Source organism: Anser cygnoides, chromosome 6, assembly GCF_040182565.1.
Source record: "Anser cygnoides isolate HZ-2024a breed goose chromosome 6, Taihu_goose_T2T_genome, whole genome shotgun sequence".
Classification (NCBI taxonomy): Eukaryota; Metazoa; Chordata; class Aves; order Anseriformes; family Anatidae; genus Anser; species Anser cygnoides.
Genome location: NC_089878.1, coordinates 5,824,032 through 5,966,409, shown reverse-complemented (window position 1 = coordinate 5,966,409; position 142,378 = coordinate 5,824,032). Strand labels below are relative to the sequence as shown.

The window sequence follows — 142,378 nt, the reverse complement described above, 5'->3', positions numbered from 1 at the left end:
TCGATAATCCCCCCCCCCCTCAGTTCAGTCATTGAACCAGTATCTAGTTTTATTGCCTAGCTGTAAACCTTGCTTTAGTTCTTGATCACTGACTGAATTTGCAAAGACATTGTGAATTCTCACCAAATTCCACTGAGAACGGTGCTGATTACTCTGTTCTCTCAGCAGGCACCGCTCTCAGGTCAGATTCCTTCCACCTCTCATTCCCTGCCCCTCCCTGCAAAGGAAATGCCATGAGCTTTTTTTTTCTCCAGAGGAGCAAGTTTGGCCACAGGGATGCTAGAAGTTTCTCCCTGCTTTCCCAGTAACTTTCCTGCCCCACAGATCTGCTGAGCAGTCCCTGTCGGGGCTGCTCCTGCAGGGAGCTGCATGGCCTCTTGTTGGGCCCGAGGCCACCTCGCAGCTCTGTAGGCCATAGGAGCTTGCAGAGGCAGCATCTCACACAGGCTTTTTGGCTTTTTCTCTTCTCTGTGCGAGCAAGAAGGTAGACATGGGGCATCAGATGTGCTGCATCCTATTTTCTAACTGCAATTTGAGGGGGGGACAATGAAACCTAAGCTTAAGGGCCAGGTGGGTACTGGAGCAGGGAGGCCAAAACGCGTCCCGCAGTGAGGCACCGCACCAAGGCTCCTCTGTGGGAGGCCGATGGCAGTGCTGCCCCTGCATGTAAGGTAACCAGATGCCTGGCGAGATGGGGAGAGGGCACAGTGCAAGGCCTCCCTGCGGGGATAAGGAAAGGGGATTTACAAACCGCCAAAGTGCCCATCATCACATGAGCTTTGTTTCCTTTTTAGTTCTACTCATGATTTTATGGCAACGACAGGAAGAACACTGCTTACTGCTCGCGATGCTGGATTTCTGCTACACAGAATGAACCCTCGACACCTACCTACAATGACGGAGTAGCACACACCTGGCTGCAGGTTAAACAACACGAGCATTTCTCACACACATCCCATATTTTAAGATAAAAAGGTAGGATTCAGCTATGCTTATGTTCATTCTTACTCTGTCGTTTCAATTTGCTAGCCTTACTGCTGACCTCTAATCATTGTATTTTTTGATTTTCAAGAAAGATACAAATGAGTAATTGCAAATCAAACCCCAGTCCAGGAGACACATACAAGTTGCTTCTTCTGTGTTAGCAGCCTTGAGAAGGTTGCTAACCCTCCTGCCTGCACACAGTGACATAAAGCTGTACTGTGTAATACAAATGAGTTCACCCTGTCACGGTTATATTTCCGTGGGTTTTGGGTCTCTTTGGTTGAAACAGTTTTCTCACAAGAACTAAAGTACCACAGAGAGTGCCAAAGATAATTACGTTCAGTGGGAGTATTTTTAGTGAAAACTGTATTCATTCAGCTGAGCCCTCTCCTTATGTTGTATAACTTCGTGTGCTCTCATACTTCTAATGAGTGATACATTAATAGATTTACCATATAATCACAGATAAAGTAAAAACGGAAAACTATAACTAAGGAACACGTGATAGCAAGCCTTAAAATACTCTGGGATAGGTTTGAACGACTTGCTGGCTAGGAAACTGCTGAATCATTCCCTCATGGTCATACTGAAAATAGCATTTAATTTGGCAAAGCACATACAAGCTACTCATGTTCCCTATTGTTTAATGTCTGCTGAATAGCTGCTGATCAGTAAAGGTGAAGAAGCACTCTCCTAACTTTGCTGCCTCCTTGGGAGGAAAAGAATAGCGATTATATTTTTTCCTACATTAATTCTCCCTTTCATAACATTAGTTTTTAAATAGGAATAAATAAAAAAATAAATAAACAAATAAATAAATAAAGCCCCCAAAACAGTTTCAAACCATCCTGTGAGTTTTCTGAGCTTGAGGCACCTTAGAATCGAATGCATTTGCCTTTTCACACACAGAGCACTGAAGGGTAGCAGCTATCACTCATCTCTGTTACAGTCAGTCCTCTGGGGAGGTTGATGTTTTCGGTACAGGGCCTGTAAGTTATTTCTTAGATCGAAGTGAAAAAAAGAGCCTATCTATGTCAATTAAACATTGAATCAATATGAAGGAAGCGGTGCTCTTTGAGGCCTTAGAAAAAGTGATTGCTTAATACTCTTAACAAGAGGTGAGAGGTTTTTAAAAGTTGAGTTCAAAAGTTCCAGCTGGAGTTAATTATGTTCTCTAATAGGCTTTGTAATGACTGCATTTCCCTGCCCCTGGCGTCCCAGTGGTGGAAGGAGAGACAAGAGCTGCCCTCTGAGTTTCTCTCAGAGCCTAGCGATCTCCTCCCTTACTCCTGCTGCCCTGGTATGACGGAGCCCTGGGCTGAAGTCCCAGGTTTATCAGCAGAAAGGGCACAGCGCAGGCTGCTGGCATGACCTTCGCAAAGTCTGTCTAAGGCAGATCAATGCCCCACTTCCAGCAGCACAAGCTTCATCCTCTCTCCATCCCCTGGTCCCCATGGTGCCTGATGCCAGCACGGATGCTGTTGGCCTTACCCTAGGTGCCTTAGCCCTGCTAGAGGGATAGGCTGTGCAGAGTAGTGCTTTCATCAGAGCTGCCAGGGGACAGGCACCAAGAAAGTGTAGGGAGAAACTTAAGAGGGGAAGGAAAATGACTGCAGTTTTCTCTGCTCAGTCTGGGAGCATCACTTCCCATATCTCTCCCGACTTGACCTCTCTGCAGTGGCTGACCAGCACTGAACTCGCCAACTGTGCTCCCACTGGGGCATTGCCTGCTACTGCTGAGCCCCTGCTGGTGTTGGGCGGTGCAAGGTCTGATAACGAGACAAGGATCTAACACTAACAAGTCCTCCACTAAACCATATCACTAAGGGCTACATCTAAACGTCTCTTAAAGACCTCCAGGGATGGCGACTCAACCACCTCCCTGGGCAGCCCATTCCAATGCCTAACAACCCTTTCAGTAAAGAAGTTCTTCCTAACATCCAACCTAAACCTCCCCTGGCGCAACCTTAGCCCATTCCCCCTCATCCTGTCACCAGGCACGTGGGAGAATAGACCAACCCCCACCTCGCTACAGCCTCCTTTAAGGTACCTGTAGGGTGCGATAAGGTCGCCCCTGAGCCTCCTCTTCTCCAGGCTGAACAAGCCCAGCTCCCTCAGCCGCTCCTCGTAAGCCTTGTTCTCCAGACCCCTCACCAGCTTCGTTGCCCTTCTCTGGACTCGCTCGAGCACCTCCATGTCCTTCTTGTAGCGAGGGGCCCAAAACTGAACACAGTACTAGAGGTGCGGCCTCACCAGAGCCGAGTACAGGGGGATAATCATCTCCTTAGGTAACTGTCCAGTTAAAATCTGACCATTTAAAACATGATGGTGTTTTTTAAAAGAATAAAAGATATACTACCCATTAAACATTTGCCTTGTAAACTTTATTCAGGAGCCTGTATATCACTTAATGAAACATTCTCATCCACTTTGTATTAGTACAGTGGAAAATAAAATGTCTGCGGTAATCCAGCTGTGTGAAGTTGCAGCTCTTGCATTTTTGTCCATGACTTAAATACAATCATGTAATTTTTCTTGCAAATAAAATCCACCTTTGAAAAGAGAATGCTCTCCAGGCAGGAAGCGTGGGCAGCCCAGCCCTCCAGTCTCCATGGAGGGCAGCTTGCTCTGAAAGCAGAGGGTGGTGTTTCGGGTGTTTCCTTTACAAGACTCCAAATTGCGGTAGGTTGGACACACGGGGGCTGCTGAAGAGATGTGCTGAGTCAGTTTGCTGTTTTAGCAGCGCTGCCTGATACAGCTCATCTGCAGTTTCCACACCGCACAGGAGGTTGTAGGTACTTCACTTCCCTAATTACCTTTTCCACTTATGCTACCTGTTTCTCACAACTTTGTGAGAATTGACTAAACTCTTTGGCACAGCTGTAATCAGCTAATTCCCCTTGGTCTCTCTGCCTGATAGGTTAAACTTTTTTTCCAGAAATTCACAAACATGTTTTGCTTCTTGGTCCTACTTTTTTAGATTTCAACAGTAAATGACTGAGCCTACCCAAGCCCAGAAATTGTGGTCCCCCACACTCACAAAGCCCAAGACACAAACAAGCTGTATTAATTAACCTTCAGCCAGCACCATTAGGGTGGTGCAGAGCCACCTCAATCCAGGTGACTTCAGAAGCAGGAGGAAAGTCTAGAGGCAGTTTGCTAGAGTGACAAGCAATGGTTTAGGGTGAGGGAGCAGGGAAGGATGGGAGCTGCCACACAGTAAGATAAAGATCTGAAGGGTGCAGGGATTTCAATAATGCCTAGAAGAGAGGTGATAACGTGAAACCAAAAAAACCTCATCCTTCGATATTTATTTGCCTGTGCTCCGTCATGTGTTCCTGGTGAGCTGCTACACTTCTTTCTTAATATTTTATATCCCTTTAGCTTTCCAGCTGAGCTCTCCAGTGTGCTCTTCTACAGGCATTGGACTTCTGATATATTTTACCAAGCATGACATAAGGCAAGAACTGCTGACTCATCCCCGAGTTCATCCAATAATGCCTTGTATCACTTCCTCTGGGTGGTCTTGCGAAATTGTTCCGGCCTTTTTTTTTCTTCTTTTTTCTTTTTTTCCAAACAGTGCTATTCATAGATGCAAAGTTAGCTGAATAAAAACACATTGTAAGAACTGCAGTCAATACTACTGAAGTGAGCTTCTTGTATTTATTTCATTCCTTCAAACTTTACTCAGTAACAATTTGTGTAAGCATCAATATATAATGACTAAATTGTTCATTATTTGTCTAATAAGAAGCAGGATAACATACTGATATCCTTTTATTTTTAAGTGTTAAGGAGGATTAGAATTGCAAACTTTTGTTAACAGTTCTGCCTCTTAAGGAAGAGAATTAGAAGATCAAAATGGTCACCAAGAAATCATTCTCTGAATATGTCTGTATTAATTCAGTATAACATTTGCTTGTTGATGTAATTTGTAGTAGCACTGCATGCAGCTCTCTGCAGCATGACCTCAAGTAGTGGGGCACACGTTCAGTAAACTACAAAAATTGAAAGTTGCAGCTGCCTTGGTTGTCTTCTTTGGCACTAGGCAGCAAGTCAAGTCTGCATCCTGAAGCTCAGTATGTGAAAGCCACCAATAATGATGAAGTGCCACCAATAATATAGCTCCTCCAGATCCTTTTTTTCCAATGTCAAATTTGTCCATGAATACAAAATTGTCCTCAGCAAATAGCTGATGCATTGGAAATATACAGACCTCAAAATCAGCACCTGTCCTGAAGACACAGGTGCAGCTTCCATGGTTTGGGGCTCTGTGAATGTGGAGGTGCCTGGCTAGGGTGGAGGAGAATGTGGATCTGTAACTCAAATTCTTTATCACATTTAAGAGTACTTACACTTTCTAGAAAGTGCAGTGGCTATTCATACGATCTTCTAGTGCTTCTGCTTCCATGCTCTAATACTTATCTAACCTATGTCCTCAGCATCTGAATGAGGAATGCCAACTAGGCAGCAGATGGAACATCAGAAAGAAATACAAAATCAGTCTGAAGTCACAGCTTTCTGCCAAACATCCAAATATTGGCCTTTGTCTCTTCTGTTTGCTCTGTTCCATTTAGATAAGACAAACATTTAGATTTTACCTCAGCTAAACAGATAAAATGAAACCTAACTTCCTTTGTAGCCTTGAACTTGAACTTAACTGGTACCCTAAGTTAACATCCAAGCAAGTTAAGCCAAGTTACCATTTCATTACTGAAAACCTAGTCTCAGTTAGCAAAGCAAAACCGGTTAAGAACTCATTATCTGTAGAGGGGGAACAAACCTATGCGTTCACCTTCAGGAAAAAAAATAATAATAATCTAATTCTTATTGTCTAATCAGGCTGTGTTTGCTTTGAATCCAAAGATTGGACATCCTCAGCTCTGGTTCCTCTATTCACTGAATTCCTCTATTCAGAAAATCTATTCCTCTGGGTGTCCACCTGGTCCCACAAAATTAAAGATACAGAAAAGAAGCAGTGGGAGCACAGTTTCCTTCCTTCCCTATTTTGGCCAAATGAGGCCAAATGACACAGTCAGGGGAAAGATTTAAAGGTGATGAGACATATTGCATTCTTTTGTAGATACGGTGGTTTCAGCACTGAGGCTGGTGGTATCTGCCAAGTTTGGGCACTATTTAAAGCACACAAGAGAGCAGAAAATAGAGCCAAAGCATGACTCTACTTCTCAGGCAACTGCAAATCTCTAGAAAGGCTATCTTGGCAAGTACAGGCAGTAAAAGGGCAGTAAAGTTAAAGGCCCTTGAAACGTGCATGAAAAAAACAGATCTTTTTTTTATCATAAGACAACTTCTAGGATTGCTATCCTGCACAAAAGGAAGAGAAACGTTATATCTTGAAAATAAATGAGCACAAGCTTCCTGACCTATATAAACTTTCTACGTATTTCAGATGGAGAAGAAACTTTTCAGAAGACATTTAGGAGACTTTCTTCTATAAAACTTTTCTCCTGGTCGAAGTATTTAATATTGTTGTTTTTACATTCCTTCCATGGGCATATAGTACTGTAGTGCTATGTTGTGTGTCTCTCTCCAAACTGGTTGTGTTCCAACAGCCTCGCAGTGTGCTGGGGTTGCAGGGCAATTTGTTCCTGATGCTGTCCCCTCGGTCCACTAAGATCCTGAGTTTACGCTACCGAAATTTGCAGTGGGCCTCTGCAGAGCAGCTCTGGCTGCTTGTTCACAACCTCTTGAAAGAAAACATCATGTGGGTGAAGTCTGCTGTGCTCAGACCTCCACTGAGGAAGCCTGGCAGCTCAGAGGGGCTGTTTAGTGTTTCTTTGGTCCCTGGCTGTGACACAGTTTGCTCCTTTTGGGCATGACTGAACAATGCCAAGTCACTACACGCTGACCCGGAGTAAGTATTTTGCAGCCAAGCAAATAAAAATATCAGTGCTCATAAAGTTTCAATTAACTTATTTTTATTCCTCTGAAACTTTTGTCAAAGCTGTCCCAAAGAATGGGTTCTTTATCTTGTTTTGTTATCTGTAGGAGATAAATGGACTGCAGCACACTTCATACTGTAAACAGTGACTTTGACTGGCCTTACTCCATGAGCAGCTGAACAAATATTTCTAACGTGGACAACTCCTCCTCCCTCTTTCTCAGCTGGACAGACAACATATTTTTGTAACTCCCTGTTAGTTCTTGTGTCTAATGTGGTCAGCCTGCAGAGGGAAGCCCCCCAAAATGAAGATATTCAAACACCGCAAGTACCTTCTCGGTAGTCTTAAAATCAAAATGTGCCTTTCTAGGAGCAGTCCCACAAAACACACAGTCCAAATTCTCCAAGCTAAGGTCTGCAGCTCTTACTTAAATCAGCAGGCTACAGACAGCTGAAAGAGCTTAAAGAAGCAGACTGCATAGGAGATGTACACATATCATGTAGGCAGGCTCTGCACAGGAATATTGTAGCATGTGAGCATTTTGAACAACTGTTTTTGCAAGTCTGCTTAATGATAACAGGATTGTTTGCACTGTTCTACCAAAATAATTTGAGGGGAAATCTAATATTCCCAACTGTCATGCTAAATAATAGTGTAAGATATTCTCTGCTGAAGTAAAAAGGACATGAATCAAGAGGCATTGTTTTGAGTCCTTTAGTTCAAGATAAAACACCTGAAATGGTCTGAACCGTATTGTAAGTGCTAATGTAAGGAATATATGTTTTCTTCACTTTAGGTGTCCCGCTTTAAAAGGATCCTTCAGTGAAAAGGTGCTGAAGCCGTGTTACTTGTACTTTCTCAGTATAAAGAGGATTTTCACGCTTGTAATAGTGAATTCAGAGTTTGCTTATAAACTGAAAGCAAATATTAAGTCCTTAAATGAAAAGATACATTTCATAGAATCATAGAATCACAGAATGGATTGGGTTGGAAGGGACCTTAAAGACCATCCAGTTCCAGCCCCCTGCCATGGGCAGGGACACCTCCCACCAGCCCAGGCTGCCCAAAGCCCCATCCTGCCTGGCCTTGGGCACTGCCAGGGATGGGGCAGCCACAGCTTCTCTGGGCATTCATTGATGTAGAGCTAGCCATTGGACAGATCTTGGGAGGGCAATTAACTAGGGAGAAAAGTCACTGTGAACTTGTCTGCTATCTCAGTAGTGGCTCTAGGGGAAATATGGAACTGAACCAAATGTGGAAAAATATTACGTGCAACTGAAGGAAAGTGGAGCTGGAAAAATAGCACCTCCTCCTTAAAGATAAGTAGTATTAGAAACTCCACAACTTCCAGGATTGCAAGCATACTGTAAGCTGCCTTTGTTCTCAAGCAAGATGACACAGTATTCTCATCCCCTCTTATATACACAAGTATGGTTAGCATCACCTTTCAGTCTTTGTATGACCCCAATTCTTTCACTCCTCTGGTTTCTCTCCAGTTAGCACTGCTGCTCAAGAAAAAATGGGATGCAGTACTCCAGTCTTCCCAGTTCCAAAGAACAGCCTGTATGGTTCACTTCATGAATCACGCACTACATTACCTGTTCCCATTTCTCTTTTCATGTTATGGTGTTGACTTATGTTTGGCCTTGATGCTGTAACACTGCAATTCTTTTCTACAAAAACAGATAGGTGTTCCCTAGCCAATATGCGAGCAGTCAGTTGTTCCAGCTTAAACATAGAGCCTTGCGCTTGGCTACACATGGTTTCGACTTATTTTTCTTCCAGACCATTTAATCAATTGGTTAGGATGCGCTGTTCGCAATCAACTAATTACAGCTGTATCACACAGCACGTTACAGGCATATTGCTTTTTTACCCGTTTTCTATGGAGAGGGGACTTACACAGTCACTCTGCTTTCTGTAACACACTCATCCGTCACTTCACGGCAAATAGGTCCTGAACCACGTGGTTAATTCCAGCTACATGGGATGAAAGAGAAAGGTCTCCAGGACTGATTTTAATCGTAGAATCCATTTTAATGGGTTTATGAGAATCAGCACCTGGCTGGAGGCAAGCCTGGCACTACTTCCCCTCCTCTGTGCTGTTTGTGCTGTCGGCTGGCTAATCAGCCCCCAAGCACCCGCGGGCCGTTGCAGACACAGCACTCCTGAGGGTCAGGCAGAGCATGTGCCCTGCTTTGCCCTGCCGATAACAGCAGGCAGCACTGCGAGGAGATCTGGTGGAAGAGCCAGGAGCATACAAGGCAGAGCTAGGAGATACGGTTATTGCAGTTGTGGGGGTACAGTGACCTAGGACACACACAGACACAGAAAGTCACACTTTGTTAGTTTTGCTGCTCAAGGAAGAACGTATTTTCAGATTTGGGTATGGTGTCACCAGGATGCAGATATGCTAAACGTTGTACCACGAACAAACGGTTGGCTGTGTTTTCTGAGCTGATACTACCATTTTAACAAGCGCTTGTTCTGCTGTTTTTTGGGGGCTTTGTTTGTTTCATTTAAAGGAGTGGTGCAGTTATCTACTGAAGCCCTAACAGCACATGCTGCTCTGCATTTTCATTCCCTTATCTGCCTAAGGAGTAGAATGAGATTTTCTAAATGTAAGTCAAGTAACTTCCTGCACACTTACAACGGAGTAACACCTCTAAGTCTGCGTGTGCGAACAGATTGCTCCATCACTCTCTACCTGGAATACGAGCGGAAAGCACATGGTTGCAAGCTTGTGACCAAATGCAATAAAAGTTTAACTAGAAAGTAATATTGACCTGCACAAGGACAAGCTGAAGTATTTGAAAAAGCATTACTGAACAGTTCGCACTTTGTCCATGCACTTTGCAAGTCTTTAAGCAAACATCCTCGTCCAGCTTTTTCTGGCCATCAAAGTTGCAAAACACAGTCTGTCTTATTTAAAGCACAAGCTGGAGGCACAGTCTTACTACAGGAGCAAAATACCTTCTTTTAATCCCACCGTGGTTATTACACCACGCAGTTAACAGCAGCCAGAAAAAAGAACATGAGTACAGAGGGCAAGAGAGTAGTGAGTACAAGCACTGGACCTACTACCAGCCTCTCTGCTACTAAGAGAAAAATCTGAATGCTGAGTGCAGCAATTAACTCCTGGAGGACCTAAAAACTGGTCAGCTTCAAAGCAGATTCATCTCCACAGAGAAAAGTCACATGTTAGCTGCACTGCTCTTCAGCAGAAACAATCGTCTTTACTCTGAATTATTTATTTTTTTTTGGTATCATTTTGGACTTGCAAAGAGCTTATGACTTCACACTGACTTAGTAACATCTGTTATTTTTTAATACTAAACAGCAGAAGTTATTTGAAATGAAATACAAGAATGGGCTGTTCATTTGTTACAGAATGCTTTTTTTTTTTTTAGGAATTTTCATGTGCAAATTGTGATCCTTTGTACATTAACAGTTTAAAGACTGTGCTTTGCAACACTAGTGAAGCAGGCTCTGAAAGAAGAGGGAAAAGAGTGGGGAAAATAAAACCCCACAGGAAAAGGTGTGGGCTTTGAGACTGATAGGAAACAAACACTCAACCAATTTATTAAGCAAATGAGTTAGCTCAGCTAACCTGGGACATACTTGATCCCAATACTTTGTGGAAGTAAAGACAGCCACAACTGTAGTATTTTTAAAAATATTAAGTATGAACCTGGCCTACTTGCTTTGAACTTCTAAGGGATAAAGCTTTCTGAGGCAAGAAATAGGAAACAGTCTAATCCATAGGGGTTGAGTTTATTCCATCCTTTTCCTTGTATCAAGATATGATTTGGGGGTTGAAAATTGGAAGTGCTAGCTCTAAGAAAACGATTTTGAAAATAAAACCAAGAAGAATCTCATCGGGGAAATCCTACTGAGTAAGTACAGCATCCTTCCAAAGACTTAGTAATCACACAAACATACACACCATCTATAACAAGCAGCAGTCCCATACAAAATACTCACCTGAAGTCTTTTCAAGATACAAACCACAGTATGAGAAATACCACGTTTATTTGCAACCACTATTATGCCTAGCTGTTGTATAGCGTTCTCACCTACACATTGCTGCTACAAAAGGCCATCATCTCAAATTCAGTATGGTAGGAAGATGACTGGGAAGATAAAATCATTTGCTTCCTGCTGCCCAGAAAGTCAAGAGACAAAACTGCTGTATCACAATGCTGGTCCTGTGCTGAGGTTGTAAGATTCTGTGGAATGGTAACTAAAAAACAGTTTACTGAAGACAGACTTAGTGTCATGGAAAGGTTTTTACTCCATTTACTATTTCCTTTCTCCTCAATGCTATTTGTTAGTGCTTCCTGGCTGTTCCCATCCCACCACAACAGAAAAACCAGCTATGGGATCAGTACAAGACGCACACAAACTGAATAACAAGCAACAACATTTTTTGTGCAAATTTATTCGTTAGCTTTAACAAGATTAATACATAAATCAATACTATGTCCAGCATAAGGTTGTATAACAAAATAGGCTATTTCAGAAAGATTAATTTTTAGTGCGTACATTTTAAGGGCAGTTCTCATCCAAATTGGACACATTTAAAAAAATAAATAAATACAAGGCCAAAAATGCTGACTTAATGGAAGTCCTGCTAACTAAGACTTCAGGCTCCACATTGCTTCCAAGCACTAATCAGTACAGGTGTCTGTGTACATTTTAAAGACATACACGCGGGTTGTGCTCAAGCAGCGTACATTTTTTGACATCTGACTCACTCTAAAGCATACTATACTAGATTTCCAATTTAGACCTCCTTATTCCTCTTAAAGCTAGTATCTATCTTGCTTTTCTGCCTTTTAGGATTGTCTTGCCATCCAGTTGCATATCTGCACATACAAATCCCAGGAACAGTATGCATACAAAACGCGAAGGACCAGCCCCCTCCCAATACCACTTTTTTGGCTTGAGATCCAGACTGCAATATCTAGTGGGCCTCTTTGTGAAACAAACTGCTACTCTACTGAATTAGGACTACAATGATCTTAAAAATAAGAATGCTTTGGGAACAGATGGGAACATGGTAAGCTCCCATCTTTACTTGCTGTATGTTCTTGGAGCTCTCCAGACTGCAGGAACAGATCCTCTTTGGGATGCCTGCTGCTTAGGGCTGTAGCATTAAGCTTTAGGCACACACGATTCTGGGGGCTATAGAAAGCCCACAGGAAACTGCATTTTCAGCTTGGCTTCCCTGACGGACAGTGTCCAATACATAAGTTGCTATTTAGATGTTCCTCAAAGTGCAGTACAGAGGCATTCACTGTTATTTGGGCTACCTTTGTTTATATTCAGCAATACTGAAATCTGGTCCCAATACACCAGACAACATATTTGGCAAAGCAGACATTTTATTTACTACTTTTAAATTCCTTACTGGTTCAACCCTATTCCCTATCATATGCTGTAAAGGCAATTATTTGGGCATCTTTATTCTACAAATCTAGATTAAGCTTGATTTATTTCTCTTTGATTTAAGTTCTACTGAGGGCAAAATTCCCTTTTCCTCAAGAATTTACACTCAGGATTGAGTCACAAAATTTAAAGCTCTTCTAATTTACATATTACATAAAAGAAAACCCCAAAGCTTGGACAAAAAACACAAACATAGTGAAAACATCCCTGAGAACCCTTCAGTAACATATTAATAATGATTAGTTTTGGTCCATTAGAGGCAAAAAATTATTACATCCAGTTATTGAATCCTGAGGGCTACAAATGGATTGTACATTGGATTCCCATTCATTCACTTTCACTCTTCTTACAAAATACTGAGAGACAAAAGCCACTAGAAGTGGTTTACATTCTATTTAGATAATCACCACAAATTTTAAGACAGATGGCCTAGATTCAGCCCTGGTGTAACACCTTTAATGTCAACGGAGTTTACACACTTACATTCCAGGGTCGAAGTTTAGCAACATAGAAGACTGTGTGAAGGACAGTACCTAAAATAAAAACCTTAAAAGTTATGTCAGCAACTTGTGAAAATTATCCTTCATGTTTCTGCATACTTCTTATAATTTGGCAAACAAACATTTCACAAAGATTTAGGTTGAAAGATCATACTGTCATACCATAGGAAAACCTGGAACTCTACAGATTTCAACTCTACAGAAAAGCAAAGTGCTTGGAATAGTTTCCACAAAAGTGCATAAATGGCTAAAGACTACAGAAGCACTGTGTTAGTACACGTGCAGGGTCAACTAACACAAGAACTTCTTGAAAATCAGAGGGATATATCATTCTCCATTTCTCTGAAGTTGCTTTAGAGGGCCACACAATCTAACATCTCATTGTTCTACCAGTATTTTAGAACAAACTAAGTCAAAATCCACATAACTGTAAAACAGATAAAAGCAAGTCATCCACTTCGTTTCTTCTGCCTGGAATACTAACCATTTTCCAATACATCAGACTTCAAGAGGGTTTCTGAAAACAGTAGCATTTGAAAATAAACTGAAGCTGCTTGTAGTCAAAAGCAAAGGCTAAGTTAGCCCAGACTTTAAGTTTTCTGTACCAGTACTCCTGACCTTAGTACTCTCTGCTACATCAAACCTGAGCAGACCTGTCATTTGCAATTAAAAAAGCCATGCTTTATAATGTTACATTATATTAATAGCTTCTGCTAAAATGAGGTTATGTTCTAGTTTATGAAGTGCAACAGTGTAATACAATATCTTGTACCTATGGCTAATATAAATTGTAAGAAAACATGCAAAAAAACCTACACAGGTGTTTCTATAAAGTTAAACCAGAACAGATATAATACTAAAAAGCTCTTTGGGGAAAGCATCAGAACTTCGGAGTTCCCTTTAGGAACAGGACATTTTAACCCTTTTGAAAAGTTAAGGGAGAAATATGTGGAACAGAATGTTTACGGTTAGGGGAAAAATAGAAAAAACAAATATGGTATATGAAGCAACTAATTAAAAACCTTGTTTTGCTCAACGTGCAAAAGAATTGTTCAGAATTCACAAGGTGACTACATTTAACTGCAAAACAGTATCACTGTAGGGGTCTTGGGGACAAATTCAACGTTATTTTGTGATCAAATACTAGATGTATTATTTCTGAGGTTCCCTTGAAACACTAGTCATGAAGATCCAGCTAGGTTGTCCTAGCCAAACATGAAACATTTGTGCAGGCTCACTGTAAGATAGATTTTGGTTCTCTTGGGAAGGCTTCCTTACATGTTTAAGTTATGCATTCAACTCTAGAGAAACACCTTAGACATGGTAACAAAAGGCCATAAATGTTTTTAACCATGATATTTGTATAGCAAGTTAGTAAGAAGTGGATCCTTTCAGACAGTGGACGTATTACCAGGCAGTGAACTATCAGAGACTGCTTTGGGATCAGGAGTGCAACAAGCAAAAAGTTGTTTTCCCAAGCTTTTCTGAGCAAATCTGAAGTACATTATGTGGCCCATTGCAACAAAAGACACAGAAATAAGCACCAATAAGCCAAAAGCTTCAGGATTAGGGGCCAAGATGACCATGATGAAGTGCAGCAGATCAAGAAGGTAATTCATGGAGTTTTGGACACCGTTTATGATGCCTCTTTCAGATTCTACCACGTTTTCTTGGAGTAACTGTGTGACAGTCAAATCAAAGGACCAAAGGCCTAAGGAGAGAAAAAACGTTATCCATATAACTGGGCTTCTCAAGATAAGCTTTCATTACTGACACAATCTAATTCATGTTTGTGAACACTTATTTCTGCCTAAAATATGCAGGTCAAACTAACCTCCTGTCAGAATACTATGCATTTCACACCGGCACAGCGAAGAGACACTTATTTCCCCATTACTCACATTTCCTGAACTAATACAAACAGCTTGCCCATTAACTTGCCCATTACATTTTGCTTCAACACATCTATTAAGCTAACAATGTTTTGCTCACCTGTTCCTTATTTAAATAGCTGTTTTACAGCAACTTTATATTGCTAAAAGCTTCCTACATGTGAATCAAGTATTTTCTTCCTCCAAAATTCAGCAAAAGCTGCAGAAATTCTTAAGAGTACAAAAGCTCTACAGATGAAATTTACTACATGCACATATTTAACTTTTTTTTTTTTTTACTGTTGACGAATACTAGACTATCTGGCGAATCCTCAAAAAATTAAGCTGTCATTCAAATCAAAGTTTCCTGTTCTAAACTCCTTTGCTGGTCACAAGTTTAAAGAAAAGTTTAAAGAACAGATAATTTATTTCATGAATGAACTAACTTAGTATACTGCAAAATATGAAGGTTTTTGTAGCAGAAGTGTTTAGATCTGTTTCGTATTAACACGTTTTTAAGGAAGAAAGGAAGATTATTTAGAGATTTTAGAGATGATCATTCCAAAAAACAAGCTAAGCTAATAAGAACAAGCTAATCCAAGAATGGCAACTTCTCATGTTGGTGCAGAATGATATACAAGAAGTTAGAAGTGCAGTCCCTGCACTGGTAATACTACGGTAAGAACATTTCATTTGCCTGTTAAGTGTAACGAATTAGACTTAAAAATGTGATGCAATACCAACTATAGCCTACAATTCTCAATTCAAGTTTGTATTTAGTTGACAAGTAGCATAGGTTCTAGAATTAAAAGCAATCAATAGATCAGATTTTAATAGCAATGTGATACTCACCAACTCTAGCAGCAATGACCCCTGCAAACAGGAGACTAACAGAGATTAAAGGCACGGGCTCAGGACTCATCTCTGGGCCACTGTTAGCAGGAGTAGTAGACCCGTTTAACAAGTTGGGCATTCCAGTTGCCAAAGCCATTTCAGGCTCACCTCCTGGAGATGCAATAGTAGGTAATGGCTCACTTTTAAACAGCCGGGCACTGATGTCAGCAAATGGGGAAACCGTCAAATCCATAGGACTTCCAGGCATGAACACAGAGATGGCACATAAGATCAGACAAGCAAACTGGGCGACTCCAGAAATAAGGCCCGTGCGAATCAGGCCACATTTGCGACGAAGCCAGGTGAAGGCCACTGTTCCCATGATGCCAGTGACTGCCGAGGCACCCATCAGGAGGCTTAGCACAGAACCACTCAGACCTTGAGTGTATGCATAGCCTGTAGTAATGCAGTCAAAGCCCAGAACAGTCATATACAGAAATGCAAGCCCCATGCCTGCAAGAAACACGGGCTGGTTGTAGTACGCAACCCATCCATCACGAAATGTGATGAAAGGCTCGGCAACCCGCGCAGCACAGCCGACTTCCTTCTCCTGTTGGGGCTCAAAGCCACTTACATCTTTCTCAACAATTAATTGCACTCCTTCAGCGGGTTTCATGTCATTGTCTGTAAACAGAAACATAACTGTTAGATACACTCCTGCCAGGAAACTGCAGAGTGGGAACTGCAAGACAATTGGTTGCAGTAAGCTCACTGCTCCAGAAGTGCCTCAGTTAAATTTGCTCATCAACTTTCCTCTGCTTAGTTAACTGTCTTAAATCTCACCTGCATGGTAAGATGAAGTAAAGTTTCTGTATCATTTTAAACTTCTGCTTTTTCAGTTAAACTCTGGTAAGAATGAAGCAGGCTATGCTTTCTTCATACTTGACTGAATGATTCATTTCCATAAGGAAATTATTTCCTTAATGAGTATTAGCTTGCATTAGTTGGTATTTTAATACAGCTTTTTTTGTTTAAATGAACTAACCAGAGAAAGTAGGGAACTTTTAAATATATGTCAATATGTTATGGTAGAAAAGCCAAGACAGAAGTTTGCTGAAGCCTACCAAAGGCAAAAGGCTTCAAAACCTTAGATCATGCTTTCCTACAATTCCATGCTTACTCCTTTAGTATAAGAAAAAGGCACCATGCTTCCACTGGTCACAAGCAAATTGAAAATAAAAGTCACAGCAGTGTTTATATTTGCCTAAACTCCCCATATTGCAATGGAGACACTTTAAGTATTTTGGCAAATTTTCAAAAACTGCAAGTCCTCTACTGAATCAAAATACTGCAACGATTAAGAGTTCATGTTTGCTAAATGCTTCATTCACCAGGAGCAGAGAACTGGTTTCAGAGATCGAGAGCCTTCTGCCCTCTTTATCATGCTCCTCTATCCTAGGCTGCCATCAGCCTACTGGACCACAATGCATCTGTGCCTGGGAAGAAAAGTCTCTTCAGCTTTTAATAGCAGCCTCCTAACTCACTATATATTGAGCAAAGAACAGATTTGCCAGTTCACTTTTGAAGAGAAAACTAGAGTTCTTTACAAACACTTTTAGCTTTAAAAAAAATAGATGTAGTTGGGAGTACCATGCATAGCATGGGCTTTCAGTGGTATTTACATACTGGTATCTCCACTATGGGGGAAAGGCTCAAGTCTTGCACTCTAGTATCTGACACATTTCAAGTGCTTCATAACAAAAAGACTTCTTTGAAAGAATTTTGTGCTACTAGAGAGAATCAAAATTAACATTGATATTAGTTTTACAGTTGCCTTAAAGATCAGCATTCCAGCTATCTATACTGCAAATCCTAGTTGTTCAGCATGGCCAAGGAAGTTGAGTAGATGGCCAAACCAGACTTTCCTCCACCATTTCCTGCAGCACGTAGAACCGAAAACATGCTAGATCAGCAGTATTACCGCCTATTCTATATCTTCCTGAAAGCCGTTAGTACTGTGCATAAGTAGAGATAAGCTAGCAGGAAGAGACCTACACAAGCTGTTTTACTCATAAAGTTTTACTCTAGAGCAAAGGGCTTTGTCAGTCCTTTAGATGTGATACAGATGGAGGGGTGCATTCAACAAGATCAGCCCTGAATAACAGGGTAGACTGCAGGATTTAGAGGGAAGAATTCATGTTGGGGCTACATTTTATGGGATTTGTAAAATAGCTGCATGAATGAAGAAGTATCACTACTTAGGAGTCTCTGTATCTCTACCCAAAAACTGGGAGCTTCAAGCTAGGAGCAAGAAGCTTGAGCTTCAAAGCAGTGTCCATAGAAGACCGAAGTCAACAATTTCATTTTACTTTGACTGATAAAGTGAGGATACCATGGACTCCAACAGTTATGTTTGTGTTCCCAATACCTTTTTTTGCATTCAGCTGTTTCAGTTCTGATTCTTCAACTTTTGAACACTTGAGAGCCAGAGTAGGGGTCTTCTGATAAACCTTCCAGAGCAGCAGGTATTCCACACACATTGACATCAGGTTCCAACCAGAAATGAATCCACAGCCAATCGTCGGAGAGCCAAATGTCATTATCTGACCTACTGCCATTGGGGCCAAGATATTGGTCAACTGATCGATTCTTCGTATTGTGGCATTCATATCTGTCAGAATAATTTGAGGATATGAATTGCTGAATACTTACAGTGGAACATTCACTAATGTAATTGACAGTTGCACATAAGCACACACATCAATAAGCGTTGACTCAACTTGAAGTGATTTCAGTAGGAACAGGAATTTGCTAGACACCCCTTTAAAGTGCTCCAATGTCAGAATTTACTGAGACCAATCCAAGAGTTCATAAGCCAAACCCTTCCTCTGTCAGTTTTGCCTGCAGATGGTCTTCCAGGTTTAGGATCCTGCATTTACAGTGGAAGCTTATTCCTGCAGGTAAAATGCTTTCTCACTAGATCACAGACTGCCCTTACGTTCAGGTGACACTATGGACTCACTAACATTCCAACACAGCATGCGCAACTCTGGACATTAACAGAAACCTGACATGGTAGAATTCATTCCTGAAAAGATAATTTTAGCAGCTACAACCTCCCTCCATTCACTTCTAATATGTGGTGACCACAGTACCCACCATGATAGCAGCAGACCTTTGAAATGGCTTTCAATTTCCTTATCGAGTCACATTGATTGATGCTAGCCATAGGCATTCTAAGAACTTACTGAGCGAAGTCCTCCCTCCCTTCTGCTCCACACTTGGATGTTTACAGGCAAAACAAGAAGCCCACAATACATCTTCCATTTGCTGGTAGATGTCTCACCCTCCCCAGTCGAATCAGCTTCAGTCATCACACCCTCTAGGTTGCTGGGGGTTTCAATTAATAGTGCCATTGTTCTGCCCCTAAAAGCTCCTGGATGCTCCATGATTTTGCACACTAAGGCTTCGGGCTGCTTAGCAAAACATCTCAAAATGATTTTAGATTCCTATTAAGAAAATAAAGCTTTTCAAGGCAAAATGAAACTAGTGCAATATAAAGCTGGCTTACTGAATCTATACAGAATCGTTCCTTTGCATTCAGAGACTGCTTTACGTTACTCAATTTAGAATTCATAGAATTCAAAGTCAATTCAGTATTAAGTACTTCACTGATATTTAACTAAGATGAGTAAGTCAGACTTGCCTAATACTTGGCTTTAGAAGCTCCAAGAACTAAGCTTTGTTTTATCTGGGTAAGGATAGTATTTTCAAACTCCGGAGAGCTACAAAGTAATCAGAGTGAACAGAAAGATTAATTATGGACAAGAAAGAAGGAGAAGCCAAGGCAATTATTATTTGCCTGTTCCACCAATTTATTTAACTAAGGCTATTCTTTCAAGAAATCTAACAGTGCTGAGATAGACGACAATATTTGCTGCAAAGTCAATGCTGGCATTTAATTTTTTAAGTGAAGGAACCTCAGTCTCCAAGTTACATTATGACTCAGTACAAAACCACCTTATCCAGCCTGAGAGAGATTTGCTTTTACATAGATCTGATGAACCAAGGTGCTTAGTTTGGGCTTTTTGTTGGTTTTAAAATTGAGCTGCATCAGAACTTATAGTAACCTCTTGCCTGAATTTTCAGTACAGAATGTAAGTGGTGATGTAACTGTCCGAACCCATGAAGCTGTACAGAGGCACAACTGCCTCCCTTGCAACAGTCCTCTGCAGGTGTGGTCTGTACCTTATCTCGTGAAGGCACACAGGGATTGGGGAGCATGATTTGCTGAATAAGAACTAACATAAGAAGAAAGGTTAATGAGAACCATTAGAACTTCAAAGCTACTGTGCACAGATCACATTTTTCCTACGTGCATAAAGAAAGTTAACTAGTACTGCTGCTCTACAAAAGGCATGACCTAGAAAAGCACTGCAAGGTCAAAACAGAAGACTGTAATGGAGAACTTGTATACTTGGAAATGAAAGCGAGACACTTCAGGCATCTAATTAACAGCAAACCTCTCCTGGATGAGATGGGGAAGTAAAATTCCTTCACGGGAGATCCACTGCAGATTTATTCCTTGCAGTTATGATTCAAATCATTAAAATGATTCAGGCATGTGAACTTTATGGATAATTTAGGCAGCTTCCTACAAAATTAGAGACCAGAAGCTGAAATGCTGTCTAAGCCTCAAGGTATCTAAACTCCAGAAGTGTCTCAGACTTGGAACTTTCAGTCCCAGAGTTACTTCAATGAGCTATAAATGTCTTAGCAATGTCAAGCTGCTCTGTGCCTTGTTTGCACTTCAGTATCAGTTCCTCTGTCTGGGAAAGCTTAAATCTCCTCACAGGGTTGATCAGAGTCCCTACAGCATGCCCAAGTTCATTGCAAAAGAAGGCAGTTCCCAGTCTTGTTATATCAGAGCAGCAGCATAGCACAAGATCGATCACATATCCCTTAGTGTGAACTGCCTTGCTGCTAGGAGTACTCCCCAGCAAAGGGCAGTCAGATTCAATGTCTCCTTGGTGCAGAAGATCCCCAAATCTCTCATATCCAAGGAGTGTCATGGCCACCAAGCTGCAGCAGAATCTGAATGGGAACTCTTTCTCCTAATAATGCCATGCCACTGCACAAGAAAGGGGAAAAAGGAGGAAAAATATTTACTAGGCCAAAAAGGAGATTAAGTCCAGACTCTAACACCAAATGTTATCAGTTGTCAAAGGAATACTGAGTATTCAGTTCCAACTGAAAAAGCATCCACAGCTTTGAGTTAGACACTAATGCTAGAGAACTGAGAGACTTCAAATACATCCGCATGCACAGCATTTCCTATTGGCAGCTTCCCGATCCATATACTTTATTGTTCTGGACTTCATTCTTATGTATCTCTTTGATCCCTAGGTAAGGAGCCCAATTACGCAACAGTTTTCTGTTTCATTCCAGGGACCTAAAAATAAAGTATTGCAACACTTGGCTTTCAGTGCCTTAAAGTTAAATAGCTTTTCTATTAAACACTCACTATTTGATTTAGGAGTTGGTGCATGTTTATTTGGTTGACAAGAATAAAGATTTCCTCTGACAAAGCTGCAGTAGGACTGAACAAGGACAAAAGTAGTTTAGGGCTACCTGAGCTGTTGTAAGCACAACAGTAACTTCTAATCTAAGTCTGGTACAGAGCAGGAAAGGGGGAAATAAAGGCTGCCCTTTTTACCTGCTGTTTCTCACAGTAACTGGAACTCAAAGGTATGCTGATCTCTGTGAAATTCTAGCCTGAAGTCAAACTCGGAAAGTAAGACATTTAAAGTATTAAAAAGGCAATGTATTTCACCTGCCAGTTTGCTTCTGTCTTCCCCTGCAACCACAACAATCCAGTCCCTCTGAATTGTGATCGCTGTGGCAGTGCTGGCCAAATTGGCAATATTTGCTATCGTGATAACCAGGATATAGCACATCGTCTAGAGAAATGGGGGGAAAAGTTACATGGTGAGAAAAGTGATGAAGGGAGATCTTCACTCCTACCTTGTACAAGGAGAAAAAGACACTTTCACATTTGAATCATGCATCCTACTGTTATTCTTCAGACAAGACCAAGTCTACTTTATAATTCCTAAAAGAAAACAATCACTTGTTTCCCCAGCTAGCTTCAGTTTTACTTGCCAGTTTTAGCTCACAGCAGTGTCTAAACAGAAAGAGCAAAATAAAAGTTCATCTGCCTCCCGTACTCCCAGAAGTTTCTTCATAAAAGAATTCCTTATTAAGAAATTTGAGCACTCACAAGAAGCCATCCATGGTATAAGGTCAAAAGCTGTGTCTTAAACCAGAAGACAATCATCAGGATAATACCACACAGGATGACAGATGCATTCTGTACAACCAAGGATGTCTGGGCCACTGTTTTAAATCAAAAGAGAATAACCATGAACATGAGTAATCTATAAGCTTACAGAGGTTATAATTTAGGAACATGTACGGATTCTTTAAGTGTTTTTTAGCTTCCTATTCTCCCAACTCAAATATAAAACAAAAAGTATATATCACTTTTGATTTTGAATATTCCATTGTCTTAGAAATTGGAACTTACTGTCTGATGCAACTTTAGAGCTAGAAGTAGTGCCTAAATAGTCCTTCTCAGTCAAAAAAATTGCATGCTGACACCATTTTTAACAGGTTAAGATATTTGGCTTAAGCCTCTAAAATTCATCTTCAGTGTAGCATGCAAGTGATGCTACTGCGTAAACTCTTGAAAAGCAAGCGTGTATATGAAGAACTTGATGCCACGTTACTTTTAAAACAGACTAGAGCAGACAAATTTCAAACAAGTGTAACACAAATGCAATGTTATCACTTATGCAGATGTTTATATCCAGACAAAAGACAACAAATAATGCATGATGTGTTCGTATTAGAAGGTAAAGAACTTGCCTGTAGCTTTTACCTTAACCCATGTTTTTTATATTTTGAATTTCTGTGCATCTCCATGTATTGTATAGGTTTAGCCTGAGTAGTTAATGTATCATGATATAAAACTGTTTACCTCCTGTCTTTGACATTCTGTAGAGTTATGACCACTCTGAAAGACTATCCTTAATAAAATGAGCAAGCCCAGTTCTCATGTTTGACTTCAGGAGTTAAGTAACAGCTTTGTCATTAATTTAATCTGTCCTTGAGTAAATAACCTGCTCTGGACATCTAACCTTTGAGCCTGGAGTTCTTGTCCACCCAGTCTCCAATAATGGCTCCCAGGAGAAGAACTGATCCCGCCACAACCAGTCCATAGACTGCAGTCAGGAGTAAGCTGTTTCCATAAAGTTCAACCAGGAATACAGACACAGCAAAATGCCACATACGATCTCCCTTTAAGAGTAACAGAAAGTTTACACACAGCATTATTATTTGCACTTTTCAAGCACGCTAGTTGACTATTTTACTAATGCCCTGAAAATATCTGTATTAGAAGTATCAGATATGTTACACATACAGAGGTGGGGGTTTTGATTTTGGGGTGTCTGTTTGTTTGTTTTTTAATCAATGCACCCTGTCATCATTGATTATCCCAGCATCACTGAAATCATCTGTACTAATCAAATGTAGCATACATTTTTAAGCTCACACCAAAAATCCTCGTTTTTTTTGTAATACAGAACAATGTTTGTTACCAGCCACATCCACCAGGGCTCAGAAAGCTTACATGGATTCTCCAGAGATTATCTATTAACAACAGATTTAGTGATTATCAATGCTATTTAAATAATTTATCAAGACAGCAGTTTGCTCTTGAAAATGCTCATTAGATGCCATTTTAAAATAGAAAAGCAAGTCTAGTCAAAGCAAGCCATAATATAGTCCATAGAGATGGGCAAATCAAGAACAGTGGTGTCCTACACATTCCTGAATGCTAACTGAAGTTTCTGAAGTCAAGGGACATCTTTACCATCTTTAACAACGGTAAACCTGGGCATATTGCTAAGAGATGGGATAGCAGAGCTCGTTTAGCCCATTTCAGTACTGGTGTTTAGAACACAGAATTTCAATGTTTCGATACCAGTAACAGCAGGCAAAAAATAAGCCCAAAATACTAAACACGTCCAAGTGATGTAATTTTCCTACTATTCAAAACATCTTTAGGTCTGCTGCCAAAGAGACCTGTGGCTTGCTAATGAATACACATCAAGGTTTTAACAGTGTCACATGATGGAAGTCGGCATCTCACTATTTTTAGACATGCTGCCAGAAGTACACTACAGAAAATGTTTTATTTAATCAAAAGGCAGATAAATACAATCATTCATACTATTCTTGGATGGTTTGTTTTGCAAGGGTTCCTAATGTTAGTCTGTCATAAATGAAAGATGAAACTGTTTTCTTCTGCTGCATTATCTAAAATAAGCAATTGCTATGTGAAACAGCAAATAGTACAAATTTCTAAGAACCTCAAGTACTCTAAAGGGCTGGGGAGAAGATGCAACATAGAAGCACTTACAAAGCAAAGTCTGCAAAATCTGTCAAGCAGCACAGCGATAGAGAGAGATATAAAATGCATGCTATTTGTAGGGGCAACATAATTGCAAAGTTTGATGCAAGTCTTCAGTGTAGCATAGACACACAAAGAACTTAAAGTTAATGGAGTTCTCCAAAAGAGGTTTCTTCAGAGCATAAACACTTGTTTCCTTAACTGTGAGCAGAAAAAGAATTACATGCCAATTATGTGGGAACAAAATTTCACCTACTCAAGGAAAAAATCTGGGCATTCAGTATGTTTTCTAAATAACAAATAAAAGAACGTGTATCCAGGCACAACTGGCTTAGATTTGCCTTCTCATACATGAGAGAATTTTCATTCTCTAAAGACCCCTAATGTGTTCTCTAAGATATGTTCCACTTTTACTCCATGTTTAGTAGAAGCACATAGAAAGTATTCCAGCCATGAGAGAACAGGGATGTCATTTCCCAAGTTCAGCATCCACTTAAGCCTAGTATGACCTGAGGCATCTCCTTACCAAATTTCACTTACAATCTATGCAGGTGGATTAACTACATTTTGATTAGCCTGGATAACTGCTTAAGGTGGAAGAATAAGTCAAAAGAATACTATTACATCAAAATTTGATCATAGAAGTTATTGGCTTTTCTTTATGCAGAGGTGTTTTAGTTGTGATAAGAGCTCAATGATTGTGAAAGTAATTTTAAAAGCACCTGTGTGTGTGAAAGTCAGTGACAATCTCTAACAGGTCTGCTGTCGGAGTGAGAAACCCAATCTCACCTGCTATTCACAGGAAGCCTCCTCTGGTTCCAGTGAGATCATGATTTTGCTACAGTTTGCTTAAGGAGCCTATGAACTCTGTTCAACCTCATCCAACATTTATGCAGAGTAATTTGACCAGGCCAATACACACTGCTAACTTCTCGGGTAACTAAAGATGTTCTTATCAGGAAAGATGGGTTTCTTTCAGGAATTAAAAGCCATAAAGAGCAAGTAAAGATAAGTTAGTGTCACAGAAGAACAGCATTAGTGAATTACAGAGGTTTGAAGCTGGTGTGTAAGAATTACTGAAATTTCAACAGTATATATTACCTTCAAAAATGAGCAAAACCTTAATTACATAACTTAATCCCACTTTAAAAGAGTCTCAAAATATGGGTATCTCAACTCTAATAACCATAGCTGTTTAGCTTCACCAAACTTTTAAAGATGGTTCTTAGCTCTTCTGTTGTAATAATTACCCTTATAAACCATCTCAGAGTGCATGTACACAACCCCACCCCAGCACTGAAGCCAGCAGGAGCCTGGCTGCTGCCAGGCCTCCCGAGCTCTGCAGTGCCACAGACAAAGCTGGGAAGTTGCTGCTGACCTCTTGAGGAGTACTCAGCCTCACAGCACCTAGATGAACTTAGTTTCATTCTGTTCCTTCTCTGGTGCTGAGCGATAGACAGGAATGACTTACATACATAATGACAACAGCATGCGGTCTGAGACTCCAGGAGAGCAACGCACTGAAGCCAAGCCCAGATTCAAATGCTTTACTTAACGAGAGCCAGAAAGGTATGCTAGGCTTTGTTTGGATCTGAAGACGTTGTATTTAATCATTTACAGCTTCTCTCTGTATTTGGGCACGTCTTAGCAACGTGGAAAGCAAATTAAGTTCTCTCAACCACAGCAAACCCCCATTTCTCCTAGGCTTTGTCTTGTGGACATAGACGGCTTACAACAAAGATGCTATAGTCATTTGAGTTCTGAAGATAAAGGTGCCTTGTTGCTGTTTCTGTTAAAAAATGTTCAGACCAGAAGAACACTAAAGCTTAGGAGATAGAGAAGGTGCAGTCCTGCACCAGTTCTGCCAAAATAAGCTGCATTTCTGTTGTTTCAGCAGGTTTGGAGGTGGGTTTTTTTTTTTTGGCGGTGTTTGTTTTGAGTCAAGGTTTTCAGCACAAAAGAAAACACGCTGGAACGAGGAGTATACTATTAACGCTGCTAACCAGCTGAACAGACATTCTGCAACCTGTTTGTCATAGTGTGCACCAGGGTTTTCAAACCCTGCTTTGTCACCCTCCTCGCTACGAGCAGCCCCACCGCCAGCCTTGCCAGGGGCAAGCAGGGCTGGCCGCACTGCCAGGTAAGCCCTTTGTTGGCACTGCTGATGAAAACTCCTGCAGGTAACAAGCCTGGCCTCTAAAGAATGGTGAGCCAAACAGGTACATCACCGCACAGCTCTTTCAATAATATTAATAATTGCTAAAACATTGCTCTTGTTTAAACAAGTGTTTGATGCCACTCTGAGCCTCCTTCCATTAACAGGACACCAACACGACCTTCTGCGGTGGTGGAAGCGAGGCACTGCTGGAGCTGGGCACGCAGTGCTGTAACCGTATAGCAGCAGCCTGTCCAGTGCTATACAAAGCCCGTGCTAATCCAGCCCAAATCCAGCATGGGAGACAGCAGGGAAAACTGGCGGGGAAATTCTCCATTTCTTCTTGATTCAAGTCATTTGAAGGAGACTTAGGGTTACAGTACAAGGTTCTATTCTTCATTTCCCTATACAAAAGATGACCAGAGCCTCTATTTTCTTGTTTATATCTTAAGGTTATTGAACCACATCTCAAGTTAACAAGAAATGTCAGAGTAAGTAATTTAGTCCAGAAGGAAAGCATTTCAGAAGCTAAGCATTTTGACAGGGAAAGGACCAGCCCCCTGACACTCTCAACAGGTTAGCTAGGAAGCAGTAAGAGGTCTATTGCAAACACAGAGTATCTCCTATTAGTAAGAGCATTAAGTAGTTAAGCCTTCCATTTACAAGTTGCAATGACCTGCCTTTCACGTTCTACTCTGGACCATGCTTCGTGTCTTTCACTGACAGCTCACTCCACGGGGAATCTCACTGGCTCTGTAGTCACTTAAAGCACAAAAGGTGCAGAATCAGGCCCTGCGAGTAGTCCTACGTGCTACTGGAAACTGAACACACTGCGGCACAGCACGTGGAGGTTGTGAATGAAGGCTTCTGATGGCAAGGTGCAGCAGCGAGAGCCCCATCCTTGTGGCATGCTGCCCTGGGGGGCCCTTCAGCTGGATGCTAACGCCAGGTATGGCAGAGCCACTTTTACCCCGTGCTGCCGTTTTACTTACCCAGGTGGACAGCGCGTGCCCCAGGTAGAGGAGGAACTTTGCAGAGGTGAAGTAGCCGAGCACGGAGCCTGGAGGGGAACAAGAACTGAGCGCTGGGGGCTGGCAGCGGCCGTGCCCTCGCCCCCCGGCCGTCCCAATCCCCGTACCCATGCCCGCCGCCCCTCGCCCCCCGGCCGCGCACTGACCGCAGCGCCGCCGCCGCTCGCCCGCGGGCTCAGCTCCCCGCGCCATGCCGCGGGACGGGGACAGGGACCGGGGCTGGGACGCGCCGCTTCGCTCCGTGGTGCCTTCCCCGACTTAGCTAGCACTGTAGCTGAAGTCGGAAAGCGCTGGCCTTATGCGCCGCGCCGGGCGGGCAGGCTGCCTGTGCCGCGGGGCAGCCGAGCGCCGGCTCGGCTCCGCTCGGCTCCGCTCGGCTCGGCGGGGCCGGAAGCGCGGGGGCTGCGCGCCGCGCTTTGTAGCGGCGGGGTACGCCCACAGACACGCCCGTCAGCCGCACGCCCCGCCCCTTGCCGCGAGCCCCGCCCCCCGCGTGGGGCGCTGAGGTAGAGCCGCCAGCCCGCTGGGGGGGGGGGGGGGGGGCGCCGTCCGTGTGGTAACTGGGAGTTGCCAAGGCTGAAGTCTTTATTTTATTCCCTAACACCGTAAAGTTCCTCCCTATCTGCATGAAATCTCTCTTTATCCACCCCCCTCCCCAAAGTATATAGGCCATCCCTGCAGCAGGTGTGTGACATAATAGACCACTAATCTGTTTTGGCTTTGCCGCTCCTGTGATCCTGTTCAAAGTATTCCTTGTATTAATTAGATGGCTTTCTGCGTGTGAATCACGCTTTATCCTTTGCATAAAGGGAACTCTACCTTTGGAAAAAAAATAACACGGGAATAAAAATCCATATAAACATAGGAAGCCTGAAATTACTGCTTTAATGGGGTTGGCTCTCCTGGGTGAGCTCAGTGCTGCTTCTTATGGTGCGTTCCTCAGAAAATGCACAAAAGCTTTCCTCAGATTGGCATTGAAAATTAAAGAAATTTTCTTGATTGTCTTCTAAAGCCTTACTGCTTAAACTGCATTCTTCTTTACTAACAGATGAAAGATAATTAATTTTCCTAAAACTACATTTTCCATAGGGGCCAACACGCCTGACTGGCACCTTTTCAGCCCCGTCACTGGTGGCGTTTCTGGCCACTGTTACATGCTGGTCACCGCGCCTGGTGGATCTGGGACCTGACCTGGCCTGTCAGGTACCTTACCTAACACAGCAGCAGCAGAGCTGGGTCCTGAAGAGATTTATTACCCTCCGTACAGTACCGCTAGGAACACAGATCAGAGAAGCACTGCTGGTTAGCCCCTTTTTGGCTACTAGACAACGATTTGGATGGATTAAAGTTCAAATAACCATTTCTGACTGAACACTCGCTGTAATTTATCCATGTGCCTTGGGTTCTATAGCTGAAGTCATTATCCTCATTATTTTTCCTACTGGCTAATGACCCACTTCTGTGATATTTAGGGCATGAGAAAAGGGCAAGAAAACATACTTTCCCATCCTTTCACATTTAAAAAGCAATGGTTCCTGTATGCCTGTGGGATTTCTCAGACAGAAGGATATATGTTCTGTCCAGTGCGTACACAGTGTGTCCAACATGTCTGTGAATACTGAATTTATTGGATGTCAGGGAAAGACTGTACCATGTGCAGCATAGAGTGATCTGCGCACAATAACGCCGGCCTGTCCAGAGGGCACGAGGCATGATGCATACGCTTTGCATAGTGCAAACAAACCGTGCAGTTCCTACACCGTAGGTCATGTATGTCCTGGACATAGCACTCACAATACATCATATACAGTCAGCCTGCACCAGTTGGTACAGTTGGTACCATCCAGAATTGTTTATATCTGAAGCCAGTAACAGCACCTTTTCCAGTATTTTGTCTGCCGAATGTCCAGCTAGGCATACAGCTAAAAGGTCATAGCCATAGCTGATTTATGAAGCTTTTGTCTGCTTCCAAAGGCAGTGTTGTTGGCAGGTAAAGGAAATCCACAGTTTTTTCTGAATTTGCCACCATTTTGCTGCGTGATCTTTCACCAGATGCTTATTAAAATAAGTCTGTGCCCACATTTCTTTCCCTGTCAAGCAGGGAATCACGTAACATTTCTTACAAGGATGAGGTTAAACCTAATAAATTATCTGGAGTACTTTGATTTTACATCTAAGAAGTCACTAAAAAATTCCCTAATATTCTTATATTTGGACTTACACCTCCAATAACTCAAATTTTTATTAGATTTCTTTGTGAAGCCCGTGTGAATATTTTTAAAGAGACAGCTCTTGTTTCTGGGTGACTGGCTCACTGGAGTCTTTTCACCACAATATTTACAGATTTCAGATGCATTTAGGGAGGTGTTTAATAGCTGGAAGCCGTACGAGAGGAGTTACCTGTTTTACTTGGTATAGACCAGACTCAGCAGTCTTACAGCAATAATTTACATAATGGGACAGCATACCAACAGTGGATTTGAGCCCAGGCCTGACTAATTGTCATTGGCAGAGTGGAACTGGAGACAAAAAAGTGGGATTTTGGAGATGCAAGATCTTTTTTTTTTTTTTTTCGAAACACAGGTGCTGAAAGACATCTGTAAGTTCAGAAAGTCTGCTTTCATATCTATGTTTCAGTTTGCAAATAATAGCTTCTGAGTTTTCAGAGTTTGTAAACAGCAGGATTCCCATCTTCCTTTACAACAAGGGCAACCAGCATGTGCAGAAGCCCTAGATTGTGTTTGCAAGCGTTGACCAAAACAGCAAGACAACCTGGCTATGCAGATAACACTGGCTTTCCACCGTTCACTAGAATATACGTTTGTGGACAGCCCAATAGCCTCTTCTTTTGCAATGCCAGCCATAGCTCCCTACTTAATAACTTGATGTTTCTTGTTCTTACCTACATCTCTGCCTTTCCTAGGGGAAGACTTAATCATTTCTTTCATTGCTGCCTTTTCCAGATTATTAGATAGCACTACTTATCTTTGTTTTATTTCTTTTTTTCATGTGAGGAAAACCCTTTCAGAATTTAACTGCTGTTGTAGCTGTCACAAAGGCATTTTATTCTTAACGGAAATTTCTTAATTCTTTACTGTCTATCTCTGAAGATGCACAGGAATTAACAAGCCCTGTATTTATGTTATAGTCTTCCTATGCAAAACTTTTTGGTCGATAAAAAACCTTTAATTCCTTATGCTTTATTTAAAATATATGATTAACATTGTCTCTCCGGTTATTACCTGAGTAAAGAAATGTGACTACTGGAATAGTTTAGAATTTTTAAGCTTCAGATTAAGATCTACAAAGACCTCAATTCAAAAGACAGAAATATTCTTCAAAATGTTTCTAACGAAACATCTGTCAGTAACTAAGAAAGTCATGGTAGATTTAACCTGCCTGGCAACAAGGACAACAGCTCAACTACAAGACGAGGAACAACAGAAAACATTTTAGTGATTGGTAAGCACATAACTATGATGCAAAGAATATTCAAAGATACGCTTCCAGGAAAGACATGTCTTGAAGAATAAGAGAGGGCATGTTTGGCTTTTAACCACTGCCCACATCACTGACAGTTTTTATAAGTGTTGTGCTTGTAATAGAGCTTCTGAATCTAGAGCAGCAGCAATTTCACAAAATAATTTCTACAAATGTCATCACGGATTCAACCAAAGAGGCATGAATAATGGTGAGAGACCTCATGTAAGCTCAGATCTTACACTCAGCAGAGAGGTTTCATGAAGCTTAATTATCAGGATGTTGCCATTCTTCATTACAGCTCCCCTCTTGGTGTGCAAAGTGGCTTTTTACTCATTAGCTTACACAAGGCCTGGCAAAGCTGGGAAGAATGTGCATGATCTGCGGCCTTTTGAAGGGCAAAGCGGGGAACCGCTCGCTGAGCCAGGCCCTGCTGGGACTCTGTGCGCAGCGCTGGGGCTCTCCTGCTCACAGCCCCCTGCCCGAGCTGTTGGGCCCCCTGCCTCTGTGTCAGTGGGCACACCGAGCCTGAAGTTGGCAATGCGTTGGCACGAGGAAACAGGCAGAGACAGCGTGGAGAGAGCCTTCCTGGTTTCTTAGGCTGCCTGCTCCATGCAGAGAGAGATGCTTTTTCCTCCAAAACCATTCATTTCACTTGCATCTAAGTAACCTGGATATCTGTACGTACTAACCCGCATTAAGGAAATGTCCAGTCCCTCCCACCTTTCTCGAAGACCCGCGGTGTTATGCTCCTTTTGGATTTGTCTCATTTCAAAGTGACAGCTCTGTCTCTCGGGGCCAGATGACAGGCTGCAGTCACTGTCACCTGAAGCGATCATCCTTTTCATTACCAGTGACAAACCCTTGCAGGGGATCCATTCAGAGGGGCTAGCAAACTCAGAATTCAGGGGTTGATTCAGATAGGACCTGATCCTCAGCTTATACAAAACTCCAGCTCAGGAGGCTGGACCAGCCCTCTGCTCACATGCCTGATCCAAGGCTTTTGTAAACGAAGCAGTGGTGGCCTGGCTGGTGAGCAAACCATCATGCCTAAAATCCTAGGTTATCTTGTTTCAGTAGGACTCCTTTTGTGAGATCATTCTCAGCCATAAGAAAACACTGTACCCAAAACACAAATAATGAAAGCATCTTGTACCAAATGAGAAAAAAAAAAGTAATTAAAAGGAAGGAAAGCACTCCATCTGCTAATAACAAGTGGATGTTTCACACTCGAATGACAGCAGAAACATTTCTGCAAACTCCCTCTATCTTACTGAACATTCATCCTCAAGAGCGTGGAATTACTGACTTGAGTTCGAACACTGTGTCGAGGAAGGGCCTGACATGAGTCCTGAGGGTGAGATAAAAGCCTATCTGCAAGCTAAGCTCATTTTGTTTAGCTTTCCTCATTAGAACTTCAGCCGTTTGTCACCTCCGGGGTGTCATTGTTCTCTTACTAAACAATCCGATAACGTTTACTAAATAGTATTTTGTTTCTCGTCCATATTTCAGTAGGCAATATGAAAACATTGGGATCTGTTATTTTCCCTGCAGCCTTCTAACACCTATGAATTTTGGCTTTACGTTTCCGTTCAGTGTTCGGGAATTTTGACACATGCAATAAAATCAAATATGAGAGCAAGTCAGGAAGTATTTGTATCTCTTAACAAGAATATCCTATTGTCAGTAGAAGGCATTGTCCTCTTGAACAACTCCCACTGAAGATTATGCTTAATGTCTTTAAGACAGTCAGATTTTGACATCCCTGTTCACCTCTTTTGACATCCCTGTTCACCTCTCTGCAATATTTTGTTCTGATTCTGTGCCAAGAAAAAAAGCACATTTTAAAGTTTAGGCACACATTTAATTTTCACTGGTTTCAATGAAATAAAAAAAATAGATTTAAGATAATGTTGAAAGGTTTTCAGACTAGAAGTGAACTGGGGAATAAAAGCTTCTTTTGACTTGCATGAGTTTGAACAGAACTGTCTGTAATATGAGTGATTTTTTTTCCTGCTGTACCTCTGCAGCAGGAAAAGGGAAATCCCTCCGAAGAGCTTCTTAATGTGATGTACATGTGTTTTTTGCACTATCTGTTGCGCTATCAATTTCTGCTTTTGGGTGTGTCGCCCAGAACCATCTTTATAAAAATATATCTTTTGTCTTTGGAGCCAATATTAACTCCCATTCAAATTAGCCACAATTTTAAAGTAATTTTTTGGAAGGCAAAGCAAAAAGTGCAGGAAGTACTTAAAATTACATAAATAAAATTATGGCAGTGAATAAAATCATTAGTATAAGCAGTTCTACAATGACAAACATAACATCAACCTCACCAGCCATCAGCTTTGTTGGCATCTATTTTGTAGGCAAACGAGGAAGAGTGGGGACCTCTGCTCACAGACAGCACCCGATGTGAACAGGACTCTGCAACAGGGCACGGGACTCAGCCAAATAAACCTTCAGCAAAGCCTGCAGCAATGACTCTGGCATTTCTAGGTACAAGAAAAATGTACGACCTTCTAGGCGTACTTGATGTTAGGCAGTGATTAACTAAGCTGCTGTATCTTATTAGGAATTAATAAACCAGTCTTCTGATTTTGCAATATCATTAATATAATCCTTTGGAGCAAGTGCTCTATTGATTATTCATAATAACCCATCTAGTAATTAGTTATCATTCTATAATTACTTAGCTCTTGATTCTAATAAATTCTAGCTGTAGCTTTCAAAAGAGTCATTTTCCTCATCAGACTCGACCTAATACCTGCTTGCCATATGGCAGATGACTTCACTAACACTAGTAAAGATCAGCTGTCATTTCAGTCAAGTAAAGCTGGTCCCACAGAAAGCATTGGCCATCTTCAGGCTTTCTTCTTACAACGTGTTTATCATTAATAAATATTTGAAAAAAAAAGAAAAAGAAAAAGAAAACCTTAAAATGTAAGTTCATTCTGTAATTTCTTTTACAGAAAGAACAACAATACACATGTTAATAGTTATGTTACTGTTCTCATTTACCTGAGATGAAAGTTAAAGCAATTAAGCACCAAGGAAAGCACTCCCTCTCTGTTCCATTAATGACGCCCATGGTCTCAACCATATTACAAAGATACTGCCTGGGAGATCCCCCCAGTAACCAAAATGGTCTGCAGAGGCTGTTGGTACCAGAGGCTTTATGCAACTGTGTTCAGTGACAAGATACAACCCTCACTGCCCCAGGGTGTTCTTCAAGGAGGTGGTCTTAGCCCTCACTTTCTGCTTTGTGTAGGCACTGCTCTATCAGAGCTGAAAATGTGGCTTAAGGTATTTGCAGGGTGTTTTTTTTTTGATATCTTAAGCACAAATCTACTCATTAGCTGAAATCAAGCTAACAAGAAAACACAAATATGGGTGATAGCTTGTTTTTATCTTGCTATAATACTTCTCCACCCTATTATTATGGCTAGCACTCCCAAATGGATGGCATGACCTGTTATCCTAACCCATATATATGACTGAAGTACAATTTTTCATGGAACAATTATGCTTAATGGCACAAACTGCGATACATTTAAATAATTAGTTATGGAAATCAAGTCTCCATATATGTGCCCACTGAAAATTTGAAAAACAAGTGTGGTCAACATTTCAAAAAACAATCAGCAGAAGCAAACGCAAAGTCTTACATTTGGGAGGAATAACTCCACACAATAGTACAGGCTGGCGGACACCTGTCTGGGATGCAGCTTTGAAGAAATGGATCGGAGGGACACGGTGGACAGCAAGTTGAATGTGAGGCAGGTGAACATGAAGCAGCAAAGAAGGCCATCTCCACTCTGGGTTGTGTAAATAGGAGGGTAGCCAGCAGGCTCAGAGAATTGATCCTTTCCCCCGTTTGGCACTTGCAAGACAGCACCTGGAGTATTGTGACCAGTTTTTGTCTCCTCCAGAGAAGAAAGACATGAAGATACTGGGGCAAGATCAGCACAAGGTTAGCAAGATGGTCAGGGCGCTGCAGCACACAGCCTAAGAGAAGCAGAGAGGCTGAGAGAGCAGGGCCTGTTCAGCCTGGAGAAGAGAAGGCTCAGGGGAGACCTTAACGCTGTCAGAGGTTACACTAAAGACAGAGCTAGACTCTTCTCAGAGGTGCACAGCAATGGGATGAGAGGCAACAGACACAAACTGGAACAGGAAAAATTGTAATAGCTACAGTATTTTTTTTTTAATCACAAAGGTGGGCAAATACTGGAATAGGTTACCCAGAGAGCCTGGGGAATTCCCACCACGGTGGTGTTCATTGTGCAGATGGACAAGTCCTTGAGTAACCTGCTCTGGGACTTTATTCAAACAGGGTGCATGACCTCCAAAGGTTCTTTCCAACAATTGTGGAATTGTATAACCTCCAACACTCAATATCTCAAACTGCAGGCTGGGAACCTCTCTTTTGGGGGCAGTGTAAATAAATCCCATTACAGATCCACCAGGTAGAGTCAGTGTGTGTGAAGAAAAAATGGTCAAAAACTGATCCTGTTTGTTTGAAGAGGCAATGTGAATTTGAATTTGGGGGAAGAGTTGTAAATAACCAGGTATTACAGAAGAACTGCTCATAAAAATAAATCTGTATTCAGTGCTCATGAGTCAATCCATTTAAATCAAGGTAAAGGTATTAGAATAATACACACAAGCAGATCTTTGATAATTTGCACATCAGAAGATCAAACAATAAACTAAGGGAACAGATTTGGAAAGCTGGTGACATCGTGGGGATGTTGGTCTAAAATATATACGAAGCCTGGCATGCGAGTCAAGTGTGGATTAGCAAGACTCCTTTCCTAACACATCTGTGTCAAGAAAAAGAGCAAATATTTTCAGACAACTATGAGAAGAAAACAATCTAATGAAGTCTGCATATTACTGATATAGAACAGGTATATATTAGCTATATTCTTAAACTACATTGCATGTGTTTGCATATGGAAAAAGTAACAGCAAGATCAACAGATTTAAAATCGTCTCATAAAAAACAACATATCGTTTTTTTGCAACTTCAGTTGGGGCTGAGGCAGGACTCTTGCTTAACTGACTTAAGTTGCCTCTCAAGGTAATTTTCAAGTAAGTAGTCTTTTAAATCTATGGGCTGCTCACTAATTATGTCTTCTGTTCTATAAAAACATATAATTGTCCATTACTGTATTCAGTAGAAATAGTCAAGTATTTATTATGCACGTGCTTCCAAGTGTTTTTAGGGTGAGAGCCTGTGCCAAAGGCAATTAAATATAGGGCTCCTAAGTGGTTGGGAAATTACATAGGATAAACAGGCAGAGGATGTTTCTTAAGTGAAGATGCAACTCTGGATGTCGGACACGGTCAGAAGCATTGTTGTGATGTAGTTAACCTTGCGAACAAACAGAAGAGTTGCTGTAACGTATAATTATTAAAGAAAACATTGACACAATTAAACCTCCAACTTTAATGTCTATTTACACAATATTCACATCCATCCTGAGGAACAGAGGTTTTTTATTTGTGAATTCCTTTCTTCTGTAGTCTTTCTGTTTTGACCACATTCTTATTGCCAGCAATCAATTTCATACCTCCCGTTGCAAAACAAGTGCTTTGTTTATGCTGTTGTGCATTACAAGTTTCAAAATGGCGATTAATTTAGCTGAAAAATCACACCATGACTTCATGCTACACAGAGCCAAATTAAGCTGCCTAAACAAAGCATCTAGTTTGAGACAACCCTGTGTATTTGAAACACCTGAATGGCAAATAAAAAACAGGTCCCATAAGAGACCTGTGCTCTTCTGGAGTATCAGCTTCCTGGCAGATAGGATACCCTGTGTCGTCTCAGATGATATTAGATGTCTAAATTTAGAAAAAAAGATAAAATCCTGACACTCTACAAACCTTACTGAGGCTAGTGGAGATACGCTAAACTTTTAGGACAGTATATGTTTATTATTATTATGGTAATTATTTTTTTGTATGTTATCCAAGTGCCAATGCTTCTCTGCTTAGACTCGGCAGTGCTTCTGCACTAGGTATTACAGACACATTGTGGAAGAACTGAGATTCAAGAGGATTGAGAGTGTCTTGAGATTGAGATTAACCCTTCCCAAATTCTAGTCTTTTCTGACCAGCATTTTCCACAGGAAGGGCATAGAGCTAACCAAGCAAAACCCTATCTCGTAGCTGCAATTCAGATGGCATGTGCTTGGAGCTACGTAACTTCCTCCAGGATGACCACTTGGAGCCACCAGAACCCTTAGATGGAGTCTTAAGGGGGAACTTATCCTGGTTGATTTTTAGAGGGAAAACTGAAGAGAGAAAATGATGGCTCTCCAACACACGATCTTGTGCTGTTACAGTGATTAGCAGGTTGTAGTAATAACTGAGGGAGCTACTCACCACGAAGGAGAGAACCATTCCAAAGTGGCCAGAGGAACATGTCTGTCTTCACAATTACTGTTCCCTAGATAATTAAATGCATGGAGATGGGCTGTGGGAAACACTGTTTGGAGTAATATGCTTAAGTTCCTCAAGATTTTGTGTAGAAGCCTAGATTTGGAGGTTTAAAGGAAGCCATCAAATGAAGTGTTTCATTAACTGATTCACGAAGATGAATTAGATGTGTTCTTGTGATTCAGCTTTGTTATATACTGGAATTTAATTAGTAAAATTATATAATTATGCTCTATCAAATTAACAAATACAAGATACATTCAATGAGGTTTACTACTTTCTCTAAAATGCAGAAACCAAAGACAGCACCTAAGGGAAGAAGAAAACTGGGCATTTACTTAACTACAACAGGAGGGGGGAAAACCAGAAAATTCGAGACTGTACCTGTCAATGTGGACATGATCTAATCTCCAGTGGGGCCTGGGGGAAGTAAAAGACAAATGGGAAGAAAGCAAGGAAAAAAATGAGGCTTTGGCACACAGGAAGACAGGACCAGGAAAGAGGTGGATCCAGTGACTGACCAACAGGCTGGGTGCCAGGCACTTCTGGATTCTGATCTTAAATTCATCACTGACTCACCATGTGGCCATGAACAAATGACTCCACCTTTATGTCTCAGTTTCTCATAAGCAGGGTGATATTTATCTACCAGTCTTGTGGAATGTTGTAAAGATTAATTAATAAATGTTTGGAAAGCACTTTGAAGATGAAAGGCTGAATTCACAGTAATGGCTAGGAGGCAGTGAATTGGCTTATTATTCCTTTTCTGCAAACACAGCCTATACATAGAGAAAACATTCAAAAAATATGCCAAGATACATTTCTATTATTGCAGTCTACTCTCTCCCCTACCTTTTTTCTCCTATGATTACGCTCAGTATTTAGTTGATGTTTGATTCAGGCAAATCATACTTGTACAACTATTTATCAGCTAAAGTTAATCACGTGCCCAAGCGATTGTCAGATTAGATTCCAAGACTGTAAGTGGTGTGTAAAGTGACTATCTTTTATCGTATAGCTACATATATCAGGAAAATCTGGTAAATGCTTTTTCAGATACAAATAATAATAGCTGGTTAAGTTTTTAAAAAGTGACAAATACATTTAGCGTTGGTCATCAGCTCTATGAGGCTGGAACCGTTCTTAAGGTCTGTATTTCTTGATGTCATAGCATTGAAATACACTGCTGATGGCTGGCGTTCGTTAGAGTTTTATATTATTAAAATACCAAAAAAAAATCACAACAAACTATAGGATATATTTATTATTTCACCTAATATCAAAAGCCTAATACATCTTAGACACCTTTGTGTTTGTTTGGTCACAATCAAACCAGAAACAGATTGCTGTTTTCTGGGCTGGTAAAATTCTGGTTGCTTACTTTCCCTGATGATTCCTGTATTCAAAGCTGAGGTTTTTCAGGAAAGCAAAACGGTGTCAGCTAGGCCTTTCGTGTCTCATGAGTGCCATCAGTCAACCATAATTTCTCTCCAACTTAATAAGCCTGTCTTTATTATGAGTTTATTTGAAGTTATGTGTTTCAGGCTTTACATATGCAACTGTAAATGAAGTCACAACTTGTCCCAATTTGGTAATGCTGAATAACCGAAACATTTTTGGTTTGGGGCAATCCAATGAAAAATAACTTACAATTTCTGCAAGGTAGGAAGCATAGGGGTGTACATTATTATGTACATTATCATTAAGAATGTTAATTTTTTTTCAGACCATTTTAAAACTTAGATGAACACAATCAAGCATACTCACAGGTTTTGCAAAAAACTCTGCAAGATGCAGTTGTTTAGCAGAACAAAATAACTGCTAGTTTAAAAAGAATACACACTGTATCTCTGAACATGACAGAACACAGTCACTAGTTTTCAAGAAACATAAATCACATATAAATAACATCACTCAAGAAGTTACAAAATGTTAAAATTTGCAGATGAATATTGTCCTGCACAGTAAATTCGGACAGCTGTCATGTACAGTCACGTCTAGTTTTATATCCTCCAATTTCCTCATCTATAAAATGACAATTATTATCTTTGTTATAATTAATGGGTCACTAAGAGGTTAAATTTATGAATGTCAGTCAAGTATTCTGAAAACATGAAAAGGGAGGCAGCATTCAAAGAATATTATTATTAGTTTCATCACATGCAAATTGCATAAAGCACAACTCTACGGAGAGGCCAGGGAGCAGGAGACAGAGAACAGTAATGTTATTGTGACCGGACTGCTGTTAGAACAATGGCCATTATAACCCGATGATACTCAATTAACTGAGTGGAACAACGGCTGAGGCTTAGCACCCAGTTCTCTATTAGTTGTGACATTATAAATCAGAGAGTTCCTAAAAAGGAGGTCAATTCTCAGGGTTAACTGTGTTTGGCTATTTGTTGAGAATTGTTTATGTAGGAAAATGTGTAGCTCGGTTTACAGATCTACTGTGCTAAAAGTGAGAAATTCAAAAGGACTAAAACTCAGCTGGGCTCCTTCCCCAGTGATACCAATCACATTTCTGTAGCAGGGTCCTGCAGCATGGTGCTGAGCACTTCTAAAATCCCAGTGGAAAGTGCGCTGTTAGCAGGATTCACAAGTGAGTTAGTTCTTTGGGAGGAAAAGTCACAGTGTTCATACCTAAAACACATGTGCACATTGTCCACTGTACTGGGCTCTCCTTGGGGCACCTTCCTTGAAGGTCTTCAGAGTCATCTGTCCACTGCATGTCTTGCCATTACATTTGCCATCTGCTTTCTGGTCTGAGACAGTTTTCTGGTGACCAACCTGCATTAGAACTGTGGGATCACACAGAGTCACTTGAGGAGTGACTGTGCAGCAGTACAGGGAAGAGTGCAGTTGCAGAAGCAAACAGTGCATATCTATTGAATAGAGGGGACAGGAGGGAAAGTGGAATTAACTTAATTAAAGTCTGAAATACAAGATGTGATTAATTTATTGCAGGTGTTGGGGAAAACGTGAGGATTAAAGAATGGCTGGAGTAAGAGGATGAAAGTGGCTTGGCTGGACAGGTCAAAAATGCTATTGTATCTGAAACAGCGTGGCACTGATCACATACAGTACTATTATCAGCATGAAAGAGGCAAGGAAATTAACTTCAGTAATTGAGCACATGAAAGGAAACAACAAAACTTCCTGAAATTATAATATGGTACACACTGTCCTTGTCCACTCCTCTCTCCAGGATAACTTCATGAAAGTCAAACAGCCTTGGAGAGAACTGATCAGCACAATCTTTATACTGGAGTCTGGGGCAGATCAGTGGGTGTGGGAAACGGGTTTTGAGAAATGGCTGACAGGAACCTCCTTTGAGAAATGGGCTGAGAGGGTTTTGAGAAATGGGCTGGCAGGAACTTACGAAGTTTGACGAGAATTGCAAAGACCTGCACTTGGGGAGGAACAACCCTATGCACAAATATATGCCTGTGGCCACCAAGCTGGAAAGCAGCCTGGCAGAAAAAGACCTGGAGATGCTGGTGGACACCAAGCTGCACATGAGCCAGCAATGCCGATGGCGTCTTGGGCTGCAGTAGGTAAAGTACTGCTAGCAGGTCGAGGGAGGTGATCCCCTCAGCACTGGTGGGGCCACACCTGGAGTGCAGTGTCCATTTCTGGGCTCATTAGAACAAGAGAGACATGGACGTACTAGAGAAAGTCTAACAGAGCGACATGAAGATTATTAAGGGACTGGAGCTCCTCTCCTGTGAGGACAGGCTGAGAAAGTTGGGACTGTTCAGCCTGGAGAAGACGAGGCTCAGAGAGAATCTTATCAATCTTTATAAATACCTGAAGGGAGGGTACAAAGAGGATGGAGCCAGGCTTGGCTGAGTGGTGCCCAGTGCCAGGACAAGAGACAATGGGCACAAACTGGAAAACAGGAAGAGGTCCCTTCCAACTTCAATCATGCTGTTTTAGGTAGCACTCCACACAAAAACTAACAGAAACAGGAGATGGAAACAGCCTGACTGGAAAGAAGGGCAATCAAAGAAAGGAGGATGTTGCAAGCAAATATCAGGTCAGATTGTGGGAGGTTTTATCAACCTTATAGACGCTAGACACCTTCAAGCTTTTCTAGAAATCACAGATCTGAATAACAGGATAATTCAGGTTGAAGGGGACCTTACAAGGTCTCTTGTTTAACCTCCTGCTCCAAGCAAGGTCAGCTACGAGATCAGGTTACTCAGAACTTTATCCAGTCTGGTCTTAAAAACCTCCAAGGTTCGAGACTACAAAACCTCCCTGGAGAACCTGTTCCACTGCCTGACTGTCCTCATCTGCGTCTTGTTTTATCTCATCTGAGAAATGGATTAATGCTTCCAGCTGCCAGGTATTTCCTGCATCTGTTCCTGCTTCATTTTCGTTCATGTTGACAGCCTGGAATAGATTTTATTTTGCTAATGTGGCAGGTGAAATTATTTTTTTCAGAGTTCGTATATTATGAGCTGGGGCAATGTATAAGCATAATAAAATAGAGGAGAGATGATGTTACATTATAAACTTCAGAAAGCCCACCTTTGTTCAGGAGATTGTAGGGCATTAGGAGGTGGCAATGCCTTTCACAGTTGGCTTATCTAAATTCTGTAGGCTATGAGGCATTAGCCTCATGGGCTAGGATTTTAGGAGTTTTTACCTGACTCCTGTACAAGCTGAAATATTCGCACTGTCATCAGAACAAGGACTTCAGTCCCCAGGGATATTTAATGAAAAAAAAAAAAAAAAAAAAAAAACATAAGCAGCTGTGCAAGCATTCCTGCCAAAATAATCAAGAAAACAGTAACTAACAGCAACTGGAGCGAGCGACTGTTTAGCTTGCACTCTTAGTACCACAGGGAGTCAAAGGGAGACCAGCAGCTGTGGAAGAAGTAGTTACAGAAATAGAAAAGGACAGCCAGCAAGATACTCCACGATACAGATTTGTATTCGTTCTGAGGTATGCGCCTTCTGAGACAGGGGCCAGAGTGCTCGTCACCTCAGAGAATTAAAACTCAACAACATCATTTGTGTCCCAGACAGAGCACTGATAAATGTTCTTCCCACACGTGTGTGGGGAGGTGTGGCGCTCTGGTCTTTCATCAAATCTCTGTTTGCAGGAAAACTGGTATCTGTCAAAAGCTTGACAGATACAGCTTCTTCCTAGCAAGAGCCTTTCACAATGCACACTCTGAACTTGGCTGGGTAATGCAGAGAATTTCCTCAAATTAATAACCCTTCCTGTTTAAAGATAGCTTTTTTTTTTTTTGGATAAATTGGCAGAGCCTGCAGGGAGCTCAAGGACTAATTACTCCATTTTCCCTCCTCAGACAAATTTTCAGTCCGGATGTTGCAGCTGTTCCACTGTGCACAGCAGTCCTCTGCAATAATTTAGGCCAGGAAACGGGGATTACTTCATAGTAATGCAGGGCTGGTTGATGATTTTTAAAAATTCTCAGAGGTGAAGTTTTATTTCACAACAAACCAGTAAGCAAATAAACACATGAAGTGATGGCACCAAAGTCAGGCAGGAAGCCTGCTTAACAATTTTAAAGTATGAAGGTCTAAAAGTACAGGCTAACATAAAATGACAGTAAAACACAGAACAAAAATATCCTCAGCCTATTCACCTTAACTGCTGCATTTAACAAAAATGGTTAGCCCACTACTGAATTAGATACAGGCTGTTCCATAAGCAGTAAGAACTACTCGATTCAAGCCCCAAACTATATTCAGTTTGATGAGAAAAAAGCTATTAAGAATTAAATAATGAAATCTTGCTGAATCCTTTTTCTGTGCATGAGGTAAGATGATTTCAAAACAACTGCCACCTATTCTGCTCATCAGAAATTCAGACATAATAAACACATGCAAGAAGACCTATTTACTGCCTACAGCTATATGATAAAGTCTTTTAAAGATGAACTAGTTAGAAATTCATTTAAATGGATTACATTAATGCCTAAGCTGAATTCCCTTTTGTCATGTCTCTTAGTAAAAACTAGAGTTAATGCTTCAGGAAAAAGAAAAAAAAAAAGAAAAAAAAAAAAGCACTCACATTAAAACACAAATGCAAAGAACTTAAGTTGGATCCAGTTATTTTTAATTCATCACTCTAAATAGCATAGAGAAAAATCAGAACTGACGCTGATAACCGAAAGTTAGCATTGCCAGCTACCTGTCCTCCCATGCAAGAAGACAAGTCAGACTACACTGGCATTTGTGAAATTGTTCTACTTCTGTTACTTAACAGCTACCAGCAGTAAGGTGTAGCCAAGACTGTGACGCTTTGTTGTTGTTGTTGACTTCTTAAACGGAAAATTTGATACTGGAGCATCAGATCTATCCCATTCAATCTCAGTGTCTGGCATTCTGGCTTTTGCTCAGACCAACAGCCAATACTATAAAAGCAGATTTCAGTAGAGCTAGACGTGCAAGGCACTGCTGCATTTGCACACACCACTGCAGAAGGAGACTTGAGGGCTTAAAACAATTCCATTCTGACACCTGCTTATGCCCTGAAGCATGAGATGTGGTTCTACTTATTCTACTGTACACTGCAACAAAAAAATGTCATTAGTGCTTGTAAAATTAGTCTATTAAAAAGCCAGCATTTTTAGCTTAGAATTTCTATGACATTACATTTCACCCACCGTGTGCATCATAAATATATCCAGTTCCCAATATATTACTGTTCACAGGTCCTTTTTCTGTTACTTAATTACATTTCAGAGAGCAGCCATCCTATTTTGCATGTCTCACTCAACCACTTTTCCAGTTCTAATTCAATTGTCCATAAATTCTCCCACACATCAACCTCATAGTACCAACGAGGTATTAGATCAGAAACATAATTAGTGTCAACACTGTTACCAAATTTCTTGCTGATCATCTAGCGAGTATTTCCTCATTGTTTTTCTGTGTAGTGCCAGATATTTCGGCTGGATAGATGGCGCAACCTATCATTAGAAGCTGTGCTGGGACGGGGCTGAATACTACAAGACTTCTCCTTCCCCTTCTCCTCCAAATCATTTCCCTATCTGTGTATTAGTACAGAAAATCTTTACCACCGATGTCCTCAGCTTTGTCCTCAGAATGAGAATGTGAAACACAGTCACAACTTTGCAATGACTGGAAAACAAAGCAGCCAGTAACTACAGCTAAACGTCCAGCTTTCCTCCTCAGCTCAGCACGTGGTGCAGCCACGTGTTCTACCTTCAGTTTTGAAAATCTAAAAGCAGCTTGAATAAGACTTAATGTATTATCAAAATAAAAAATAACAGATTCCGTGGGTGATTGGAATGGAGTGGTGCCTGAAAGAAAACAGTAAACTGAAGTGCTCTTACATGCATATTTAGGTCGGATTCATTACGTGTGATATGGAAATTGCCCACTTTCCTACCTCCTTCCTATTAATGTTTTAATTCACTTGAGTTTTAATGACTTCCATAAACTTGAAAAAATATTAGCTGAGTTATCCACGATGATTTAAAAATCCTATTCAGAACAGGATCTGGCATCCTTAGACATAATTGAGCCTAACAGAAAATTTTTATCGCTATTCAAGGCAGATCAAAACAGAAGAACAGAATCTATTAAACTATAAAACCATTTAAAATACTTCCCATTCTCCTTTTCTTTTTTTTTAAAGTTTAGTACCACCTAATTTCCTTCTTACACTTCTAATCAATTGTTAAATATCTTAAACAACGAAAGTCCACTAAGAAAGCCAGACTATTCCCCTAAGTAAAGTGTAGATTGTTCATCCTGGGAACAGCTATTCACTTCAACCCTTCTTGTCACGCAGGGATTCATCCTGACAATGAGTTTATCCTCCAGGTTAAGTCTGACCTTGTCCCCTACACAGAGCACCAACTATTCCAGTAGATTCCACTACCCATACAATATTTTCCAAGTAGTTTACGTTAGACACACTGTTTAAACATCACATATCAACAGAATCTGATCAAGTTCAAACTTAATTCTGAAACTGGTATGGGTTTCTACAGAAGAGCTTGCTCAAACTTGTGGCCACTTTTCCATTGATTCCTAGTGATTTTTACCTGGACCTAACAAAAAATTCACAAGAATCTAGAACTATTTAAGTCAGAAAGCTGTTTTACAAACAAATTCAGCACCTGTATTGCATAGTCACCTCCACTTTGGTTTCTAAAGAGTCTCCTTCTTAGCATATAATTTTACTAGATAGTTCTCAATTCCCAAACTATTTTCTCTAAGTTAATTCAGTCCTTGTCAACATTTTACATTATTCTTGCTTCATTTTCACTAACAATTTCTTAAACTTTTCTATGTACAGTTTTAATATTTTATCTTTCTCTGAATCACTCTTTCACAGGAATGACGTTAACTTGGAAATTATTTTTTTTTTAGAGTTTAACTACAAGCTTCTTATGTGATGCCATATATATATACACATATGCCCTATAAAATTATTTAGCAAAAATGCTACTAACAGAATTACTGGAATATCTAGGATAATTATCTCATAAAGTACGTTTATGTACACAGACTCATATCTCTCTACACACAGACACACACAAACTCATCCATTAAAGCTAATGGGAATCCTCCAAAAGCAAGGCTTTCAACCCCATGTTCCGTATATTCCCTACCAAAAGAATGCAGTCATCCAAATAGGTCTTTACCAGCTAACTCTTGCTTGTGTAACTTTGCGTGATACAAATTATTTACAGCAGAAGATTTGGTGTTGAGGACTAGTAGCCATTTCATCAAGGAAGACGCAGATCGTATATCTAACTTCCTATACAAAAGTCAGTTTATCGCATAATAGTGACTCTTATTACGGTTAAAATACCAATTGTGACTGCAAACTCAAATTCCTTTTCCCATTATTACTCAGAACAAGAAATGTTTATTTCCCAATGCAATGTGTGAACACAATTTTCTCATTTTTCAGCATGATCTTGAGCTTTTAATAACAAATGAAATAATATATCAAAAGTGCAAAGATTCCTTTGCCAAATTAAACTCACCCAATGGGTTTCTTATGAATCTGACAGATGTTTTTCTAGTTTTAATTCAATTATTTGAAACCATGTGTACAACCTCCTCCAATACTTCTGCAAAAGTCATGAAAACATCTGTGATTTCAATTATTGATTAATGGCTGAAACCTGTCTCTGGTAGAAGTCTGTTTATGAAAGCAATGAAGATGAAAGAGCATGTACTTCAGAGGCTTTTGCTGCTTATTTGTGAGGCTTGAAAGCCTAAGTAAATACCTAGCAGGACTGAAAAACTACCTTAAGCATGTCTGCTCATGCAGAAGTCACAGCTCCTGATAGCCAAACAGCGGTCATACAAAGATGTATTTCCCTCTCCAAGTTGTTAGCTCTTAACTCTTTTATTACAAAAATAAAAGTACAACACTAAAGGAGGAAGCATGTAATGTGCAAGAGTCTTTTCAAGTGTGTGGCCAAAAAAAAGCATGGCAAAGTCTCCTGGCAACACTCTGTGTAAAGATACAGTAAACAAATAAGTGTAAGTTACATGGGCAGTAACTGAATATAAGAGCCTTGCTTTCTTAGCCAAAAATACTTTGAATGGTTCCATGTCCTGTTAAGGACCTGCTGCATGCACTTCAGTAGCAGACAATCCATGTAAGACTGTATTTAGTGGACTTATTTAATGGAGGTTTAAAAGTCAGTTAAATACTTCAGATAAAAACTACAGTAAGTAAACTACAAGAGAAGAAAGGGTAATGGCATCATCTCACTGATTTTTAAGAGGATCATGGCATCCTTCTAGTTAATATGATTTCAGTCATTAACGTCTTATAATATAATTTCTGCAGTAGCAGTTTAACTAACAGAGCAAATCTGACAGTTGTGAGGCCTGGCTAGTCTCTTTTGCTTATTTTAAAGAGAGGCCTTTTCAGAAGGTATTTGCCAAACCTGTCTGCTCTGCCCTTTAATTGTGTTGAATACAGTATAACTTCTTCAGCAGTGGTGGCAAACATATCACTTAAGTTCTGCTCACCAACATGTCAGGCACATCCTTGTAGGGGCTTGGGCCTGTTTTTTGTTGTGTGTTTTGTTTGTTTGTTTGTTTTTCTGGTTGGTTGTTTTGCGTTTGTTTTTTTTTTCCAGTGGGACAGATGCTGCAGGGATCCTTAGAGTCCAGTGTCTCTGTAAGCTTCAGCCAGAGAGCTTTTTCTTTTGAGATGCCAACATCTTAACCATACTCTTCTATCTGCGTAAGGATTGCTTTAAATTTTGAATTGTCTTTTGAGTTATGAACAACATCAGCAAGAGAATTTTGACTACATTTACAGACAAAAACATGAAATCTGAACACTTCCTCAAGAAGTAGTAGTGCCGTCTTGTGCATTCCACATGGCAATAAACCAAGGACTAAATTATAATCCTGGCTTTGACATGAACAGTGAGAATGCTCCCCCCTCATTTAACCTATGTAGGATGGTCTCTAGCAGCCATTTGGGGGGCTGATTACTTAGTGCTTTCTGCATACCACAAACACACATTGTTACATACATCCTAGCATCCGTAAAGTGATTTTCGCAATACAACTTCTTTTGCAGATTATTACTGAGAGACAATGTGTCTTTCTTTTCCTTTTTAACATGCCCTTGTGCTAGAAAACTGTAGTTCTCCGAGTCCAATAAATTAGAAGAAGCAAAGAAACATTTATTCCCTAAAAATTCCTCTTAAGTGCTGAGCTGTCTACCTGGAAAAACTGACAAGTTCCCCAGAAAGTTTTTATATACACTGCACTTTCGTTCTCTACTCCGAGAAGGCATGCGCCTGGCTCCTCCGTTATCAGCAAGCAGTAGGAACAAACCCAACTCATCTCGTTAAAGAAGACAGTACGCTTTCAAAAACCAAAGAACTTCTGCCACATAGATCACCTTTTTAGTACAATCAGCACTTGATAATTTATTTTTTTTTATACTTCTTTGCATATTCTTTTCTGGGCTTCAGCTCTCGAATACAGCCAGAAGCAGCCTACAGACCGAGATGGACCTTTGATCTGACTGCAAGCAGACACTTGTGTCATATCTTAGGTTCTAACTTACTTGTTTCCACAGAGTGCTGTGTATCAGTAGTAGCAGAATTTTCCTTGTACCAATTTAGTACTGTAATTCAGGCACAAGTATACTGAAATAGCTTTATGATGGAGATAATATTATGGGCTATTTTTGGTGCATTATAAGGAAAAGCCATATCAATATACACAGTCCACACTCGAAAAATCTACCATGTTCCTCAAGTATCACTTTTGAGCTTCCACATCAAGAACTGAAATTCATCGTCTCCCTGATAATTATTTTGTAACGTTTACTGGGAGAACCCCAGAGGAAACCGCCTGAGAAGGCTCAGAAGATCCAAAGAGAGTGAAAAATGTTTGCCGGTTTTCCCTCTCTTTGAATGAACTTACACCTCCTTTTGGATTGGCATAATTCTAGGAATTTCTGTTCTTCAATTACAACTTACTGTTGTGCTTCTTTGTTCCAGTCCAGAGAGAATCAAATGTGGTCGCATGTTGCTCATAGGTTGCTCTGAATTTTCTTCCTTTACACCCAAGTAATCTTACCTTACTTACCTTACTGCCATCTTCAGCCTATAAAGATTGTAAGCAGAATTTTACAAAGGCTGTTTGTTCTAAATTTGCTAGTCTTATTACGAACTTCCACAGCTAACAAGGGTCATTTTTAGCATCTCTCTCAAGTTACACTGATACTCTCATATTCTTCTCTTTTTAGAAAGTTTTAAAAGTTTGCTCTAACAGCATTAACTGAACTCTCAATGTGTGGTGGCTGAGATTTTAATTTACAGGTGTCTAATATGATGTTTTAGTTCCTTCTCCAGACAGCTACCTTACTGTCTTGAATTCAGAAGTGCTAAACACCAATATCTTTCATTAAATAAATGAGTATTTATAAAAACAGTATGTTACTCTAATGTTCAATGTTGTAAAATTATATGATTTATCTAGACTACCTCTATCACATATGACAATGTATTTGACTGACAGAAAAAACCTTTTTAAAGTTTTCTATTACCTAAACCACTGTTAAGACTCCAAGTCATTGTCAATGTTTTGCTAAATATCCACCAGTTAAAATACATGCCAGCAATTACATAATAATGCGTCTCCCTCCCTTGTGGTGGTTTTGGCTCCAAGTGATGAACTAACATATTCAAAAATCACCACTGTGAGTACTAGAAACTCAGTCAACATTACTACATTTCAAATAATCATATCAGCTACAGCTATACAAATATTTAAAGCCTACTAAGATTTACACTGCTGGATTCTTAGCGTCTAGCGGTTCTGCTTTGGAAAAGAAGGAAACCTTCTGAGTGCTGTAATACTATCTAAGAGATGAGGTTCTTACACCTCACGGTAGCTATAGTCCTTTCATACTGCTGTAGGTCCTTGCTCAATTCTAACAGCTGTAATTATTCCAAAAGTTGTGGTAAAAGTGGGAAAGAATATACGGTCAGTGACCGTGTTTCACAGGAGGGTAGCTGGGGAGAACAGTTAAATCTCAGTGATGTTCAGACTTCAAATAAGATGGCAGTCCCAGTACTGCACAGGACAGAGCAGCAACTCATGACTAGTGAATTTTGCCTTTCTCCAGTTTTTATGCCAACATGACAAATTGAAGATGCTTTTGTCCCATGACATTCCAAAATAAATGTCTCATGAGATCTAGGCTGTAAGCTCTTCTGTCAGAGCTCACCTAACTGTGGAATCCTAGGCTCCAACAGGACTTCAGTTATTTGGGTCCCAGGTTGTCCTGACGGTACAGGCTGATTTGTACCAAAGCTTCAAGTAGAAAAAAAATGCTCGAGGGTAATAAAGTCAGTGGGTAAATGGAAAGCCCTCAGCATAGCATAAGGCACAAAGGACAAAGTATAAAAATAAGTGAAGCACAACAAACTGTCTGATAAAATGTCCTCTGGCACATTAGAATTTGAAAACCTGAGAGTTTCCTTTCAAATCAGTCCCCCCTCTAACCCTGGGAAAACTAAATTTTCTGTCCTTGGTGCTCAAGTGGCCATATTTGCTCGCTAGAAAGCACTAAGTCCACATGTGTGTAAAAAAGAGGACAGAGCAACAAAGAGCATTCAAGAGCACCACATTTAATAAATCAGTCTAGGTAAATCCTAATCCAGCTGCGTGCCTTTGACCAGCCTTACCATCACTCTTGCCTCAGAGAGTTTTGCAAAGGTATTAGGCATTTCCTCCTCTCTCCAGCCTACTCAGATGTGATCTGGTCTGCCCAAATTCACAATTAGGCAGGTTTATTTTCTGTCTGAGGGAATGTGCCTTATGAGATGTAACATTCTGCAATGACAAAGGCCCTGGTTCTAGGAGACTCATGTTGGAATATCGCAAGCAGGCTGCCACTTCTGTACCTTTAGCCCATACTGCTTGGGCCGGCCTACTCCTTCAAAGCAATCTAATCTCTGTGTTTTATCTTCAAGAAAATATCAGTTGTGCATAATATTTTAAACACAGTACTTACCAACAGGGAGGAACTCCCAACAGGAAATAGGAGCAAGCACATAACTATCTCTCTAATCTTCTTCAGGCTTCCCAGCTCAACTTGCAAAAAAACAGGCTCCCGGTCAGGCTGCCTCTTCTCTCGGTGTGTGGTTGGTGCAGTTTCTTTTCCTTTCAGTATTAGATAGATATACTAGCAGTCATCTGACTTTGCATCGAGATGCTCCACTCCAAGGTAACACGAATGAGGCGTAGGTCCATCTGCTGTCCACAGACAGTTCTGAGCTTCTCATGCCCATGCTCTTTAACAGCATCAAAAGAAGGGCTTCCAGCTTCCAGGCTTCATACTGTAAACAAAATGATTGTTGTTATAAGACAGAGCACTCGATTTTTTAAGATGCCTGAACATTCATTGCTCAAAAGGTGTATCTAGAAATCTGATTCCATTCTCAAACTAGACACTTACTAAAGTGAACCGGTGTGTTGGTTATTTAACATATGTGAGGGAATGCCATGTCAGTTTATTAAGTCTGTATAACAAATATGACAACACAAATCTTTTTGTTCTACTTTACTAGGTAAAACTGCAACTCATATGAACTTCTAAGCAGTGCACAGCAAGGTGTTCTGCATTAAGGAAGGAAAGATATGAGAATTAAACGTCAGACTGCATTCTCAGCTATAGCGACATAAGACCTGGAGAAAGGACCTTGTATTCATTAGGGATATCTCAATTTTACACCAGGGAACACAGTGTGGACTTGGAAAAGTCTATTTTTAGACCTTTTATGTTTAAATCATCAGATGAAAGACTATGCTGGGAATATCTTTATAAACAAGCTGCTTGGTCCAACGCACTCAGAAGCTTTAAGCAATGTAATCAGAATATAAAAAAACTTGATAGACGATGCTGTGCAAGTTCTTAGCTATTTTCACAATAGCCTGAAAACATTCCATGTGAAAGTGATGAAATTCTGCTTTTAATTGGAAAATTAAGAATTGCCTGCATCTGATCAACACAGAAGTTTTGTGCAAAGAAGGTCACTGATTGCTTTAAAAGTGTATCAAAAGCAGATACTGAAAAAACCTGGCTGTACTACAAGCTCACAAAATGCTCCGAGATCTTGTTTTGTTTGCAGTAACAGGACTTTTAAAGCAGAATGATTAGAGGGTTTGCAAGGTTTCTTGTGCAACTGATAATCCAGATACTTAACCTAAGGAAACAAACCACAACTTTGCATAGATTCAGGTACAAAGATCCAGATTCCTAGTTGTGTAAGCTAACCTGACTTCCTTCAAATCCCAACGTCTCAATCAAATTAGCAAAAGGATTATCGCGAAGCTACACTGATTAATTTCAGCAATTTGAATTTTCTTGGACTACCCTGGCATGAGTTAATAAGTTACTAAGATATAGGTTTAACAGAGAAGTTAATGTAGAGATCATTGTTATGCCTCAGAATTTACTCATGTGGATCCTGAAGCTGCAATGTCAGAACACAAAATAACCCAGGATCAGAATGGAAAAGATTCCAAAAAAGACAAAAGTAATGCAGATACCACCTGACCATGCACTCCCCTATCTACCTGTCCTATAACCCAGGCTCCATTCTTTCTTTGACCAGCTCTGGGTTTGCTGAAGAGCCAGCACAGTTTCAGCTTGCTCTCTTGTGGCCAACCTTAGAGCTACAGTTGTCCTGGTACTGTTCAGTTCCAGTGACTTTCAAGCATCACGATGGCAAATTAAATTTAAGTGCCAGTAGTTACCAGTATCTGCAAGGCAGTAAAGAAATCGTTTTCTCCTGTCTAGCTCAGCTAGCTATGTAGAAGTGTAAAATTCCTTCTCACTGCCCTGTCTATTCTTGTGACCTGTGTGGACTACAACCCCTATTTTGTAACTTGCGAAAGAACATGCTGGGTAGGAAGTGCCGTCCTCCAGGTAGGAAGTATAATCCCCTGGGCAGGAAGAAACCTGGGGGAAAACACACATGAAGGCCACCTTGGCTGCTGCCCATCTGGCAGCAGATGGAATCCTTTCCCAGCCAGTACTCCTCTCTTGGAGCAAGGGGAAAGCATTAGTGAAGCTCTCCTGTTTTGTTATTTCTCAAGGCTGCTGTTGGGATAAAATTACCTCCAGCCCCTTTGCCAAAAATTTCCAGACTCTTGGGAGACTTCGAGCAGCTAACAGCTCATTCTCAGGCCCCAGCTAAGTACCTCCCCTCCTTGTACACTTGCCTGCCCCCTCTAGGAACTGAATGAACCTTACAAGTTTACCTCCCAAAAATAGTTTCATGCTAAAAATAGCCCGGAGCACCAGAGGTGGGCACAAGCACAGGCAGACTGAGCAGAGCTGTATCACTGAACCACGTTGCCCACTTAGCTGACAACCTCATATTTTAGACAGCGTGAGAGCATTCACCCCACCACCTCTCAAACGTGGGCGCACAGTGAAAGACCGAGATGGAGTAGCCATGAAGTGAGGTTGATTTTTGATCTCACAGGCCTGCACATGGAGAGGAAAGGTGCAGACCTTTTCCTTTGCTGAGTTTTAAACACAGCTACTCTTACTGTGGGTAAAACGTGGGTAAGTTCAGGAGCAATGACGTAGTAGGAAGCCATTCATCTTTAAAAGGACTTCTCAAAAGCACATTCCATATAAGCATGTATCCACAATGCATGGTAAGACCAGAAGCTGAAAACGCTCCATGTTCGCTGTTACGCCTCAAGACCATTATTGTCACTCCTATGAACCAACCGATGTAACAATCTCAGAAACTTTTTTGATTAATAAACATTAACTGTGTTTATTACTGAACATGAAAGGGATTGTCATTACAGAAATTATACTTTGACTACCGGGTTACTTAATCATCAACCTTCGTAACAGAACAGCAAATAAAATACACCGCCGGCAGATGGCTGGGAGGTGCTCCGATTAAACAAATTACTCCACAGAACAGGAGTGACAAACCACCACTAACACTAACCAATAGCATCAAAACTGTGATCCAGGTACGTGTGTTTCTTGTAGAATTTGAAGGACGAGCCCTTGAACCCTTCCAAACCATAGGCAACAGCTGTCCATCACCTTCAGCTAATCTGCTTTTGGAGTGCCGGTATCACGTAAGCACCCAGCTTCCTCCTTTGTCTCACCGCGCAGTCCCACGGGCAGCTGCGGTGACGTGAGGCTGGAGGCAGGAGAGTGTGGCTGAAGGTGGAGGGAGCAGCCAGACTGACCTGTTATGAAACTGTATCCTCAGTTTCTCTTTCTGGTGAAGGCAAATACAGCAATGCTAAGTGTAATGTTAGCAAATTACTGTGTTGGTAATTATTCCTGCGGCCAAATTTTTGTTTCTCATAGCTCTGCTGGGAGCCAGACTCTTTATCCTTCTACCACTGCCAAAAATTCCAACCAACATCAGTGAAGCTCATGGACACCATCAAAACAAGGTACAAACTTGCTCACAGGCTGGAAGTATTATAAAAACATGTGTGATTACGTGAGCCACAAATCATAGAGCAGCAAAAGTCAAGGCTCCTACCTCACTTATGCAAATAACAAATGTTTCACATAATTCATCAAGATTTGCAAAATGTTTGCACTCAACAGCAAGAGGACTTGTGGGATTTTATGAGATTTCTATATCAACAGAGCTGTGAGTAACAGTCTAAGTTTGGAATGGCTCTTGAGTCTTTAGAATGAGGTACAATTTTTAAAAACAGGGAAAGGGATAAAATGAGACCAAAACCAAACAAGCAAACAAAAAAAACAACACAACAACACTAATGTTCCTACATCGATTTGTGTAATAAAGTCTTACCCAAACCCTCCACTGCTATCCACTATTACTCATTAATAAATATATGCTCTATTTTCCACGAAAGTCAGTAGACTTCTGATTTTTTGAGATACACACTTCGGTCAGCAATTAATTCATGGATCAGAACATAAAATTTCTTTCATAGCCAAATAAAATTCTATCTTAGAATAAATCATTTTCAGAACATTCTTGTCAGAATAACTTGGCTTCTTCTTCATTTCTCAGCCTAAACTTATTTATGATATTGAATCACGATACTATTGATTTGTCTTTGTGTTATCATTATCCTGCCACTTAAACAACTCTCTTCTTCCCTGATGTATTTGCAAGGACAGGAAAACAGATGTATCACTGAACTATACCTAGAGCAGAACGAAAGAGACAGAGAATTGAGACCATCACATCACACAGCGAACTATATAACCTTACTATCTGTAAGTATTATAGAATTCATATCTCCTCTGGAATGTCTTTACGCAAACTGATGGGTTCACAAGGGAAAGCACTTGTCTATTTTTGTTGCCTATCTCGTTGATGCAAACAATTGCTTTTCCTGCAATAGAGACATTAGGGGTCATCAGGGGTGAGAGGTGGCTCTTCAGATGTTCTGAACACTAAACTGACATAAGAAACATGCAGTCAATCCTGACTGAACTAACTTATTTCAGAGATACCTTAGGAAAATGATCACCATTTAAAAAATCATCTTCTCCATCTTTTCACATTATAGAACATTTCCTGTAAGCAAGATAGTGAGATACTTATTTCCTGAAGTGTTTTGCTTGAAAATTTTCCTCTTCAGTTCTTTTTTATACAGAAAGTTGTGATTGTTGGATTGCCAAAGGATGCTGAACTGCTTGCAATCCAATCTACTATAATATTTCAAGTAAGCATCCTCATGATGCAAGCCTCACTTGTGCTTCTCTTACGTGTAATTAAAGAGACAACAAAAAGGGCTCACCAACAGCACACACTTCATTGAAAAGGACAATACCAGTGCCTTCAAACTACAGAAACTGCAGATAAATTCATGTCCTACACTGATTACATCATCACTCATAAATCACAAGTTCACTGATAAAATGATGCTTATTCAGAAACATCCGCACTTTCATCTGTACTCCTTAAATAATTGAAATAAAGAAACTAAAGCCAAGCTAAATTCTTTCTGTCTCTTATGATAACGATTCTGTGACTGGGGCTTAATTATCAGGCTTGATGTTCGAATCAAGACTGGGGTTTATCACTCTCTCGCTGCTCATATTCCTTGCTCCATGTCAACAGAATCACAACAAAACAAAATCTACTTTGACAGAGAAGCAAAAATGCAGCAGATAGTATATGATGACCACACAGTCTGACGTTTTCTCATATAAATATTATGATAGAAATACGTCCAGGTGCTGGAAGGCATTCATGCTTTAAAGGTGCCCTTGGGAACGAGGCCCCAAGCCTGTATTTATGGAATCATTTTTTTCTAATAATTTGTGTGTTTGTATTGTTTGAGACATTTTAAGCTCTTTGAAAACACGTGAACACAAAATGCCTCCCCATTGACACATTTTGCCAATATAATAAAATTATTTAATACAAGTATTTATTTCAACAGTTGCATTTCTTTTTGGTGGAAATACTGTAGTGGCATATCAAGTGATCAGCAGTCTAATAAATTGTAAGACTGACTGCATAAAGAGACTGCTGGACTTGCTTGTGGGTAAAATTGTAGCTATTGTAGCAACAGCTACTCTAGCCTGACATGGCAGAAATTCATACAATAAACGCATGGGCTGCAGATTAGTTTTTCCTTCCCTCTAGACACTGATCTACTTGTTTTGCAGGTTTCATTCTCTCCATCGTAACATTTTGTTCTATAAACTTGGAGATGGTTAACATTCTTAGTTTTTCCTGGAATCTTTTTATGGAATCCTGTAGATGCTGGGGAGGAGGAAACTGGGCACAATAACCAGGGCAGGCAGAGGAGGTGGCCACAGCAATAGGGCCGCAGCCTCAGCAGGCACGCAGGGCAGACCCAGTGATGGCCGCCAGGTTCAGCCCAGAGTCCAGTCCACCGGACAAGCCCATGGTGATGAGGCAGGGCCAACGGCAAAACAAGAAGGTGAGTCACCAGCAAGCCAGGGGCCAGTAAGGACAGAGCAACCAGGGCCCTGAGTTCCCCAGTGACGAGCTGAGTCCGAGGTCAGGCTGGGAAACAAGTCAGCGGGTCAGGGGCCAGGTCCAAACCCAAGTCCTGCCTACAAGGCAGGGCACAGCCGCAGCACTGCCACAATGGTAGCTCAGGTGAGAGCCACACGGAGAGGCTCGACCTAAAAGCAGCTCCCAAGAGGAGGAGCAGGCCCTGAAATAGTGAGGGGACACTCTGCTGAAGTTTCTGCCAGCTGATTCTCTGGGCTCCAAGGCCACTGTAAACAGCTTTTCCGTAACAGAGGGCTAGCACTCTTGGGACAAGCCTCCTGCTCATGGGCTGACAGGAGAGTCCTATAATGTACTAATATACCATACACCAGAGTTGGATTCCAGTCACTGATGCCACAAAATTGGAAGAGATCCACTAAATCACTGAACAAACCGCCTCTGACAATGCTGTGGCCTTTAGCAACCCTGACACAAGCAATTTAGTGGCTTCCTTCCTGTTTTAGACTGTCAACAAAGCATGAGTTGAGGTCAGAAAAAGGTCTCCAGTATGAGAGATAAGATGGATATTTTTGTTTTACATATGCCCAGCATGATGAACTTGCCAAACCGATTTTTGTTTGCAAACACTGCAATCAGGAAAAAAAAAAAAAAAAAAGAAATTGTTATGAACACAAAGCGTTCTCGTGTTCCTATATTCCACCCTATCAGCCGTGTGGTATTTCCTGTATCAGAAACATTTCTCAGACCTCCATCCTCCACAGCATATAGTAGTGACTCAAACTCCTAGGACGCACTTACCTACTGCGTTCAGCACAGAGCCCAGGTTAAGCAGAGGATGTGGCACCAGCCTGCTCCCAGCTCTCTGCACCCTCCCACGTGGTGGTTTTGTTTCAGCTTCTACGGACGGACTGCACACACTAGGCACGAAGCCCTTTGCTGCTTTACTCATGATACCGCCATGGGTTCAGGCAGTCTGCCACATTCTTTTAGTCATAGCCTTTGTGAACGTTTCCAAATGCTCCATTTTGGTAGTCCCAAATTATTGGCTCTGCCTCTCCTGTGGTGTCCAGACCAGATACACCGCCACTGCTCTGATATTTGATTTCCATCCCAAACTGATAGCATTAAATAAACTGCAAAAGAGGCACAAAAAGATGAGGCATCCAACCATTGCCCTTGGTAACTGTGACAGCTCATTTAACCAAGGAGACTTCAAAAAAGGTCTTGCTTTGCGACCTCCTGAAGTATGTACCAAACTCTACAGCCCAGGGCCTTTCTTTCTTTCTCTTTCTTTCCCCTTTTTTCCCCTTCCCGCCCTCAGAAGCCCGCTCTCCCCCTCGCTCCCCGCCGCCTTCACACGGCGTCGCTGCCGACGCCCTCACAGCGCTGTGCCCGCCCCCTTCCCGCCCTAATGGCGGCCGCGCGGCGCATGCGCGAGCAGCCCGGCGGCTGCGGGGCGGTGAGCGAGGTATGGCGGCGCGGCGGGGCGAGGAGGAGGAGAAAAAGGAGGAGGAGGAAGGTGAAGGGGAGAGCGCCGTGCTGCGCCCCAGGGACCAGCTGAGCCGGAGGGTGAGCTGAGGGGGGCCTGAGGGGCGGCCCTGCGGCGGGGAAGGGGGCGATGAAGCGGGTGGTGAAGCGTGTTGGCTGCCGCGGGGAGGAGCGGAGGGCCAGCCCTGTCAGGAGGCTGCGTGTCCGTGTAGTCCCGTCCTGTAAACTCTGTGGCGTTTCCATATTGCCGCGGCTGCGTTTCTGTCATGTAAACTCCGGGGTGTTTCTGTCATTTCGTAATTGCCTGAGGAGCCATGAAGGGTTAGCACAGAAGTTCTGCAGCCTGTAAACTCTCAAGGGCCTGGCACACTCTGTAGCAAAAGATGGCACTGCTGTTCTGTCTGTTGGGGCAGTTTTAATACAGTTTTAGCGGGGTTGGTTATTTTATTTTCTAATGTATTTATTTATTTTTGCCCGTTTCATTTTGAATCTGGAGAATATCTGGAGAATAACTGTGATTATAAAGTATCGTAGAGGTTATGCTAAACTTTGGTCTCCAAAAGTTGATATTTTTGTTGTTAGCTGTTCACATATTTCTTTGCTTTTGTTTTGTTTTCTGGGGGTGGTGGTGGTGGTGGTGGTGTGATCTCTGATCATAAATAACTAGAGATACTCTAGCTTCTCAGTAATGATTGCTTTGGGGGATAGGGGAAATGCCAATTCATGTAGGATAACCCCTTTCCAGAGCAGTTATTAGTACTGCTTCACCAACCTATAGGTGTATTCGTAATTTTAAATTCAAAAGAAGTCTGGAAACTGTAATTCAGTTACATGGCCCAAAGCATTGCAGTACCTGTTTGGAGTAATGGGTAGTTTAATGCCACTTTTTCATTCCTGTGTCCACTTTCACTTCAACAGTCCGTTCAGGGAACAGTGACCGTGTGTTCTTGTAGCTGTCTTTAAAATATGGGTAAGGGTTTTTTTCCCACCAGGATTATAACACAATAGTTTATTTTTAATAATTAAATTGGACTGCGTCTTTTACTTTTCAGATTAAAGAGCAGAAAGTTATAATTGATGAGCTTTCTAATTTGAAGAAGAACAGGGTAAGCATTTACAAATTCGCATTTGGCTATTTGTGCAGTGTAATACAGTGTGGCATTGAGGTATTTTTGTTAATGTTTTATCTAAGTTATGATGTTTGAATTGAGCAGAAGATGTCATTAAATATTCTTGCTTCTCATGTTTATATGTTTTAAAATAAAATATGATCCCATAAGCATGAGGAAGAGAGAAATGCAGAATAGTAGTGGGCTGACCGTGAAATGTTTTTTGAAATGTACATGAGACCATTGCTGTCAGCGGGGTAGAAGTAACCCTTCTGACCAAAAAGTGACGGATATCTCAGTGAACCTGCATCAATTTCTGCTGCGGTGTGGTTGCTTGAGATTGTTACTTTTCCTTAATGCAGTTTGGTTTTGTTTTACAGAAAGTTTATAAGCAGCAACCCAACAGTAACATATTCTTCCTTGTAGACCGAACAGAAACGCTGTCTCAATGCAAAAGTAAGTTTGCAGAGTAAAAGGTAATCCAGCAGTTAACTGTTGAAAAGATCTCTGTGTAGCTTTTAAAGTTTTCGAAGATATATTAAAATGAAAAACTGGCAACTGCATGTTAAATGAGAAGTACGCTTCAGGGACACTTATTTTTCTGGGTTGGATAAATGTGAAAATGTTTCTGCTTGATATGGATACAATACAAAAGCAAGTGCTGAGACAGGAAGGAGAACATCTGGCCCTGCAGAGGAGTCACTATTATTTGTGCCCTTTGTGAAGCTGTGTGCACTTGGTCCCGTTTTTTTCTTAAAAAAAAAAAAAAATCCCCAAAATTGCATGGAATGAGTATAAATTAAATAATGACAAACTAAACTGCAAGCTAGGCTAGAAAACTTTAGCTGTGTGAAATACTGGATTTGTGGAATCAGGAAAGTAGGATAATGGAGGACAAATAGAGCTGATGGTTGAACAGGTTAAAAATGTATAAATAGACTTCTTGGAATGAACAACTGGAAATTTCATTCTCTTCTTTTGATTGGAGTTTACAGCGTTAACACTTTGACAGTTCACTTATTATGAATGTGTAAATCCTACTGATTATGTAGGCAATAGCTGGCCGTTCCTTCAGTTCTTAAACTTGTAGTGTGGCTTCCCTTGAGGAGGGGAAAAAGCATAAACTTTGTATAATTGAAGACAAATAGGCTACAGTGAACTAACTGTGTTATATCAATATTATAGACCTTTTGTTTCAGAGTTTTGTGTTCATCTCTTTAACTGAACAAGTGGCTAAAGTTACTCATTTCTTAGATATGCTCTTAAACTTGCTTACTCCTAAACTGACCGAAACTAATTATTTGTGTATTTTTATCACGCAGTTGTACTAGATGAATTAAAGAAGGCACATCAGGAGATGGAAAATTCAGAGAAGACGAAAATCAAGAAGTAGACCGTCTGAATTCAGTCGCGATGTGTGGTATTTGTTGTGTTGTTACCTTGCCTAGCCAGCACACTGTTCATCATTCCTTTAATGAAGACATGCACTGCTGTCTGAGAAGAAGAGGACCAGACAGTAGTCAACAGTTGATAAAAACTGCATCTGATCTGTCTTATAAGTGTCTGTTTTCTGGCCACGTACTTCACTTGAGGGGAGTACTGACTCCTCAGCCTCTGGAAGATGCCAATAACAGTATTTTCCTTTGGAATGGAGAAATTTTCAATGGATTGCCTGTAGGAGATACAGAAAATGACACTGAAGTTATGTTTCATCATCTTGAATTATGCAGTAATGAAGCTGACATTTTGTCGCTCTTTTCATTGCTTCGGGGTCCGTGGTCTTTTATTTATTATCAAGCTTCTAAACACAGTTTATGGTTTGGTAGAGATTATTTCGGTCGTCGTAGTTTGCTTTGGCAGTTCAGTGATAAGATTGATGGGGCTTTCTGTCTCACATCTGTAAGCGTTTATTCTGAATCTGGTAACCAATATCAAGAAGTCCCAGCATCTGGAATTTTCAAAATTGATCTCAAAGCTTGGGCAACAACTAAATCTTTGTCTTTAACGTTCTTTCCATGGACGTACAGCTGCTCAGAGAAAACAGCAGAAGAAATATTCATCAATGTTCTGGACCAAGTTTCAAAAGACTTACCAAATCACATACCTCTTGTGATGAATGAATCAAAACTATGTCTAAGAGCACCAGTTATCCCCTTAAATAAAACAATTTCTGAAGCCTCAGATGAATGTGCAAGCACTAATATTAGTGACATTACCCCTATGGTTTCTGTTGAAACTCTTCAAGAATTTCTTGCAAAGGGACACAGGAAAAAATTAGTCCATCAGTTTATTGATGTTTTAAATGAAGCAGTGAAGAGGCGGGTTTTATTACTCTTTAGAAGTGAAGAACGGGAGACAAGAGAAGTTCAAAGCCTTTCTCATGGGAAAGCCCACGTTGCAGTGCTCTTTTCTGGTGGTGTTGATTCTATGGTTATTGCAGCCCTTGCTGATCGACACGTTCCTTTGGAGGAACCAATTGATCTTCTCAATGTAGCTTTCATGATGAAAGAACAAGCTAAGCAAAAGGGTACTACTAAAAAACATACCAACCAGAAAATAAGGCTTGATTTGCATAGCTGTCCAGAAAGTTGTAAAGAGACGGATGCTAAAACTGGTGGTCATTTGTCTTGCTTTGACGTTCCTGACAGAATCACTGGTAGGGCAGGACTGAAAGAATTAGAAGCCCTTAACCCCTCAAGAATCTGGAACTTTGTGGAAATTAATGTTACACTAGAGGAATTGAAAGAAATGAGACAACAACACATTAATCACTTAATTTATCCACTGGATACAGTCTTGGATGACAGCATCGGCTGTGCAATTTGGTTTGCTTCCAGAGGGGAGGGGTCTATTAGTAAACAAGGAGAAATGAAACCATATAAAAGTCCTGCAAAGGTACTGATTTTTTTTTTTGGTTTTGTTTTCTTTCTTACACTTGATTTGTGACTGTGAAAATAGTTCCGTTGCAGAAATTAGCAGCAGTTTTTAATACTCGTGACGCCTCTGAAATTCAGTGGCTGAATGCAGGATAGTTACTGATGTACTGATAATCTTTTTATAATTCTGGAATTAAAAACCATTTAGTTCCTTTGTCCTGTAATGTGTATAGCTTTTCAATAAGCTTGAATAAGCAACAGTGACTCGGAAAAAATAACACACAACACCTCTCATGCTCAATGTCTTAATTCAGTAGTAGAGAAGTGTTATTCAATCCAACTGAATAGGTTAATAAATTTAGAGAGAAACCTTAATAAATTAAGTGGTACTGTTTTGTGCCAGCATCCTAGAAGTTGTAAAATTACTAGCTGCTCCTTTAGACAAATGTACATGATGAAGTAGACATTAATAATGACAGAAAAGATGACTACTTTGAATCTTTTATAATTAGTCTGATTGAATGACTGTTCAAATTACAAAGAGTAATTATTTCCTTTTGTAAGTTGTTTTTGTATATGTAGTTTTAAGTAAAATATTTTAAGTAACTAGATAATTTCCTTGTGAATTCATTTTTTTTAATTCCTTCCCCCATCCCTACCCAATTTCCTGATGCTTTATATTCTGAACGATTCAAAAAAATAGAAGCTGTTGGAGTGATGCTATAATGTGCTTAAAAACTACCACTCGTAGATCACTATTTAGTTGACTGCTTTGCTCAAGTCTGTGCATCTCAGATTTGCAAAATATAAAATCACAGAAGGTCCAGAATATGTTGAAATGGGTCACGAGTTTCCAAAACCAAGTGACAATCTCATTCTCCAATCAGTGACTACTGTGTGCAGGTAAATTTGATTGATAACTAGCTAGTGTCACATTAGTAGTACACTGAAAAAAATGGTTAGTCGTGACTGGTTATTCTACAGTGAGTTGCTGTTGAAGGCACAGTAGAGGATCAGGTATAGTAGTGTTGAGGACATTTTATGTGCTTATCACTGAGTAGACAGGACAATATTTTTACTTGGTGTAATGTGGTTATTAACCCAGTAGCTGGCAAACTAATATAATCTCGGTGTACATTCAGGTAACTATATAGAGTGACATAGCACCATCTCTGGCAATGATTTTTTTAAAGGCTGGTGCTTAGCAGGTGCTGTTTATTGTAACAAAGACGTTCTTCCAAGCTACCCATTTCTGACACAGTATTTCGGTTTCTTTTGCTCGCGTGAGTATAAATGCGTGCATGTACTTCTTAGGTCTGATCGTGAACCTGTTAGTTTCCAAGTGGCTTTACTGGGAACTATTTCAAGCTGTGTAAATATAGAAGGTGCATGCCACCACGATAGTAATATATACAGAAGATACATATTATTTTCCTTACGTTGTAGTTAAGCATTTAAGGTCTGTTACGTATTATTAGCCTGCACAGACACTAAGAAAAATTTCTTTTATTCTGTTCTCTTAGGTTGTGCTTACAGGCATTGGAGCAGATGAACAACTTGCTGGGTATTCTCGCCATCGTGTTTGCTTCAAAAAATACGGCTTAGAAGGTCTGAATAAAGAACTTGAAATGGAGTTAGGACGCATTTCTTCTAGAAATCTTGGTAGAGATGACAGAATTATTGGTGATCATGGAAAAGAAGCCAGGTAGTATTGTTTTAACATGAAACAAGGCTGGTTTTGCTGGTTAGATTCTGGTTTTATCAGTCTGAGAGAAAGCTCAGTTTGGAAGTTGTGTGCACTTTTGTCTCTAAATTCTGTTTCATTTGTGTTCATGCTGCTAATAACATCTGTGGTTAGCTACGAATGCCTGGAACTCAGAAGGCTGTGAGAACATGTTGTGTAAATGTTTTTGTCTTAAAGTTACAGCATAGCTTCCTATAGTATTTTTAACACTTTAATGTTTATCTTCAAGTGTTACTTTAAAACTTGGCCTTTTCCTTCCTAGTGCTTTTCTGATTTTATTTTCTTTTCCCTTGGTATAAAACCAGCATTTCTAAGCTCAAGCAAAGAGCAAGAATGAGCATCAGTTTTGAAAACTTAGGGGCTTCTGAGTTTAAATGTGTTTAAATCCTTCTTCCTCTCACACAGTATACCTGCTTTGGAGACTTGGCACCAACGTTTAAGGCGTATCTACGATTTGCTGTGTATGTCTTTCTCTTTAGGTTTCCTTTTCTTGATGAAGATGTTGTTTCATTCCTCAATTCACTGCCTATCTCAGAAAAAGCAGACTTGACTTTACCTCGAGGAATTGGTGAGAAATTGATTCTGCGTCTTGTAGCCAAGGAGCTTGGTCTTCAAGCCTCAGCTGTTCTGCCAAAAAGGGCTGTGCAATTTGGATCTCGGATTGCAAAACTGGAGAGCAACAGTGAAAAAGCATCTGACACCTGCAGCCGACTGAAGTTACTTTCAGTAGATGAATTATAAAGCTGCATCCAAAATGTTGTATTTATCCTAAATGTACATTCAGTAAATCTTTGGTTGTTTTTTTTAGAATGTTTGGTCTATTTTCTTTTTCACACACTTGGTCTTTAGAGTCATCAAAATAATACAAAAAGATGCGTACTTGTAGTAGGATCTCATTATGAATGCATCTATAGGGGAGAAAGAAATACTGGTCTCTGAAGGTGGTCTTTAAGGTCCCTTCCCCTACCTTTCTAGGATTTTATTTGTAGAGCCTTCCTAACCGTTACTTTACAGTGCCCAGTGACTGAGGAACCCATTTTACTAACTGCCCTTTCTACATGTGAGTGAGCCTAGCAATCTATTCTCTATTTCTGTATCTTCTGTCATTTTCAGTGTCTATCATACCTCTTCAGCTTCACTTTCTGTTCCCAAAATATGGCTGAAGTTTTGTGCAAGTGACAGTAAACTATGCCTTCTCCAGTTGCTCATTCTGTATTTTTCAAATGTAAGATCTTTCTTCTACATTAGAAATAACAACATGACAGGCACGTATTTGTAACAGAAAAAACATTACTTTTCCTTGTAAAATGTGAGAAATATATTTGCTGTTAAGAGTAACTGCCCCGATCATAACATTCAGGCTCAAGTTGCATATGCCTTGGCCTTTTTTGTTTTAAGGAAGAAGTTGTTGAAGGATGTCTTACAACGGGAAGAAAGTTTGGCTTACTATGATGTTTGTGATCTGTTTTTTTAAAAAAGAAGAAAATATAAATAGTGCTAGGCCTATACTTACAAAAATTAAAATTTTGGTGTAGGAATGATCTTCTAGCACCAACAGAAGAAAAGGCGGTGCTGCTGAAATTCAGCTGTAGTGGCACAGCCAACATATGAAGAGCTTCTTGAAAGCCTGTGCTCACTTGTTTACTTCCTTTAACTTCTCACTCACAGAAGGTATGATTTTTTTATATGCAATTTGAATTACCTTATATAAATTATATATTATACTGTTAAATTATTAGATGATATGTATTGTAATTACATCTTATTACAAATTATAAAGTAAGCATAAGCAATGGAGATACTTTCACTTATATTTAGGTTTATTAGAAAATGCACTTCCTTGTTATTGTTTTGATACCTAGAACTCTTAGACGTTTGTGGAAAAGTAACTACAGCAACTGGAATAATTGTGGTGATACCACACAGCATTTATTTCTCCAACATGTGATCTTTCAACAACTGAAAGCAAAGCAAAGTAACTATGTTTAACAGCTTTGAAATGGTTTTTGCTTAACCATTTATCGTTGCATTTACCTTAAGTTACATCTTAACTTGCCAACTGTAGTATCTTCCTTAGTTTTGGCACCTTGATGGAATCTTCTTCGACTTGGTTTGAAATATCAGTTCCAAGGGGAGCTCTAGAAAATAAAGTAGTATATTTGCTAAAAGTAATTAAGATAACAGTATTGCTGCAGTAAGATGGTGGTCCTGTATCACTTGGATGTGCAGATGCACAGACCTTATATCCATTGCAAAGTTACTCCTCATCAGTTTCTGATCAGTTTCTCTTTAGTTTCTATCTCCTTCCACTTTCACTGACTGTAGTGAGTAAGTGAAGAAATAGTCTGTGAATAATTGAGTACTTACTTGGGTTCATAGCGGATGCCCTCAGTGCTGTTTAAAACACCAAGTCCTGCACGTAATCTTTCAATGCCATTCCTAAGCAAGAAGGTAATTATATAAATATGTATGTTGTAATGTATACGTGGTTCAGTCACCATATAGGGACATTCTTGACACTCAAATTTTAAAGAACATTACAGAAACACACAAAGAGTTCTTACCATGCAATCATAACACCATTATCAGTGCACAGTCTTGGAGGAGGAGACAGAAAAGCAAAATTGTTTGCATTTGCCAGAGTTTGCAGGCCTTTTCTGATATACTGATTACTTGCAACTCCTCCTGATACAACCTGACAGCAATTTTAAAAAGAAAAAAAAAAGCATTAACTCAAAAGTAACTCCTCTTAGCATTCTAACTAGCATTCTATTTAAAAAGAAAAAAAAATCAGACAGTTTTGAAGACAGCAATAAATAATAGAACAGCTATCTAGTACTGGTTAACACTAGATCAAAGTATGTGGCCTGAGTTGTTACAGAAGGTTAGGTTAGTTGGTAAAACAAAATAAGCAAAAAAAACCCTTGTAGCTTAAAACCAAGTATAAAAGATGTCATATGAATACCTGAAATGAGTATTACTTTAATTCTAGTGTTTTAAGTGAATTTAATGCATACTGCCAATCTTCCTCACCCATCCAGATTACCATTTTTGTCAAGGGAGCAAGTATAACAAGGCAACTGCATCTTCAAGTTACGTGGTGAGAAGTGTAAAAAGCAACATGCTCCGTAACACAAACAAGAAACTCAAGTATACCCACCAAAGTTGCATGTTTTGGTGACAATATGCCATTTTTTATGCAGAAAAGCATAGCTCGATATGTCCGCTGGATAATGTGAATGGCTACTACATGCTGTACAGCAGCGGCGATATCCTTAACACAAGACAGGAGCTCACCTTCTTGAATACCTATAGAAATGTATGATCAAAGGGGTTTTCCTGAGTACAGCTCATCAAGCACATGGTTTATATCTGACTTTAAAAATACCTTCTTCTTTTTCTTTTTGTATAACGGTTTTATTGATGAGGTTCTGAAGTCCAGAAAAAGAAAAATCACAGTTACGATACTGTTGCATGGGAAGTCTGAATGTGTACTGTTGCCGGTTTCCAGTTTGAGCCAAGTGTTCTATCGCCTTCCCCCCAGCCATGCTGTGGCATTCTGGGTGCTTTATTAAAGAGAGTCTTCTTGCTACCTGAGGAGATAACAAACAGAATCAAAATAGGGAGCTAAATTAATTCCTCTGCATATGTAACCACATAACTTTTGCGGTCAATGGAGTGAAATCAGGCACCACAAAATCCAGCATTATTAAGATAAAATTATGAACAGGGCAATATATGGACAAAATATAATGCCACATGGACGTTTTTGCTAGCGTAATTAGAAATGCCATTCTATAATAATTTGGTCAAACACGAGGACCCTCAAATTTTGCAGGAAACATTACTTAGCCAAGTTTTGTGCTGTAGGAAACACACATTGACTGCTATACTGTATTACCAGGTAAATAGGAACAAAGTTGGTTTCAATTTTAAACTATCCCCTTCTCAACTTAATTCATTTCATCTCCACACTTTTTTAAAATCATAAACACATTCTTTGTTTTAAAAATAGGCTTGTGTATGAAAACAAAATTGAAACTGGCCAGTTTTACAGATTACAGTCAGCTACCCTAGCAACATAGACTCTGAAAGCCAAACCAAGCTTTTCAAGCTATACAAAAAAAAAAAAAAGTAACAAATGTTTTAATATGTATTGTTTTAAGTATCCTTTAAAATATTGCTATTGATCTTATCATAATAATGTAACTCATTTGTATAATGGCTATCATTGAACTTTCCAAGACCAGTTTTGGTTATGTTGTCTATATGCTAAAAATATATTTAATGAACATATTTAATACTGATGCTACTAAAATGCATAGATTTCTAACAGCTCCTTAGGTCTATGATATTTCGAAATAGAGAAATACAATGTTAGGTAAAGCTCTTATCACATTGTATTACTGTCTTCATGCTGATCCTAATACTATGATTGTGTAGTGTAGCAGCAATAAAAACAGGAAGATTCACTTACGTATGGAAATATTACCTTATCCAGCATGTCACCTGGTGCTATATCTATTGACTGTCCAAGCACAAGGAAATCTGAAACTCCTTGTGCTACTGCCAAGATACAGTGGCCTCCAGAGAGTAAAAGAACTAAGAAGGGAAACTCCACTTGATTGGTCAGTCTAATGGTAAGTGCGTGAGCCTCCATGTGATGGATGGGTATGAAGGGCTTCTGGTACTTGTTCACCAGTTTTATGCTGTAGTCCAGTCCCACCTCCAGGCTTAGCGCAAGTCCTGGTTTCACTGTAGTCGCGATAGCAGTAAGTTCATTTACAGAAACTCCACTGACACTAAGTGCTTCCTTCACTACTTGCTCGATGTTTTCCCTGTGGAGTTGCTGTGCCACAAGAGGAATTATTCCACCTGTTCTAGTTAAAAACAAATATTTGTAACATATTTGTATTTCGTAAGTAAAAACATATTTTTACGTGATTTTAACACCTCGATCTTGCCAGATTCTGCCTGTTTCTTAGGACATTTGAGAATGCCTTGTTTAGTCTAAAGAACATCTATGCACTGAAGAGAGTATAATTATCATTCAGAGGTCAAAAAATGTACCTTTCCCTTTTTTAGTACACATTTCTTTTAAATATACTTCAGTGCTGTTCCAAAGCAATGTCTGTAACTTAACGTTCACAGTCCTTCATTCATCAGTTGAGGTACTTAGTAACTAATGCCTATTTTTGATTAATTTTCCCTTAAAACATATATATGGTAGTTTTAGTAGTAGTAGTAATTGAATGTTTAATCAAGTGAGATGAGTAATCTGTGCCTTATTAAAAAAAAAACTTGTTAAATGCACAGCATTTCTTTCCTCACACTTGCTATTATCTAAAGCAGAATGTGTCAGAGCTCAAAAGATAGGTCTTTATACCCACCCACTCATGTCAACTTTTCTGGAAAATACTTTTATACAGATGATATTACATGGAAGTATAACAATAAAATCACTAGTGAGCATATTTAGCCACAACTACAGTATTGTAGTTGCACAGTGAGCCATATATTCTTACTTCAGATGGACTTCCCTTTGACATTGCAGCGCTTCTCCCAGAACATTGCCAGCTTCATCCACAACCGCAGCACCTGTATCGTCACAGCTCGTTTCTATTCCCAGAACAAGTTTTGGGAGATGCCGTTTTCCACAGTGAGTAGAGCTGCTTCTCAGCCACCCAGCTGGGCTGCATTTAACTGTTTTCAAAAGGCTTTTGGCAATGCTGTTCATTGCTAAACATTTATCTTGTTATGTCTAGGAGAGAATTGTACAATTTATTACTACTGAAGTGTTCTCAAGCAAGTACTCTTACAGATTTAAAATCAGCCTACTTATTTTTAGGTAAAATATACCAGTAATATGTATTTATCCACAAGTTAGGATTTTAAAGCTTGCACGGCTGTGAAGGTGTGCTATAACTTTCAAAGTTACGCACTACCACACGTGGTTTTTAAGACCTTAGGAAGAAATATTTTTCTCGAAGGCGCTGGGGGCGAATGCCTATCCTGCCTTAGCCATGCTTCAGGAGGATTTCTCTCCACGGGCGCTTGCTGCTCATGGCCCTTCCCGCAGACCCACCGCCGCGTCAACCCCGGGCAAACTGCAGGAGAGCCGCACTTTGAGCCCCCCTCCTGCCGCTGCCCGACCCGGAACCCGTGAGTCTCATCTCCACGCGCCCTCCCTTCGCTGTGCCGCTGCCAAAGCCTTACCCGCGACCTTAAAAGCTCCCAGCCACCCCGGTCCTTCCCGCCGCCGCGGTCCGCCATGACAGGGCGGGGCATCAGGCGGAGCCGCCGCCATCTTGGGGCCGGGCGGGCCGCGCTCATCTGCGCCCTGCGGCGCACGGCTCCAGCCCACAGAGAGGAAGCGGCCAGGGGAGGGCACATCGCACATTTTAATTCCGCAAATTAAAGCGGCTAAATTCCTATTTCTTTCCAATCTGCAGTTTCGCCACTAAGTGCCGCTAGCCGCCGTCACGCTGCGTTGGTAATCCAGTCCGTGTCCTCAGGTCGTGGGCACTTTTGCACAAAACAGGGATTTTCAGTAACATTTTTGAAGGGCTAGTGTAATGTAGTGATGGATGTTATTTTAAAAGTAGCCAGTTACCACTTTTTGCACAAATAAGATTATTTACTTCCAATGACTTTTTTTTTTTTTATACAACATCTTTATCACACATTGCTAGAACATTCTCTTAGCAAGAAAAGAAATATACCACTGGGCTTTTTTTGTCCTCCTTCTCACTGGCTGTCATTGCAACCAAAATTTAAATGAAGTCTTAAATAGTCTTCTGTCAAATCTTGAGTTGTTTTTGTCTGGAAGCCACATGGTATACTTAAAAATTCATCCTTTTGGCTAGGATACAGCACTTAGAGCTCTAGCTGTACCTCCTTCATTCTAGTTCCAGAGTTAATTATATACAAGATTACTCAATACTACACGGTACCCCTAAAATGCAGTATTCCTGCACCTTTCCAAGACGTGCAAATTATTTATATCCTTTTCTGCAAAAGCATACTGTTAGGCCATGTAATCTGTCAACTCACCTATTTCTAGTTCCACTTCTATTCTAACTTACAATCTACAGTTTCTCTTAATATTCTGATAGTGTTCTATAGTGAAGCTCCTTCTGTAACAACAGCAACCCTTTCCCCCGCTGTTACAGGCCTCTCAGCTACTGAAAAATAATCCAGCAGTCAAGTATCAGAGAAAGCAGTCAAAAAGCTACACCTTAAAAGACATTTCAGTTTCTCAGGATGTCCCATTTACACATAGACAAATCAATGTTTTGGTAAGCAAAATGAAATAAACACAAGAGTGACAACTTGCAAAAGCATACATAAACCGAGCTACCAAGTTGATGTAGAAATCCCCTGAGCTGACAGTTAAGGACTTTCTTCGGTCTTTGTGACAAAAATCACAAGAACAGATAAGGCATGAATTATATCACCACTTTATACCGTCACAGTATTTACTGTGAGACAAACTTTCACAATGCAGTAACAAACACACCCATCTACAATCCATACAGCAGTAACCAGCTACTTTTAACTATCCTATACAGATAGCCCCACCTGTCCTTTGAATGGAAAAATTCAGGATTTATTTAGTAGATTATCACTTGTGTCATGGCTGATTGGGCATCTGTGAAACATCACTCTCCATTTCAGCATTTATTCATAGCTTCCTTACTTGCATCAGCCAGACATTACATACAGTCTTTAGTGTTGATTATGCTTTAGAGCTGGGCCTGCCCAGTTCTTCATGGAAATCTTTCTTCTCGACGTTTCCAATTCACATTTCAGTATTTGAAGGCTTCTTCTTATAAACCCAACTTTCACACCAGACAACGCTTTAAGAAGTAGTAACTGTATCTCAGATGTAAATGCATCTCTCATCGAATACAATTAGACAAACGGCACAGTAGACTACTTGTTTCCTTTGCCCGAGAAGCAGTAGCCATGTCAGGGTCGGTCAGCATCACACCTTCTGCTTAGTATTTATTGATGCCAAAGATTCGAACACCGTGCAACTGTGGCAGCTTGGGGATAAGCACTGTCAGAAGAGAGGCGGTGTTGAGAATAAAGTGTGTTGGATCATACTTTGTGTAGAAACTTGCCAGGAAGTACCTGCAGGGGAAAAGGGAACAAGCTTAGCTGATGACACCCTTGTCGACAAATACACCAACAAAGCATGTTTGAAAATGGTGCTTCAGTAATCGGTTATATTTTACTAGCTAACAGTGGATATATTCCTGTATCTCACCTTGGGTTCTAGAACGCCATACAATAATATTATGGACTAAGTATCTTCTTTCGATTGTTCTCAAGGTGCTAGAAAGCAACTCTCAGGTAGAGTTTTCCTCCAGCATTTCTCCCCACCCCTGAAGTTAGAGTGTCTGAATTCTGCAGTATTTCAAGCCCTATTGCAGTAATTATTCTGCAGTAAATTATATACTAAATTATTGCAGTAAATTATTCTGCAGTAATCCAAGCCCTATTTGTAATACAGACATTACATGGTATGAGAGCTGTTACCAAAAATATGTGCATTTCAGCTACCCTTGCAAACTCAGTGACAAAGCATTTGACATTCTTCAGTGCAAAACTCATTTCTGCTAAGCACATCTGTGAGCAGGGTGATCTTAAAATGCTTCCCATCTGGCATGCATTTCCAACACAATTTGTTTTAAAGCTAGTCCACAGCCTGTTTAACTGGAAGACTGAGGGAATGTGCCTCAGAACTCAATTCACTACATACTTTTTTACACATTGAACCAATAATTTCATCTTATTTTTTGCAAAAACTAGTCACAGAAGTAGGGTTATCACATTTGGGTTGGTTTGTTTGTTTTTCCAGCAAATGGGAGATGTTTATTCAGCTTCTTATCCATTCTTGGTGCGCAAAGAGAACCATATGCAAGTGTTAGGAATACAAAATTCTCACTGTCAAGCAGGAAGCTATCTTTGAAGAGAGGATTATCTGAACAGTTATATGTATTTTTTTCATATTCTATCCTTTGTGAAACAACTTTCTATACACAATACCATATCTTCCCTCACGCCTCCCCCAGCCCTGCCAAGCCAGTGGACAACTTCCTTATAAGAAAAACAGAAAAACTTTTTAGGACTGGATATAAAATACGTATCTGATTTCTTTCAGTTATGCAACTATACTTTTGTCAACAGAGACAGGTGGTGTAGAGTTTCCAATCAGTCTATTTACATAACTAGTGTAAACAAGACAATCTGAACAAAGCACAACTGACATGCAATACCATGGACCTCATTCAGTGAGCACTGCCACTTCCCTCATAACTCACAAGATCCAAAATGGTTAATAAAAGCTGTAAAGTAATGTATATGCATTAAAGGCAATTAGTTTAGCTTTTCAATATCTGTGACTTCAAAATCTCTTAAAGAACTTTGAGGGTTAATAGTAAGTTTTCCTCACAAGCTTTCTAATTTTGTAAACAGTTATTAATGGGATGGGTTTTAAAATTTCAACTTCAGTACATGAATTAGTACTGAAGGCTGCAGGAAGGAAGACTGTTGATAATATGGTCTGTAAATACATGCTCCCTACATCTTTGATGTAGATACGAACAAGCAAAAAAGAGAGAAATGCTTTAACAGGTAAATTGCAGCTCATTTAATCAAAGCTTTTGAAATCATGGTTTTATGACTCAAATCATCATAATATAGTTTAGAACTCACAGAATTATAGGAGAGATTGTGAAGAATTTTCTTGAAGATGTGAATTGTACTCCATAATCCAGTTGTTCCCAGTGTGTTAGTAGCCTAGCTTTCCCCTGATCAGGTGTTTCAAAAGGAGTTCCCTTTACTGCATGCAAGAAGACATACATTCCCTGAGGGGAAAAAAAAAAAGCGAATACAGTGGCACTTTTATCTGTATTATATAATTGCGACATTGTTCAATGCATTGTGGAAAAGAAAAAAAAAAAAAAGACTAAATGAATTCTCACCCAGAAGAGCAGCTAACCTGAAAGAACAAATTACAGAAGAGCAAGGAAAAGACAAGAAATGATTTGCCCAAAGTTATGCAGTTAGTGGCGGATTCAGAATTAAAGCCGAGGTCTGTGACATGCAATCCAGTGCCTCGTCTTCTACATCAGATGGCAAAGATTGCATGACATCAACAGAATTTAAACAAGTACTGTAAAAACTTTAGGGCTACCAATGTGTATTACTGCTTTCCTAACGGTCTTAAATTGAGTTACAAGGTAGAGTCTGCACAAAGTAAAAATCTATCTGTGAATGTTGGCAATATTACAAGAACTTCTGAAAGTTTTCTTAGTCCCCCTCTAGCTTCAAATACTTTGAAGCTGACTACCAGCAGTCTGTTGAATGCCATCTGTCCATCTCTGCTATTTCTCCTGAACCACACTGGATTGTTCTTTTCTATTATATGATGGAAGGATGCCACGGCTACTTGGTTCTAAAAGATAAATTTGAGTCCCTTCATTTGGCATAGGAAAGTCCAGTTTCAACAAACGAATAAACTTTCCAATTTTAACAAACATTCGTCTTCTATCAAAAACAGTATGCCAACTCCAAGCAAGAGTCTCTATCAGAAAATATCAGAGACTTCGGTTTTCTTTCTTTCAGGTGCATTTATTTCTTATGCACCCAGAAAAATAATTAGAGAGAGATTTTACAGAAAAATCACATTTTTCTGAAGTCTTGTAAAGGAGGTGAAAGCTGAGCAAGTCACTTCATGTCTTCTTACACTTTTTTTGAAACAGCCTCCTAACTGGAGGCCTACTACCAGAAGAGAATTAGTTTGCATAATATTCATGATGTTTGAAGCATCTCAGTTTTAATAAGCAAAAAGGCATTTTTTGGACATCCAAATGCTTACTACACATTTTGCACCGATACTTACACAAAGGACCGCCAAAATTGCTTTCAAAGTCAGCTAAGAGTTTTCCTCTAGCAGAAATCTTTATCAAAGCATCTAAGGATTTGTTTCAATAATAATAAATAACAACAACAAAAAACTGCCACGTAAATGCTGAAATATCCGAACTATGGTTTATAGTCATCTTCTGTGTTCCACTAGAAAACTACTTGCCAGTGCACGCTCTCATCCCTGTTGTCATTATATCTAGTTGAATTAATTTAGTAAGGTATTTGGGAAATATTTAGTAATTTTTGCTTCTGTTAGTATCTTCCTAAGTCAGGCATTTCTGATATTGTCAAATTTAATGAACGAAATGCTCTACTAATGCTTACAACCCTGCTATTATTAAACCTTTTTTTTTTTTTTAAATGAAAGGCTCAAGGAAAAATAAAAACAATTTTACAGGATTATAGAGGATATTACCTAACATCAGTCTCAAGTTGAACTATCATTTTCCTAAATAAGGAAGAAGATATCTTTTTGTCAAGACTTCTTTGCTAACCTTTGAAAGCTGTGTTAGCAAATCTCAAGTACAATATAAATTGCTGCATTGCAGCCTTCTTTTCTCTAAGCTTGGCAGGACCAATATTCGTATTTGCATTATTTAAATAGTTACAACGAAATTATAGCATCCTGGGGAGAGAAGGCAGAAAGATTTTCAAGGTTTTCAGCTTCCAAATGCTTTTGCATACCGAAGTCATCCTTCAAATCACAATCCACTGAGTAACAAATCATTTTCAGGGCATGGGTCAATGCGGTCCAGTTTTTCCCATCACTTTCAAATATAATTTTTTTTAATGTCATGTATAGTTAGTGTTGTGTGCTGAAGTCATTCAGAGCTAAATTTTATCTAGCTTGACCAGAAACCAAAAAAAAGTACGCAAACTCTTCCGTTCAAGGAACAAGCATCATCTAAAGTACTGAAATCAAACACTTTAGGATATGAACAGATTTATGCAGAAACATTAATTGAAAATATTATTTTTAATACATTACATTTACAGTTCTTAGATATGTTTAGTACGTAAGAAATAGGTCATAACTTTTCTGCTTCAACCCAAAGCAATCCTCCTCCCAAAATGTGCCAACCCATTTAATAGCAGATAAGTCATGTAGAGAAAGTGTTTTGGCTAGATGGATTTTATTATCCATACAGCCAGGCTTTTTTCTCTTCAACTGCTTCTAAAAATACGTGTGAGCAACTTTTTAAATTGTCTTACAAGAGAGGGTACTCACCAGATTGTGAATCACATTTGTTAAAGTCCATGCAACAGGGACACTAAAGAAAGGAATGCTGAGCAAGACAATGTGAAGCATGCCAACTCCAAGTGCATATGTCAGCCACATTCCACGACTGTTCATCACCCGCGTGTTTGGATTTACCTCGCTGTGGGCAACTCCTACGTTCATTTTTACCCTATAAAACAGAACTGTTTGAAGAGTGAGACTGCTGTATTATAGAGGTACCTAATATATATATGCAGGTTGAGAATTAGGAAAAAGACCGTTTTAAGTAAGTAGGTCTGGAAGGAACATGGTGCCTAAGTTGAGATCTTCAAGATCTCAAGTCAAGTCAAGATCTTCAGGTAAGTTTTATAAAGAAGTCACTACGAAGAGGCTGCTGGGGACTGTTAAAAAAAATGCGCACACACACGAAAAACCCACACCACCAGGCCTACCACAACAGGGATGTTTAAAAAAAACAGTAAGCCGTGCTGTTAGAAGCCGAAGGTGCAAACCTATAGCGACACTGATCTTTGTAATTTTCATCATTTAAATTCCTTTCTCCTGCCACTACAATATCCACAGTTCTGTCCTACTTCCCATATCAAACAATTGTCCCCCACTTCTCACTCATGTTAAGGCTACGCAGGAAATTTGCATTTACCAAATGCCTGGCAACCTATTGCTAGGAAGACCGAATAAGGGTTAATTTAGGCCTGCTCTTTTGCAGCAAAGTGCAGATTTCAGATTTCCCTCCTCCCTTTGTCAGTTTTCTGCAGATTTTGGAACTCTTACCTCGACGTTTTTATCTGGCTGGTATCAGCCAACAGGCTCAGAATTTTTCTAAGTGACAGACATACACAGACACATACAGCACAATTCCGTGATTTTAATTTTTTGGGAAATTGACACAGGTTAATGGAGGAGACTCTCCTGGCCTGGCGTACTAAAATTTGTAATCATTATTTTAAAAAGTTGCTGCATACTTCATACTTACATGACTTGCAAGACAATATACTTGTAAGACTATATTTATTTATGGGACTGTGATGGAGAGCTTATAACTTCCTTCTAAATCAGCATACAGAAGAGTTGTTTAACTGGCAGAAATAGTTTGTGTTTTTTAGGAAGTTTGTTTCTTGTTTAGTATAGTAAACCCCTGTAAGATCTGTCATATTACAGCATAATGCACTGTAATATGTACAATACACACATTAGCAGAGGTGGTAAAATAAAAATAGATGCGACAAACCTGACATTGAACTGGGGCAATGCTGATTCTAATCAACACTTGTTGCACAGTATTACAAAACGGGCATGTGCAAGGAACACATGACTTGAGATTTGTAAAATAAGATTGTTACCACCTTGCTAGGACAAAGCATCATTGGTTAGTGAGTATGCAGACAGAAATTATTATATTTTGACATAGTTTTTTCTTAACGTTTCTTGTTTAATCAGATGAACATACTCTCTGCTTACTGTATCCCTGTGTTTTCTTATTGACAGGAACCCAGGCGTATTCAGGCGCACGAAATAACCACCCTGCCCACCCGCACAGCGGGCTCGCTCCCTGTCCCCAGCCGGACCTGGAGCCCGTACACCCGGAGGGCCAGAGGCCGGCCACCTCCACGGCTGGGGGGCAAAAGCCACGCCGCAGCAAGCGCAGGGCGCGGAGCAGGTGCCAGACCAACGGCGAGGCAAAGAAGTCATTAGATGACAAAGGCAACAAGACATACCAGCTCTGACAAAAGGGCACTTCCACGCTGCCGTCCCATCTGACCACAGAACCCCTCCTTTTAACCCCAGCCCCCCGGGAAGGAGCGCTGCGCTCCGGCTCCAAGCCCCCAAACCCCCTCAGCCTCCAGCCCCGAGCCCAGCCGCCCGCAGGCCCCTCCCCGGGCCGGGCACCGGGGGCAGAGCGGGGACGAGGCCCCCCCCGCACTCCCGGCCCGTATCCCCCTGTCTCCCCGAGCCCCCCCGGGCCCGTCCCCACCTTGCCGGCGCTGGGGGAGCTCCGCGGGGCCGAGCAGGGCAATGCCGGCCGGGCCGGCCCGCCGCCCCCGGGCAGGGCTGAGGGGAGGGAAGGCAAAGGGAGGGAGGAGCCGGGGCCGCCCACGGCAGCGGCGGGCGCGCAGGTAGCGGGGGCACGGCGGGGCTGGGAAGGGCAGGGAAGGGGGAGAAGGGAGGGAAGGGCGAGAGAGAGCAAGGGGAAGGGGGAAGCCGCCCGGCACCGGCCTCCCGCCGCCTCCCGCCCGGGCCTAGGCCTGGGCCCGGAGCCCCCACCGCCAGGGCGGGCTCTGGGCCTGCTGCGGGGTGCGCGGGGTGAGCGTTTCGCTCCTCACCGCCCTCCTCTTTTCTTCTTCTCGCAGCTGAACGCTCACGGGAACGCAGCGGCCGTTGAAGCGGAGGCTGAGCGCTGCGCGGCGTGAAGCTGCGGCCGCGAGGTGGAGGGTCGCAGCCTCGCAGCAAGTTGGTTGCTGCACGCTGGCTTCAGCGAGAAGGGTGTCGCGTCTGTGAGAGTCCCAAAGCACGGCAGTGTTACCCCTCCTGCTCACCACAGGTTAGATAAGCTATGCCCGGTCAGCGAGGGCTTGTAGTAGAAGTGTGGCTTCAGCTAAAATAATTATTTTTTGTGCTAAACATAACTAGGGGTTGGATGTGCTTCCGTACATAGTAAGTACCAGAGGAACTTCCCTCCCAGAAACCCGGACAAATCCCAGAATCCATCATCCCCATTTCACCTTTGTTTTTGGCTCTGCTTCCCACAGGTGTTCTGAATTAGTCTCTCTGTGGGCAGTTTGTAACGTATTCCATTGCACAGTGCAGGGGATCGAAGTTTTGGTTTGGTGGAGTGCTGTGTGTGTGCTCTCCCCCCTTGCTTTTAGATTAGCGCGGAGGACCCTACTACTGGCTGGGTCTGTGCGTGTTTTTATTTTCCCAGGAGTGGTGCCAAGCGGCCAAGGAGTGGATGTGACTGTGCTTGTTTTCACCCTTTGAGCAGCAGGCAGGGCTGCGCACCGTGGTTTGGGCCCAGCAAAACAGAAGGGCATGCTGAGAGCTGTTTCCTCTCCCAAAGCGTGTGCATCAATCACAGCTCATAGAGAACTTGTCTTTCTGATCTGCAACATTTCTCTTCTTAGATCCTCCCTCATCTTAGTCAATGTTTTTTAATAAAGATACTCAGCTCCAATCTGGCACTTGTTATTAGTAAGGTGTAAAACACTTGACACAGAAGTCCTGTATGATGTGTGAAACCTACCTTTCTGAATGCATGTAAACGATTAATGTTGGTCAGCCTTTAACACATATCTTCCCATGTGCCTTTCCTTTCTCAGTTTGGTGGAAAAATGATTTGTCAGATCTTTTAACCACATCTAAAGGGAAAATTCTCTTTGGAATGTAAATGCCAAGTATAAAGAGAAAAAACTTCTGATGCTGTTCTCAGAAAAGTGCTAATTCTGCTTCTTCTTCAAAACGCTGCGCGTTGTTTTTTGGTGGTTAGTTTTTTTGGTTTGGTTTGTTTTCCAAGTAACCATGTATTTGTTTTGTCCTTTGTGTTTACAGCGGCACTTCTGAGAAGGATATCAAGGCAGAGAAGTGTTCTGTAATTGTTGTATCAGCTGCACATACCCTGCAGGGTAGTCTGGGGTGCTGGCCACAGTCCCTTGCTGTGCACACCCTCCTGGTGTCCTCAGTGTGTCAGGAAGAGATCTGGGTTTGCTCCATTCCTCCCCACGTGCTCATATCCTCGGGACAGATGCTGAGTGTGCAGTCAGGGAACCAGCCACGCTGTTCTCCAGCAGATAGCTTGGACTGAAGCAATCAGTAAACTGGGATTGTGGGTTTGTTTGTCCTTCAGTGTAAATAATGGCCGTTCCACATCTCACAGTAAAGAGTGCTGTTGTGGACAGACAACGTTCCTTGTAAGACGGAGTGACGTAGCGCTTGAACCCTTCTTGAGGCACAAAGAGCCAGTAATGCTCTTTCTGCCCCCTTTCTTATATACGAGAAAAAGCTATGGTTGAGTTCCTTGTGTCAGGCTGCAAGGATCACCAAAGATTTTAGCTGGAGCTTGGTTAATTACGTCTAGTTGTGTACTTAAAGATCAATATATGCAAAAACTTGCAGATCCAGTTACAATCTTCATGGTAGATGGTCTCAAATTATAATACAGCTGGAATTTTGTAGCCTTTTGTAAGTGTTTCCAGTGATAAAAACATCTCTGTTGGCATATAATATGATGCATCTCTATTTTCAAATCGAAGACCCAGAAATCAAGTGAGCTGCCTGAGGGAACATAGTAAGTCTGATAAGAAAAGTAAGGTTATAATTCAGAAGTTGGTTGGTTTTTTTTTTTTTTTCCCTTGTTACTGACAGTAGATTATAATGCCAATGAATACATCTTTTCTCAGCACCACTGTGCTGCCCTCACCAGATTCAAAGAAGTTACTTTCAGGTCATGTTTCTTCCTTGAATTTTTGGCTACTGGGAATCATGTGCAGAACACAGTCAGCAGCACTGAGCTCAGAAATTACAAATGCAGGGAAAAAATATACAAAAAGTTCGGAAAAAAATGGTAAAGTTTCAAAATTTTTAGTTTTTGTCATTAGCAGTAGAATTAGATGTGGTGCTAGGTATATACGCTATCTGAAGACACTTCTGATAGCACTCCAGGTTACCATGTAATGTCTTTTCTGTTATAATTGCAAGATCAAAATCACATGTTATGGTAATTTAGAGGAGAAGACTTTATAGATGCAAGATAGTATACTGTTTTCCTCACTACATCTCTGAATTCTTGAAGTGGTTTTGGTTTTTTTTTTGGTAGAAGTTAAGTCTGCTTAAAATAATATTTTCTAGTCTAGACCACTGTATACTGTTTCTTCCACAAGTCAAACTTGCTGACTGGAGATAAAGCTGTGTCCTAGTGTGTCTTGAAAATTTTACTCCTTAGCTGTGATGTTACATGTTACTTATATTTAAAAGTCACTGTAAAACAGTTATTTAGAAATGCAGATTTGTAATGTGTCTTTTATATTCTATTTCTCCTTTGTTTCTGCGCAGCTTCTCTGATTCTAATTCCACTATGAAACAGCTCCCGGCAGAAACTGTTCGTCTCCTTTCAAGCTCTCAGGTGATTACATCTGTTGTCAGCGTGGTGAAGGAGCTGATAGAAAATTCCTTGGATGCCAGTGCCACAAGTATTGATGTTAAACTGGTAAGTCCTCTTTCTTGTATGCTTGCAGGTAATTATACATAAAATAAGATGGTGGGAAGGTTGTTCCACTGTCAGTGTATTTTTTTAGGCTGTCGTAGTTTTGGTGGTGGGAGGGTATTAATAACTGTGTGTAAGTATATATTTTAACCTCAAATAAAAATGGTTCCAAATCATTTTCCCTTAATGTTCTGAGGCCCCACTGAAACGACAAGTTATATTTGTGCTGCTGAGTGTGTCTTGAGAAGAATTGCCAGGTTATTTAATAATTCTTTTCTTACTCATAAATTATTTTTTCTGACTAATAGCTTGTTTTAAAAGATGTTGGACTTGAGTTTCACTGCTAGACTGGCTCACTGAGTTCTTCTTATAAAGTATTGGCAGGAAGGTGAAAGTGGAAGCTGTGGAAAAGGTTGATGTCCATGTTAGGTCTTTTTGTAGTATCAATTACTACAAGCTCCCTAAGCAACAGGACTACTGTGGCTGCTTCTTAGTCAACAAAGGCAGAAGTGGTTTTTTTTTTTTTTTTTTTTTTTTACGGATATGCAGGAGGTAACCTGCGGGTGAGATGGTTTGCAGGTAGAAGCCATTGCAGTGGCAAGCTGTAGCAGGAAGCTTTGGCTGGGGTTTTATTCTTGTTGACTTCTTGGCTGACCAAACTCCAATAGGTGGTGTTGTCTTTGCGTGGTGTGTCAGCTAGCTTTTACACAAGACTGGGGAACACATCAGCTTGTACTGTAGCTCTAGATAACGTGATATTGCTTTCATTACAATATAAACGTAGTCATTTAATCAAAAACTGAACCGTGGCCAAGATGTTACGTGTTATCTACTTATTAATTTGAACCTCAGCTCTGTTGCTATTAGAAAGACAAACACGCTGGAGCTTGCCTTGTGAGCAGCAGGGTCAACTGCCTCAGTAGCATGACTGTGCAGTAAGCATATGTAGAGCAATGGTTTTATTTTTGACAAGATGCCCTGGGTTCAGGTTAAAGTATGCCAAAAACTGTTGATGAAGCAATATAATTGCTTGTGTATGAGTGCAGACACTCCACAGGCATCAGTCTTATCAATTTCACTGTCTGAGCTCTAGCAACAGGAATTTGAGACTAATCTTTAAAGTCTGATTTACACCCACGTGTTGTAATTAAACAGAGAAGATGAGCAACAGCCTATGTTAGTATTTGGAGCAGAAGTGGGATTCAGAAAGTATGGATCTTAGCTACAGGTTTGCTACCGTTACATGAAATGGCTGTTGTAAAAGGCAGGCGCTTGTTTCTGTTCCTTTTCCTCCAGCGCGAGAAGTGGGAGCTCTAATACTTAAATTGCTCTCAGCGGAAGCATAGCTCAGGATGAGAGGTTACACTACACAGCTGATCCATCTAGGCACCTGAAAAGCAAGGACCTAAAAACCTGTGCTTGATATTGCTAGACCTTTCTGTCTCTCACGATCGGTTCATCTTGCTAATGCAAAAGACCATCAAGAAAGGTGGACTGTATTGTGCCAGTTTAATGAGCTGAATTGATCTTCAGAGAGTCGTAGCTGAAGCAGAGATGGGACCGTGTAGTCGTGAGTAAAAGAGGAGGGAGCTGAACCACGTGGCTTGGCATCAGTGGTCTGTTAGAATAGCATAAACATCTCATAGCATCACATGGTATTAAGGCCATGTAGCACAAGTGGAAGGTGTTAACAGAAAACAAAGATTAAACACTGTAATATTTTAAGAAAATGTGCGTGAGTAAAAATGAATAATATTAGAAATTAAATAGAAAGTCAATCAGTAACATTGTGATTCAGGTTGAAGAAGATAAATCTGCTCACTTTTTTCCAAAGCAGATGAACAACAAGTGTTAGAATTGAAGGCAGTTGTTCATGGTAAAATGTAAAACCCAAACCCTGCATTGTTGCATACTGCAGTGGAGTGGAACATTTCACCTTTTTATGTCCTGACGTGTTTTAAGTCCGGTTGAGGTATATCATAGTTTCCCTGTTGCTTCCCAGTAGGAGGTTGACTCAAATATAAGCAAAAGCATTGTTTTTCACCTGAAGATAACTTTAGCAATATTCATTAATATTGAAAGTAAAAACTACCAACGTTTCTATTGTATATCAATTAACTAAATATTTATAATTCTCTGCCTACCTCAGAGGCTTTTGATGTTTCATAATGCAGGTTATATGTGAATATATGTATTATCTTTAGATGCTTTCCTCTTGTTTTGAGTTACGTTACTTTTTACTTTGGGAAATAACTCTGGCAGTACATCCTATTTTTATTAACTGCTTCTAGCATATGTCCAGGTGGAACAACAAAGTTAGTTCTGTTTAGCTTTCTGTGATCACCCATCACGTGCTCTGCACAGTATCAGTGTGCTCTGGAACCATGGTAGCCACTTACTGAAGACATTTTTCCTAAGCAAAACCTGTTTTAAGGTTCCTAGATGTACCACACAGTACAGCGTCCTTTTCTGTATGTCACATCGTAATCTTTTCAAAGAGCCACACGTGGCTTCTGTAAAAGAAGTTTAGTTAGTGATCCTGCAGCTCTAATTACTTTAACCTCCTGGCTTGTGAATTCTTTGGGTGTGATTTATACATGCAGATTATGATATAGCTGGAAGGAAGCATTTGTTTGCTGGGGCTGAGTTTGAGCTGTTAGAGAATCTGAATTCCATCTTTCGTTTAGCTGTTCTAATTACCTGGGTTTTCAGAGTTTTAACTATATATGCAGGTGTTTATTGAAATGACAAGTATTTAAATCAGACTTCAGTAAAATATGTATCACATACGCATAAAGGTAAATCACAGAGATTGAGATGCAATATTAAAAGAGGGAAGCAGTATTTTTAGCTGGTTTTTTGTGCCTTAATTCATCTGTCTTTGTGATCAATTTCTGTTTTTTTTCTTTTTGAGGAGAATTATGGGTTTGACAAAATAGAAGTAAGAGACAATGGCAGTGGAGTCAAGGTCGCTGATGTTCCAGTTATGGCAATTAAACACTACACCTCAAAAATAAGCTCTTCTGAGGATCTTGAAAAGCTGACGACGTATGGTTTTCGTGGGGAAGCCCTGGGATCAATTTGTTGCATATCAGAGGTGAGCAGTTGCTATGTGTCTGGACTTCTGTGATTTGTGCGTGTCTGTGAAAGCTTTAATAAAATATCAGTGCAAGGTGTTCAAATTGTTCTGGCAGCCTGCGTGGAACCTGTTTTACAAACAGTCTGGCTTGCATGCGCTGCCTTTCTCTAACCCAGAAGTCATGTCATAAGGTTATGAAGCAACATGGATTTCTTGTTAGTGTCACTCCTGCCATTCTGTCATACTGGTTACACCAGTGCCGCATTTATTTTCCTCAGCCAGAATGGAGCAGGGATGGATTGTTTAGTGTTTCTTTGTCCATTTCTTTTGTGTCAGGGTATAGATAAATATGTGATTGCTTAAAACACTGGTTTGCCCTTTGTAGCATTAACAGAAAATGTAAAGTCTAAGAGTATGGCTGAGTTTTCTGCTTGCATTAAGGTACGTCAAAATAAGCAGAAGATAGTGGCCAGGAGGATTCACTCAGGGCACTGATGGCCCACACAGCTGCAGTTCCAGTGAGGATTTCTGCCTTGATGTTATCTAGGTGATCGGCAGTCATGGGATCTTGCTGGGCTCCACGTCGCTTCTTGACATGTGTATGACAGCAGTTGCACAAACTTAGCCTTGTCCTGAGGAGTAAACAGGAACCTGCTCCCTGGCCTGCTTGCGTCTGAGCCACGTGTTTGTGTTAACAGGACTGACGCTGACAGTGTACTGATACTTAAGATGTAACCTGTTGACTAAAAGCAGCCACATTAGTTCAAAACCATCTTAGAAATGTTCGTACTGCACGTGAAGGGCACAGCATCTGCGTGTTCCGTTGTGCTTTGCCTTTCTGTCTTTGTGCTGTGCCACGATCAAGTTTGGGGTTCTTCTTCCTAAGCCTCCCAAGGATTAGATCCCGCAGGAAGATTCTGGTATCAGTGTCTGATGGGAAGTGTCAACTATCAAGGTCAGGAGAGGTGTCAGAGGGTGAGAGCGCCTGACTCCTTGCTACCTTGGGCTACGTTCGCATTGCACTAAGCAGGAGTGGGTTGTGTGTTTGGATGGAGATTTCCAAAGATGCTTTCAGAAGTGTTGGTGTTTAGACAGACAATGCCAGCCCTCAGTCACTGGCTCCTGCAGACAAGTTGTCAGAGCAGGATGCCATCTGTTCTGAGCACTTAAGCAGCTCCAGGTTGCGTTTCGTAAGAGATGGGAGTTGGTCTGACTGTATTAAGTACTTTAATAGGTATTTCTTTAATCCACGGATCAGTAATTACGTTAATTAAATGCTCTTGGTTTTAATTGCGTTTGGCCTACCCAAACTGCCCCCTGAAGTTTCAGTTCAGAGGTACTTTACTATTGGCCCTTAACCACGTCTGTAATATTGTCATTTCCAATTAATCAATTACTGGTTTTTCTTTCCAGAGGCATGGCTGAACTCAGAATGATTTGTACGAAAACTAAAATAAACCAAAACGTCCTGAAGCTCTGTAGGAGTGATAACGTTAGTCTCTCAGGTGGTTAAAGCATAGTGGCTCTGTCATTCAAAATCTCGATACCTGAACTCAGGGAGTTGCAGTTTTATTTGAACTTCTAGTGTGCGATTGGTCTTGCTAAAGATGATCGGTGTATTACCTTAATAGCTTACAAAACATACAAAGCATGATTGCTAGATACGGTTGGGTGTGGAAAGATAATATTCTGTTTGTTTGATAGTCGTTAGGTTTGTGTAATCTCACATAGTTGTCATAGTGTGTCTTCTCTCGTGAAGGATGGAAATGCAAAATGGTTGGTTGATTTAGTTGTTCATTTAAACTGTTCAGAATAGAAGACAAAGAAGCATGTCTGGTAGGTACCAGGGATACCTTACACTTTATAACACTGTTAGAAATGTGTGGCTTTTAGTTAAATGGATGGAAAGACTGAGTGATAATGCTGAATGTTTTCTGTGACTGTAAGAAACACCTGTAGGAGAAGAATTTTATAAACTAATTAAATGTAATTGTGGTGACTAAAATAACATGATGGTTAGAGTGAAAGTGAAGCTTATCTAAGCCCGTTCTGATCTTTGTGAATCCTCGATTAACATGGTTTATTTTTATTGTTTACAGGTTTTGATCACAACAAAGACAGCTGCTGATAGTATCAGCACTCAATATACTTTGGATAATAGTGGGCATATAACTTCCCAAAAGCCTTCCCATCTTGGACAAGGTAGGATACCGTGCTCTAGAGTTGCATTGTGACAGGTATTTTATGTTTCTCTGGGGCTCTTATTTGATGTTGAAATGTCTGTTCTGTACTTGACGGCTGAGTGTGAAATCTTTTCTTGCCTTATGTCTGTCAGCTGAGAACGTGTTGTCTTCATGAGAATGTCTTGGAAGTTGCCTTAGATAGCAGTTATAAACTAGCATCTCCTTCTCTGACTCTCTTCTTCAAGCTGGCAGAGTGGAAATAAAAGCTGTAAAAATTCTGTGCCCCCAGGTCCAGGCACAGACTATACATGAAAGATTTGTTCAGGACAAAAATAATGTTTTGTACATTGCAAAACCCTTGCTTAAAGGAGGAAGAGTTGCCGTCGTATACATGAGGGAGTAGCCGGAAGCAGCGTGGCTGTAGGACCAACCAAGCAAAGCCTCAATTATTTCTAACCTGCAGGGAAGGGCATGTCATAGAAATCCTTGTGCATGTTTGTGTGAAAGATAAAGGTTGCCCTCACCTCGGGGGTGGCCTTGGTGGTTCAGACTTGGTGTGGGTTTGGGGTAGCATTTGTTCTTCTGTTAGCTCAGCTCAGCTAATTGTTGCCCGGTGAGGACTGTTAAAGACAGCGTTGTCTCCTCACATACACACTCCAGCAGGTCTGTGTTCCCAGAAGAGATGCTGTTTGCTCCTTTCTTATGACAAAGGTGGGCTTCTGAGGAAGCAGTTGCTGCCTGTCTGTAAGGGTACCTCTGTTCTCACCCTCAGTACGTCCCAGCTGAGCCACAGAAGCTGCCTGTCAATATTCTTCCCCCCTGAAGCATGGAGTGCCTTGTACACCCAGAGGGGCGCCTGGCTGCCAGACCTGTCTCTTCCTTGTCAGTCTGCTGACTGGCAGCAGGGAGCCGTTAAGTCAGAAGCAGTTGCCTAGGGCCAGTCAATGGACAAATCCCAAAGAAAGGCCTGAATCTGAAAATTCTGCATCTTAGAGAGCTAATTTTAACTAGGGAATCTTTTTAGGATTTAGGCTGCAGTGTTTTCCACAGCCAGAAATCCTGGTCTGGAGCCTGTAAGTTGCGTTGCTGTGTGTTTTGTCAAAATTGTAAAACGATTGCTGTTGAAAAATGAATTCTGTGGCATCTATCTAACTTTGCAACTAGGAATTTTTATGGTTGTATTGGTAGATTGATACCCCTCTCTTTGTCAGGTACTGCACCTTGAGCAGAGGTACCTTAGGGGAGGCAAAGCTTGTGAGGTCTGTTGGCACTCACTTTGGTGAGATGACTGCTAACTTGGTATATTTCTTCTTCTCGAGCTGATATAATGTAATTTAGTGTTATTAGGAGTTATTTGTATGCAGTGGCATACATACAGTCCTCTTCAAGTGGAAAAAAAAAAAAGTTGTTTACTCAATGTAACTTCTGCTTGTTTTGTTTTTTATCACCTGCTTGCAGGTACAACAGTGACAGTCCTCAAGTTGTTTAAGAACCTTCCTGTAAGAAAACAGTTTTACTCGACAAATAGAAAATGTAAGGAAGAACTGAAAAAAATCCAAGATCTTCTGATAGCATATGGCATCATAAAACCAGACCTGAGGATAATCTTTACACATAATAAGGTACTAATGACTTTTTCTATGTCAGCTATGTTAAGGCTCAGTTTCTGAGGAATTTAAGAAGTTCATCAAATAGTTACATAACATCTTTCATTCCTAGGAATTTTCTTTCATCATAGGTCCCTTTTGGGCTTCCACTTCTTTCTTCATTCTATATATGTATGTTTTACGATGGTTACAGATTTTAATCTTAAACTTGTAAAACGCAGGCTCAGATCTGCCTTTTGGTCTGCTCCAACAGATATCTTGGATAGATGTATGAAGTATAGACATTATTTTTAGCTGGTGCTCGCTGAACAGAGAGCTCGGATCTTACAATGACAAAGGGCCCAGTCAAGTGTTAACCTAGCACATACAAGTAGCTTGCTGTGTGCTAAGAGATAAGAGCTCAATGCATAACGATGGTTTTATTTAAAAAAGCTAAAAATTTCAAAACAGCTTGCTACATTGGTGTAAGAGTAACATGTTGTAACAACAAGCTTTAGCTGAGTTTGTTTGAAATTGAGAGAACAAATTGAGAGGCTTCTTGGAGGCTGTTTTGACTTCACAGGTTACTGAGCAGTAATTTGAACACACAGCTACAGAAGGTGACACCTCAAGCATTTCTCCTTTACCTGACCTCAATTTCCCACAGCTAATTTTACTGGCTGTGCTCCTGCTTTTGACACACCAGAGGGAAGTTACACTGATGAATTCCCAAGTTGCCACAAAGTCGAGAGTGACATCTCGTGGCCAGACCCCTCAGCAATTTTTCTATTCTAAACTTCTGTTTGTTGACCTTGTTATTTTCCCTGTTTATTGATCGGTTTGGATCAGTTACTTGTTGTCAACCAAACATTCACACTGGAGTTCCCTTTCAGGGGAAATTGTGAATTACACTGTGCTTTCTTGAAAAGACAACAGATTGTCCATCTGTTTCTGGAGTTGTATAACATGCTTTGATAATATTTAGGTATGTATTTCTAAATATCAAAGTCTAGATCTTGTGAAAAACAAAAAGCTAGCCCTGTGGCTACAGAATTAGTATTCCAAAGCTGAGTAACTACATTCAGTGGTATTTCATTGAGACTACGGAAGGCTTGAAACCAGAGACACATCAGGATTTTTTACTTCATAAATTGTGTTAAGCTCGCTGACATATCTAGCAGTGCTTCACAGTATTGGTCTTAAATGTTGGTTAATAAAACTAATTTCATATTTAATTGGTGGCTTGGTTTTTGCCCTCTCTGATGGATGTGGTATAAGTCTTCTCTGGTTAAGCTGGGGCTTATATTTATGGTTCTTGGTTACTGCAAGGGCTTAGTACAGTACATCAAAAGTACCTTCTGTTGACCTTTCTTTCCCCTGTGGGGCAACTGTAGCTTGTTATCTTCTACTACAGATCCTAAGTTTGATACACTGTGTTGGGAAATGCCTTGCATACTGTATAGAGCATGGTTGCTCAGCTGACCTTGCTGAACTAGACATCTATTGCATGGTTACTTTCAGAGTTTGCGTGATCCAGTCTGTTTGGAAATTCCTATTGATGCCTGTGGATGTTGGCAGAAGGGCATAGGAATGGCTCTCTTGGGTAAGGAAGCAGTGATGTTTGAGGAGTGGAAAAATGAGAAGGGGAGCAGCGGTGAGATTGCTACTGACAGGCTACAAATTATTTCTATGGCATTTTGATTTCATCCCCCTTGATTGGGCTATTATGTATCTTTTTTCTTAATGTCTATTTTAATGCAATGACAATAATGTGCAAGTTGGTCACATGTCTCTTTCATGGTACTTACAACAAAAACGTTGAGATAGAAAGCATTGCATGTTGGCTGTGCTCAGGTGGCAAAATAGATTCCTGCAAGCTGTTAGCTTTGAAAATTTATGGAAGGACCCAATAGTATGGTTCTTTCAATGATTAGTGGACTTCATGATCTCATTTTGCAACATCACTGTTAAGTTCTTTGTGGTATCTAAAACCCAGTTAAAGCTGAAAGAAATGCATGAAGATGTAAATGGCTCTGTTCTACCAACCTGTCCTTTTGCTGATGAACGAGAAGGAATGCAACTGCTGTCCTGTAAGCTGTCTTGGTTTTGTTGGAGGTAATGGTTGGGAAATGCTTTTTAGGGATATTTTGTCACCAGGTTAACTCTGTACACATACAAACATATTTTCTGACAGTGAAATGTTTTCTGATCGTGCAATTGTACTGCAAAGTGTGGGAAAACAGCAAGCTGGAGAAAAAAAACTTTGAAGGGGGGAAAGCAATGATCAGGATGTGTATGTTATAGGAACTGATGGTCATTGTGATCATGTAAACAAAAAAAAATAGAATTATGAAGGGTCGTTATCGAATGGCATGTGTGATACTTCTGCAGACCAATAGTCTTAGGAATAGAGGATATTACATGGTTTGGCATGAGCCTCTGATATAAAAAGAAAGGAAGAGACAGGAGAATTGCTTTAGTTGTCACTACGTTCTTTGCCATGGGAGGGTAGCAGTAGTTGAAAAAATGTTTAATGGCTACTTGAAGCTCATTTCAGGCAGTAGTCTCAATGTAGCTTAGGAAGTGATGCATCCATGTTCCAAACCACTTGGTTTCCAGTTGCTGGGAATATGTGAAGGCAGCCTATCCTCTCTGCTTCAGAAGTAAATACTTCAATACCATGTTTGGGTAGGCTTATTTGGTAAAGTAAATCAGTACAACTGCTATCTGCAGGCAGTATATATTTGTAATGGCAAAAGTGGTGCTGATTTTTTGGGCTCTTCATTTTGCACTGCTGGCCTTACGTTAATTTAATTTATTTAAAATAAAAACTAGTAAAAAAACTGCTCAGACATTTTTCAGCACAAGAGGTCGCTCAGTAGCTATTGCTGAGCTGGAAATATCAAAGGCCAAAGAAATCATAAAGTGTAGTCTATCTGTGCTTTAAAACTGCTTTAAAATATTTTTCAAGACTGTTTTAAAATGATTTTCAAACTATTTAAAACAAACAACTCTTTGAATGTATATTCCTGTGTGTCTACTGCTATAATTCCTTGCAAAATAAAAATTGCCTATTGCATCATGTATTTTCAGAAATTTGGAATTGTGTAATTCCAGTGCATAACTACTTTCAACAAGTCTACGTGCATTTGTTTGTACCATAACATCACAGAATATGAATTTTAATTCATTTTCCTTCAGATGCTAAATATTATTGTCATTACAATTCCTAATTCAGATCAGAAGATACATATCCTATAGCGATCCTACAGGATGTGTGTGTTAGGATAATACTCTACTGAATCAGGTTGTCTTTTTTTTTTTTTTTTGGTGGCTGTTGTATTTGTTTGACGTGTACCAGGAATCAACTTCTTAGAATAGCTTTATTTTTCATGGAGCTCATGGATTATATATTACTTGAAAAAAATTGTATGTTCAATTATTCAAACAAGTTCCTAGAATCCCAAATTCTTGAGGCTGCGCCAATACTTTCTGCTGCAATAGAAGATGATACACGTCAGGAGTAAGATCAGGTTCCAAGGCTTAAAAGAGCAAGAAGGTAGCAGAGATGAGGTACTGCAGAAGGAGACGAGGAAAGATGGGTTAAAAAAAGTAGAAAGGGTAGTACAACATGTGTTTTTAAAAGATCTTGAAAATAAGTAACAAAAGCAGTATATTTTAACATAATCCTTCTTAAAGTCTTGTATTTTATAAGAAATGAAAGGAGAATGGAAGAAAGTATAGCTCTCACTTTACTGAGGAAGAATATGTAATGTAATGAGGCTGAAAGTTTCATTAACGTGTCTGAAGTTAGGCATCTGAAAATGGTTGTCTGAATGAATCTAGAAGAAATCCATTTTGGAAAATCAGGTTTCTTATTGAGCTGCTGAACGTATATGCATTTTTAGGATCAACAATACATTGCATGCTGTATTTCCACTACATTGATTTTAATGGTGTTCATCTCATGCTTCTGAATGAAATTTCCAGATTTTTTTTCTTGCTGTTGTGCCTCACTTCATATCCGTGTTAGTACAAACGAAAATATATCCATTAAATGTCTGGTTTGTTTTCTGTGAAGAGCGATGCTCTTCCTGCCTTTGAGTTGTTTTCTAGCAAGAAAAATAGATCTCCTTTTATCAATTCTCCCAGGGTTTATTTATTGTATACTCTTTGTCAGTGAATTTCTGATAGGAAATGGTTGCTGTTTCTGCTCAGAGTGTTTTGTTGTTTGCATTAGCAATAAATAATGAATCACTTTGCAGATCAACCCTTGAAGTACTATTGCTATTTTGACAACTTGGATTAGCTAGTGCTCCTTCTTTTTATGAAGGTTTATCCTGCCAAGACATTCTTTGAATACTGATAATGTTGATCCTCTTGCCAGTATGGTTATGTTAGAAAGAGGTATTTTTCTTCTTTCATCACCATGTTCCTTGAAAGCATATTGAATAATGAGACAGCCAAATGGAAATAATTTACATGAGTATTCAGCAAGTTTATTTAAAGTTAACATTATCTGAAGGCGTGCGAAGAACATTCCGGAGTCAGCTACTGCTTCAACCACGTCAAACCCTTCAGCCCGAGATGCCATCTTCTGGCCACCTACGGGCTCGGGCTGCGTTTCACGGTAGGTGCCGCAGGGCTCTGCCCCGCAACAACAGCTTTTGTGCTCTTTACTGCACGGCATCAGTAGCCTGTGACAGTCTCAGAAGCTAGTGATGTTCGAGAAATGCCCCGGTATGCCATCAGGTTGAACCTCAGCTCCGCTCCAGCTGTGTCCCCCAGCTGTTCGCTGCTCGTTCTGTGAGGGGAACGTGGCTCAGACCTCCTGGGTGCCAGTGATCCCCTTCGTAGCCCTTGTAACGGTGGGTGTTACTCTTACCCGGACCCCTTTTGTGGCCGTGCTTGGCCTTAAACTGAAGGATGCCATCGGGTGATGAGTTGAAGCATGTGCCATGTGGGGAGATGCTTCTTAATGATTTAAATCAGCTTTACGTAAGATTTGGAAACAGCCTTTTTTGGCATGTATGCGATGCCTGATTTGGGTTGCAGTTACTTACCATTTCAGTTCTTTGTGAAGAAATGCCATGTTATTCTCTGCTATACTCTCAATTTTTTTCTTTACAATTAGTCTCCTCTTACAGGACAGCCTTGACCACCCCCAGTCTGTATCCATTAGTCCAACAACAGTTTGCTTTCTGTAGTAACTGGGCTTTTATATATATATATATATATATATATATTAATATATATATATATTTAGGGATGGAATAGCCAGAATCGTGCATTAGGGTAAATTCACCATTTTTAATAATGGTTTTGCACTTCAGATTCATTCACTGTGCTTCCAAACTCTGTCGTAGCTGCATGTTGAAAAGAAATCTACGTTGAGCAGAAACAGCAGCACTCAAGCTCTTTCGTGAGTTGGAAAGGCTACTCCTTTTAATGTAATGATGATAAATTGACTCCTTCCCTAATCTATGTTTTAAAAGATAAAGGGGAATTACGATTAAGAATCTGCAGTGCTTTGCAGCCAAAGTGTTTTCATGCTGACCTGGAATACAGTTCAGTCTTTTCTTCCATTCACTGCTCAGTGGCTTTGCAGCGAAAGCCAAACAGAGAGTTAATTATGGTGTTTTTTGTGATGTGGACACCTGTCCACTAGGAAATGCGCTGAGACCCTCAACTCAATTTACATCAGCCAGAGAACAGCTGCCAGATGGTAACTACTTTTGGTCGCTACCAACCTGGTTGAATTTGAACTGGTGACCTAGAGGTGAAATGCTTTATATCCTATTACTAATTCCCTGAGGTTTCCAGTTTCTCATCCATCACTTTTTTTCAAATGACAGCACAGTATATGTCTGAAATCTCAAAACAATTACTGTTTCACATACGCCGTGTGTGCTGCAGTGTCTGAGATGTGCCTTTAGCTCTTGTAAGGCTTTCACATTTTTGTTGTACGCTTGAAAGCATAGCACAAAAAGGATGTTTCCAAAGCCGCCCGGGAGTTTTTCCTCTTCCTTAGCAATGTACTTTGTCACGGTTAGGTACGTTCTCTGTTACTTCTGCTAACTGGTATCTTTCAAAAGGCTTTTAAACACCCTTCTTAAAATGGAAATCACTATGATGATGTTGCATCCTCTGAATGACAATTTAGGATTAGAAACTGTGTAGTTTGTTGTTGTTTTTTTTTTAACAGTTGAATTGTTTGCTTTTTTATCTTACTATTATTTTCTTATATGGAAATTGAACTTGTCTATCCACCATAGTAGAAAACATGTGGATGAAGCAGCCAAAAACAGTTGAACTTTTGCCTCAGTCTTTGTAATTCTTGAAAGCTTGTGACAATAGGTGTTAGCAGGTGAAGGTCCCTGGCTCCTTGTAGTATCTCCTGGTTGCTCTCATAACTTACCTTCCAGCTCCCCAGTCTGAGCGCTTCTCCACGGCACGATGCTCAAGAATGCCTCTTCCTCGGGCAGGTGCTCTCATATCACAAATGGGAGATCTGAGCAGGAAATTCTTCAGAATTTCTAGGATGAAGGGTGCTGTGGAAAATAGCTACCTTTCATCAAATTTCTTTGATAGCTGTAATGTCTGATGCCTATGCATAGAGTGCATCTGACGAGGGGGGGAAAACAACAGTGCCTCGAGTTCCTCTCTTCTCTACCTCCACCAGTGGTTGAGCCACCATCAGCTACAAAGATTCTTCAGAGGCAGATATAAAATATATGCAGAAAATAGTTATGATTTTCTACAGGGTTGCATTCCTTTAAGCTAAATTGCAAAAATGCCATGATTTCTGTTCTCAAGGAGGGATTATGCAGGAGTTCTCTTTTCTTAAGGTAGCTTGCCACGCTTTTTAAAACAAGATACCAGTTATGGCCTGGAGCAGATCAAACAACATTGCCACTTTTCAAGGCTGGCATTTTAAATAATGTGGTTAAGTCTTTATCTTGGTGTCTTCTTGATCTTAGGTGATAGATTTTCTTCCACCACAGAGAATGTGCCTGCCCTTGCAGTAAGGTGTCGGTGCATCATGAGCAAAAGCGGTTTTACACATGGTACAAGGTGATGTCTTTGTTTCACTTCAGCCAAACTCAAACTTTTGTTGTGGCTGCCTGGCTTTGTTCCTGTTTATACGCCATATTAACAAGTAGGCAGGGATATTTTCAGTTATGTTGGAGCTTAACAAACTGTCTGGCTTAAGTTTTAAGTCAGGAAAGCTAAGAAACATACTGACCTAAAGATTTAACTTTCTGAAGTGAGATCTCAGGTGCCAGGGAGACAGGATTTTTGAAATATGTAGAACAAAATTAGTGAGACTGTGAAATGAAATTAGTGAGACAAAATTAGTGAGACTGTTTTTTTAACAGAGCTAACTTAGGTTACCAGTCTGCAGTTCATGTACAGCTCGTGCTCTGCTGGACCTTTACACCCTCAAACGGTATTGCAGGATAAATAACACAATGTCTATCACAAAATAAATGAACAAAAAAAGATTGGGTTTGGGTACTGAAAGTCCACACATCACGTTTAATCCAAAAATCTCCATTGTGCCATGGGAGGCTGGTTAAGTTACAGCCATCATGTAGTAGTAAAGTAAACAGGAGGAATTTTCTTCGACATCATTGTTACACTGCACGAGCCATCTTCAGCAACAGCATCCAGTCCTCAGCTCTGACTAAGGTTTGTCTTTTGTCTGTGATCTCGGATCATTGTGGATGCTGGTAGAAGTTCTAAAATATGAAGGATAGTTTGGCGGCACTTTTTCCTTTGTCCTTCCCTGGGGTCTTTGAGGAAACAAATGATGAACAGCTCTTCTCCTTAGTGACAAATACTACGGATCTCGATGGGAAGAGGTTGCATACTCACTCTTTTTTTCCAATCATTTCATGTTTTTCTAGGAACCGTTCTGGGCTATGCGTAACGTAAAATAAACAGAGATGCCTGCTTCATGCATACGTGTATGTTGTCATCCTGCACAAACGGATGCCTACATACACCTGTGTTCTAGACCTGGATGGGGCCGAAGAAATACATGCAGGGAAATTAAGCACGTGTCTATGTGCAACAGAGTTTTATATACATTACGACTTTTTTTAATAAGATGTAGATCATGTAATCTCCTTCAATGAAACAGAGAGGGAGGTGGGATATATTTGGCTAGCTCTAACAAAACCTAAGATGGTCCGTATGTAATAATATATCTTTGAGTAGGCTGTTTTTGCAGTGTCATCATACTGACCAGAGTCAGATTCTTCCTTGGCTCATCCTGGACACCAGGTTAAATGACCTAGAAAAAAAAATATGAGGGGTGTGTGGGGGTGTGTATTTTTAGCTGAAATAAAGGGTATAATCAAGGTTAAAAAAATGAGGGTATTGCAGGAACCTCATGGAAACAGGCACTTTGTAAAATAAATGAAACGGACTAGTCATTGTTTCTTAATGAAGTTTTCTTTTTAAAGCCTGTTGATACGTCTGGAGAGTCTAGGAAATCATTTTCTTTAAATTTATTGGCTGTTCCTACATTATGGCTTCAGAATATGCAGTCAGGGCTAAAACTGAGCACATAGTCTATTCTATGTTTATTTGGTATAAAAATTTGAGGAGTTGCATTGCCTCTTTAGTATCTGGGCTTTAATGTATGGTAATGGTAATTTAATGGTGATGGTAACTAGTTCCTAATTTTTTCTCTGTAGTTCCTAGTATTAAAATTTGACAAATATGTGGGTAGTTCAAAAATCAAATGAAGAAAAATCCTCCTGAACTTATTAGCAGTATCTACTTTTAGCAGGTTTGCATTTAATAAGTTCTCATGTTCCCTGGCTTTTTAAAAGCACTTTACTGAAGTGATCTTTTTACAGGCCCGTGTATCAGCCATTCAGCAGGTCAGACAGTGTAATAACAACCTTGCATTAATCAGCAGCTAGGATTTATATCTGTACCTGTGGCATCACACTAGTATAACCTAAAATAAGCAGCATGATGTTTATATTAGTCATGTAACAAGTGTCTTTCTCTGTTTGGTCACAAGTGTTTAATTTAAAATGTATCCAGTAAAGAAAAAATTGTTTGGCACTCTGTGTTTCCATTTTAAGTAATCAATTTTAAAATAGCAACAGTACAGGATATGTTTTATAAGATGAGCTCTAAAGAAGACGACCAACTCTTTCATCACTCGAAATGTCTCCGAGGAGATGTGCAGCAGGTGTGGAGGAGGGAGGCCGAGCGCGGCAGGCTTGGGCAGCCTGGGTCCGTCCTTTGCTGCTGTCTGCTTCCGAAGCACAGAGCCCTGGACATGCAGCCCGTGGCTCGCCCTCAGCCCTTTGTGTATCCTCTGCCCTCCCCAGCATAAATTGTGTTTTATGTTTGGGGTTTTCTAGCTTGCTGTAGGATGGCAGGGCTGTGAGTGCAGTATCGGTGAGGGTCTGTCAGGCTGTGTGCAGAAGGTGAGTTAAATTCAGGCAGGAGTGAATTTGGAAGTGGAAAATTAAAGATTGGGGAACAGTTTTAGGGTCGCCAGTCTCAAAGCTTTAAAATCCCACCTGTCCTGTAAGAAGGGAATATCGTTTTACAAGAGCACCGTGTTCTTCAGTGGAATTCACCCTTCAAGGCCAGCGAATATCCTACAGGACAGGTGGAATTTTAAGGCTCTGTATTGCATTTCTTGAGATTGGTGCATTGCTCACCGTGCTTTCACATAACATCCTGTACCGGAATACTGTGAACTCGTTGAATTTATTGGGCCTATGTAAACATCTCTTTTTAAGCTAGCATCGTAGTGTCAGATTTAATGGGCAACTTCCCACACTTTTTTCCTTTTATGTTTGAATGTTGCACACTGAAATAGATTCAGCTAACAGTGAGAGAAGCAGATACAAAGCCAGTAAGAATCCAGTAGTCTCAGTTGCCTAGAAGTGGAAAGCCAATTAAACACAGTTTTTTTGTTGTTGATATACTGTGGTAAAAGTAAGCAGATTCAGAGTTAAATTTGCGGCTGTTTCATATAGTCATTCATTCTCTCTCGTTAGTGAGAGAGAAAATTTCGCTTCCCAAAGCAGTTAATACTTTCTGTGTATGTAAGAGGACTTAACAGGTAAAGTTTTCTTATGCAAGTTGCAGTTTATACTGCCATACTGTATTTATTAAATCTTTGCAACAGAATTGTAAGGTATGTAGCTAATAGAGCAGATATCCTTCTATCTAACATTTACAAACTTTCATTAAACAACCAACTGCTTTCCATAGAGATACTTTCTTAGAAACTGCTTTCCTTTCTAAAAAACAGACCTGGAGTAGACCTAGAGTATCCAGACAAGAACTGTGAATGGACAGCTAATATCCCAGTTTCTATGAAAATGGCTTATATTTTAAGTACCACAGGCATCGTGGTGTAATGTCCACCTTCAAATGCTGACCATCATGCCAAAAACATCAGAAACCCTCAATTTGTGTGCACAGTAAAAATACATACATAAAAATACATAGCCCACTGCTATGTATCTTAGATGAAAAGTGGTATTTTTTTGATTTATTTTTTAACAATTGTTTCAAGTGCAGAAGTCCAGATTAGCCGTGTAACATTCATTAATACAAACTCCTAAATTTTCTGATCACTGCAAGTCTAAATAAGTAATACAACATGAGAAGACATGCCAAAAACTACCATATCGTGTGTGTTAACACTGAAAGTTGTGAATGTAAGAGGGTCAAAGTACAGAATGTTACATATACAGTATGTGTGCAGTTGCATATGCATGTTAATAGACATGACTTGAGTTCAACAAATATAAATATAATGTCAAAAATTTGACTCTGTGCCATTTGTTTCAGGCAGTTATTTGGCAAAAGACCAGGGTGTCAGATCACAAAATGGCCTGTATGTCAGTTCTGGGAACAGCCGTTATGGGCAGTATGGTACCTTTTCAACACTGCTGTGAAGATCCTGAGGTGAGTTTAAACTTCCTTCTCCCAAATCCACTTAAAGCCTGTCAATGAGGAGCTAAATCAGCACTCAAAAAGGAGACTTTCAAAAAGAGAACATTATCTCCAGACTGACATCTGATTAATACATTTGATTCTGTTACAGCTCTCTCTGTAAAATTAATTGGTTTGGTGATTGAAAATGCACTCCCAGAATCATCTAGTCAGGACTCATGTGGCACTGATCAAATGGCAGTAAAAACAGTTGTGATGACAAATGCAGAATTGCTGATTGCTCAGAGCTGTCTAAGTTAGGATTCCTGGCCTGCAGGCAGGTTGTGCTTTGATTAATAACTAAGCATTTATATCGTTCTCATCCTCGTGGCCTTTTAGCCTTATCTTCTAAAGAATATCTCCTCAGTTTCAGTCAGGGGCACCTCAACAGTAAAATAAACACATACTTAGAAGGCAAGTTGTGCAAAATTTATGATAAACCTATATGTCAAGGAAATACTAGCTAGCTTTCAAAAATTCTCATGCACATAACTTTCTTTGCTCCTGTTGACATAGAAGGAGCTCCGCATGATACTGTCCTTCGTCTAATATTTTCAATTTTTTTTTATTATGGTTCCATTTTTGTCTCAGACATTCTTATAAAGGAGAGTCTTCCTCCTGTAGAGCCTGGAAAGTTAATTTTTTTTCTATATCTTGTAGTAGTAGAACTTGTCTGGAGCCATGTAGATGAAATGGATCGCTCTCTGTGAAGTCAGAGTGGCTATTAAACACAATGCCATGCTGCAAGAAACTGTTTATTCAGACTTAAATCGTGGGTTTGTAAGAATGCTCGTAGTGTCTACATACAGGGAAATGCTGGGAGGGGTTGGGGGGAGTAGCCAAGTTGCCGCTTGTGGTTTACAAAGAAGTTTTTCCTGTTTATGTCCGAACAAGTCCGGATGCTCTGTTCATACCTGAGCGCCCACTGGCTGTGCCTCATATGGCAAGTGCAGGGAGCTCTGCAGGGAAGACATGGGGGTATTTAGAAGGGACTAGCTCGAAGGAGGCACTCAGGTTCTCACGTTACCTCTTTGCTATATCATGAGGCATCCGTATTCCTTGAATAGAAGTTGGGGAACATTCCATCTCTCTCTCTGTCTCTAAATAGTGTGTAAAATACCACGTGCATCATTTATAGGTGTATAAGTGATCCATGCATATTGCACTTGCACAGATCTACATTCAGAAACCATGGACATTTCTAAATTAAGCAGCCAAACACTGAAATGACAGAATTAAGGTTGCCCGCATAACCCTTATCTTTCTCCCTTGTGTTCAGGAATTGGGATAGGTATTTAATGACAAAACATACGCCACTTTTTCCTTCCTATTAGGCCCATGTCTCATCCAGTACACAGACTAAAGAGCAGCTCCTTAATCCTTTTAATTTCCTACTTGTCCATTATGTAGCTTCTTAATCCTTTACTGCAATGTCTACTCTGAAGGCAAAATCAGAGTTGTTATAAACAACTTCTTGTAAGCTGTACCTTGCTAACCGCACATTTAAAACTTCTGCAGTGAGCGATCCTGGGGTTTGCAGACGGCTAGTCTTTAAAAACCTCTCCATTATGAGCACTGAATGAAACAAGAATGTAGTTCAAGTTGGCTCCAAAGCATGGAAAAATCAGGAACTACTCACAAAGTAGAAAGAAAACCAAAGAAAATAAAGAATTGTCAGTTTTTAATGTGCAAAACAGCATCTATGCTTTCTGCGTCCCCATTCTTGGAAATGGGTGGATCCGTTTTGGCTGAGAAGCTTCATTTGGGAAATTTTTGTAGTGAAAGGAATTCCTATGGAATTCCTAGGAATTTTCCTATTCTGTGAAAGTTAAGGTTGGCAGGTACACAAGCCTCTGGGAAAAAGGTGAGTACTGTAGAAAGACATTGTCCGCTTAACACAGATATATTTTAATACATGTATGTATTTAGTAATTAATATTTTCCAGTCTGTGTAATTCTGCCTTAATAAAAAACACTTTTGTATAAGAAAATTCTAGTAATTACGACTAGTTTTAGGAATTGTTACTAACTTTTAACGAGCATACTGATATTCCACATGGCTTTAAATAGAAACAGCAGTCAGCTATTTCTAAATATGGCAGCTTCTTAAATGTCTTATTTAGAGACTTTCAGTTTTGTTTTAATGTTGTCTGTATATAAAAATGCCGTTTGAAGTGAAAGATTTATACGGATATTTGGAAATTGGAAAAGGAATTTGAAGCATAAAGGAGGAACAGTCAAAGAGGATGTGCTAAAGCTGCAGGACAAAATCTAGAAGTGCTGCATGTTGTTTTCTGATAATCATCCAAGAGATATTTGACACCTCTTTAACTTGACCAGTGGTGTTTGGTTATGTGCAACGTTGCTGACCAGAACGCTCCAGCTTTAGCACAGAATGCTTGTTACAAGGTCAAGAGGGAATAAGGGAGCACATGAGCAGATAGCTGGTGTGACGTCGGTGAATGGGAAGGATAGGCCAAGTCCCAGGGATTTTAAATTCCGTTTCAAATGCATGATCACTCAGATTTTAGTAAATAGAAGTGGTTCTGCCAAAAGAAAAACTAACGAGGTCTGATTTCTGTCTTCTGCGATCCACCCTGCTACCAGAATATTCTCCAAACTTTCCCATATATCCAGAATCTCAGTCTCTGCTGTGCACCAGCCTCCCACTGTTCCCATACCTATTTGTCTGGGCAACCTGCAGTGGGGCAGCACGTGGGCAGGTCGGCAAGTCAGTGCTTACGTGCTGGTGGATCCCGGCTTTTGAGAAGTTACAACTGCCTTTTCTGCAGTAAGGCCGTTATTCCGAGGCTGCCCTCTCCAAACAGCTGTCAGTTATCACAGAAATTGTGGAAATGTAATATCTTTGGGATTTCTGCTTCTTCATCAGATTGAATTGAAATTGATCCAAGGGTTTCCAAGTTGCTCAGCAGGGGGGAGAGGGGGAGGCAGTGGGGCAGGCAGCACAAGTCATCGCTCTCATTTTGACAGGAAAAGAAAAACACACCCAAAGCTAGAAAAGCTTAACAGAGAAGTTTTAAAACTTGGAGTTGATATTAGGTACTCGAATCGCGTGATTTGTTCCTAGGCTCCTTGACAGGGTTGGGTGCTCACAGGTTCTGCTGAAGGCTGTGAATCGTGGGTGCTCAGCAAGCACTCTGCAAAGTCAGATGATTTGGATACAGGTGGTGTAGGTAAATTTAAGTGCCCTCAATAAATGCCTGCTGACAAGCTATTTAAGGTGCCATGTGTAGAGAAAGGGAGGGATTTTGTGTTTTGGTGTTCCCAGTTAGAGGTAGCTCACTACTGCCTTCACCGGCTTGGGCAACACTGCATGCCTTTAGCTTCTTGCAGGCATTAAGTTGGCAGCCCTGCAGTCAGCAAGTACAAAGCTGGCTGGCATACTCTCTGCAGCCCCCAGCTGCAGACAGCAGCCCGGTGCGACTGACAGTCCAGATGGGAAATTTCTCAATCAGTTGATCAAGGGTAATAAATACAGAACCATCCCTCTCAACCCCTTTTTTAAGGTGCTTTTATTGTTTGAATCATAACTCTAAACAAGTAGTGCATGTGTTTGAATGACTGGGACTCCTGTAAATTTCACTGTAATGTTTCACCCTTAAATAAAAAGCTTTTGGGGATTCTCTTTTAAAGACTTCTGTACTGTATTTGTTTTCCTTGCAGATAAATCTTTCTGGATTTCTCCCAAAAGCTGAGTCAGACAGCTCTTTGACATGTCTGTCAGGTTCAGAAAGGAGTTTCATTTTTATAAACAATCGTCCGGTTCTTCAGAAGGAAATACTGAAGGTAACATCCTCTAGCTTCTTATTCAAGGAATAAAAATATGATTTTTTTGAGGCCAGAAAGGGCTATACTATCTGCAATATCTGCCCACATGAAATAAGCGGAGTATTACAAGTGAAGCATTTACAATAGAAACCTCATCCACAAGTCTGATACTCCTGATATCTCAGCTCTGTTATGTCCTCTGCAGTGACTTGTAACCACAGAGCTGGAGGCTATCCTTATGGCTGTTTGAAAAAAATAAGAGCACAGAATAGTTTATATTAACATAGCAGAATTACACCTGTGCAGTTTTCCATGAGGGAGCTCTATGTGGTTTCCTGTAAGAGAATTTTCCTGAAAATAAAATTTTAATTTTGTTCACTCTGCACTGAGGGCTTATCCAGCAAATATGCTTACTTTCCCTTTAAATCTGTGTATGCATTGAATAAAAATGAAAGTGATAGTGCAGAGGCATTGGCTACAGCTAGGCATTGTGTAGGCGGAATTTGATACTCTTGGGTTTCTCACACTACTGAACCTTGCAGCACCTCACTTGGAGCAGCATTGCTGTTCTAATCCTTGCCCTCCACAGAAAATAAAATTCCATTCATACTGAAGTGTGTACATGTAGGTTTTAAAGTGGGGACAGTCAAGTAGGTTTCAGTTGGCAGTTTTGTAGATGTAAACCCTGAGCTTGTGTTCATATTTTAAGTGACAAACAAGGCTAGTCCTGTGCTTCATGTCCACACAGTAATTGATCTACCTGGCTCTTGCTGGAGTTGAAAGCTCAGTTTGGATCCCATGTAAGAGACCGCTTTTTAACCAGAGCAGAGGCTAGGTGGGGTTCAGGTTACTGTAATACAAAGTAAGAATACATGGCCCTTCATTGAGGGCTGTTCTCATAGTGGTGATAGTGATGCCTTTTATTTTTGTCCACCTTTTAGATGTTTTTATGTTAGGCGAGAATAGCAATTCCTCTGTAAGAACACGCTTGGATAGGTTTGAAAAACCAGCTATAGACCACTTTCTTCATGCTCTGTTAATGTATGAGGGAAGAAGTGCTGGTGGCCCTCTTATTACTGCAGTTCAGTGCCAGCTGAGGACAGACTGTGGGAATAGTAAGGTTAAAATAATTTTTAAAATATTAAAATAAATTAAAATATCATTAAAATAATATTTTATAGTTAACATTTATTTAAAATTCAAGTTTCAGAAGCTCTTTCTTGTTTATACTGTTTGTCTGTTAACATATTTTCTCCAGTATATACTGGAAAGGATCCACAATACCAGAGGAAAATGCAAAGACCTTTATTTGATCATTCTAGTTTGCAAGACTTGCATTATGAAACAACTAAATAACTTTGTAGTTTTTTGACGTGAGTTTTCAAGCAGATTATAGAGAAAACAGTAAGGTCAAGCAGAGTTGGAGAAAAGTAGTAAGTTTATAATTGGGTTAATAAAAGGAACAAATTAATCCTATTCTGCAGAAAGAGCAAGTCTGTGATGCCAGTGCTACTTTCTCAAACAGTCTTTGGTTTGGCTGAAAGAGACAACAATGTAGTTGCATGCTATATAGGTAGATTTTCTTTAAAAAGCAAACACAGAAATAATAGCATTTGTGTTGACTGAGGAAGTAAGTACTGGAATTGCAGTCCAATTTGGGTATTTTTAAGTACAAGCGTATCATGTCTTTTCTTCCAAACATGATCAATGTATTCATTCAGAAGGTCAAAGTAGCTGCCATTAATTTCTTGGAATTTGTTCTTTTTTCCTTTTTTTTTTTTTTTTTTAAATTGTGAAAACATGGAAACCACCAGTAACTCCCCTTTTGGTGGTTATTCTGGCATGTATATCCACAAAGATCTTTTTAGCGTTCTGTTAATTTGGGGGAAAAATACAGTTATGATTCTGTAACATCTGTGCCTTTGTGTCTGTTTTATTGCCTGTACTGACATCTCTTTACTAAATGAATCTGTAGTTAATTCGACAGTACTACAGTGCGGCGTCACACAAGGACAGTACCCGCTTATACCCTGTTTTCTTTTTGAATATTACTGTACCTGCATCTGCTGTGGATGTGAATTTAACGCCTGATAAAACTCAAGTTTTACTGCAGTACAAGGTAATTGATGTCTAATTCTGTTTTTGAGTTGACAACTTTTTACTTACGTACACATAATAAGGGCTTCTGGGGCTGCTGAAATGTTTGAAGGTAAACAGTGCCACTAAGGTTTTTAGGAGGATTGTTTGAAACTAATTTCCCAGTTGATTTCCAAGATCATTTATGTGCTGTCACATACATGTGTGTATCACTTTGCTTCCAGATGGCTATGTAGTAGTGACTGAAGCTAAATGGAATTATGATGTGTGCTTGAATAAATCTCATGTTATTTTCATAATTACACTAAGTAATAAACTTTTCAAACACTGCACACATTAGGGGAGGAGGAGATGATTTCTACCAAATGCAGTGTTTGCCATTACATGTGTAAATAATTGTTGACATCACTTAAGTTTCAGGACATCCAGTTCGTGCTAACAAGACTTGAAATTTAAACAGTAAATGCCCATGTTTTAAATGTTATGTAGTGATAGATGTTGCATAAATTCAGTTTCACTTTTTGGCACTTCATGTGTGAGTGCCACAAAAATTAAAGCTACAGTGGTAAGGCTGTTATTCAGAGTGAATGTAGGTAGTCACACCACTGAGATTATCCTTTTCTTCAGTGAAAGTTTTTGTGCTTGTCTGTGTTAATCTTGCAGATGTATTGCCTGTTAAGTGCCACTTGTATGAAAATTAACATAGCTTTCTCACATTTGTTCTACCTTAAAACTTTCTTTAGCATTACAAAGGGTTAGTTTGTTTTATTTCCATCATTTGTTGCAGAAATGTCCTGGAAGCATCTTTGCAAACATGCTTACGTAAACTGGGGTGGTGTTTTGTCCTTACTATAAGTTTCTAACATTGTGTTAGGTGGAAATAGCTTCACTTGATACAGTTTTAAGCAATTGGCACGCTGTGATATAAAGAAAGCACTTAATTGCTTTTGTAATACCGGAGTACACGAGTGAAGCGGAGCACCTCTCAAGAAATATTTGAGGTGAAAGGTGTCTACTTCAGAGTCTTTTGGGACATTTCTGAAAAATTGAAATGCAATAATCCGCCCAGATTTATTTGAAAAATATTGCGAGTAAGATCACTTTGTTCTTTATTCTCAATATCTGTCAGTTATTATGTATTCACTTTTTTCATGCTTGTGTGTGTTTTCTTCTGTTTTTTTTTTCCTTTTTTTTTTTTCTCCCTCCAGGAGTCTGTCTTATTTGCTGTTGAAAATGTGTTGAAATCACTCTATGGGCCACTACCTGCTACGGTCTCTGGTGAAGCTAATAAAACAGATGTTACCTCAGAAGACATGTTTGTTCATAAAACAGGACAAACAGATGTGGTTGTTAATGAAATGGAACCATCTGGAAACAATGATCTACATGCTCATACTTCATTCCTTTCATTCAGCAGTGATGTGCAAAATTGTCAAGCAGGAAAAAACACAGAGATCTGTTTAAATCATCAGGCATTTTGTGGTGATAATATACGTAGTCGCCTAGAGGAAAAAGAGGTTTCTAAGAGTGATGCCTTTCAAGACGGTTCCTTAAATTTATTGCGTGAGGAGGAACAGAATGGACAGAATACAACCGATATTCCAAGTTGCAGTGCTCCAATGGAACCTGAATATAAAAAAGCTGATGAGCATCTTTTGAGTTCTGATAATACTTGCGAGATAGAAAAAAATGAGGAAACCTCAGTACCTAAAGACTTACCTGAAATCTCTGCTGATAATTGGAGTATGGGGAATGGATTTAAAAACTCTCTAGGAGACAACCTGGAACCTGTTAAGATTTTAATTCCTGAAGTTGGAGGAGCAACTAATAAGCAAAGCGAACGTGCTGGTGAACAAAGCTGTGATCCACAAACCCTAAATCAAAGTATAAAGAAAACAAATGTAATAAATGATAAAACTGGACAAGTAACTGCTTATGACTTAATTAGTAGTCGAATAATAAGGAAACCAAAGACCGCATTTGCCCTCTTCACCCAAGAATATCGTTCAAAATTGTTTTCTGAGCACCCAAAGATTAGCATGAAGGACATCCTGTTGAAAATTGAAGAACAGTGGAAGAATTTGGATGAAGAGGAAAAGAAGAAGTAAGTTTCTAGGCTGTATCTTGCTTCTAAATCTCTGGTAATTACCAATGAGCAAATGAGTCATCTGTTGTGAATAAAATATATATACATATATAACTTCCCAGTTACTGATGAAAAACAGAACAGAAAATTATTTTTTGGCTTTTCAAGAACAGCATTGATATAGTAAGTTGTCATCTTTTGCTGTGTGTAGATGTGCACTGCTGATCTGAGTTACTCATTTTGCCACTGTACTTGCTATGCAGCAGTTAAATAGGGACGGTTTTGATGAGTTATTATATAGAGCTAACAGACAAGAAATGTACTTTTTCAATTGTACAAACCTCAGTTTTTTAAGGGCTTGCTGTATATTGTCACTGCAGATGCAGCGTCAATGAAAACCACCTCAGTGATGGATGAGGCACTGTATAGTTCCTCCAGAACTTTTTCCAACCAGCAGTTCTTTTTTATTGCTCTAAAGTGAGAATTCTTTTTCAGGGTCTTTAGTACTTGAACATTTGGTAAACTCCTTTCCCCTAAATTTAGCAAGTATCCCAGCCCAGGCTACCCCATTATTGTATTTATAAAACCCAATCAAATGATACAAGGAATTTCATTTTTCCCCCAAACAGATTTTGCAGTGCTGGTTCAGAGTACAGTACAGTTTGAATGCTTATTTATCCTCTGTTTCACTCTAAACCAAACCTCTTTTCAGATTACAATCTGAATAGCTAAATTTCGTTTTCTAAACTGAGTTCTATTACTGTATTTTTGAAATGAAATCTACAAGCAAGGGTAGGGTTTACCCTTTTTTTTAAGGGAGAGCTGGTAATGGAATAGTTAATATGCATATGTTGTCCTTTATGTGAAATTTATATTATGGTAAAAGATTAATTAGAATAACAGGTTTTGAGGCATCCTAAGACAGTTCAAAACATGGAAGGTGGGTGTTTTGTTTGTTTTATTTTTGTAATTTTGTAAAATGTAAAACACTTTGGGGCATCATACAAATGAGGAGAATAGAAGTAGTTCTTCAACAGTTTTACAAGCAATGATTTGAGTGCTCATTGTGATTTGAGGCAGAAAGTTTGGGAAATTGAATTTGTTTTTGAAGAACAAAGTCACTGGCAGTGTTTTGAAAGTGTATTTTCTATTTTCTTAATGTTATGGAAGCAAAGAGAGGGAATTAAGAAAGACCACTGAAGAAGAAGTTATGCTAGCCAAACAGTATAATTTTAAACCCTAATGAGAGATTTGACTAGGAGAATGGTAAGAAAGAGGAGCTGTACCTATTGAATTACTATTAACCTATCTGTTTTTTCCTTGAATCCTGTACCACATGACTCTTCTATTTGAAAATATCTGCACGCCAGCCATATCAGAGTGAAGCAAAACCTTAATATCTAGCTTCTGATTTACCTAATTTAAAGGTCACTAAACAAACAATGTGCTCTGATCACAAAGCCATGCCTGTGAGAAATAGTGTATTGTCCATCTCTGCTTCAGCAGAAAGCTTAATGTAATAGTAGAAATCTACTCCAATTATATTTGTGCTTTTAATGAAGTGAAACAAAAGGTTCTGCCAGCTGTTTCAGAAAATTTTAATTTGCTCTGCTTTAGCTTTTGAGATTTCACGGTTGCTTTCCTGGTACAACTGTTATGTTTAAGAGTGTGCCTACAGATTAACATTGTGTTAGTTCAGGAAGGAGACCTCTCTGGTAATTAATTTTTATCTTACATATAGGACTGAATGCAGTATAGTCCAATGTGTGTTAAAGTCAATGAAAAATTTCCCACTAGTTGTATCAATATAGCTCAGCTTTGGTATAGCTCTCTTCCATTTTGCAGATTGTAAGATTGCCTCTGAAAATAACAAATATGAAGAGATCTGCAGGTATCTTTTCCTTCGAGGCAGCAATCCAGAACTGTTGCGTGTCTGGCAGAGAACTTAAGTCTTGCCTACCAGATACTCTGGATAAATTGGGCCACCTAGAGGTAACAACAAATGTATATGCGACAGGTCTTCCACTGAGCATGCTATACCTCCAACTCCCTGCGACCTTTCTGGCAAGCCACCTCTTTTCCTCGGCTCCAGACCTCCGTCCTTCTGCGATGAAGTCACGTGTTTGGGTTACAATGGGTGTGCTTGGCTTCAGCGTCCCTGTTTATCTCTGTGGCTTCTCCAGCAGGTCTAAATGAATTTAAATGCCTTTTGGGAGCAGTACAACTAACAGATGTCTCATAATGACATAGGATAGCCTTTTCAAAACAAGCCAGCATTTATTACTCAACCGGAATGTAAAATGTTATGGTCTTTAGGTTATAATAGAAGAGGAAAGCTTCCATGCATGTCCATGTTGGCAGCATTGCATATCCCCCTGCTTTGCACAGCCAGGATTTAATTTCGTAGACTCACCCTGCTCTTACTTAATACAGCTTGTGTGTGTTTCTGGCCTGAATATTTCTTGCGTATCAAGCTCAGGTAACAGGGGGAGAAGTCCATCCAACTGCCATGACAGGCAGCAGAAATTATCCTGAAGGTGTAGGAAAGGTTCAGAGCTACACACGCGTTATCATAGGGCTAACAAATTACCTTGTCGGTGCTGTGTGGTAGTTCTTCGTGAGTATATTTGTACCTTGGGAGGAATACCACTTCAGGTAGTGTGGCCCTTGTTGTCTGTTGACAGATTGGAGCGTGCCCATAGACTGTCATTGGTGACCAGTAACTAGCTCATGGCTGGTAGCTTTTGCCTGCCTGATATATTTTAATGCATTTCATGGCTTTTGTGTATGCCTTATTTGCAAATCTTTTGGTATAGTTTCATTTGGGGTAAACATACTTGCTTAGCAATTTCAGAAGAATATTTTTTAATCCTTTATTTTAACCTTTTAGTCAATATGTTGTTTCCTTTGGATAGGGGTCACCAGGTGGTCATTGGCCATGCATTGTATTCCTAGCCAGCTCCATTCAGATGCTGCCAGATATTAATAATAAATAATGGTATCAATAATTGGTATCAGTCCTTACATCCTGTTGTTTGTCCCCAGCATTTTTTCAGTAGTAGTAGCAGGTTCATATTCTCCACTCAGAGGAAGCTGTGCTGGTCACCTGAAACCTGCGCATTTCGGAAGCACGCTGTGACAAGCTGATAGGAGCAGTTAAAAGCTTTGTTTGTCTTTTCCCTTCACAAAGGCAGGAGACACAGAAATAGAATGTGACATTTACTTATGATGAGAGTTTGAGTTGTCTGGGTTTCGTTATGTGAAAAGGCTGATGCTGAGAGGTATTACATTCAGAATGGGATACCTCTTCTCTGGACTTGTACAAGTCGGTGCAAGTGGCCAGTTCTGGTCAGAGTTTGCTCCAAATAGCTCACCTGAGGTCGGTAGTTTTATTTGTCTACTCAGTGTAACAGTTTGAGAGACATTATGTTAATTTTTTTTTGTTAGATGCTGAACATTGCATTTAGGTTTAAGCTGCAAGGAGAAAGCAATAAATTGTGGGATGCATTTTTCTAAGTTGCCCCAAAGTTTCCTTTGAAACGAGGCTTTATTCCAGTCTTCCAATTCCCTCCTTACACACAGGTTTTTGCACATTTCCTTTCCTTTAGGTTTTGTAAATGGAGGAAAGGATCCTGACTTTACAGTCTTAATTCACAAAACAGGGAAGAAACTGTTCTTGTTGATTATACCTGCTTCTGTGGAAGGCCCTTTGAAAAAGCAAAGGTGTTCCCTAGTAGTTTGTAAACTGGCTGTTTTCTTTGATTCTGAGACAAATCACTGATAATCATGTGCAAAACCCTCAGAGTCAGAGCTTGCAAGGCTAGAACTTTTCTGATGGTGGCCTAAAATGACAAATAAGGAGGATTTTCTTTGAAAGTGTTTTTGTTTTGGGTTATCTGTATCACTGAAAGCTCAGTACTCTTGTAGTTAAATATTCTCCTGCATTATGACTGTGTCTATTAAAAGCAAAGTATTTATTGATCTGGTCAAAGCTATAAATGTATTCTGGATAAAAAAAAAATTCTGTTCAAGTGATTTCATCCATTCATTTTAAGAGGAGCAGATGTTTTTTATCTTAACATTTACTCCATATTTTCTAGGACATGATTTATAGCAAGAAACTATTTAAGCTGACTTTTTTAGTTAACTAAATATTGGTACCATATGTGAGTGCTAGCACATCATAATTAATTGCAAATGGTGACCCTTTTGTTGACCTTAATTTTCCAGTGTGCATACACATAATTGAATTAAACTGTTCCAGCAAGTAGCAATAAATAAATATGACCAGCTAAAATACTTATTTCCAATACTTACACATGATAGTACTACCTTTTACTGAAGATCAGGTTGGTATGAATAACCTGCCAGAATTCAGAATATCAAATCAGGGCAAAAGAGGGAGTTAGCACATTGCTCCTTTGGCCTTCGAAAAATCAGGTTCTTATGTAGGAGGTAAGCATAAACCTAGCATCTATAAAACTTGAGCTATCTTCCTGACACTTGCAAACTCATTAAGAATCCATTCAGGTTGTAGAGATTTAGTATGTAGCAATGGTTTCACTGTTTAGAAGCATTTAGAATAGGTCATTATTGAGTACTTTTTTAAAAATCCGTAAATTTATTAGAGTTCTGTGATAATCTTATTTATTCTGGATTTACATGTTTTTATTTCTGTGGCTAATTGTAGGCCATTTGAAGTTAGTGTAATTCTTTACCTTAAATAAAGCTCAAGGCTTATGAAATTATTTAACCTCCATACTCCTAGGTACGCGCTTAGACTCCCCTTAAAATTTGCATAGCTCTAGAAGCTGAAATGACTTTGTGAGTAGGGCTGGGTGCGCCTGTGACAAAACTCCTTCAAAAGCTGTGCATCTGATTGCAAATTTGAGTTAAACATAGTCTTTGGGACTGAGGTCTAAAGCAATCTGCTGTAGCTCTTGGTATGATGCTGTAAGATGCAGCTTACGCCCCCCTGTTCAGTAACTCAGGTTTTCCTGGCTGTCATGATGAAGGAAATTTTCCAACTCCTCATGTTCACTGGGTAGGGTCACCTACCAGTCCCAATCTCCTTCCCACCCCATTTGTAGTGGAAGCATATTGATGTGGCTACTTAAATGAACCATGGGTGTTCTTGCCTATATAGGAATGGTTTCCGAGTCTGGGGTTTCTTGTTTGGTTCAACTGGTTCATTTTGTCTTTTAAGTTACGAAATAAAAGCTGCTAAAGACCTGGAACGATACAACAGAGAGGCCAGTAAAGCTATGCAGCAAGCAGTGCACAGACCCACAAAGGAGACAGAGAGACAGAAACCCAGGCTGAAGACTTCCCTGTCCAACCAGCAGAAGCTTGACAAAATGTTCCATGCTCAAACTGAAAAGAAGCAGAAATCTGACCAGCCTTTGAAAACTGTGACAGTACCTTTTTCCCTGAGTTCCTGTAGACATCAGAGGCATGAGAAGAGTAATTCAGATGAACACGAGCTTTACCTGATCCGTCGTCAGAGTTTTCCTGATATCTGGATATTTGCTACTGAAAAAAAGCTAATGTTGCTGAATCCATATAGATTGGAAGAAGCCCTGCTGCACAAAAGATTGCTGAAGAATCATCAGCTTCCAGTAGAGAAACTGGACAAGCCAATTGTGTTAACAGACAGGTATAGTACAAATGAGCAAAAATTTGTATATTATTTAAATAATTTATGATTATTTAGAGTAGGTTTGTATGGCCCCATTTGCTAATTCTGTGTCTATTTTAATCTGAAAGCATTCAAAGCATAAAAATATGCTCTTAGAGATAAACAAATGAACAAATAATGAGCATGCCTGGTCATACTCCAGTTGAAATAAGTATGAATTCTGACCTGTTTGGCTGGTAGTGCAGTGAAGACAAGTTTCTTCCCCCAGAGGGAAACTAAATGCTGCACATTTTCACAACTTCACTCTAGCTAACTTTCCCCATGGATTAGGGAATGGCTGATGTAATTATTATTATTATTATATGTCTAAACTTGGTCATTCTTTAAGATACATGAATAGTTGATGTTTTATATTTCTTCTTTAAGCAAACTGCTTTTTTCCAAATACTTTTAAAAAATTTGACCACTTTTGATATCTTAACATTTTTAATGTATTTTTCTCACAGTTTTAATTTTCAAATTAATTAGTTTTTTTAACCTTTTGGCTGTTTTTTCTTTCCAGTATTCTTGGTGGATCTCACTATATGTCTGCTCTTTACAAAATGCAGAAGGATTACCAGAGATTAAATGGATCAGGTTATTTGACAGATCCAAGGCTTGTAGCAAATGGATTCCAGATAAAAGTGATCGAAGGTATGATGGTTTTAAAATCTTTTAGTCTCACTGGGGCTTGCTGCTTCTGATTTACTGAATTAAATGATGTAGATCTTGTTATTCAACATCACCTTATCATTTAAAGCACTGAGGTCCTGCCTTCCTTAAGATTGAGAATGTATTGCTTTGTTAGGACTGTAATTGTCTACATGGAACATTGAGTAATAAAAACTAGTAACTGAACAGAAGACATGAATAAAAAAGGAAAGGTCCGTAGATAACAATGTAAATGGGCACTTCCTATTTACACATCTCAGCATTTCAAAGAGTGCTTGAAATCCACATTCTCCTGACATTTTAATAAAAAAATAAGAATGTATTCTCCAAATGCTGGATTGCCATTCTGACAGAATGATTAAAGCAATGAGAATCCCATAGTCCAGCAACTTCTTCCAAGAGGATAGTTATTTGCAGAATCACCTGTGAGTACATACTTTAGCTGACTATCCCTCTACCCTTCGGAAGTTGAGGAGGTCCATTAAGGAGCCGGAGCAGGTTATTGTTCTTCTCTCATATCGGGATTTAATACAGAGCCCAAAGGGGCCAGTGAAGAGAGGGTTAGAGGATCACTGTCCGCCCTTTTGGTAGAGTTGTTCTCAACTCTCAGACAGTCTACTTTTCAATGCCTCTATTTTGATCACAGACTAGGTCTGTTTAATACAACATCCTTTCACCTTAGCAAGAGAGATTTAATGTTTAAACATTTTTCTGAAGAGTGATTTACAGGGATGCTGTTGGAAGTCCAGAGGCAACCTATCCAGGGTCAGTTCTGTGCAACAGGATTTCTCCAGCAGACTTCCAAGAAAAGCAAACTTCCTTGGGGGTGGTACCTAGCTGTGACAGCTCGGAGAAAAGGTTCACTATAAGAGCTGTTAGAAATGCTATAGCTTCATGTGTTACAGAACCCCGCATATGTATAGTGATGACAGATCTACTCTAACATATGGGATCTTTTAAGAGTAGGGACAAAAAAGGGATGTAGAGTAATTCCCTCAGTCAGAGGCTGGCTCTTGGGAAGAACAGAGCCTAAGCTGTTTTCTTTTCTTAACCATGCACAACAAAAACAAGGACGCTTCTTTCTGACTGGCTAAATCCTGTGATAAATAAAGAACTTTGTAAAAGAAGCGTTCATGGAAATAATCTTAGATTGAATGATTAGGGGAATAGAGTGCCTATGGTAAGAGACAGCTCTTAAAAAGCTCAGTCAAGTAAATCAGAAGCTGAGCGGGTCTACGATTTGTCTCTAGACAAATACAGGAGGAAGGGATCTGAACTCAGCCTTTTTGCTCACATACCTTCCTTGGGGGGTGTAGGGGGCTTCTTCCAGTATTCAAGTTTGCACAGAATCTGATTAATGTAAACTGGTTGTGAATAAATTCACTGTGGAAAATTTTGAAGAGAGTTTTTAGGTAGCAACAGATTAGAGTTGTTGAGCAGTCTCATGATACTGGAGAAGGGAAACTACTTTTAAGATGGTTTGCCTAGTTTAAGAGCAATATTTAACAAAAAATACCAAAGGACTCGGCCTAGTAACCAGGAAGTAGTAAGTAACTGTCTTCAAATATGATGTCCCTAACTGTATAAAATCAAGAATATGAAGTCTTGTGAGGAAACTTGTTCGCATTTGGATCGCAGTTAGTGGAAGTATGAACGCTACTCCATTGGCTTTGTGTGTGCTATACAGGTTGAGGAACCATGGTAGGTAAGTTATGGACTTGATCAGTACTATATGGCCAGCCCATATGAAGAATGGGAATCTAATTCTGTTCTTTGTCCTAGTCTTATATTTTAACTACTTGAATGAAATGTTAATAACATCTGAGGCTTGTCAGTCATGTTTATAAGCTTCTGCTGATGACATTATGGCAGTTACAGCCTCTGGTTTTAAAAGAGCATATCATTGCAGAGGAAGGTAGAAATACCAGGAAAAAATGGAATTTCACCCAGCCTTTTTTCCAACTGACCCAAGAATTTTTACTTAATACTTCATCAGTTCCTCTTTTTTCTGTATTAAACTCCCTCCTGAAATACGCTGCAAACTATTGCTGTTACAAACACTTACTAAATCTGTTTTTCAGGAACACAGATATTAATTATTAACACTCCTTACCTGCCCTTTTTTGGAAATTTCACTGTAGTTTGGAGCTCTTTAATTTCTAGATCCTTCTTGCATTAATCTTTACGTAAAGTGACCTGCAGATCAGGCATGTTTTGTCCAACTTACACCTGAATATTCATGTAGCATTTCTCAACGTCGAGTACAAGTTCATCTCATAAAACATTTTACAGTGTCTTTGTTTGATTTGTTTGTTTTAAAACTCATACACAGCCTATAAAGGGGACATTTGCTTAGATGTTTTTGGACTAGAAGTTGTCTCAGAAAAGTTTTTTTCTTCGGTACATACTGTTAATTATTTGGGACGGGTTGCTGCTTCGCAGGGTAGATGATGATACAGCTTGCTGCTGTTCGTGGAGGGGTGCCCAGAATGTAAATGCATGCTTAACCCCTGGTAGCTGGAGAACTTCACTGCAGCAGTATCCATAGTAGCACACCTGAATCCCATCTTCTGTGTGTGCGTACCTTTGAAAACCTTATTTTTTCCTCAAACTTGTTGGCCAGATTGGATCAGTCCTAGTATTTGCTGTTTCTTAACTGAACTATCAATTCTCTCTTGCTATCGGGACCCACTGTAGTGTATTTAACAGTCTGTACTTCCCTTGGGCGCTTCAGCCTTGATATGACCGTGGTAGATGTCCCTTTCTGACTCATGGTTGATTTATTGATTTATTATTAATAGCCAATAATGCATGGCCTCCTTTTTAATCCTGGGGTTACGAGTGGTTTGGGTTTTGTTTGTGGTTTTTTTTTTTTCAATAAAAATTTCCTTTTTCTGACCAATTATCACCTAATTTGTTAGCTCTCTTGAATCTTCTTTTGATTGGTGTTTCTTAATACAGACTTTATTCAACTCCTCTGATAACTTCATACCCCTTCAAAGGGCAGTCTGAATGCCTTTGGGACAGTAAATGTCCCAAAATTGCGGACAAAAATCATAGACTGATCGCTGTCTTACTATTGTTACAGTAATTCTCCATGCAGGGTGCAACATTGGAGTTTTCCAGGCAACCTTGTAACAGGAGCCATAAGAGAAGACAACATCTGTAAAGTAATGCCACTTTGTTCACCTCCTCGTTCTCCTCCGTCTGGTGATTCACTTGCTTGCTTACAGGCTTGGTGGGGCCCTTTCTGCTGATCTGAAGGCTCAAGGTGCACCATCTGCAGGTGGTGCCAGTCCTCATGTCAGCACACGTGAGTTCTACGCTTGCTTTGCCTTTCAACCTGGTATCATGAGACGAAGTAAGCAAGTTAATGGCACAGTGCCACCACCATATCACATTTAAAGGATGATGCGGGACCAGTCTGGCCATGCAGAAAGACAGTCAGTCTCTGGAGTTGGTGCACAGACCATTCATCTCAAAGCTCTTCACCATGTGGGGACTTTCAGAGTGATCGGACACGATTGTAATGTACAGCATTTTAATGACTATTTCTGGGACATCCTCATCTTAGAGGTTTGTAGAGATCTAAGTCTTTTTGTGTTCTGTAAGCAAGATGATTTCATGTAGGCCCTCCCTAGAGCTTTCTTTTCCAAAGTATCCATCTGATTTACTTCTGATCCCATGGACAGGAAGACTGAAATGCGTGACTTCAGGTGGAGCATTGCCAATATTGCTGGCAAACCAGTGGTCAAGGAAGTTTTCATTTTGGAATTTTGTGTCTTCTGTTGGGAAAATCAGAACCCTGCCATTATTAATAGTGGCAGATCTTCTGCCACTGTACTTGGGCAGTTCCTGCCACTTTAAAGTTGGGATGTTGAAGTGCTTTTGGAGTTAGAATTGGACTGGTTTTGTGTTTGTTTTTTTCCATCATAGATATTTTTTATTTTTTTTTTAGTAACAGAAAGCTATTAACTTTTTATTTGATTTATTTGCCTAAATGATTAGTTTTCAATTTCATCAGCCTTATATTTCCAAAATGTTTTTCTCTGACTTCTCCTCGTAGGGTTTTGAATGGTCTAATTAGGACTTTTCTTCCTATCAAGGACTCATTTTCACATGGAGTTCTGATCTTGTTCTGTCATTTTAGCAGGAAAACTCTTTCAGCTTTTGGCAACGTTATCCTTTTTCACTAGTGCAGCCCTTGGATAGCAACTTTTACAGAAGTACAAGAGTTTCAGGCCCTACTCGTGTGTTGCCTTCATTTAAGGCTAAGTCTGTCCTTTGAATACTCCTTTGCTGTGAGACAAGAATGTCATTTAGCTTTGTTTTTTATTGTTTTTAGACTCTGACTGCAACGAAAGCTGTTTTAAGTATCTTAGGCATTGGACATGTCATATCTTCTTGTTTTGGTAGACCAATATTTTTCATAAAGTCTCTTTGTCTCTCCTTATAGTGATTGCTCAGCAGTCTAAGGAGTTTTTAACTAGATTTTTCTCTGGATAGCTGACAGTGAAAAACATGTTGTGAAATAGCTCAGAAAAAGCTTCTTGCTGTAAATATGTGAGTTAGGCAAAATCAATGGTTTCTTTGTGGAACGTGCCAGTTGTTGTGATCTGCAGAGCTGTGACATTGAGCTCCAGTCCTCCTTCCACTGCCATCCCACCCCCTCATGTTTTGGCCTTACTGAGACTTCCAGTGGTGCTACCTTTGGGAGAGCAGTCTGTTTGCTTTTACTTAACTCAGTACTCTGGGATCTTCCAGGCATTTGTTTGCTGGGTGTAGCTTGCAGTGATCCCTATATACAGAAGAGCATTTCAAGAAGTAAGATGAATTACTTTCCATCCAGTTCTTAACATGTTTTTGGAATATGGAGCTTTACAACACGTCTGCCTCTTTCCTTCATGACAGGATGAATTTTTGGATGGAAAGGAACTGGGAGCAGGGACCATGTCTTACCCTTTTTTTAATTATTTTATTATTATTATTTTTACAGTGGGCCTAGTGTCATGCCCTAAGGCATGCTGTATTGTATGCTTAGTAGAATATGTGTATCTAACCTATGTATATGCAAAGAATGTGCTTACAAGGCTTCAAAGAGCAGTAACAGGCAAATAACCCATCTTCCTTGGTAACATGAGCTGCCTCAGCTCTTGTAACCAACCAGTGGAAAATCATGCTGCTACTTTATTTCAGCTTGATTTTGATCATAGACTGTCAGCTAGGTAGTCTTAGAGTGTCACCTAATCTAGGTGGCAGCTGGAAGAGAACAATTTTTCCTGGCCATCAAAAAGGAATTATCCAAAGATGATTGTAAATGTTTTGTTTGGACAGAAAAAGGGGAAATTTGTAGCAATGAGAAATCCACATTTTTAGTCAGTTGAAAACTAGTTTATTTGTTCACTGACATATTTTCCTTGGAATTTGCAGAGCATTTCACAGAAATTACCATGGAAACTGCTTGAAGACTGCTGTTTGAGTACTCAAAAATCTTAATGTATATTTTGTCAAAAATTTACAAGTACACTGAGGTTTGGACATCTGCTTATATCATCAGATGTTGCCAATATCTGAGTTCCTGCAAAGACTTGCACATAAATATGTTAATCAGCATGCAATGGACTACTTCTCAGTTTCAAGAATGTAAGCAGAAAAGGAGAATGATACACAAACAGAAGTACTAAAGAAGGAAATTTCACGATTTGTATTGTTTGTTCTTATGTTTCACTTGCTTTAAAGTCTCATCTGACTTTCAGGTAAGTGAAAAGTATTGTGAAGTCAAATCTGACTGTCAAAATTGGCATACAGAGAAATTGCTATTGGTAAAAATAAAAAGTTTTGAGCATCAGCAGTCTTACAAGCAAGCACATCTGACTAGTTTACTGGATTTGCTTAAAAAAAATGCTTACTAAATCCTGGAACTCACTGTCGTGAGACTTTAAGAGGAAATACAAACTTTTAAACTGAAAATCTTAACATTTGAAACTTAATGAAGTTCTTTGTCCTGTCTTTGTTAGCATATAGAACTTTGGTAGCCTATAGAGCATATAAAATCCTGTCATTGGTAGCATAAAGAGCATATAGAACTATTGAAGGTTCATCAGATAGGATATGCTCTTATTGTAGAGAGAAAGCAGCAAGTGGTCTGGAACAGTGACACAAATCTAGTCTTGCTTTCATTAAAACAAAATTTGCATAAAAATGAAAAGAGCTGGAGGAGATTAAGAACAGACTTCATCTTTGATGCTGTCTCTTGCGGCCTTTCTTATGGGGAAATATTGGCATAGTACATGGTCTTATCTCACCTTTAGTAACTGGCAACCTTTCAGATAGTTTAAAGTTTTGCGTTTAGCTGATTCTGATCACAGGCTTACAACAGTACATAAAAAATGTCTGGTTTTGCTGGCCAAGATTAGGGAAAGACAGCCTGAAAAAGAAGAGGACAACAATGCTGGGTGAAAAAGGAAATAAAGCTTCAAATTTGAAGTGGTGCTAAATATATAGCTGGAAATAGGTTATGTGATTTTTAGTTCCTTGTATCAAATTCCCACTCTGGTCCAAGGCCATGAAGCATAAAACAAATCCAACATTATTTACCTGGTGACACACTCATACTTAGAGAACTGTTTTCAACCTATGTAGTCCTTCTGTTGACCTACAGACTCATTTAATGACTGTCAAGTAAACAGTGCCCAGTCATGTATAACAATCTCATTCCAATACCTAATAAAAGTACATTGTGATGACTTATATTGCACATATGTGTTTTCTCATTTCTAAAATCTTTCAGATCGTTCCTAGTATTAGCCTGTGTCTTTATTAGGAATGTGAATTGTCCCTTACCACAGTTTTTTAGTTTAATCCTGTTTATACAAATCTATTTGTCTCCTGCTTTTTTGACTTTGCAAAAGTTGGGGTTTTTTTTGACTTTTTTCGTGATCCAGGCTGAATGTAATTTAGCCCACCTTGGGCCATTACATAAGAGTGGATTTATTTTCGTTAGGAATTGTACTTTGCCATGCTTTTCCTGTGGAGTTCTTATTTCTTAAGTTTGTGGTGGAGGAAAAGGGAGGGGATCCATGCCGGTTGGGTTGAGATTTCTGTGCACGCTATGAATGAGCACTGAAGGTCTCTTATACATGAGCTGGGTGCCTAAGAACTTCCTTCTGATAGCATTTGAACTGTACAGATGTTTAAACCAATTCCATAGGAAGTAGTGTCAACGCTGTTTTATTTTTTTCAAACTAAATTGAATTTTATTACAAGCTTCTAATTCAATTTTATGTATGTTTTAATAAAAGCTGTGGAAGTTTTAATTTTAAATAAATTTTAATTAAAGCTATGCTCAAGACTGGGAATGTTGCAAAATGCTTTAAGCATTTAAACAGTGCCAACTAGGATTTGAATTAAAATAAACAGAAGTGTTTGTGATGTCAATATGCACGCATCATGACTGTGAAACCTTGGACAAAAAAATGCTTTTCACTCCAGAGAAGGATGACAAAAAGGTTTCCTAGTTGTATTGAATTTATTATATTAATTTATTAAGCGATTTTACATCTGTTTAATTTTCTCTGCATTGCTCCAGAATAGAAATCAAAGCTGTGTATAAATTACTGTTTTGTTTTCATATTTTCAGGTGCTTCACCTACAGAGAGTCATATGGAAATAGAAGGAATGGCTAATTGTCTGTCATACTATGGTCTTTCTGATTTGAAAGAAATTCTGAATGCAGTAGTTAATAGGAATGCAAAGGAAGTATATGAATGTAGGCCTCTCAAAGTGCTAAATTACTTGGAGGTAAGACGTAACAATTTGCTAGTAAGTGCTGACCAGCTAAGCTTATAGTAAGTCCTTAAACAGCTTGACAAATCTTTCTTCAGTTTTTAAGTAATGTAGTTCTGTTCTACACAGAAGTTACTTCTGAAAAGAACGTCAGATCTTCTTTGAGGTGTATGAGTTCTGCATTGCTTACCTAAATACTTCCATCAGTCATACTGCAAAACAGTCCAATGTGATCCAATACATACTTAAGTTCACAAAATTTTTCTACTTAAGCAGTTTTCAGACTAGAAAGGCTCCATGTTAGAATACAGAACTGTCATAAAATAGTTTACAAACTCTACAAGCAGTTGAATCCAGAAGTCTTCAAGCTTTTACTCCTTTGTAAATAAATCTGTGAAGAAATGATAAAATGATTTAAAATAGTAGTTTATGAAAAGCATTATCTGAAGCTTAATTGTCATGTAAAACTCAATGAGATACACGTCCTGAAAAGCAGAAAGTACACCATTTCCACTCAAAGAAAAATTCCTATGACTCAGTCAAAGAGAGGATAGAGACAAAGGGAGACTTCCTTGCCAGAAAGCAAGCTGTCACTGGAATTAAGACATGGAAGTTAAAAAAAAAAATAAAGTCTCACATGCAGTGAAATCCATATGCTTCTGCTAATGCTTGTATTTAGTTAACACCAATAACTTCCGCAGTTAAAGGAAGCACATGCTGACAACTGACAGTCCTAGAAGACTACTGCATTCAGTGCACTAGTAAGTTCTGCTGTGTGCTGGCAGAGGAAACCATGTGTTCTTCACCAGCAGCCAGCGTTTTTCATAGGCAGCTAGAGGTATGGTACTTGAATAAAAGAATCTTTAATCTGTTTTCAGAAGTTACTGTGCAACAGTTGGAACTGGAATGCCTTTTGTCAATATTTGATATGCAAATAGATGAACTTGTCTGTTCAGAGACAATAATAGGCATGAAGTTTCAGATACAATTAATACATATGGTATTAGTTAAAGCTGGAATAACTAACAAGAGTAGTTTTCGATCATTTTTTATCTTATTTCTAGATGTTTCACTAATGCTATCCTTAATTCCAATTCCTAGCAATCTGTGAAGAAAGAATACCAAAGTACATGCTCAATTTTTTCTTGGTTTAAGTAATTGCCAATACGTTTTCCTGAATCAGTCTACTGAGTGGGACTTGGGCATTTACACAGAATATATACTTTACCTTTTAAATATTACTTATACAAATCTTTTCCTGTCTTTTGGAGGCAGTAAGTTTACAGCTGCCTTTGGAGCAAGTGTGATTCTGTTGTGTATTACCGAACCATTCTCATGCACCCTTGAAGAAGGGGTGAATTAAGCACTGAGACAGGAATGTAACTTGGTTTGAAGGTGGAAGCTTTATTTCCTCTACTTACGAATACTTATTAGTCAGATGGACTGGGATGGAGTTGGTTTGTATGAAGGCTGGTGTTCAGAAGAGAGGTGTGTGCCTAAAGGTGTGTATATATATATAAATAATAAAGATACATATTAAGAGATTATCAAAGGAAGCTTTATTAAAAACAATTTTTGATCCTGTGAGGAGCACTTAGAAAGAGGAAGTGCATACAGCAATAAAAGTAGCTGGAAAATGCATGTTTACTAGGAAGTATATGGCTTGCAATCATGAAAAAATGATTTTAAAAATAAGCACTGGGTGTTTCTTGCCATTCTGGTGGGCTAAACACTGGAAATGCAGTTTGCTGTCATGTGCAGAATTGCAACTTCTGTCACGAGTTTCATGTTTGAGCAGTCAGCATGTCCTCATCTTTTACCATCTTCTGGTAGACCTAGAAGCAAAAATTGTCTGACAAATTCATTTGGAAGTTGTCTGATTCTTTGCGGATGGGTGCTTCAGTAGCTGTATTTAGTAACTAGTCATTTTTGCTTTCTAGTACTGTGAGATAATTGAATGCAGTAGATTATAGTTAATACAGCATTGATTTAAAATTTCACTGTATTATTTTAAAAACTGTTTAGCTGTTTAATTTCTGCTAGTTCTTTATCTTGTGGTGTACAGTGTGTCTTTTGAACTGATAAATGTCTTCAGTTGATACTGTTGCCAACAGAAAATCTTATATTCAGAAACACTGAGCATCTTGCAAAAGTGGACCCTAAAAGAAAGAAAAGAGTACAGACATGACCAGGAGACTGACTATGTGTGACTCTGTTGTAGAAGTGCATGAAATGACCAGTAAGATATGTTTAGAGTTCCATTTGAGTTTCTGGGATTCAGAATGTTCAGAATATATCAGCAGAAAAGAGAAAAGTGACCTTTCAACAGTGAGTGCTTAATTCCTGCTTTCTGGTAGCCTCATGTTAATATGTTACAAAGTGGTACTTTAAAACTATTGGGTTTTTGGTTTTTTTTTTTCCTTTCCACAGGGAGAAGCAGTGCGTTTAGCTCGGCAGCTGCCCTTACATTTGTCAAAAGAAGATGTACAAAACACAATTTACAGGATGAAGCAACAGCTTGGAAGGGAAAATAAAGGCTGTGTTCATGGTCGTCCTTTTTTTCATCACTTAACAGATATTCCAGAAGTTAACAAGCACAACTCCAAGGAATTTATTCAGTAAATGGAACATTTTGTTTGGGATCATTTTTCTCTTACTTAATTTTGATCATTACTTTGTAACTTCAGAATGTTTTGTGTAAAGCTTTTGTATAATGACTTTTTATTATTGTAAGTTCACTTTCTGGAATTTTTTGATTCAGATTCAAATGCTACTTGACAAATGGGAATAAATTAATACCGTAGAGAAACAACTCCACTTTTTTTTTTTAAGAATTTATTAAAGCAATATTCTCAACTGGTTTGATTCTGTCCTCATTGCTGCATGTTTAGAAAATAACAGTATATCAAAATATTTTAGATATGAAGTGGTTAGAAACTGCTTTCATCAGAGCCTGGCAAAACTTACTGCACTATGACAGGAGATGAGAATTTTTAAAGGAAGCCAGGTGGCTGTAGCTATTTAAATTTGGCATTGCCCTGTACAGGTATTGTTGCCACACATTCATAGTGTTATTTCTGTTTGAAAATAGCTAGATTGTGTAAAGGGGTATTAAAGTCCTAGTCTTCAAAAGGCTTTTCTCTAATTAATGCAAATAACTCAGAATATTTCTAACCTTAGTTTACAAAGGTGTGAATCTTAGAAGTACACTACACTTACAGCTTTAGGTCATCAAAAACTGGCAAATAATTTAAAAGATGAAAGGATCAGAGTCACAACTACAGGTTGGAAAGGTTGACACTGAAAGCAGGTGTCAATATGTGTTGGTACAGTGCTGTACATAAACTGGGAACGAGAAGCACAAACAGTCCTCACTTAAGGAGAATGTGGCATAACTAGAGAGAAGTCTACTATATAAAGAGCTGCTGATTCTGGTAAACTTGTTCATCCTCTTCCTTCCATAATGTAGTGTTTTCTCCTGTATTTTGAGTAGTAGGCTACTTCCATAAAGTTACTACATTATGCCTTCTGTGCATAGTAGCTGCACTGTCTCTGAATTAGTATGTTTTAAAAGTTTCAAGAAAGGTCACCTGAAATTTTGTCTGTCCCCAGTTGTTCTGTCATAGCAAATCTTGGCATTAGCAAACTGAGAGTTAGACCTACCTTTTCAGTATTTCTTTGACTGCTAGATAAGTGGTTAGAAGGTTGCTAAAAGGCTTAAGTGTAATCTAGTTTGTGGATGAGAATATCAGAGCAGATAAGTAAATGCACACAGTGAAAATGCAAGTTACTGGTTTAGTGCTGTGTTTCAACCAGTGTTGAACTAGTGAATGAAGTTAAGAAATTGCCTAACCGCAATACATGACAGCATACACCTTGTGCATCCATGCAGGCAAAAGGCAGGCTGAATCCAGCATTTGCTCTATTATGCATGCAGACGACCCAGCCACCTGCTGCTGAGACTTCTGCTCCATTCAAAACACATGCTGACTTCTGCTTGTGAGGCACATAGAAGAAAATATAGGGCACTAAATGCAAAAGGAAGTAGCATTTATTACCTGAAAGAATAGCACAAAGGCCTGATCTAAGATAAGGTCTAGTAGCAAACAAGGTACTCCCTTCCTGTTGCTGTCTTGGTAGGAGCAGGAGCACAAGAAAATGCAACTTTCTCTGTTGCTGTTTCCTACCTCTCGTGTATGTGCGAGGTCAGGCTGAGAACAGGTGAAGTATTAGGCTTCAAGATCCTTAAGTGAATGCTGTGTGGTAGTAGGTAAGTGTAAGTGGGGAAGGAGTGGTCTTTCTGAAAGAAGAGAAAGTTTAATATCTACTGTAATACTTGATGTAGTCTTAGAACATAGCAGTGAAGGAGTAACTCTAAAGGCCTGCAGATATTTTGGGGGTTGATGTGCTGCCTAACTGAAAGGCCATTTGATGCCTGGTGCCACCACATGGGTGACCAAGCAGTTAGCCACCTTTCTTTTGGGTCCAGGTAGTATGCTTCCCAGCTGCTAAAGGTTTCAACAGATTTTGATGTGTTGGGATAAATTTATGGAGGGATTTTGTGCCCATGAGAGAGGCACAGGTTGAGATCGTGACTGGAAAATTGGGCACATGTTGGCTGTAAATGTCAGTCAGTGCAGATTTTTAGAGAGTAGGTGCATGGAGGCACAGGAAGGAGATGTGACACTTGGCTCTAGGGGGGAAACAGGATCCCAGGGTGTCATTGGATACAGAAGGTTATAGTTTGTTTATTTAAGTTTCTGTTTGGATATAAACTGTTAAGAGTTCAAAGAGTAGCCCTACCAGAAATGCCAATGACAATTGGGAGAATGGATCACCAAATAAAGTCTGGTAGAACTTAAAAGAATATGTACACCAACTTTAGTCACTTGGGAAGAGTAATTGATGTAATATATAGCATTTAATGAGATTAATATTTATTTACCAAAAAGTAAACTGTTTACTTTGGACCAGCTACTGGTATCTTTGATGAGACTAGTGGCAGCATCAAATTCTTTCATACAATAGTACTGTTTCAGAGGAAAAAGTGTTCAATAGCTATCTATGCCCTAGGCTGAGTTTAAAAAGGGATGGTAAATTGGGATTTATGATATTTTACACAGGGGCTGAGCTGGTCTCAGTTGCCATGGCAGCAAATTAGCACCAGGGACTTCTGTCATGGCAGGTGCTTTAGGCCAAGCCCTTAGGCCCTGGGGCTTCCCTCTTGCTTTTCAGGCCAGGCTGGCTGTCCGCTGCCACAGATGCTGCCCCTTTTCATTTCCCTTAGGTAGGCGAGCATACAGTTTGTTTTCTGTCTCTGTGGGGTGCTGAGGGCTGTGCTGAGGTTGGGTGCTGGCAGGATGGCTTTGGGGAGCAAGTCTGGGCACCTCCTCTCCTTAGTGCTCATGGTTACGGGCACGTGAGTTAAAACTGTGAGTTGTTCTGGCACTGAGCTCGCTGATGGGAGCGGGGGATGACTTTAGATTGGGTGGTTTAAAGGAAGCCAAAATGGTGTGCTTGGTGTAATGGCTCTCACAAAGGAAGGCCCAGCAATATATTGTCGTTACAACCGTGCCTGGTGTCACTCAGACCTTTCATGAAGTGGCAAATCTCACCAGGCTCTCCTCAGAGTGTGTGCGGGCTACATGTCTTCTGCCTACCTGTATGTGGCATTTGCTCTTTGAAATAAAGCAAAACTTCAACTTCTTATGTGAAACAATGAATAGACATAGTTATTGTGTGCTTGGCCTCTTCCTTTAGAGGAAAGGCCAGAGGCAGGCCTATGAGGTGATGGCGTCGAGCGGGCAGGGCAGGCCGCCTCAGCGTGGTGACCAGCTCTGGGCGTCTTGCTGGACTTGAAGTATTTGCGCTGCCCTCTGCTGGTATTTTGTTTCTTGTGCAAATTTGATAATTAAAACGATTAGCTGGCAGGTCTGAGGCTGACTATGAGTGAGCACTGTGCCTTCCTTCCAGCCACCAGCATGTCAAAGTGTTACTGCTTGTGGAACTTCTAATGGTGCGTTGTTTCTCCCCTTCCCAAAATAAGTTTAGTGGTGGTTCCTGTGTGATAATTTAGGGATTTTCAGGCTAAAATATGCTCTAGTAATAGTAGTTAAAAAAAAAAAAAAAAAAATGCTTCTGTCTGTGTGTAGACTTCCATGATTTTCACGATTGTGCGCTTTGACCAGCAGCAGTGATGCATTTACAGCTTCCCCAAATTCTGAAAAGTTGCGTATTCTTTAAGTATGAAACCATGGAATATCAATTTTCTTTTTTAATACAGGAAAATCTCATTGAAGAAAGAATGATTTTCCCTGCATATATATGTAAACATGCAATGAAGGTAACATCTTTTATGTTTCTTTTCTAAATGTATTGAGAATCCTAATAGTGAAGTTTCCGTTTCCCCTTGCTTAAGAAGCGTGTGTGAAAGGATTTGGAGTATTTCCATGGATTTCTTTCTTCCTTCAGCACGAATAGTAGCAGTTCAGAGAATAATAGCAAAAACAGAGGAATGTTTAACTTATTTCAGGAACGCTCAGCAAGTCATTGGCAACAGTAAAATCTATGATGTATGTTGTTAAATTGGGCTCCTCATCTATATTTCTGTATTTTAATATGGAATATTTAAAAGATTTAGTAATAGAATCAACACCTTCAAGCAACATCTTAGTTACAAAACTGATAATTCCCCAGTCACAACTTAATGCAAGTGGTTTCATTCCATTTCTTTTTTACTTGCATATTGGTATTACTTTCATGAAAGTAAACATCAAAGAGCAGATTTTTTTTTTTAATTTATTTACTTTTTTGGGAAAGTGTGGTAATATTTGGTCTTCAGAGCTTGTTTTATCTTTCATAAATAGGTCTGGTTTTGGTTTTGTAAGGTTTCGTGTGTTTGTGTTTCTTAAACAAACCTATATCTCTGAATTATTTTTTCTGGGTGCAATGGCAATATTGAAGGATTCTTGATTTATTTATTTTTTTTATATATATATTTTTTTTCCTTTTATGCCCAGCATTTAGCAGGTTGGGTTAACCATTGTAAGAAGCTTAAGGTACATTTTTCAAATGGAAACCTACCAGAATTGGCTTTTATTTTCTCTCTCTCTCAAGTATGGAGTATCATATCTAAAATTATGGAGAGTATAAATGTGGAAATGTTAAATCTTTTGTTAATGGCTTCGAATTAAGCACACATTGTTGCAGATGATTTGGAGGACTTATTTAAAGTAAATATACAATTTCAAGCTCAATTATCATTCATAGTTTAACTACACATAGCGAGATATTAGGTCTGTGAATTTGATACAGTGTTACTTCATAATTATGATGCTTTTTTACAGTAAATTTGATATAGAACAGTTGTTAAAGGAAAGCTGCTGAATAGTGTGACCAAACATTTTATGGAACACATCTGGTGAATTAGTTCAGGATGTTCACTGCATAAGAACAGAGCCTTTTGCACAAAATGAGAAGGAAGCTAACTCCACATGTATATGTTTTGCGGACATGAGAAGAGGTTAAACAATTACAAGTTAATTGTGTAAGCTAATAGGAGGGGTGTTCATAATGACATTTCAAAATAGCTAAAGAGGAAATGGATGAGAATTATTGTTTTAAAATCTCAAATGAATGGTTTACACCTGTTAATGTTACATTTAGAACAGCTGTTTCTTTTATTATCAGTAAACAGATGCAGAAAGTAATGGAATGTTTTAAAGCAATATGTTAATCCTGTCCCCCACTACTGAACATTCTCACAATCTTGTGATTAGATATTAACCGTAATGCTGTTGTCATCTGCAGTTAGAGAATTCTTAGTTAATTTTTTAGTCACTTATGTATCTGAAATTGTAAATGTTTGTCCAATGTTATTGTAGTCCTTTGTCAATCAATTGTGAGTCCTTTTGCACATCAGTACTTTTCCTGATGATTCTGCTGGGTTGAATTACTCTGCCAAAGCAACACTGAATTTGGTTTTGCTCAAGGGTTACTTCTGTCTTTGTAATTTCTCCCTGAAATGAAACAAGCTATATTTATAAGAAAAGAAAACAATTGCTCTTGAGGGCCCAGGCTAGCACAGATTTCATCTGAACTCTACAAGTCGTTGCTTGGTATTATGGGTAAAGCTTTGTCAGAGCATGCTCTGTTAGATCCAACACTTCACATGAGCGCAGGTTGGAATAGTACCAATGCGGTGGTATAAGTGAGGCTCTTACGTAACACATAGAAATTTTTGTTTTACATGAAAATAGCTTTAACCCTAGTTCATTTATTTTCTGTACACCTTATGACAGATATCACATTACTAAGGGTTTGAAGTACAGAACAGCTATGGTTCTGACAGCCTCTTGGAAAAAAATACACATCAAAACCACAGATAGAATACTACGTGGAGCTTTTGGAAAAAAAAAAAAAAAACTAAATAAACGTGTTTAAAAATTAATGCCTAAATTGACCTGAAGTTACCTAGAAGCCAGTACTTGCCACTCAGATCCTCAAATGTGGTAGTTGTAGTTCCTCAGCCTAAAATGTGTTAAAGTTATAATATCTGTGAAGGTTATTTTAAAAAAATGTAGCATTTCAGTGACATGACGTGCAATTGTGGAGCATTACTAACTCAGCACTCCAAGAACGGAAGCACAGAAGATTAATACTGTATAACTTATTTGGCAGATTAGTTTTCAGGAAATGTAGGGACCAATGAATATGGCAGCTGCATTATTAAAATACTGTATTCAAGCCCAGGTCAAATTGTTCATTCATGCATGGAGTAACTCAGCATTAATTGAATCATTACATTTTTTAGATATTTTAGATCACCAATATTTTGTGCTTCAACACTTAAAATGCCTGTTTAAATTAGAATATTCACAAGGAGTAACCATTCTGACCTCTGTATAAAGTGTTTGTATAGGAGCATTTGTTTTGTGGTAAGAAAATCAAGGTTTTGCCTTATTTCTGGAGGATTTTAAGGATGCTGAGTCAGGTATAATTATATCAGTGGACGTAAAATAATAAAGAGATTGTGTTTTTCCTTGTTCTCGTTAGCCTGGTACTGTTTCCACTATGTGAATGAGAGGGACCATTCCTGACAAAAGAGAAGAGAATTTATTGTCTTAAATTGAAAAGAAGGGGGAATGAGGAACACTCTTGTATTCATTAAGTAGGTGTTTTGTTGTTTTTTTTTTTTAAAAAAAAAAAAGTCCTGTCATCTGACTTCAGGAGAAATCAAAGGGAAAAAAAAAAGTTTATTTCATGCAAAGTAGTTGTTGAAAGGCAAATGGTTTCAGCTGTGAGGAGTAGGTCTAAGTATGATTCTTGTCAAACTTCTGGCCCAAACTGGCTAGTGATAAGTAGATTATTTCAAAGCAATGTACTGTGGGATTTCTGTTCACTTCAACCAGACAGAGTTTGACTCCTACTTAGTCAGTCAAAATTTCTGTTGTTCCCTGACAGTTTAGGTGTGTGTAATTTAGAATAAGAACCTGTTAATAGTTACTAACCACTTCTAGGCTTTGGAAACTGAAGAAACAGCTCAATCTTTCTTGAGCTGGTTGGAGCTGATGGCGGGGGGGGGAAGTAAGTGGTGGAGTACACAGGACTCTGTAATTTCTAACTGTTTAGTACTAAGAGTCACCAAAAGTATGCAGGTTTTTTGTTGTTGTTGTTGCTATTGTGTTCTGTTTCTTCTGCATTTACTTGGATGCTATATAGAAAGAAGGTGTCATGTTGAATTCTTAAATCATTTAATGGAGGTTCCAAGCACCAGTATTTTTATTTTATTTTTTTGAAAACCTGTGAGGATGCAGAATTAAAACTAAAATCAAATTATTCTAATATTCTAAAGAAGGACTTGAGTGATAAAATACATTGCAATACTAGCTATCTTACAACTTTTCTTTTGGTTGTCAGTCCAAGTCTTTAAACCGTAGCTCAAAAATCTGGAGCAAGTATTTTGGCATAGGACAATTTGTTGTAAGGAAGATTTAATAGCTTGTTATGTCCTATTTCTATAAACAGAAGTCATTTGGAGTTCAGCAGATATATTTAGAATCAGCATTTGTGCTGGTAGTTACAAGCTGAATAAAATTATCTTTGAAAATCTCTATATACAGAAGGGGATATACAAGTTCAAATTTATCTCACAACAAACTCAAGAGGCTTTGACTAACTCACTATTATTAACCTCCAAAACTGGGAGTCAAATTTAAACTAATTATTAAAAAGATTTGTAAATGAAATCACAGCAAGTTTGGTGTGAAACACCAGTAGTAAGGGGGGAATTGTATGATTAAAGCTGTACAAAGGTTCAGTCTTGCACTCATTACCCTGATGAAATCTCCTCTCCTTCACAGAGGCTGTCTCTGTACCAAGGAGCCCTATGTAGGGCCCAATAACATGGAAAGCTGGAAGTTCTGGAGAAGTTTGCTCTACTAGGGGCTGTCTTGGATCAAAATTATGAATAGGAGTTTACACCGAGTGATTTTTAATCTAACTTTGTTATTTGCTGACTTCAAGGTATGTGTACTATCTGAAAAATGTATGCAAAGTCTAGTTAAGATATGAGTTTTATAGAAAATTAAAACCATAGTGACCTTTTAGCCTTGTTGATCATGTGCATGAAGATGTTCATCTGTTAGGCTGTACTAATCACAGCAACCGGGCTCTTGCTCAGGGACAGCAGATATGAGCAATGTTCTTGTACATTTGTTTTTCTGTGGTTTTGGAGAGAAAATTCTGCAATTAAAACATTTATTATTGCATTTAGATGATGCAATTTTTGTATATTCTATTCTGGAAAAGATGGCCATTCTTTTGTCATGAAAATTAGATTTATTAAGCGGCACAAATAGACACGAGTGTCCTAGTTTAAATTTCAGTTGATATTTCTGCCACGATTGCTGGCCCTGGCCCCGGTGGTGAGAAGTTTAATAATTTTTCCTAGATTGTTTCTGCTATAGATTTTGTCAAACACTGGGAATTTGAAGACCTAGAATTCAAAGTATGTGTTGCTTTTAAATATGTTTTCCCTCCTGTATTTTAACAGAATAACAGCTGTTGTCCTTTCTTCTATATAAAGTGTCCATACTTCAGCATCAGAAAAAAATGTCACCTGGTCATGTGATCCCCCAGTCACCCTACTAAAGAAGCATCCTCCAAGGATCGTTTTGTAAATAGCAAAAATATTCTCTTTATATTATCATTTCTAAGCAGGACATCTTTCAGTTTTTACCTTGTTTGAGTTTTGATCACTTCAGTACATGTTGGAGAGCATTTTGTGTAGTGTTTTTTTTAAATGGCATTACTGATGATGGAAAGCATAAGTAGGCTTTTTTTCTCATGTTACTTACAGAGATTATAAAATAATACTTCAGGGTACTCAGTGCTGCTCATCCAAGTGACTGAGACACAAAGTTGTGTGCACAAAGGGGAGCGATATCACGCCCTTTTGCCCCGTCATTAAGCTGGCGCGTTGAGAAGAGGACTGGCCACGTAGCTGGCTGTTGGCAGATCTGGGAACAGAACCTACCATGCCGATAGTGTTTCCCTGCTTTAACTGCACTGGAAGTCTACTCGCGGGAGAAAATGATACTCTGGTACCAAATGATATATAGGATGTGCAACACAAAAGATTTCCTGTTTTCAGTTTATATTACATGACCTGCGGGCTAGCTGAAGAAAACATCACTGAGAAAATGCTACATCTACATATACAAGTGTTTCTATTGATACGTTATTTTTCTAACATTTTGCTGAGTAAAGCTATTTCCATACATAAGCGTTGTGGCCATCTGCAACTGCTTGTCAGTGAGGCTGGTTTGAGAACACTGGCTGTAATTGTAACCTCAGGAATGTGTGACCAGCTCGCAGCCAGCTGTGCATGCCCTGACTTTTCCCAGGTGTTAACGATACATGGCCACTTTTGTTCTCTCTAACCAATGGGGCAAAATGCATTCCTTGTTCTTCACCACCTTGTATTAAACCTAAAGGCTGCTGTTATTTTTTTTTTAAGGTGTCATAGCAAATAACTAGACGGAGTTGTCCATGTTATTTAATTATTTTTTATATCTGTCATAGTGTGCAGCATCTCTATGGTGGTATGTATTTAGAGAAATGCAGATAAGGTCTTCAATGTGCCATGGTCTTGCTTTAAATTAACAGTGCTTACCCCTGCAAATTACACAAGTGCTTTTGTTGTTGTTGTTTGAAAAATACTTTGCTTATGTTTCAGCAGCATAGATATCTCTGCAGTTTAAGGTTCTTCAGCTAGACAGTTAGTAGCAACATTTTCTGATCACTCGCTTTGTTTACGTGTTTATCATCACTCATTTTTATAGGAACAGTTAATTGCTGACTTCTGCTTGGAAGCCTACGTGGAAGTCATCCTAAATCCAATCTAGAGCTAGCTAGGGTTTTTTCTTTAATTTTCTGTCCTTAAGTAGCATTTTGTATACCTGTAGCACTTTAAATGTGTAGCGTTTTCTGTGTTCAAGGTGAGGCATGAATATAGCTTAAGAGCTATATGTAGTAATCACAAGGAAAGGACTTGCTCAGTAGCCCTTGACATTGTGCTTAGTTAAGTAAAAAGTTGAGGCATGAGATCAGTTTATGGATGTGGTCATTTGCTGATGTTTTTATTTATTTTTTAATATAGGAATAAATCCATTTCTCAAGTCTGTACTGCTGGCTTACATTTGCCAGCAAGTTACATAATCTCCACATAAACTCAGTTATTGTCCATATCTATTATAATTTGAGACCCATTCTTTATATGGTCTAAAAGACACGCTTACCTCTGGAAGTAACCTGCTTACTCAGGCCAGTTTCTGGGGCAGAATGAATTCAGAGCTTCCAGCAGGGCAGCTCTGTAACAAGGTGCAAGCTCATGAAGTGTGAGCTCACATGTATGAGATATTCTTCGTATGGATCAAAAGGAAATGCAGCTTAGGCCAAAAGCATAAAGACCTTGACAGCACTTCAACCAGAAATAATACTGAGCGTAGCCAGTCTTCAGCATTCCAAACTGACTCTTGGCTCAGAGCAATGAATCTTCCATTCATTTTTTTGGGCTTATGACCTATTCAGTTTTCCATAGTCGAGGTGAAATGAAAGATGAGCATCAGAGTTGGAGACCTTTCTGATAGTGCCAAGCAAATCCTTTCAAGACATGATAATCAGTCAAGTGCAAGTGTGCTCATTACTGTGTACGAGCACTAGTCTCACTCAGAGTAATTTTAAAACATTTAAGTGTTACTTAAAACTTTTGCCTTCTGTGGCCTTTCAAAGATCTTACACCATTGGTTTTGGTTATCTTGGAACGTAGAAAGAACACAGATTCTAAATCGGAGCTAATATGTTCCTTACTACTTTGAATCAGTAGGGAATGAGTACTCATGCAAGCTTTGTAAGTATCTAAACCCTTTACAAAATTTGGTTCTTGGGGACCAAGAAGAGCTCAATTAATTTTGAAAGTCAGTGAAGAGACAAACTCCTAAACACTTGTTTAGCTCTTGAAAATTGTATGAGAGCTGTTTAGGGAGGAGGAGAGAATCATTGCAATCCAGTGCCAAGACCTGTTTAAACATAAAGGCAAGCTCGCTGTCATAGCTGCTGTGCTATGGAGTACCCTTGCAAGATGGTCTTACAGGAGAGACTGAATTATTATGTGCTTATTCAAGGGTGTCCTTGGAATTCAGGTACTGCTCTGTGAACCCTCTTAAAAAGCAGAAACTGTCCCATCTTCAACAGAGGACAGAGGGTTGGTGAGACCTGGGCTACAACTGTGTGGTACAAATCACTCGTAAGTGATTTGTGCCTCTGACTGACGTCTCTCCAGTGAAGACTCCCAGCTATGTTCAGCATTGCAAGATTCCTGTAACCACTGGTCTTCGGTATTTCCTGTGAAACTTAAACCTAATGTTCAAAATCTGCATCAACACTGAACTGGTCTGTCCTTTGTTTTCTGTTCGTCAAGGTGGCTTTTCTCATTGGCATAAATCACAAAGCTCCTGCAGCAGTAGCGTTGTGCGTGTGATATCCAGCGGCTCTGCTATCACCGAGGGATATTTACAGCCCCAAATGCTCACTTTGCTTGATTTGAAGCTTCTTGTTTCTTCTTTCTCCAGTTTCTTCCATAATAACAACTAATTCTAAGAGGAAACAAGGATTTCTAAGAGAAAATCACCTAGAATGCCATGATATTTTTATTATTTAAGTCTGATGCGAACAAAACAAATTAGCTGAAGGCAAATAAAATGCACCCCTGCAGACATTCAGCAGTTTCAAAACAACAGCATAAAAATATCTGCGATGCACTACATTAGTCTGTGAGTCTAAAGAAGTTAAATACCTCTAAATTGTGTGTAACCTAGTTGAAGAAATAAGATACTTCTGTGGGGTATGGATACATAATGTAAACAATTTCAAAGAGTATTTGGCAGTCTCTTGGAATTTGCTCCAAATGCTTTCAGCTCAATGGTAGTGAAAAGCTGTGCTCCGTTATAGCCTCACTTGATATTTTATTTTGAAGGAGGGAAACTTGGAAGCAAGTCTGCATTTTTTTTATTGCATAAAGGTGACAGTGGAAAAAAAAAGACCAGCTGCATGCTTTTATTTCTTCCTACCTGCTCATCTTTCCTACTTTCATTGTTGCTTTTAACTTTCAGGCTTACTTGAGCAAACAGAATTAAAATGCACACACCTGCTTATTTGCTAACACAAGATATATGTATACATTTTAATCTGTGACAATTACTTGCTTCATATATGAAGGGAACTGATGTGTGCACATGCTTTAGTTTCCTGCTCTTTCCAAGTGGTTGCTCTTGGAGAGAGAGTAGCTATTTCTGATGTTAACCCTGTGCATCTTCCTCTCTGTGCATCTTCACAAATATTCGTCATTATACCTGCTGAGATGATCTTGAAAGCTTTCATTACAAGGACTTAGGACTTAGTGGAGCAGGAAACACTTTCTTCCTATAGAGCTTTTGAAGGCTCAGTAAGAGTTGCTCTGATTCATTGCAGCTTTCAATCACACTGCCTTCTGCTGCATTCTCATCAGATATTGCAGGCTAAGTAGTATTAATCTGCTTAGTAGTTAAGTGGAAACTGCAGGGAACAAGCAGAAGTTAATTTCTCCCCGCTTTCTGCAGCAGCATACGAAACCAGTTGAGCAGAGCTGTTAACCTCGCTCCTGAAAGCTAATATAAATTGGCGGTCCTGACCATGAGGGGTTGTTAAAATTCTCATAGGGCTCTTTATAAGATGTTAACCCCCGTGGTCTGGCCAGGCTCCAAAGTGGGTAATTACATTCTTCCTACCTAAATTCCCCCTGCAATTCCAATTCGATGTGCTGGTATTCCTCACTTCCTCTCCGCTGCCATACGCCGTGCAGCAGTTGTTGCAGTTCATCCTGGAGGTACTTGCGGCGGGTGACGGATGGAGTGATCTGTGGGTGTAGCCTGTAAACCATTTTAAGATCCCTTTGGATGGACTATAATTTATGATGCTTATTTTTATTTTAAATTACCTACGTTTTAAAGTGTACTAGGTTAATCTCAGCCTCGAATGCATGCAAACCATGTGTAACAGACCTAGAATGACCAACAGTTGGTCAACAACTGTTCCAATTCCTTCTTGAGCTTCTTTCCAGAGGCTTTTAGGTAGGCAAGGCTAAGACTAAATTATAGGAAAGTTTCTCATAAGGTTTTATTATAAAATAGGAAGAATACAGACTATGTAGCAAGGCAAATGTGAGTTTTGCCTCAACTGAAGCTCATACATATAATGCATCTTGCGCTTAGGGATGCTCTTCTAACCTTCAGAGTATCATCCAAACACTCATGTTTTAAAATTACTTTTTTTTTTTTTTTTACAATCGTCTTACACTAGAAATGCCCTTTATTGCCAAAGCAGTGTTAATTTAAATTATATTACTACAAACTAATTGGAAGTAGACTGGTATGAATGTCAATATTGCCTCTAAGCAGACAGATATGGAGTTAGTGCTCAGTTTTTAGCAAAAGAGTAAGGTAATCATTATATGCTAAATACAGAGACTTCAAATTCAGTGTTCTCTAAACAGGATTTGCTTTAACACATATTTGCAATACAAATGGTATATAGTGATGCTAGGGGACATTTTTGCACGTATTTGAAGTTAGTTTCTGTCTTCCCTTCACTCCTGGGGTGACTCCTGCCAAGCCTACCTGTGCTGCATAGGAAGCCTTTGTACAGACAGCAACCTGAATGAGCTGTTCAGAAGGCAGAAGAGGCCTAGTCTGTTGTGTATGCTAGGCTATCGCATTTCACGTAGTATTAGTGTCAAGCTTAAATACTTGTTTAGGCCAGGTGTTTCTCTCTTGAGTAGAAAAAGAAGATCCCTGTTGATTTGTGTGGTGCCCTCCACTGTTAAGGGACCAGTTAAGGGACATCTCATGAGGTGGTCTGAGAACGGGTGATCTGCTTACCAGGCAGTTGGGAAAGCTGAAGGTTTTGCAGGTGATTTTTCCCATGGCACAGGAAAGGTATTGCCAGTGTCAGATCACAAAAATTGATGTATGACTCTACACTAGCGAATATGACACGCTAATTGAGCTCCTGAGAGCATCCTTAGCTGTACCTCTTCGGTCAGTCTAGACCTCTAAGTCTTGGCTCCTGCATCAGTCACTTGATCTCTGGTGCTTCTGGGGAAAGTTTAAAATGCAAAATAAGTGAACAAACAGAACCAACAAGCTGAAGAAAAAAATAAAAACAACCTCATTATGTAAAATAATAATAATAAAAAAATTATCTGCTATAACACAATGAATTTGCAAGCTTGAAGCAGAAAATTTCCTTGCAACATCTTTCATAGCGTTAAGTGAAAAACCACAGTAATATGAACATACCTTTCTCTTTGAGCTATGAAAAAAAAAAAAAGGAAAGAAATTGACTTCAGTATTTGACACAGAATTTAGCTCAATGTGGTCTACCACTGGTTGCTTAGAAAGCAGCCTGTGCTGACTACATAACCAGATGTTTAGAGTTATACCCATGTAAACGTACTCAGTATGGGTTTAATAGATCTTAACATCAAAGAGGAAGTTTAGTTCACTTGCCTATGATCAGTTTGTTCTTATTTAGAAGCAGTTTGCCATTTAAATGTTTGTTTTCTAATTTTATGCAGTACTGCAACCTTTGAGAATTTGCTTCTCTAATTGCAATATATAATGGTAAATATTTGCACAAAATATGACTGTGCATGTGTGAAACATTTCTCTTATGGTAATTTAAACATTTAATATTATCAGTGCAGTTTCAAGATACACTTAGTTGTTATTCTATTGCAAAAAGGAACCTGTTATTTTTAATAAGTTTATGTGTAAGTAAATGTAAATAAGATTAACTCATAGTGATAATCTCCTAATAGATTTTCTCATAGTGATGATCTCATAACAGGCATAAGATTACTCTGTTGCCATCAAACTTCACAAGTATCTGTGTCTTCTGAGCATCCTTCGCTGTATCTGACATCTTTATATTTCATTTGTCTGAGCTTTGGCAAATCAGCATCCTTTTATATTTTTACTAGCTTCTGTTTCCAAGATGAGACACAAATTCCTGGATCCTTTTGGTCAAAAAAAAATCCGAGCACTCCAATACTGTAGGAACCTTTACCTTAAATTATTTGATAAAACAAATCTGGTGGAATAAGGCAGTGAAGGGTTTATTTAAATGGAAGAAGATTCATAACTAGATATTGTGGAGGTACATACCCCATAATTTTGTGTACCTGTTTGATTTTCTCACTTTTCTTGGTTTCTATCCTCTTTTTCTACCTGACACTGCTGTAACTTTTTGAGTGTCTGTTTTCCATTAGCCTAAGTACCATACATTTTGTCAGGAATTAGTATCAGTAATGCATTAAATCTACCCATGTTTTGAATTCTTTTTGATTCTGATTTTCTTTTCCTTTAGCAAATAGTCACTGCTATTCATGCTTTTTTTTTTTCCTTTTCCACCTACATGACTTCCTTCTCCAGTAAATTCTCTCCTTCGTTGTTTGTTCTGCTGTTTCTTTTGTCCATTGCAACCTCTCTCTCCAGAGAGTGTGCTTTCCTCTTCTGCCCATGCATGGCTTTCTCCTTCTCTTGTTCTTCCTTTTTCTTACCCACAATCTCCTTTTCCCTACCTCTCTATCTACAGCTTCCTTCCCCCCAGAACTCACTACTATAATGACCAAATTTAAATTAGAAATGCCTTGTTGTTGAACTATAAATTCAATTTAAGTCTTAGATATGAAGTTGAAAGAAAAAGTTCAGCTTTTCTTCTGTTCCCAACAAGTTCTTACCACTTCTCCTCTCTGTCCCATTATTTACGTCATTATACCTCTTTCCTGCTTGTCTCCAGCACTCGCCTCTCAATACCACTTCTGTGGTGCATGTAATTCAAGAGACAATCTACTAATTAAATATCCTAAAATGTCTGCAAAATTCAGTTCAGTGGATTTAAGCTTTGGGGTGAAAATAGTTTTCAGTACTAATCAATGTGGGAAATATTCTTTAGAAATTTTTAAAAAAAATACAAAAGAAAAGAAAAAGAGAAAAGCATTAAAACAATTTTTTCCTCAGAGCCCTAACCTCTTCATATTTTGGAGATTGTATATTCTACATGGACAAGTGGACTATTATTGTCATTCATCGGAACAAAACCGTAGCAGTTCGTACTCTAAAACTTCATCATTGTGGGATGCTGTCATTAATGACTGCGCTAAATTCCGTTTTTTTTACAACCATTTTGTGAAATTGGCTGTGGAGACAGGTGGATATTTACACTAAAAATTGGTTGCACTCTTGAGGAAACCAGCCATGCCAGGAATACTCCCTTTAGCTGAAATTGAGATAAATAACTCGAGGGTGACTTACTCAAGTTTAGAAATAGTTAACGCTATCTCAGGAGGAGATGAGGGGTAGATAAATGGTGAACAACTGGGAAGCTGGCTCTGAAGCACGTGCTCTTGAATTTGGACACCGACTAATCTGTTTTGGCTGTTGCTGGCACTGCAAATAACAGCATAATGCAAAACCTTCCTGTTTCTTCCCACTCTCCAGTTTTAGCTTTCCACTGAGGGCAAGCAGCGGCCAACAGCGTAAGTGGGAGCTGGGGCACCGTGTGCAGCCGGTCTGCAGCCTCCATGTCCCCCACATGGTTCTGTCAGCTCTTGTGCATGTTGGAGCACAAGCCTTGGAGGCTTTTTTCCCCAATTTCCAGCACAGAGTCAATGCACGACCTCCAATGTAGCGTATGAGTGGTGAAGGGGTGTCAGCTGCAGCCATATGGGTAGCATATGCCCAGGAGCAAAACTAGACGTGTAATTGTTTTATGGTGGATCATCTTCTGGTATTTGCTCTGACGGGGTTTGTGGACTTAGAAATCACCTGGAGAGACTTGCTAATGTAGAGATGTTATCACTCAGGGTTATCTCCTGCTGCTTTTGCATTAACTTTTCACACTACGAAGCACTGAGGGAGTTGGGATTTTTTCTTCCTTTTATATGTTTATAAAAATGATGAGCTGCATATATGACTTACTCAAAATTTTCTCATATTTAAATTACTTCTTGTTGCTTTCTGTAGAAACCAGATCACTTGCCTCATCTTAAAGAGAAGTCATGCTCTTCAGATCTCATCGCAAACCTAGTGATGTCAAGTGGATTTTACCTACTGGTTCATCGCTTTGCCCAAAGTTGTTCCAGCATTCTTTCTTCTTGAGAGTGTCTCTTTTTTCTTTCCTTAACTGATCACACAATGATCTAAATTTACCCTTGATTTTTAAAGATGTACATTAGTAAAATGAAGTTTATCCTCTACACGCTCCTCTCAGAGACCTCAGTTTTCTGTTTTCGTTTAGTTTAGTTTGTAGATGTCTGGTAATTTGGTGTGTTGCTGGAGTTCTCTCTGTACACTCTGTCATGTTTCTAAAACACACGGCAGTTTGCTGTAGAGGTGTGTAGCTGGAGGACACCACCATCCTGCTCCTTGCGTCTGCTCGGGTTTCCAGCTTATGTGCAGCTTCAACACCATAAGAAAGGTCCGTCACTCACAGGGCGAGTTGTGGAGCTCCCAGACACCAAGAGCTGAAGGTATTAATGGAAATAAGTTTTAAAGGGGAGAGAGAACCTACATGAAGACATAAAACAATGTGCACTTAATTCTGGAAAGATGAAACGTTTTGTGTTAGTATATGCACCACTATAATGTTGTTTATATGAGTCCTACAGATATATGGCTTCATTATTTCAAACAATGCTGCCACTTCTCACTGGGGTGACCTTTTCTCCTCTGTAGCTGGAGACCTGAAGATGAGTAGCTTCCAGCATGTCGTCTTGTCTTTCCAACTCGCTTTTGCAGTGTTTCATGCTTCCCACTCGAAAGCATGTTATGGGCTGCGTCACCTTTGGAACTGATCATCTCCTGAGTAGTCTTGTCCTTGTCTTCATTGGCTGTGCTGGCACCAAATCCATTTTTAGCACTGCTGTCATCTCTTTTTGCTCTTTCCCTAAAGGAAACATTTACGGAAAAGTTTGTCATCGTCCTCTCAGCATGTTCTTATGTCATTGGACTTGTGCTGGGAAACCCTCTGCCCACTACTGGGAATTTTAAATTAATGTTGCCTTCTCTAGGGCTATTGCTTCAGCTAGGAGAGATGATATGGAAAGGAGCTGGTGGAAATTTTTTCATATCATATACAAGAAGACTTGGGTCTATTCACAAGTTTCTGTAAAATGTAGTTCTGGACTTCCAACATTTATCTTCTGTTATTCCTCTCAAAATCCATTTTATAATCCGAACGATGTTAAATTTCCACTCCCTATGTGAAAAGCTTTTTACTGTTTAATGTAAAGAAAACTGAATTATTTTCATTATTCCCTGTTTGTTGGTTTTTTTTTTTCCATACCCTCCATGTCTTTGCGCCCGCTCCATAAAATAGGCCTTATCAGTCCTGTGTTGATAAAGGCAACCCTCATACGCTTCAGACTCTTCTAACTATATTAAGACGAGCTATCAAATAACAAGGAGCATATGAAAGCCCTGTTCCTCTAAGTCTCAGGCAGTCCCTGTTGCTTCCCTGGGAACTACAGCAGTCCCATGTGTCTCAGGTATTGCTGTTTAGAGTTAGATTCATGAACAAACTTCATTTACCTGTTGATGCAGTTATAGAAAGGATTGGGAGTCTCTCCTATCCTCAGCCTT

The 142,378-nt window shown here is 39.7% G+C and overlaps 6 protein-coding genes and 2 long non-coding RNA genes across 18 annotated transcripts; 5 read left to right on the top strand and 3 right to left on the bottom strand.

Moving 5' to 3' along the window:
• The first annotated feature begins 308 nt into the window (after window positions 1-308).
• On the top strand, window positions 309-4,665 carry LOC106034486 (uncharacterized). Its single transcript, XR_001206099.3, has 3 exons — window positions 309-484; window positions 795-975; window positions 4,369-4,665. It is a non-coding gene; the product is annotated as an uncharacterized lncRNA (long non-coding RNA).
• A 7,538-nt stretch (window positions 4,666-12,203) lies between these two features.
• Window positions 12,204-27,605, bottom strand: SLC40A1 (solute carrier family 40 member 1). Its single transcript, XM_048058484.2, has 8 exons — window positions 27,352-27,605; window positions 27,167-27,234; window positions 22,743-22,902; window positions 21,824-21,939; window positions 21,377-21,503; window positions 17,972-18,214; window positions 15,562-16,227; window positions 12,204-14,549 (listed from the first exon to the last, which is right to left on the bottom strand). Exons 1-8 carry the CDS (start codon window positions 27,395-27,397, stop codon window positions 14,230-14,232), a joined length of 1,746 nt encoding a protein of 581 aa, XP_047914441.2. The 5' UTR covers window positions 27,398-27,605; the 3' UTR covers window positions 12,204-14,229.
• Window positions 27,606-58,023: 30,418 nt separating this feature from the next.
• Window positions 58,024-60,758, top strand: ASDURF (ASNSD1 upstream open reading frame). Its single transcript, XM_013178635.3, has 4 exons — window positions 58,024-58,182; window positions 59,154-59,207; window positions 59,591-59,666; window positions 60,533-60,758. The coding sequence occupies exons 1-4, from the start codon at window positions 58,084-58,086 to the stop codon at window positions 60,601-60,603; spliced, it is 300 nt and encodes a 99-aa protein (XP_013034089.3). The 5' UTR covers window positions 58,024-58,083; the 3' UTR covers window positions 60,604-60,758.
• On the top strand, window positions 60,624-64,640 carry ASNSD1 (asparagine synthetase domain containing 1). Its single transcript, XM_067000122.1, has 3 exons — window positions 60,624-62,105; window positions 63,610-63,791; window positions 64,310-64,640. The coding sequence occupies exons 1-3, from the start codon at window positions 60,624-60,626 to the stop codon at window positions 64,569-64,571; spliced, it is 1,926 nt and encodes a 641-aa protein (XP_066856223.1). The 3' UTR covers window positions 64,572-64,640.
• On the bottom strand, window positions 62,637-70,187 carry OSGEPL1 (O-sialoglycoprotein endopeptidase like 1). 3 transcript variants are annotated; one of them, XM_067000124.1, is made up of 9 exons: window positions 70,047-70,187; window positions 69,356-69,591; window positions 68,308-68,710; window positions 67,219-67,423; window positions 66,991-67,139; window positions 66,395-66,525; window positions 66,198-66,269; window positions 65,865-65,968; window positions 62,637-64,738 (listed from the first exon to the last, which is right to left on the bottom strand). In XM_067000124.1, the coding sequence occupies exons 2-8, from the start codon at window positions 69,565-69,567 to the stop codon at window positions 65,878-65,880; spliced, it is 1,263 nt and encodes a 420-aa protein (XP_066856225.1). In that variant the 5' UTR covers window positions 69,568-69,591; window positions 70,047-70,187; the 3' UTR covers window positions 62,637-64,738; window positions 65,865-65,877. The 3 variants fall into 3 exon arrangements, with proteins under 3 accessions (XP_066856225.1, XP_066856224.1, XP_047914452.2); XM_067000123.1 differs by lacking the exon at window positions 62,637-64,738 and having other exon boundaries at window positions 64,908-65,968; XM_048058495.2 differs by lacking the exon at window positions 62,637-64,738 and having other exon boundaries at window positions 64,908-65,968; window positions 68,323-68,710.
• A 1,087-nt stretch (window positions 70,188-71,274) lies between these two features.
• ORMDL1 (ORMDL sphingolipid biosynthesis regulator 1) lies at window positions 71,275-78,467 on the bottom strand. 4 transcript variants are annotated; one of them, XM_013178649.3, is made up of 4 exons: window positions 78,330-78,467; window positions 75,997-76,177; window positions 73,554-73,705; window positions 71,275-71,966 (listed from the first exon to the last, which is right to left on the bottom strand). In XM_013178649.3, the coding sequence occupies exons 2-4, from the start codon at window positions 76,168-76,170 to the stop codon at window positions 71,831-71,833; spliced, it is 462 nt and encodes a 153-aa protein (XP_013034103.1). In that variant the 5' UTR covers window positions 76,171-76,177; window positions 78,330-78,467; the 3' UTR covers window positions 71,275-71,830. The 4 variants fall into 4 exon arrangements, with proteins under 4 accessions (XP_013034103.1, XP_013034102.1, XP_047914457.1 ...); XM_013178648.3 differs by having other exon boundaries at window positions 75,997-76,190; window positions 78,330-78,461; XM_048058500.2 differs by lacking the exon at window positions 78,330-78,467 and adding an exon at window positions 77,981-78,174 and having other exon boundaries at window positions 75,997-76,190.
• PMS1 (PMS1 homolog 1, mismatch repair system component) lies at window positions 78,022-125,386 on the top strand. 6 transcript variants are annotated; one of them, XR_010832638.1, is made up of 14 exons: window positions 78,022-78,122; window positions 81,052-81,205; window positions 84,117-84,299; window positions 86,381-86,483; window positions 87,923-88,086; window positions 98,890-99,006; window positions 102,718-102,840; window positions 104,798-104,941; window positions 106,128-107,023; window positions 112,212-112,661; window positions 113,206-113,336; window positions 120,994-121,154; window positions 123,254-123,467; window positions 123,570-123,707. XR_010832638.1 is itself a non-coding variant. In XM_067000120.1 (13 exons), exons 1-13 carry the CDS (start codon window positions 78,022-78,024, stop codon window positions 123,759-123,761), a joined length of 2,916 nt encoding a protein of 971 aa, XP_066856221.1. In that variant the 3' UTR covers window positions 123,762-125,386. The 6 variants fall into 6 exon arrangements, 5 of the variants coding, with proteins under 5 accessions (XP_066856221.1, XP_066856220.1, XP_047914426.2 ...); XM_067000120.1 differs by lacking the exon at window positions 123,254-123,467 and having other exon boundaries at window positions 84,120-84,299; window positions 123,570-125,386; XM_067000119.1 differs by lacking the exon at window positions 123,254-123,467 and having other exon boundaries at window positions 123,570-125,384.
• An 852-nt stretch (window positions 125,387-126,238) lies between these two features.
• LOC106034496 (uncharacterized) lies at window positions 126,239-142,095 on the top strand. Its single transcript, XR_001206113.3, has 5 exons — window positions 126,239-126,426; window positions 127,423-127,482; window positions 131,501-131,663; window positions 140,237-140,274; window positions 140,762-142,095. It is a non-coding gene; the product is annotated as an uncharacterized lncRNA (long non-coding RNA).
• Window positions 142,096-142,378: the final 283 nt, after the last annotated feature.

What these genes read in the sequence shown, in the direction of transcription:
- SLC40A1 (XM_048058484.2), bottom strand. Translation starts at nt 27,397, where the DNA reads ATGGCGCGGGGAGCTGAGCCCGCGGGCGAGCGGCGGCGGCGCTGCG. An exon ending in CAAGAACTCCAGGCTCAAAG is followed by an intron (nt 21,940 to 22,742) that starts GTTAGATGTCCA and finishes GATTTAAAACAG; the next exon opens with TGGCCCAGACATCCTTGGTT. An exon ending in ACAGCTGAATGCAAAAAAAG is followed by an intron (nt 16,228 to 17,971) that starts GTATTGGGAACA and finishes TTCTGTTTACAG; the next exon opens with ACAATGACATGAAACCCGCT.
- ASDURF (XM_013178635.3), top strand. Translation starts at nt 58,084, where the DNA reads ATGGCGGCGCGGCGGGGCGAGGAGGAGGAGAAAAAGGAGGAGGAGGAA. An exon ending in GGGACCAGCTGAGCCGGAGG is followed by an intron (nt 58,183 to 59,153) that starts GTGAGCTGAGGG and finishes TTTACTTTTCAG; the next exon opens with ATTAAAGAGCAGAAAGTTAT. An exon ending in AACGCTGTCTCAATGCAAAA is followed by an intron (nt 59,667 to 60,532) that starts GTAAGTTTGCAG and finishes TTTATCACGCAG; the next exon opens with TTGTACTAGATGAATTAAAG.
- ASNSD1 (XM_067000122.1), top strand. Translation starts at nt 60,624, where the DNA reads ATGTGTGGTATTTGTTGTGTTGTTACCTTGCCTAGCCAGCACACTGTT. An exon ending in CATATAAAAGTCCTGCAAAG is followed by an intron (nt 62,106 to 63,609) that starts GTACTGATTTTT and finishes CTGTTCTCTTAG; the next exon opens with GTTGTGCTTACAGGCATTGG. An exon ending in GATCATGGAAAAGAAGCCAG is followed by an intron (nt 63,792 to 64,309) that starts GTAGTATTGTTT and finishes CTTTCTCTTTAG; the next exon opens with GTTTCCTTTTCTTGATGAAG.
- OSGEPL1 (XM_067000124.1), bottom strand. Translation starts at nt 69,567, where the DNA reads ATGAACAGCATTGCCAAAAGCCTTTTGAAAACAGTTAAATGCAGCCCA. An exon ending in ATAAGGTAATATTTCCATAC is followed by an intron (nt 67,424 to 68,307) that starts GTAAGTGAATCT and finishes TTATCTCCTCAG; the next exon opens with GTAGCAAGAAGACTCTCTTT. An exon ending in CACCAAAACATGCAACTTTG is followed by an intron (nt 66,526 to 66,990) that starts GTGGGTATACTT and finishes AATTGCTGTCAG; the next exon opens with GTTGTATCAGGAGGAGTTGC.
- ORMDL1 (XM_013178649.3), bottom strand. Translation starts at nt 76,170, where the DNA reads ATGAACGTAGGAGTTGCCCACAGCGAGGTAAATCCAAACACGCGGGTG. An exon ending in CAAATGTGATTCACAATCTG is followed by an intron (nt 73,706 to 75,996) that starts GTGAGTACCCTC and finishes TTTTCCCCTCAG; the next exon opens with GGAATGTATGTCTTCTTGCA. An exon ending in ACAATCTCTCCTATAATTCT is followed by an intron (nt 71,967 to 73,553) that starts GTGAGTTCTAAA and finishes TTTCCCCTGCAG; the next exon opens with GTACTTCCTGGCAAGTTTCT.
- PMS1 (XM_067000119.1), top strand. Translation starts at nt 78,022, where the DNA reads ATGCCGGCCGGGCCGGCCCGCCGCCCCCGGGCAGGGCTGAGGGGAGGG. An exon ending in CAAGTATTGATGTTAAACTG is followed by an intron (nt 81,206 to 84,116) that starts GTAAGTCCTCTT and finishes TTTCTTTTTGAG; the next exon opens with GAGAATTATGGGTTTGACAA. An exon ending in CCAATTGTGTTAACAGACAG is followed by an intron (nt 112,662 to 113,205) that starts GTATAGTACAAA and finishes TTTTCTTTCCAG; the next exon opens with TATTCTTGGTGGATCTCACT.